The 144,179-nt window shown below is 46.9% G+C and overlaps 1 protein-coding gene across 2 annotated transcripts; it reads left to right on the plus strand.

Annotated features, from left to right (window-relative positions):
* Positions 1–9,331: 9,331 nt before the first annotated feature.
* On the plus strand, positions 9,332–114,409 carry KrT95D (phosphofurin acidic cluster sorting protein KrT95D). 2 transcript variants are annotated; one of them, XM_084583389.1, is made up of 19 exons: positions 9,332–9,711; positions 25,537–25,624; positions 26,593–26,682; positions 35,133–35,267; positions 43,898–44,051; positions 49,390–49,529; positions 53,935–53,994; positions 60,751–60,957; positions 62,210–62,233; positions 62,316–62,384; positions 70,338–70,698; positions 82,621–82,801; positions 85,705–85,747; positions 92,590–92,629; positions 93,528–93,654; positions 96,243–96,369; positions 100,138–100,216; positions 104,651–104,764; positions 113,980–114,409. In XM_084583389.1, exons 1-19 carry the CDS (start codon positions 9,602–9,604, stop codon positions 114,096–114,098), a joined length of 2,268 nt encoding a protein of 755 aa, XP_084439515.1. In that variant the 5' UTR covers positions 9,332–9,601; the 3' UTR covers positions 114,099–114,409. The 2 variants fall into 2 exon arrangements, with proteins under 2 accessions (XP_084439515.1, XP_084439516.1); XM_084583390.1 differs by having other exon boundaries at positions 49,390–49,442.
* The last annotated feature ends 29,770 nt before the right edge of the window (positions 114,410–144,179 follow it).

A 144,179-nucleotide genomic window follows, 5' to 3' on the forward strand; every position in this document is an offset into this window, starting at 1 on the left:
TTCCGAAAACCTGTTTCATCCTTTGCTTGACTGCAGTCTAAGGTTGTCCTGGTTCTACTAGCGATTACCATTGTAAATACCTTATACATAACCGACAGTAAGCTGGTTGTTCCGTAATTTTTAAGGTCCTTTGAGACCCCTTTCTTTTGAATGGGAGTAATGTTTGCCATCTTCCATGGTTTCGGTACCATCGATGACACTAGGCACTCCGTATACAGGGTGCCCAGTTGTTCTAACACGATTTCCCCCGTCCTTCAACAAATCTGTGGTTATCTGATCCTCTCCAGCTGATTTCCCCCTTTTCATAGCTTCTAATGCTTTCTTGACCTCGTCCTTCGTCACTGGTTTAACGTCTGACTAATTTTTTCTACCGCCAATCTCCATACGGTCCTGAATACTTTGGCTACTGTAGAGATCTGTATACAACTCCTCGGCTACTTGTCCATATTCGTGATGATGTTGCCCGCCTTGTCCCTTAGCGCACACATCTGGGTTTTGCCTATATATGCCCAATTTCTTCTTTACCGCTTTAATGCTTCCCCCGTTCTTTACAGCATGCTCAATTTTCTCCATGTTATACTTTCTTATATCGGCCACTTTGCGCTTATTGATTAGCTTTGATATCTCGGTCAATTCTATCTGGCCTGTTGGATTGGAAGCTTTCATACACTGGCGTTTCTTAATCAAATCTTTCGTCTCCTTAGACAGCTTACCGATATCCTCTCTAACTATCATACCGCCTACTTCTACAGCACAATCTGTAATGATATCTCTGAAATTATTGTTATTGCTTCTAGGGTAATGTCGCCATCCTCGGTTAGAACTGAATATCTATTCTGTAGCGAGATCCTGAATTCTCCTGCCCTTCCTCTCACCGCTAATTAATTGATGGGTTTCTTTCTTACTAATCTGTTGCGTTCTTTCTTCAGATTTAGACTAATTCGGGACCCCACCATCCTGTGGTCACTGCATCGCACTTTCCAAATTACCTCTACATTTTACATAATGGCGGGGGTTGAACACAGTATGAAATCAATTTCATTTTAGTCTCCCCGTTAGGACTTTTCCATGTCTATTTCCGGTTCTTCCGTTTGCAGAAGAAGGTGTTCATGATTCTTAACTTATTACGCTCTGCAAGCTCAACTAATAACTCCCCCCTGCTATTCCTAGAGCCAATCCCATAGTCACCTACTGCCTGGTCTCCTGCCTACGCTTTCCCTACCTTGGAATTTAAGTCGCCCATTAGTACAGTACACTGCGTCCTTACTTTTCGCATTGCCGATTCTACATCCTCGTAGAAGCTTTCAACTGGCTGGTCATCATAACTACAGGTAGGTGCATAGGCATGTACAACCTTCAGTTTATACCGGTTATTAAGCCTAATTACGATGCCTGCCACCCTCTCATTAAAACTATAGAATTCATCTATATTACCCGCTATATACTTATTGACAAGGAAACATACTCCTAGTTCTCGCCTCTCCGGTAAACCTCTATAACACAGTACATACCGATCCTTCAGTACAGTATATGCCTCATTCGGGCTCCTAACCTCACTAAGCCCTATGGCATCCCATGCCATACCCTCTAGTTCCTCTAACAGCACTGCTAAACTAGCTTCACTAGCCAGGGTTCTAGCGTTAAACGTTGCTAAGGTCAGTTTCCAATGGCGGCATGTCCAGCGGAGCTAGGAATTCTTAGCACGCCCTACTGCGTCACAGGTCTGACCGCCGCCTTTGTCAGTTGTTCTGCAGCCGCTGGTGACTAAGGGCCGGGGTTTTATGGAACTTTTTATGGAACTAAAAAAAATGTTTGCTCTAAGATTTAATTATGGCGTAGAGTAGCTTATGCGGCTTATCACAGGTACCTGCATAAGTTTGGTCAAGCTCCTTTCTTTCAAGCCTCAGCCCTTTATTGTTATTCTCCTAAATATGCCTAGGAATTGTAAGGCGAAGCCTTCCAGTTTCTTTAGAGTCCCGTCATTGTATCCGTTCTCTTGAAGGATAGCCGTAGGATTCGTATTTGGTCAACATTTGGTACGGACGTTAATTCTTTCCACTTTGAAATCAAATTTACCGATTTCTCTCACCTTATTGGTTTGGGTTTGTAGACTAGTTCTGATTTCGCTGCCTGCAGTCGTCTCTATGCTTGCATCCCTTCCCTGGTTTATCCAGAAATTGATGTCGTCCGCGTAAATGCTAAATTTGAGCCCCTCGGTGTTCATCAGCGCTTTTGTGAGACCATCCATCGCCACGTTGAAGAGGAAAAGGGGAATTGGGAAAGAACTGATCCCTGCGGTGTGCCCCTGCTTTCTAGCTGAACTGTGGAAGAGTCAATGTCTTGGATTTTAATTCAGGCTCTTCTGTTTGTTAAGACGTCTCCTATGTAGGTATATGTTCTGGATCCAACTCCAGTCTCCTGAAGAATGCTCCGGATCGCCTCAAGCCTGACGTTCTCGAAAGCTTTCGTTAAGAGATTACTTTGGCGTCCCTAAATTGTCAGTCTATTCATTATGTCATGCTTTAGTCAGAGCATCACGTCCTGCATGCTCAAGCCTAGTCGGAAACAAACCATGTCGTGCTGCCACAGGTTGTTTTGCTCCGTGACACGCATCAGTTTCGTTTGGACCACGTGCTCCATTAATTTCCCTACGCATGAGGTTAAGGAAATGGGTCTTAGTCTTAGATTTTCGAGCTCTGGGGTTCTGCCTGGTTTTCGTATTAGGATTACGTTTGCGCAAACGCTTTCCATTGCAGAGGTAGCTCTCCTTTGGTCCAGAGTTTCTGCATGTACTCCGTTAGAGTTCTTATGGAGTCATTATCTAGGTTCCTCGGGCTTTTATTGGTGACCCCGTAGGGTCATGGTGCTCTGGCCTCTGCTTCTGTGATAGACGAGTTAAGTTCCTCTTTAGCGGCTCCACTGTACTTTAGGAGCGCGATCCTATCGGTGTCCCTCATGTGCGTGTTTGCTACTTCGTCCAGAAACTCCTCGTCCGTCCCCTTAAAAGCATATCTGGTTTTCAATGCTGTGATTCCTGATATGTGTGAATCTCCTGCTGCCGTCATCGAGTCATGACGTCATGACCGGACATGATGTCACTAATTCCGGTTATTAGACATGGCCGGATGTGACATCATGATGGCGTCACATCCGGTCATAGAGTCACTGCTGATGACGTCACCAGGTTAAGAGACCGACGGCGACTACGACGCGAAATGCAGGAACGGGCGCCAAAGAGCTGCGCTCTAAAAACAAACGCAAGCCTAGAACCTCGTTCGAAACCCGGTAGGGTCGGGTCCACTCAACTTGACTGCTCGACTCCAACCCCCAAAGTAGGGTCCATCGAAACACGAAGTGGCGTCCGTGTGCTGTATGTACTAAGTGCAAGTTAAAAGATCACCAGGTGGTCGAAATTACTCCGTCTCTACTACAACACCGCTTTCTCTTTTTCCGCTTTCACTCCCACCTTCCTCTCTTCTCCTATAACCCGGTTCAGGTGTCCAGAGAACAAATGTGACATACTCCGCCTTTCCTCTCCTGTGAACCAACTGTTATTAAACAGGGATATATTTCCACAGCTGAAATAATAATAATAATAATACTAATAATAATAATAATAATAATCGGTTCACAGGAAGGGAAAGGCGCAGTATCTGTCACACTTGTGTCTGTGGACACCTGAACCGCGCCGTAAGGGAAGGGAGGAAGGTGGGAGTTAAAGTTGAAAAAGAGAAAGAGGGGCCGTATTGGAGGGCTACGAAGTAATTTCGAACACCTCGGGATTTTTAACGTGCGCTGACATCGCACAGCACACGGACGCCTCTTCGTTTCGCCTCCATTGAAACGCAGCCGCCGAGGTCGGGTTCGGACCCGGGTATTCCGGACAGTATATCGGGCATCTTACCACTGCACCACCCCGGCGGGGCACTTGTTCTCGGGAAAGGAAAGGCGCACTATCAGTCACAGTTTTCTGCGGGCACCTGAATCGCGCCATAAGGGGAGGGAGGAAGATGGGAATGAAAGTAGAAAAAGAGAAAGGGAAACCATAGGGGAGGGCTGCGGAGTAATTTCGACCACGTGAGGATTAACGTGCGCTGACGTGGATGTGAGGAGTGACGGGGTGAGGGGTGGCTGAGCCTGAACCTGATGGGGCTGAGACAGGCAGGTCACCGCCGCTTGCGGCGGGGGCTAGCCTGCCACCGAATTTTTATCTGTTGTAGGCCGTCATTGCTTTTTCTTTTCTGTCCGCTCGAGGCAGCGGAGGTGGCTCAGCTACAGAGCCAGTAGCAGGCCCGTGTATTTTTGTCCCTCTTCCTACAGCCACAACAACGTGCGCGCAATGCACACGGACGCTTCTTCGTTTGGCCGCCATCGAAACGCAGCCGGCGAAATACACGGGTCTGATCCCGACCGTCGGCGGTTTCGCCTTCCAGTTAACTGTCGTTACCTTCTTGGTGAGGACGACGACGACCGGTGGGCAGTTGCTTACGGGAATTTCGATAATCTTAAGGTCGCTGCACAAATTTTTCCCCGTGTTGCACCACCTGGAGGAGACATGCGCGGCCTCCGGTTATACTTACGTCTAGGGTCGTTTCTATCAAAACGATGTTGCCTGATGAGTCAGCTTGAGGGGATCCATTAGAATTTTAAGCCATTCCATTGTATGCTGTTCCATAGTTCGCGTCCTGATGGGGCTGGGACAGGTAGGTCACCGCCGCTTGGGGCGAGGGCTTGGCTTGCCCACCGAATTTTTATCTATTGTAGGCCGTCATTGCACCCGCCACCACTTCGGTGGTGGACGACGGCTGTTGTTGCTGCGCGCGTCTTTCTTCACCTCTTCCTTTTCTTTCTTCTTTATTTTCTCTTCTGTCTGCACGAGGCAGCGGAGGTGGCTCAGCTACAGAGCCAGTAGCAGGCCCGTGCATTTATTTGCTTTTCCTTCTTTCTACAGCCACAACAACTTTTACCTGTTTTGTATCTATACCCTCAGGCCGGGTGATACGCGTTAAAGTCCCATGCTATTAAGAGCGGTCCTCCATTCGACGTCACTTGTGCATTTGCGTAAACTAATCGAAACCGCATTGAAGTTTTGGGCGTGGCGGGTTGTGTACATTGAGAATGAATTGACTTTTGAATTTTATTTTTGCAGAAATATTTCGATCAATATATGGTGCAGATTTGTTGTCCCGGTATCGTGCTGTAACACCATCATATTCCTTAATTTTGACAAAGGTGACCCCTCGCGTGTTCTCATCTCGTCCCGCTTACGATTTGTAACTCGCTACCTTGGCGTGCTCAACGCACTCCTGTAAAGGAATTACTTCGGGTTTGTCACTGCTCGTCACAAATGTCTGAAGTGCAGCGCTTTGCGACCGAAGCCTCTACGTATCCGACGCCAGATAGTATCTGTATTGTGATGCAGAACCACATTAAAGTATGAATTTCCTGATAAACCAAAGAAATTATTTCGTCTCCTCTTGCCAAATCTGCCATACTAGCCTTCAAGTGTTCCAAAGCGGTCATACTTTGTTGTTTTAATTATTTTGAGTCGTGTTTCTAAGTCCTGCCCGGGACCTCTTTTCTTTTTTGCTGCAAGAGGATTTTGTAGCGTTAGCTACACTGGCCGAGGCTGAGCAGTTTCGCGTGGTTCCTGGAAATCCGTGTTGCGCAAGCGCCAGGAGCAGTGACGTCACACGGCACGCAGCTGGCGCGCCGTCAAGCGCGCCGGAGCAGCGCGCTCCTACGCGCTCCGCCGCCGCCGTGCGCGCGCCTCGCCGGTCTGCGCTAGCAGGAGTTATGTCTGGCGCCGACGCGTCCCCAGCTGCGCTCCTTCATTGCGTAGTAGCCTATATCCTGGCATAGCCGAGCTAAGCCACTACCATTTTTATTTCCTCGGGAACACTGCCTGCCTTCGGTTCCATCGGCCGCGAAGCTTTACCTATCAACCTAAGCAGCCCCATAACTTGCGCTTGTAACATTTAGTTCTGTTCTTTGAGAACCCGAACCTTCATCTGTGTCCTGGGATTCACTATCATGCAATTTACTTTTGCAGGTGTCTGCGGCGGCTTCTGCTGCTGCTTAAATCTGGAGCCCTCCGTCATCGTCTTGGAAGCTGGCGGCTGCATGATGTCGCGGAAACGAAGAGGAACGGGCTCTTTTATGGCTCTTGGAGGAGGAGGAGAGAACATTTATTTACAATTAAATGATTTGGGAAGGTATGCGCGTATGATTGTAGAGCTAACTAGCAGACCCTATTCCGGGACGCCATTGGCCGCCGACGCTTCCCGAGCTTTCTGAACCAAGGCGCTTGGTCTCCAGGTCCGAGCTGGACAGGGCCGCCTCCCAGCCTTCCCTAGTTGGCTGTTTTATACCTTTTATTTTTGTGTTTGGCTGACAGGCCCGCACAATGTGGTAAAGGTCAGCATACTGCCCGCAGAATTTGCACCTACCTGTAAATGTCGGGTACACGTATGGCGGGATTTAGAAAACGGCCGGTTTGGAGTCATCTAAAGTGGCACTCCTCAGATCTGTCGAGACCTTTGGCGGTTTCTGGGAGTGCCCTCCTGCAGAGGCGTAAATAATTTGTAATGTCCGCATAAGTTATGAGTGGGATTGGTATGGTTGCCTCGGTAGAACCGGAGGATTGAGCGGAACCTCGGGGGAGGAACGCTCGGGCTGCCGCGTGAACGGTCGCGAGTCCGGCATTATGTAGGCCGCATCGCAGTAGGTGGCGACCAGTGCAATCGCCCCTTCCTCCAGCATTAGCACGTCGTTAGTTTTTTACAGAGAGCCCGTTCACCTGCCTTCCTTAGTGCACAACAGCAATGGTGCAGATGCCATCCTCGGTGGGACCCGCTGCATCCGTATCTGTGCCTTTCTTACTGTCATAGTTATTTTGTACAAATTTTGCCCTGGCTTCCCGCCTCCCCTGATTATATTGTTACGTTACGTTATGTTATATTGTTACTACCCCCGTAACAATATATTCCCAATTCATGTTTTTGGGGAGCGGCTTAACCGAGTATTTTTCCACACTTCCGGGATGTCCACTCTGTTTTCTGTGATGGGGAGAACCCCGAAATTGAGGTCTCGGAGGACTTGCCTGCCGGTGCTGGTCACCGACAGCCTAGCAATCAGGCCTGTTCTGTGGGCCTCAATCAGCTCCCCTATTGTATTATGGATCCCGAGCTGGAACAGGCGCTCCGTAAACGCTCTGGCCGGGAGTCCTAAAGCCTTTTTAACCGCCGTCCGAATCACTGAGTCGAGAGGCCCACGGTCACTCTTCCTCAGCTTGAGGAAGGGCGCCGCGTACACCACACAATTAACTGACGACGAACGTCTGAATCGGGCGAACGGTTTCTTTTTTTCAAGAAGTCCACCGTGCTTACCGGATATCCTGCCAATCATCCTACTAATTTGTTCCCAGATGGACTTTAATATTTTCAGAACGTGGCATTGTACCCCGGTTATCAATTTGTAATCCCAATACAGGACGTGTGTTCACTCTGGTATCGGAATGTCGTTTACTTAAATGTGTATGTGGTGTCCTGGGTCTTGATGCTTTGCAATGTGCAAAAGTTCTGATTTATTCGAAGCGCACTTTAGACCACACTTCCGAGCGTAGTTTTGTACTACCGAGGCGGCCTCTTGGAGGGCTTCCTCCATCTGCCCTAGGTTGCCACGGGACGACCAGATGGTAATGTCGTCCGCATAGATGGCGTGGCGTATCATCCACAGCGTTGAACCTCTCTGGGAGGCCTATCCCAGTAAAAAAAAATCAATGGGTCCAATTGGGAAGACCAGTCAGATTGAATTGGTTCTGCCAATCCCAAATGGTTTGTCCAATGGGTACTGTCCAAACCAGCTGGTTTCTTCACTCCCAATTGGGAAGCCCAGTTGATTTCTTCACTCCCAATTGGGACGCCCAATTATTTAGTGACTCCCAATTGGGACTGAAGAAACCAACGGGGCATCCCAATTGGAATTGAATAAACCCATTGGGCTAATGGGAAGCCCAATGAGTTACTTCAATCCCAAATGTAATTATTTCGCTCCCAAATGTGACGCCCATTTGAAACGAATTGGGCTTCCAACTGGGCTTCCCATTGGTTCTGATTGGTCCTAAGCAAACATTCCCAATTGGGAAAGTCAAGTCAGTGATATCCTTGACTGAGATGTGCACAGATATACATACCTGTATAAAGAGACAACATTGAAAAATTTAGTATATGCCGCTTAATCTTATTAATTAATTATATCGTGTTCGCTGTAAGTGCATCCATAATTAAATAAGTTAACTCTGAATAACAAAGATGTGTCACTGGTCCCAGCAGCACTGTTCCAAGAATGTAGTATATAAGTCTGCAACCTGTGGATATATACATTGAATCTGTGTTAGTTCCGCGCATGTAATGCTTGGTTGTCTGTCATGATTTCTGTAAAAAAATTGTAATTTCATTCCACTTGTATAAAAGTCTGCTCCTCTATAACTTCTGGAAGAAAACATTGATATTGCATCTCCCTTCTTTTTTTTTTTTTTTTTTTCAGCTATGTGAGTTCAAACCATCTGGGCTCAATGGGTATGCCGTTTGCGTTCGATAGATGAACCATTTGGTCTTCATGGGTGACCAACTATTTCCAATTGGGAGCACCCATTCATATGAAATGGGCGGCGAAAACACAGTCGGTTTTTGACCAATTCATTTCAATTGGGAAATTTCCAATTGGATTCATTGAATTTTTTTTACTGGGAGGGAAGCAGATGTGCGCACACAGATGAATTGTGGTGTGGACAGCGTGAAGGCGGAAAGCGAAGCCCTCAAAGGGAAGATAAAATATATGAATTTAAACTTTGGTGGTATGCGAGAAGTGCCTATTGGAAGAGCATGCGTTATCTGCGATTTAGAAAGTACAACGTGACTATTATGTCGCCAAGAATTAAGCATCCAAGAAGCCTTTCCTCATCTCCATAAGTAAGCTACAGGAAGGAATGGTCGTAAAAAACGTGAACTGATTTACCAATTTTACAACGTACTGTAATTTTTACTGTTAATGCTTTCATTTTGCTTATTTAAAGCTTTTGTCGCTATTGACAAACATGCACCTTCGAGGAAATATCGTTTATCACAAATACATTCTGTGTAGACAGTAACGCAGTAATAAATTATATGTTTTTTTTATTATTATTATAGTAGCAGTAGCGGCCGGTGGCATCCTGTGCAGCTGTGCAGCTGCCAATGAAGCAGCGCGTGAAACAGTTTGCATCAAGCCGTTCAGCTGCACGTCCTCCTAACGGCTTCAGGCTTTCTAAGTTGACTCATAGTGCTCATACGTCTAGCGACACGCTACGCCCCCTCAGTTGCGCGCGTTTGTCACGGTCACCGCCGCTTGGGTCGTGTGATCATGAGCAGTGTGTTGTCGGTCAATTGTTTATCGTGCTGGTGTGTGCGCTCTTGAATGTTCGTGTGCCGGCGACCCTCATGGCAGCCACCCGCGACCATCCGACCTCTAGAGCTTGCTGATCAACGCGGCGAGAACGGCGCTTAGGCTTACTACGCTCCGCAGGCAGTTGGGGGCCAAGTGTGTGGTGTAGCCGCGCAGCATGGGAGACAGCGGCAAGCCGACGGCCCGGCCGCCGACGGCGCGGCCCGTCCCCATGAAGCTGTTCGCCGCCTGGGAAGTGGACAAGACGACGCCCAACTGCATACCCAGGCATGTGGCTCACTTTATACGGTGCGACTGGGGGTGGTGGGGCAGCGTTGTCGGTGCTGCGCGTTTGTTGGTAGTACCGTTGTGCATCCCGTGACTGCTAACGGTTTCGGCCGCCGCGCAGACGTCCCGTGTGTCTTTCGAAACTAGTCTTGTTATGCCGGCGCACCGGCGCCTATGTTTCTTTCACGTGGTCCCACGACTGCCAGCTTTGATCGCATCTCTGCTTCTCGTTTTGTTTTCTGGCAATGTTGGGACTTACCATTCAATAAGCGCGATTAATCGTTGGGGAACGGTTCTCACGCCCTTCGAGCTCGCTGGCAGCGCTCGGGAGATCAGAGAGGCGTGCCTCTCTAGATGTTTCATGACTTCTTTTTTTCCGCTTTCAACCTTGCTCCGCTCAAAGTGCAGCTGTGAGAATCATGGCCATGGCGGAATTGAGCGGAATAGTGGTTGCAACATAGGTAACGGGGTTTTACTGTTTTCAACAGCTTGCCAGTCGGTAGTTTCGTTGGTATGAACGCGATATTTTGTCATCACCAGTTTTGGGTTCGGATGCGGAAAAGGTGAAGAAATAGCTACGTAAACACAGTCACTGCGCTACTGCTGTAGCAGTACTGGACCGCTTCCATCGCAAAGCCGACGTGTTGATAACAGAATCTAATACGTTATTTATTAGCCCCGCTTGTGTGGGAAAGGAACTGTCTACAATTCCTTACGTTTTGGTGTTTGGATAGCTCCTTTCTCGCAGCGAGAAGTTCTCATTGCGTTGATGCGGTCATCTGCAAACTAAAAGACACTATAACTGGCAGGCCGGTAACAGATCGAGAAAAAAATGCTTTCAAAAGAAATACGAATCAGATGTTAATTGCAGAGTGTACTGGTGTGTTAGTGCTGACATTGTAGAATATGAGTATGTAGTGTGAGCACATATCACCTATAAATATATATTTTACTGAGCCCTGCTTTGAACAAGTATTGAAAAGTCTGTATTCCATTTATTTTCAACTCTGCATGTGTGCAGTATCATGAATGGGGAAATTGGGGTTAGGGCAGTGCACCCAGAAACAATGTGCTAGTCATTTAATGCACCAGAAATCACTATTACACTTATGCTGGTGGATATTGATGACAAGGACTCTAATAGGACTAATTCTTTCAGCATATTCACATGTAACGTGAAATTTGGTGGGAGGAAATGAGATTTGCTGCAACTGTCTCTCTCTGCGGACACTACAACCATTCCTTGAAAGAAGTGTGGAAGGAGGGAGTGAAAGAAGGAAGATTGAGACAGATGCTGTAGTGGAACTCGAGAATAATTTGAAAACAGTTCATAAAAACACTTTCTTTGTGCAGAGGCTGCGAAATAGTGCGGCCGATGTTGCATTTCTTTCGTGCTCCGAGTGGTTTATTAGCTGTGTTTGTATGTCAAGGCCACTGTGGAAGCTTACTTTCTTCTGCACAAAGATGGTGAAAATAGTATGCGAAAATTCCTGGTCCAGCGTATTGGATGCTCTGCTACATTGGCTTGGTAGTTGGGGCGTTTGATTGCTAAACCCAAGGGCACATTATCAAATCCCGGCTATGGTAAGTGATCTTCTATGTGGGCAAAAAACAAGGATAAAGAACTCCTGGTGGTTGAAATTTCCAGAGCCCTGTTTTAAAAGTTCCTTAAAGCCAGAGTTTCTTTAAACCATATTAAAGCCAGTAGCATATTGCCTGTTTTACAGTATAAATTGAGTATTAGGCCATGCATCATTAGCGGCTTCTCACTGGAGTTTTGAGTGGTTCACAGAGGCCACTGTCTCCGTTCGTGGTATGCTGTGCTCACTTCACCGTTGTACGAGGCAGTCTGCACCAAAGTCTTTTGGAACATATTTTATGTAACAGGAAAGATAAATTTCACTTTTGATTGATACCAGCCCAGTGCTGCTTGAAGACAGGAGAATGTTCTTCATTTTGTACGGCCGCTGCTGCTTGCACGTTCTGCCCACAAGTTGAGTCCCATTTGTCGGAGCGTGACACGTCCACTATGTGGAGTGACTGCATCTGGCAGAGTTCTGCAGAGAGGGCTGCATTTGTGTGCTAATTGCAGAGGGAGGTCATTATCCTTTACAACTGAAAGAATGCTAAAAAAAATAACACGACTGACCATAGGGAAAAAAACTAAACAAAAGCTGCTGCACGAGGGTAATATTAACAGCTAATCCATTATTTTCAAATTACTTCAACTTCAAACTTAATGTGCACCTTTACTTTTCTTTTTCGCAAGTGAACGCAATGTTTGAGCTGTCAGCTTCTTTTCTGGTGTTCGGTTTTTTGCTAATTAGATTTGATGCTGAAGTAACCTCTGTTCCAGTACCTCAGACACTGCTGTTTAGTGGTTGTTTTGTCCACAAATGTAGAAGTAATAATAATAAAAAAAGCAGAATATAATGCGAAATCAAAGTTTCATAGAGGTGGCTTTTCTTGTGCTTCACTTCAAGCCTTGTGGTGCTTGGTATAATGTCGTAAACAAATGTCTTGGTGCATCGAGTGCAGTTTATTTTTTATTTTTTTCCACCTTAGGCCACTTCTTGTAACACTACCAGTAGGAAGGCCTAGGTGGTGGCGCCTCAGTGCAGCACAATAAAAGGAGAGCGACCAGCAAATACCAGCATGCTTTTTCTTTTTTTTTGCTTTTAGGTAGGGGTGCAAGTGTTTCTTGGCCACGTTGTATATTGTAGATTAGGGTGAGCTTTACTAGATTCTCTCAAGTCCTCGGGCTTCGTTTGCTCTAAAATACAGAGGTGTAAAAAAAACTTCCCGTCCTTTGGTGGCGCATAAATGAACTGGATGATGTGACGATAGTAATGTGCGATATTTATCTTGCAGGTTGTATTCGACGGGTTTGTTGGACACTGCTGGTTTATGCTGTTAGCTAAGCTAAGCACTTCCATGTCGCTGGAAATGAGCCAGAATTCAGTATTTTGGGCTTCAATAGCAACACTGCGCTTGGCAATATGATTAGCGCTTGAACCTAAGAAATGCAGGCACTAAGAAATGTAAGCATCTTTATCGTGGAAGAAAAATGTAACCAAGGATCAAAAGCAGTATGCTTGTACTGAACTGCAGTTTCCAAAAGCTGCTGGGTGATACGTGAAATCATGTTCAAAGTTCTTGGAGGTACACCCTTTGTCAAAAGTTTAGAACCCAGGGGATTTACTTCCAAGCCATACTATGTGGCTCGTAATGAATTCCCAGGTTTCCATACTTGCTGAAGGCAAAATTTTTCATTCTACCCTCTCCAATGGCTAGAACTTCCACGATTGTTAAAGGATTCATAATATACGGCTTAAAAGCAAACCCTCTGAGCTCAAATTTTTGACAAAGGCTATACCTTCCTTGCTCTCGTGTGCATTATTGCTGTTTGGTGAGGCCGTGGCCATGCAGCACATAGTTAGAAAGGCATTTAGAGGAGCTGCATAGCAAGAATTGCATTAGACTGAAACATGATAAGTTCGGTGATCGGTAAGCATCACAGGCACATCCCTGACCCTTCATTTTCTTGGTTAATCAGGTCACCACTAGGGTATTTCAGTTCTGAACTGCAGGTTGTAGAGTTTTCCTTTGCTACAGCAACTGAACAGCTCTCACAAGTCCATATTTCAATATGGCATGCTCAAGAACCCTGGGTGGTCAATATAGCTTCAGTTTTCTGCCCTCTCCTTACTCTGGCAGATAACAGTTCAGTAATTTCTTGGATGGGTTGCAGTCATCGCCTGTTCTTAGAATCTTTAACTTTGAATGGTTTGCAGTGATCATGTTAATGGATGCTTGCAACTAGTCACAAGGTACCGAATATTCCTGCATCATCAAGACAACTTCAGGTGTTCACTCCATTCTTCACTTTCATGTTTCTTTTTTTTTTTTTTTGCACTCTGTTCCAGAACAAATGTGAGGCTTAGAGATGAGATTTAACCAGTACTCCATTTAATTCTCTGCTTGACTGGCTTGTGCAAAAGACCTCAAGCATTGCTGGCAGCAGGATGTTTTTGCAGATTGCATGTTCTACCCCAGTTACATGGGCATTTCCGACAGCAGCTTCGGTTAGGATTTAAATGAATTTGTATCTTTTTGTGGCAGTTTACTCGAACTTAGTGCATTGGCATTTCCGGTGCTAAAAGGCTTTGGTTCATATCAAAGGCTGCTTTTCTTGTATATGTCTTGTCGTATAACGTTCACTCGTTGAATATCAAATTTTTTTTTCAGTACTTGCTATTTGGTATACGATGTGTATGTATACATGTATGCAGACACAAAAATATGATTCATAAAAATGGCAGCCATGTACTCAAGTAAGAAATCATTGTTCTCAGTGTGTGTGATGCTAAAGAGCGTACACACCAGATTTCACTGGCATGCTTTCTTTTTGGTTATGCATGAAACATCGCTATACAGAGATCACCTCATGGTGATTACTTTTGCCTACTGAATAATTTATGATTGGGTTTTCGTGTCGTATTGTTTCAGTTTCGGCAACCCTGCGGTGGCTTTGACATCTAAGTTCAGTATAGGTTACTCTCGAAGCAGTCAGACTTGGGCATTGTAGTAAATGAAAACGACTGAGCAGTGATTATATTGCTGCTTTTTAATGCTTCATGTGACCTATGCTGTACTTCAGTGTCGCTGCCATCTCGCAGCTGTTCGAACTCCAGCAGCTTAAGAGAATAAATTGAGTTGTGAACAATTAGTGGTTGCATGCAAATATCACGGGGTGACTGACATATAGGAATCTCTTAGCATCCACCTAATATAGGCTGGATATGCCTCTCTGTGAAGAAGTATATGGGAAGCACAAAGTTTTTTTTTGACCATAACATGCTAAAAGCAGTCATGCAGTGAGGGTTCAAAATTATGGTCAGCCACACAGCAGCATATTTTGACGTGGATAAGCCAGTTGTGTGGTCACGTGACGGGGAAGTTAAGGTAAGCTTTGGGGAAAGGGGTGTGTAACTACAATTGGAAGTTCCTCACTTCAGCAATAGCTAAAAAAAAGAACAGTTATTCATTTGGATGGCAACCGAAACCGTCAGTAACTGGGGCACCACTGTACATGAAATGTAAACAAGTAGGTGTTGCTGGCTTGGCTGCTTTTTAAGGTCTCTGCGTGCTGATTGTAACAGCATCTGAGACCTTGCGCGTAGTGTCTTTGTGAAAAGTAGTCGGGCAACTGAGTTTGTTTCTTCGTTGTGTAATGGAGCTCTTGTGGCAGGCCTTGAAGGAGGGAAGACACCAAATTTTGGTGGCATTTTTCTTTATTAATGATGCATAAGCCACTCCTGTGTACCGATCCAGATGTAGTTTTCTAAATAATTTATAGTTGAATTCCCTTTTCTCACCAGTTTTGGTTTTAGCAGCTGAGAGATGTCTGTGACGCCACAATCAAGTCTTGGTGCACGGCATGTAAAAAGAGTGATGTAAACGCTGATCCTTCACTTTTAGGGATTCCTGTTCTTGAGGCTGGCTGGCTTTATCATTGTAATGAATTCAGACTACACAGGAATGATTATATCGCTGTTTTTTCATCCCTCGCGTGACGTAGACTTTGATGTCACAACCATTGCCCGGTTGTTGAAACCGAAACAGGTGAGAGAGTGTACAGTAATGTCTTAGTCATCATTACAAAGGATGAAGCATGAACCTAAACATTGGGTGCTTATACTCCTTGGAGCATTTCATGTGCTTAAGGGGAGGAGAACATCTGTCCTCCCTCTTCGTGACCTTCTGGTCCCTAGTGGTTCCATGAGTGTTCCACTATAGCCCTTAGAAACAAACTTGATGGCCTGCTTACTTTTGTCAAAGACTGCAATGAACTTATAATTTCTGTTGTTCCTTGACTGTGGGCAACTAAATTGGCCTGGTTTTACCTCGTTTGGATTGGAGTAAAAGTTGCCATTTTAACATGATAGCGTTAAAGGCCCTGTTCACCGATTGCAGATTTTTTAAATCCATATATGCAAATGTGTTTGAAAAAACTACTCACAAAGGAAATTTTATGTAAGTGTAGTATTTGTACTGCGAACTTTTGTTCTCCTTGATACAATGTGCTCGTGCTGCTATAACTCCCACCCTGTACCAGCTCAATAAGTGTTAACAGTATTAATAAATAAATAAGTAGAAAATATCATAATCATGGCGCTGGCAGGTGGTAGCTGGCAGCTGGTATGGCCATGCACTGTCACTGGCTGTAGGGTTGCGAGATGGTACATTCGCCAGGAGCTGCCAAATCGGGCGTCTCCTTTCATATGGGAGGGTGACATCAGAGTCAGCTTGCCGAAACTCTTGCATTCACATTATCCCTAGGCCTCGCAGGCACGTTCACACGGCTCAGTTAAAGTGGCGAATTATGTGTGTGCTATTACCCTACACTTTCGCACCATGCCCTTAAAGGACTATAGACACTTCATTTTTGAGTTTGTTTTAGCCTTTGTAATGATGACTAAGACGTTACTGTACATGAATCACCTCATGATATTCGTATATGGCTGCTGAATTATTCACAATCTAATTTCTTTTCTCACCAGTTTTGGTTTCAACAACCGAGTGATGGCTGTGACGCCATAGGTCACGTGAGGGATGAATAAAACAGCGATATAATCGTTCCTGTGTTCTTTTGATTCACCAGAACACTAAAGGCAGCCTGCCTCAAGGACAGGAATTGCAAAAAGCGGAGAGTCAGCGATTTTATAGTTTTTTTTTTTATGCCGCTTGTGACCTGGTCTTAATTGTGATGTCACAGCCGTCTCTCAGTTGCTGAAACCGAAACTGATGAGAAAAGAAAATTCAATGAAATATTACTTAGTGGTCATAGGCAAAAACCACGTGGTGATCCATATACTGGAATGTCTTACACATCATTAACAAAAATAAAAATGCCGATAAAATTTGGTGTCTGTAGTCGTTTAAAAGACAGAGCTTAAGTTCCCTACATAATTTTTTAATGGAACATGCGCATCAAAAATGCTTTTCTCTATTCTTCTTATGAGCGGTACTAGTATCGATGCTCTGTACCTCCACCAAGATGTTATGCGGTGGCAGGTGATGTAGCATGGTGACATCGTAGACATCATAGAAACATGATGACATGGTGGTGAGGTATGCTTTAATATCCAGCAGGCCTGGTGCAATCGCTTCGCCCCACGCCTCTGTACTCCCTCTTCATCGTCTTTGTATTCGTATTAAAGATAACGGAATTAAAATCGCACCTCTTGTGAAGCTTGATCTCCTCTTCCCTATGAAGTTTTCAACTCTAAGGTAGCTCGACGCTTTCCTGATCTAAATGCCATCTGTAAGTGCAAAACAGGGCACTCCTTATATAGCTGCTAGACTTGGCATACATCTAGACAGAGCTGTGTAAAAGTGTTTGTTTAAAGAGTCCACTGTGTATAAGAGAACATAATGTCACTTAGCCTGTGACATTTTGAGACATTTCTAAATTTGCTACATTGTTTTCAGTGGCTTGTTTCAGGGTATTTTTAGTATTTTAAATGAATTATTTGAATTAATAGTTATATAGGTGCTATCTATAGCCTTCTATGCACTTTGAAAGATTATTCATGCCAGATTTGGCATGCCACTGAAGTGAGCACAATGACATTTGTGCACAAAAGCCATGCTTGGCCAAAAATGCGTTGAGAAAAACACGGTTGAAAATTGTAAAAGGGCCCGGTTGGAGAGCTTGGTGTTGGAAGTGAAAGTAATTATTTCCTGGAGATGTGAAACAGTGAAGGCGGCTTGGGGTGACAAGTCAACACACAAGCCTGGTTGCGGGTGGCCCCATGATTTGATGCATCGCACGTTTGAAACTGGGTCGAATTTGCACCTCTAGTAGCTGCCTTGACTGGTTCGACAGAGTTTCTAAATAATATTGCAGCCATTTCTGGCTGTAACTTATTTGTGCACGGAAAAGGAATGATCAGGTGCTGAAGCAGTAGAGATAACAGGGTTGATTTTGTAAAAAGAAAATTGACGCCGTGTGCAGGTTAAAGATCCCCAGGTGGTCGAAATTACTCCGTAGCCCTCCACTACGGCTCCCCTTTCTCTCTTTCCACTTTCACTCCCACCTTCCTCCCTTCCCTTATGGTGTGGTTCAGGTGTCCACAGATCAAGTGTGACAGATACTGTGCCTTTCCCTTCCTGTGAACCAACCAGCCATTTTCTGCAAGCATGACCCCATAAATTAGCTATTTCACAACTGAGGCTCTGTTTCTGTCTTATTGTTTTCATAAATAGCTAATTAATAATGAAGTTTACTGAGAAATGTTGAGTGAATAACTTGTTCCCTTCCTCTCTTGTAGCTATTCACATAAATTACGAACCTCGTTGGTGGAAAGCAATCAGCATTTGTGTTAATTTGCTCTTCTTTGCCTATGTGGAGGGGAAATGTTTTTGAAACACTGCAGTTACCATTCCAAAAGCACAACAGATTTCATTGCTAATGGGGGTAGCGCTTGGATATGATGACGTCTGTAAGATGCGGGCAGAGTATAAATCTCTTCTCACAGCTCGGTTGAACAGGTTTCTACTCTAATTTATCCTGGGGTAAAGAAAGCTTGAGTAGCAAGCATTGTAAAAGGATTAAAATAATGGCATTTCAGTGGAAATACTGCTCTGAAGTAGATTCCAGGTATCTGCAGCATGTGGTGTTGTCTTTCCCTTGAGCTTTTTGCATTGAGGAACTGCTTTTTTTTTTTTTTTTGTAAAGAATTTTTTTTTAAAGGTAGAAATGAGGCAGAACCCGGTTTTTGATAAGGTCTGCTTGTGGTGTCTGCATTTGCTAAAATCGGGCTTTGTCTGAAAACAAAGTACCCTTTTGTGTACTCAGCACAATAACATTTTGTTACAAAAGAGTTATTATCATGCAGAGAAAGCAGTAATTCAAGAAGGGCTCTTTTCGATCAGACCTTAATGGACGCCGAAGGAGTTGTTCAATAGGGTTGCCATTTCTGAGTGAAGAACGTTTTTATCATTGGGAAGCTTCATTATTTGCCCAGAAAGAAGGAAAAACAAAGCGGCTCCTGCTTGTTTCATTGTCAGGGGAGAATTAAGCACAAAATTTTTCATTGGACGCTTTTTCTTTAAAATGATGCCTAAGTAAGCATGGTTGGCTGCATAAAATTTGCCTGCTCTGAATAAACAATTTTAATTGAATTTCTATTTAAGTTTTGGTTTTGTCGGCCAGATGGATGTCATGTGAAGTATGACATATCACGCGATACTTTTTTGAGGAGGCTGACATAAGGGTTGCATCGAGCTTGAACTACTGAACAGTGATTGTTTTGCTTTCTTGTACATCTCACATGATCTCGTACCTACATGCGATTTCGCAACTACTGTTTGGCTGCCGGAACTGAGACTGAAACTATATGAGAGGAGAAATTTAGTTTTAAAATTTTTACTCAGTACAGACAAATTCCACATGCTGATCCGTGTTTAAATGCCTTGTGCATCATGCATCATTCCAAAGCGGGAAGGTAACATTTATTTATTTATTTATTCGATACTGTCAATCCCATCAGAGATCATAACAGGGAGGGCATTCAAAAGTACAGAGGCACAAAAAAATAACAGTGGTAATTAGTCAAAGTACATAAAAAATATGACACGAGATTGTACATAAGAAGATATATGTATAGCAATTAAACATGAGGAGCATGTGACAAGATTTTGGCGGACAAATAATACCTTAAGTGAAAACACAAACGGAAGGAATAACTTCGTAGTGACATAACTCAATAATTACTGAGAAATAAGTAGTTCATTTTCCCACACGTGTGCTGAAGGAATTTAATGATGGATTACTAACAATGGATGTGTTTAAGGTATTCCATTTGCATGTAGCACGAGGAAAGTATGAATATTTGAAAATGTCAGTGCAGAATGAAAACTCGTTTAGTGTGTGTGTGTGATTATTACATGTTTGTTGCGTTTGTGATTTTGACATGTATCTATTGTATTTAGTTGTATTTAATTTAGTTAAGTGGTTAGGACAAATGCAGATTAAGTGCAGTATCACTTTAGTCAGGGTTTTCCTTGCCTCTCTCAATTTTGCATCGTTAGAATCCCTTAATTTGATGCCACACATGGGTAGAGTGATGTAATCAAGAACACTGTCTTTCGGGGCACACTTAAGTTCTGTCTATAAGGGTACAACATGAGAATATTCATAGCTCGTATCGGGCACTCCTTCGCTGGTTCACGCGTATTGCCACTCGCTTAGTCACTAACCTCTTAGCTTACGTCTGTATTATCTCACGCATACATCTTAGCGTACGGTCCTGAGCTACCACAATATATGGAAGACCACCCAACCTAGATATAATGCTGTTCTTTAACCCAGCTATACAGACATGCTTGCACGGCCTAGAAGTAGCATGTCTAATTGAGCATCCAAAGGTCCTGGATGGTTTGATTCCCATCTCAAAAGTGCTGCCTGGTTGGCAGGCCGTGTCACATGACCTCAGGAAGTCGCACAGGCCGCCGACAAATTGGGGCCTGGTCCTGTCACCCACCAACGGCAACCTTCCATCTTTCATCATGCTTTTGTTATTATAGAAACAAACCTGTCGTGATGAAAGTTGATCTGGTGATCGTGGCAGCCGTGGTCCCTCCACATTGTGAGGAGGCCCGAATGTTGCTGTGTGGTTATTTCAAAGAGACTATGCGTTTTCAGTACAGTAACACGAACCACCAACACGAAGTGAGCGAAGGATGTGAGCAGTGACTCATACCCCCCCCCCCCCCCCCCCCCCGCCCAAAAAAAAAAATCCACATATGCTCGCGGCATATGTTCGGCAAGCGTTACTTATCTACAGCAAGCTGTGTGATTATGTTATCGTCTATGTAAAGAAATGACACATGAGGGCTTGTATCTGAATCATTTATGGTGCGGTTTCAATTTCCTTTTAGGTTACTTAGAGGGATGTCCTGTAGTTGTTGACATTTATTCAGCATAAGCATCACGTGCTGGTGTGATACTTGGTGTGGGACAGTCAGATTTTTTTTTGTGAACAGAGAGTAGCATTACTAAGCTATCTCATTACCGTGATCATCGTCGTGTTGAGGCCCTACAGTTTCTTACTCTTACCTAGAGGGAAAGCTGTGTCGTCATTTATGAGAGTTTATATGGAGTTTCCTGACGACCAGTTCAGCTCCCTTGGGCTCCCAAAGCATCATAGGCCGGATAACTACCGAGTACAGAACTACAACTTTTGGCCAGAACTAATGCAAAGATAAACATTGTTCTACCGTAAATAATGTCCTACCATTCAATATCGTGAGTACAAATTGCGATGGCTCTTTCTCCTATTGGCTTAGTTTTGAGCAGCACAAATACAAATTTTTTTTACTTAATAGGCACACTTTGAAAATAAAAAAAAAAGTTTTGAAAACATTTATGGTTGCGCAATTACTTAAGAAAGTTTTTAGTGGCATTTCGGGAAACGGAAACCTTTTATTGGCGATGTCTGGTTTTGCGCCTTCACTACTATGGCTTTTGCAGTCTATGTACTCACCTCGAGATGGTGATGATAATGAGAGACATCATAGTAACGCCACTTGATGCACCTGAGAAAAACCGACTGCCCCGCACCAAGTAGGACAACGGCCCATGCTTCTTAGCACGCCCATGGTGGCTGAAGTGCAGCGCCCTCAGCTTTCCCTCTAGTGTAAGCAACTCAATGGTTGAGGCTGAAACGTAGAGTGCTGAAGCCATAGTAATGATGACTCAAAAGCAGGTGACGCTAATAAAAGGTTTGTTTTCTGTAATGCCATTAAAATTTCTTAAAGTGATTGACCAATCGTATATATTTATGACATTTTTTTTCTCTTTGAAGTGTGTCTATGAGGTATTGATTTTTGGGCTGCTCACACTTGGTCAATCAGAGCTCTTCAATACTACCAGTTGCGGAACGTCCCATAAGGTCCATGTATCGAAAAACGGCAGTATTGATTGGTCAAAATTTAGGTGTATACGAATAGTTACGTCAACTGCGGCCATTAAAGGAACCTGTATCTAAGTTGCAAGCTCTCAGATCGTTGGTAAATGCACAACCACCATGGAAAGTAGAACTAGTCAAGGACTTGCAGTAGCAAAACTTCTTAAATATAACAGCAATATACTTAATTAGGATGGAAAAGGCATGGTCATAATTTTGTTACATATATATGTCCTGCGTCCTTGAACATCCATTGAAGAAGACAACATTCATCTTGTTGGAGGTATGGGGTACATGGCTCGAAGGTTAGCCCAGGATACACAACAGCCAATAACTTGCATAAATGTCCGGTAAGCGCCAACCTTCTTCCAACCGTGGCTACAGCTTCATCTTCTGTCTCTGTGTTGTTGAACGTCGTCTCGTTCAGGGCCGCAGGCCATATATGTAACAATGTTTTGAAGCTGCAAAGCTTGAAACTGTTCATGCTGATGATGCGAGACAAAATTTTTGCTTCCATGAGGTTACTAACGCTCTCGAATTGAAAGCCTACCAAAAGCGTACTCGTGATTTTTCAAGGCTGCGAGGCTTCAAATGGCTGATACCGCTGCCGATGCCATAGACAGAAAATTCTTTTTTCAACCTGGGACTACTGAAGCTGTGGGACTACTGAAGCTGTCGTGTTTAATGAGAATAGTGCACTTCAACTCGCCCCGGTTTGTGCTTCTATATTTGCTCTGGATTTATGTGCCTGTCCTTAGCAAAGTCTGAGCATCAGATTAATGGTTATTCCATAGTCATACGTGACAAGAACATTTTTTTCCGCTTTTTAGCTATTTTTACCTTTAGCATATGTTATCCAAGGTACATTTTATTTTTGCTCTAGAAATAATTTTAGTAAGTGATGTTTCGTGCCAACTGGTTCTGGTTGAGGGAAATGTGCCAACATTGCAGCAAGTACACTCTCTGCATGATGCCTTGGGTTATTGCATCTGAAATTTTACATTTACGTTTAAATTTCAGTGACACACAGCGTGAAAAATGGGGTTTTTGGACACTATACTATGTAACCTCTCTTGTAATTTGGCAAAAAAACAAATATTTCCAAAGGAATTGCAGGGCAATTTCGTACACCTTTGCCATAGCAGTGATCTTTGGAAGTGACGCAGATTTGTCCGCTTATATTTCATGTATAGGGAATGAGAGTGAAATTTTTTTTTTGTGCTGCATTGCTTCGTTCCGCACTTAAAAAGGGAAACAGAAGGTTAACTTTGTTGATTGACAGTCTGTGTGATATAAAATTTTTATGTATGCTAATTGACAACAGAGTCTACTATCCCTAAGTTAGGAGTGCCGTTTTTTTTTTCTGCACTTGGACGCACATTTTTCACACATGAAGGTCAACTTTTGCCATTCTGACACGGAGGTAAGCTTCTATGTGTGTGTGTTTGCGGCCAAATTGACAGATGAAATATGACGCCCTTTATTACGGCAGGAACAGTGCATTTGAATTGGTTGCACCTGTCGCTCGAATAAAATATTTTGATGAATAATATATTAATCAAAATATGAATATTTTGATGAATAAAGTACCTTAACAGCAAGGTGCACTGCGTGCAATTTAGGAGCTCGCTCGAATGAGTGGAAAATTGAGAGCATGAACATTTTCATGATTAGGCATGACCTTTATTTTGTGACGTACATAGTTTTGTTTTGTAGATTTCCTAGGATTTTAGCGCTGCTAGTTTCCTCGAAGGCAAGTTGGGAAAGTCATTGTGCTTTGCATTTGAGAAGAGAATAACAAATTTTAAATTGTGAAGTTTCATATTGAAGGGACACAAAGGACAAATGAAAGTCGACTTATATTGATAGGTAATTGTCCTGGAAAGTCACTCTACTTTCGCTGGAAGCAGAACTTTTATAAGCCAGTAAAGGGCTAGAAAAAAATGGAATACAAGCAACAGGAATGCACGCACTTTTCGAAAGGAAGTTGCAGCATGTCGAGGTAATCGTTTTTTAGCTATGCATATCCAAATGCTGGTTGTGGTGTCTTTTCTGGGCCGATGTTTTGAATTTATGTTGACTGATAGGTAAAGAAGTTTTTTAATGCGGCCAAGTTTTCTAAGAAATAACTGCGTTTCTGCCAGACAGGGATCAGGTTGGCTAGAATAAATTGTGTAATGTATTTTCCAGGAATGCAAGTTGGATGGTGTTGTCCTCAGTGCCCTTAAATGCCTAAGGCACCTGTAACTTCATCGACTGTAGCTAGTTGGTCATCTCATTCGGCCGGTCCATAGGAGGGAGGAGCAGAGATTAGAAGGTTGAACGAGCAGACAATCTTTCATATAGGGGAGAGAGAAAGAAAAATCTGCCAGATGTTTTTGTTCCTACAGTTTTTGTAGAAACTGTGAGAAGACTTGCTGCCACGTGTTCTCCTGTTCTCACAGTCCTCTCCTTGTCTCTCCTAGCCTTCTCTCTCCTCGTCTTCTCCTGTTCCCTCTCCCAAGGTTCACTGTACTATACTCAACATCAGTGATGCTGGCCCTTAATTCATTAAGCACTGTTGACATCACATCATTATACGTCTTTTGAGCTGCGTCATGCGAATTAGAACATAAAATTTCTGCCTGCCTGGCTCGAACTTCTGGGTTGGAGTTTGTAGGTGAGAAATGAAGTGTGCACTTCGTATCGAGCAAAGGGTGGATTGTGCCCTAACGCAACTGATGCCCGGATGGTGGGTGAATAGACATTGAGAAGTGACCCAAAAGCTCGAAAGATATCTCTGAGTCAATGACATCAGAAGCAACTTTGCCGTAGAAAATTTTATGCATGCTGGCGAAGAATCGCCCTAAATTGTCTTCATATAATGGGCGGAAAGTCTGTAGGCTGCATTTTAAATAAAGGCAGCAGAGCTGTAGCTTGAGAAATTGCCAAGGGGGGAAAAAGGGCAGAAAAGCTTAAATTTCTATAAGAGTCAGCTCAATCGAGCGTTTTGAAGGATTCCGAGATTAATACTGATATAATTCTCTCTGTCAGGGGTAACAGTTTCCACAACAAGTTCCGAGAAAATGAATTTGAGATAGTCCCCAGAAAGCGAAATCAGAGTTAAGCAAAAGTCGAGAGATTAGTGGTATGTGTGACCCTAAGAAGGCTCTTTCCCACCTTGATTATTGACCCCTTTTATTATATAAATCCTAGAATCCCCCTTGAATGCCAGACTAGATATTTTGTGTAAACTTCGTTTCATCTGTTCTTGTTTTTCATATCTTTTTTTAATCACTGTTCTCAGTATCATCATCATGCCTTGCATTTAATTTTGCTTTTATTTTTTCTAGTGCCTAGTACCCAGCCAAGCTCTTAATTGATCGAGTTGACCTTAGAAGTTTGCCTCGTAGAATTCCAACTCTTACAGCTGATGTGAGGCCAACTGGAATGCACGATGAGCTAATGTCATGCTGATGCCAACTGGAAGCCATGCCATTTAGGTGGTTACCATAACAATGCCACTTTTGAGTACCTTGTTTTTGCAAACATAAGCTTATCTAAGAGAGTGCGATTTCGACTTCTTTGGGCCTTTTGTTTTTACATGACATCCGCTGCATCATATCAGACTGGTTACGGAACTAGAACAGGTGGATCTTCACAGCTCTTGAGCTTGCTACTCCTTGTGGGGTTGTTGGATGACTTTGTAAGGCTTACAGAATGTGAACGCCAAGTTACGAGGGCTCGTGTTGATCATTCGCTCCCGCCTTCTTGTGCCGTCCATACGCGGCGTGGGTAGGGAACCATTTTCCTTGCACACTTTTATTGCCCACTCTGAGGAGCGTTCTTTTCCCTCTATCTCTTGTTGCAGGCAATGCTCATTCACGCTGACCCGTCTGCTGCTGCTGCGGCCGCTGGGAAGTGATGTATCGGCCATCAGCATCGCCGTCAAGATGCAGGTAGGTGAACCTCTTTTTCCTTCCTTGGTTGCTGTAGTCCAGGAGCTGTCGCCACCCCTTGTTGTCATTAGGGTGCCTTTCTTCTTTAATCGGAGGGCCAGATGTCTCCGAGATTAGTCCACAAGTAAACTAGTTTGCAGTGTTTATGGTGATGGATATAAAATTTGTGACTTTTGACACAAATGGATATACTTTGCACAGTTGAACATTTCTCACAGAAGTTACTTTTTCTTCTTCTTCGGTTTACACTCCTGCATGTCAGCTTCCACCTTCAAGTAGGAATTGGTTAGAGAATTCAGCATTGTACACTTCTTTATACCAGTGCTTAAACTACTACAATTGCAGAATAGTACAGAATAGAAAACTGTTTTCATCATGTAAAGCCTGTAGAAAAAGCAATATGAATTTCAAAAATGTTTTCTTTTCTTGAAAGACAAAGCTGCCATAACAAAAACCTTCATGCATTATCAATGAGTTGTTAAAAAAAAATGTGTATATTTTTTTAATGGCACCTCTTGTATCGCAAAACACTCCTGCTGCTCTTTGCAAAGTGATTGCTGACCTGCTGTTGAAACTGGCTCAGTCACCTTAGTGTGAAAAGACAATTGATCAGTTTATGCTCTCGTGTGTTTTAATAACTCACTGGATAGGCACCTAGCCAAATGTTTTGGGGGTGGGTCCCAAAGGTATTTTGTATCAAATGGGGGAGGACAGGGCCTTCTCCTTCCTATGGCCTTTTTGTACATAAATTCGCCTTGTAAAGCTATGGTAATGCCGCTATTCTATCCTAATGACTATAACTAGATTAAGTTTGCATTCCAACTTGCAACTTAAATTCACCTGGCACGTTTCTTTCGATTCACTGCTGGCTATTCCGACAAGGTTAGCTTGCTCGCTGGCTCATTTCATTGCCTGCGAAAGAGTAGGACTTTAGGGGTTAATTTTTTTTTTCTCCTCTTCCTCTTCAGAGTTCCAAGAGGACACTTCGCTCCAACGACATCCAGCTGCCAAGCAGCGGGCTGTTGGACACGGAGCTTGACCTCTCCTTCTCCCTACAGGTAGGTTGCACCTGTCCTAAATGCTAACGCAAGAGTTTGTTTTCGACACACATTACCTCAGTTTGAGAAAGCGAGCCTTTTCTATAAACTTTCAGTGACTTGGCACTCGCACATTGGACACTTGCTCATGTAACAGTTAGCTCGCAAGAAGACGGGGGTCTAGTATCATACGCAGCAAACCACACAGAGGAGAGCTAAGATTTATTGGAAAGACACTGTACAAGAGACAAATTTTATGGGATTGCTAATGCGCAGTAGCCTTGAGAGTTGATCAAATGCACTTGTTTACAACATGGTAGCTTTTTATTCTTTTGGAATTTGCCGAGTGTGTTTCTTAGTGGTGTGCTCTCTTTAGCGTTGGAGCATCTCACACATCTGTTGACCACACTTGTATTGCTTGCTGTATCCCCATTGTTTCTTGCGAGATAGCTTTTATATGTTGTTGGTCAGTTCCCTGTTGAAAATATTTAAGTATGCTTAAATGGGCTACATTTACGTGAAGGATGGGCTGAAGTTGTCTTTGTTTGGCGCTTTCAAGGATGGAAATAGGCGGAAAGAGTAGAACTGCAACGGACCACAGACCACAGAGCTGACGAGTGCCTGGTTGACAAGAGCGCAGTATGCAAGCTCCATGTAATTTCGAGCCATGCGGTATGTTCTCAATGTTAAGGGCACATCATCTGAAAAAAAAAAGTGAGAATAACAAAGAGGAGAGGTGAACAAATTGTCGTGACCGAGGAGACTTTCTTTACCCATTCTGTTAGTTGTACGGGTTCGTGAAGAAGCTCGAGGACCTCATCACGAATAGAATGCTAGCTTCTGTCAAAGTGAGGTATATACGCTTTGACAGCATAATAGGTATACTAGCTGGCAGCTGCCGAGAGCAGACTTTCCCTCGAAATCATTTGCGATGCACATGCTCGTACCCTTGCAGCTGAAATTATTAGTTTTTATGGTGTCAAACGTCATTTTAACGTGGAGGGACTTAATTAACTGACTTAGTAGTGAGCGACAGAGGGCCAAGCATGTTGAGTCGTTGCACATATGAGCTGTTGCATGAATCAATGACTGGATGTTGCACTTCAATTCTCGGAAATAAAAGCTGCATGCCAGTAATAGACCTGCTATCTTCATTTTGTTTTCACTTATATTACTGTACGTAGGCCTGACACAATTGTAGCTGCATGGTGGGTAACAAATGCAGGAAATATTTGAGCCATACGTGTAATATTTCATTTTGGCTTAGCAAATTCAGAAACTTCTCTTGAATGTCAGCTCTTTTGGCTCGGCTAGGAAGTATGCGTGCTCTGTTTTCTAAATCATGACACTGGCAGACTACTGGACGTAATCTTGATACAAAATTAATTTAGCCAACAGAAAATGAAACAGTATATTTGGCCACCGATCCTCTAATTCAAGATATTTTATATATCGTAGAATTCCAAACAAGTGCCCCCACCCGTGCAAGGGCCCTCCCCTAACTTCACTTTTAATTTCACATTTCCGTGCCGCTCCGGGAAAGCGCGCCCCCCCCCCCTTCCTTCCCCCCCAGCAGGCAACACTGGCCTGCCTCATCCAGTCTAAGAATCCAATCCAATCCAATCCTGCTTTTCAAGCTGTTCGCAGAAAGAATGTGCACCAAATGTCTCGCCACTTCAAGCTCAACCGGAAACAGATACGGAAATGGGGCAAGAATTTAGAGAAGTTGCTGCAGCAAAGCTACGGAAAAGGAAAACTTCGAAGAAAGTTGAGTAACGGCGTGGCGATGTTTAGTGAAAGCATGTATGATGCGCTCTTCGAGTTCTTCGAGCGTGAAAGAACAGCAGGGCGTGCCATTAGCAACCGGCTTCTGTCTGAAGAGGCTGTCAGAATAGCAAATGGCATGCAGTTGGGAAATTTTGTAGCTTCCAGCCACTACATATGCTGGGGGAAGCAGCAGTTCGGCGCGTCAATGCACCGTTCTACGAACGAGAGTTTGAATTTTGGCGCCTTTTCGAGATAGCGCCCCCCCCCTCCCCCCCTCCCCCGACTTTGCTAGTAATTTTGATTTGGGGGGGTGGGGTCGCTTGCTCGGGATTTTACGGTAATTTTTTACGATTGCCTGATAATTTGGAAAGTTTAAAAGCCCCTTCTACATGAGACAATCCGTCACAACTATTTATTTGAACAAAATGTCTCAGAGTTGCCGTCGTCCTTTTACAAAAGGTACTATGGAGCCAAATATCATGCGGCCTAAACAACTGTGTTGCCTGCTAAAGAATCTCAGGTGTCTCAACATAAAAAACAAAGAAGACTGTGAAGGGCTTTCAACCGAAATCAGCAGACGTGCCAGGAAAATGAAAGCTGCAAGAAAAGCTTTCATTGAAGTTGCCTGTGGCGCCATCTCTTTGATGTGATGCAGACTGCGTTAGAGGAGCGGCTGAGTAAGCCCACTGCCCCCTTCTAGGGCACTATAGCTATGCCACATGTTTAGCACGAGGGTGGATGACTCTTACAAAAGAAAAAAAAAAACTGCTGCTGCTTAATGTTTGCAGCTGCCATAGCCTACGCTGTGCCGCATGTTCAGTACGACGACAAGGATGGATGACTCTCGCAAAAACAAAACAAAAAAAAAGATCTGCTGCAGCCACGATAGCTTATGCTACAACACACATTCAGCACGGCGACACAAGACTCACATCGCATGTCATCCACTGCTCACAGAGGGTTCACAACACACACTGGAGAAAGTGTCTGATGTTCTGCCTGCCATGAGCCGAGCTGGCTTGACGGCGCATGTGTAATGCGTGCTACTGCGAACTAAAACCGGGAATTTAAGGACATAGCTTTCAGCGCAAAGGCATGCGGCCAAAGGAAAGAAGAAGGAAGACTATAGGGACGAACCTTTGCACTGAAAACTATGTCCTTAAATCTAGAATGCCAACTAGCCCAACAACTAACTCTACTGAAAACCGGGAAGGAGGGAGGAAGAGAGAAAGCTCAGCGGAAGAGTAGGCACACCCTTGCGCATCGCTTTATCGCATTTTTCCCCTCTCCCAAACACCACCGCTCTATTTGCTGCGTCTGCTCCGTACTGGCCGTTGCCAAACCTGGTTCCGTCCCGCACATGGCTTGCAAACATCATGTGCTGGCGTGTGGCAAACGATCACCGCAAATGCGCAGTCCTTCGTGGAAAGGGCGTGGTGCTGCTCTAGACTGGCTGTCGCCGTACCGATTCCCCATCGTTCCTTCTGCACGTGGCTTGAAAACGTCATGTGACAAATGGCTGCGGGTGATGCGATCGTCTATGAGGATGGCTCACATTGCAGTGCGTAGTTCGATATATCGAACGACCAGTAAAATTGGAGTTTGATATGCGAAGCAGCTTTCCTATACTTACATGGGATTGGACTCTTTCGACATACATATAGGCGCGTCTTGTGCGATAAAGAAATTGATAAAGTTGTGTCTTGGCGTTACTGAACATGAATAAGCAAAAAACATGAGATCTTTTCTTGTACACAAAAGTGATAGGTTGCATGCTGCCGTCTTCCAGCAACACAAATAAAGATTGCAAGGCTTCACCGCAATGCACCAGTTTTTTGTACAGGAGGGACCTGCATGGCAACCGGGTAGAGCTGTCATATCGCTGCTGAGTGAAGTGAACGCTTTAATTGGACCTTAAAGACTATAGATACCTAACTTTTGGTTTCATTTTTTATCATTTGTAATGGTGCCTAAGGTATTACTGTACACGGATCACAATGTCTTATTCACCTATGACTGCTGAATGATGTATAATAGAATTTTTTTGTCACCTGTTTCGGTTTCAACGGCCGAGCAATGGCTGTGACATCACAGTTAAGTCTAGGTGACCGAAGGATGAAGATACCGGAATATAATCATTGCTGTGTCATTTGAATTCACTACTCGTAAAGCCAGCCTACCTCAAGAACAAGAATGAGAGATCATATCGCTGTTTTTTCATGCCGCGCATAAAGACATGATTGTGACGTCCCAGCCATCTCTTGGCTGTTGAAACCGAAATTGGCGAGAAAAAAAAATACAATTATAAATTATTTAGCGGTCGTAGGCAAAAACTGCGTGCGGATTGATATACAGGAATGACTTAAGCATCATTAACAAGAAGAAAAATGCTACCAAAATTTGGTGTCTATAGTCTGTTAAAGGGACCAGGAAAAATGTCTGCAATAACCAAAGCTCAAATTATCGAATTGACCTGAAAAAACTGCCGAAAACTATTTGCATCACAGTAATTTTATCTGATGAACACTTGCGCGATGGCTGTGTGCATGTGAGATGGAACCTAAGAGAGTGCGATGCTTTTTTTTCCCGGTCTCGTCTTGTGCTTCACGTTGTGCACACTGTTAGGTGTGCCCTCTTCACAAAATGGCCTCGTATTTTGAGGATGCTTCGCTTCATAGTCGATGGGGCTGAGCATTGTGGTGGAGCACGCATCGCGGTGATTCTGCTTGAATTCGAAAGTTTTCTAATATCGTGTTTCCGAATTCGAATCTAATAACAAACACATTCGATTTGCATTAAAAGCTTCGAATATTCACACACTCCAGGTTACTTTACACCTTTCATAGTAGCTGAACACTTCATCCAAGTCACTTTTATTTCACTTGTGTTTTCTTTTGTACTTGTACAGTGCTTACTATATGCTGGCTGCAAACATTATATAATCTTATATCCACATGTCAACAGCACAAGAGGCGCCTGTACACATGGATTTCACCGGACGGTCTGTACAGGAATCAGATCGATTATATTATTTGCCGGCAGAGATGGAGAAGTGCTATACAAGCAGTAAAAACAAGGCCTGGGGCCGATTGTGGCACCGATCATCAGCTTCTTGTTGCCAAAATTAAGCTTCGATTGAGGAAAACGCAGAAAACTAGAAGGCCTTTCAGGTATGATCTGGATCAGATTCCATTAGAATATGCTGTGGAAGTGAGGAATCGATTTCAAGAATTAGATCTAGAAGACAAAGAGCCCGAAGAGATGTGGACTGATGTTCGTGATATAATACAAGAAGTTGCTACTAAGGTAGTTCCAAAGCAAAAGAAATGCAAAAAAGCAAACTGGTTATCTGAAGAGGCTTTGCAAATAGCTGAGGAAAGGAGAATGGCAAAAGGTATGGGGGAAAGAGAAAGATACAAGGTTCTCAATGCGGATTTTCAGAAAATAGCAAGGAGAGATAAGAATGCCTTCCTGAACATACAGTGTCAAGCAGTTGAGGACAACAGCCAATTAAGGAACACAAGAGCTCTGTATAAGACAATCAAAGATATCAAAGGAAGCTTCTGTGCTAAGCTGGGCGTGATAAAGGACAAACGAGGCAAGGACCTCACTGAAGCCTCAGAGATAAAGAAGAGGTGGCAGGAATACACAGAAGAACTGTACAAGAAGGACCCGGATGTGCAAGCCCAACATAGGACGGTTGTGATTACTGATCTCGAGCCGGGCATCCTGAAGAGTGAAGTTGAATGGGCCTTAGCCAGCCTTGCTAAGAACAAAGCTAGCGGAATTGATGGTATTCCAGCTGAGTTGCTTCAAAACCTCAACTACGACGCTGTTAACACACTGCATACATTATGTCAAAAGATTTGGACAACCCTGCAGTGGCCACAGGATTGGAGGAGGTCAGTTTACATCCCCATTCCAAAGAAAGGCAGTGCCAAAGATTGTTCCAACTACCGCACGATCGCGCTTATTTCGCATGCTAGCAAGGTGATGTTAAAAATCCTGCAAGGTAGGCTGCAGCAGTATGTGGATCGGGAGCTTCCGGACGTGCAAGCTGGGTTTCGCAAGGGCAGAGGAACTAGAGACCAAATTGCCAACCTTCGCTGGATCATGGAAAAAGCAAGAGAGTTCCAGAAACCTATTTACTTCTGCTTTATTGATTATGCGAAAGCGTTTGACTGCGTAGATCACAGCAGATTGTGGCAAGCTCTCCAAGAGATGGGAGTTCCAATTCACCTCATCTGTCTCCTCAGGAACCTTTATGAAGGGCAAGAGGCCACAGTCAGAACTGGTCATGGTCTTACTGATTGGTTTCCGATTGAGAAAGGGGTGAGGCAAGGCTGCATACTGTCGCCCTGCCTATTTAACCTATATGCAGAGTGCATCATGAGGAAGGCCGGTCTGGACGAGTCTTCAGCTGGAGTGAAGATTGCTGGAAAACGTATCAACAACCTTAGATATGCGGATGATACCACTTTAATGGCAGAAAGTGAAGTGGAACTCAAGAGACTTCTGATGCGCGTACAAGAAGAGAGTGAGAAGTTTGGGCTTAAACTGAACATTAAAAAGACGAAGATCATGGCGTCTTGCCCTATCAAGTCCTGGAGCATCAATGGACAAGAAGTGGAAGCTGTGACAGATTTTCTGTTCTTGGGCGCCAAGATTACCTCGGAAGGAGACTGCAGCCATGAAATTAGGAGACGCCTGCTTCTGGGAAAGAGAGCAATGGTTAGCCTTGACCGCCTAGTAAAGAGCAGAGACATTAGTCTGTCAACCAAGATCCGTATCACCCGTGCTATGGTCTTTCCAGTTGTGATGTATGGATGCGAGAGTTGGACTGTGAAAAAGGCTGACCGCCGAAGAATTGAAGCGTTTGAATTGTGGTGCTGGCGAAGACTCTTAAGAGTTCCTTGGACTGCCAGAAGATCAAATCAGTCGATATTGTCGACCATAAACCCTGACTGCTCATTGGAGGGTCAAATTCTAAAGTTAAAGCTCAGCTACTTTGGTCATCTGATGAGAAGAGAGGAGTCGCTGGAGAAAGATTTGATGTTGGGAAAGGTTGAGGGTCGCCGGCGAAGGGGTAGGCAGCGAACGCGATGGTTAGATGGCATTCTCGAGGCATTGCAGATGAAGCTATGTGATGTTAAGAAGATAGTGAGAGACCGGAAAGCGTGGCGTGACATGGTCCATAGGGTCACGAAGAGTCGGACACGACTGAACGCCTGAACTGAACTGAACTGAACTGATATCCACATGGTGAATCTGCCAGTTCATTTGGGCTGACTGCACTTATTTAGTGGCAGAGTCCTTCTTCCTGATGCCTTCTTTCTTCGTTACTAGTTTGCCGCTCTGGTTATGCAATGTGCTAGTCTCTTCCTTGTTTCCATTGAACCCGATGTCTGACATGCCTATGAGTGGTCGGTGTTGTGCACGGATTTCTACTGTATTTGAAAGTAGCCCGAAGTGGAACATTTAATCTCTTTCTTCATTGGAACTGCCACTCTTTGCTGCTTTCTAAAAGAATTCCAGATTTCGAAGAAAAGTTCTGTGATCTGGGACTTGCTGCTTTTTTACTAGCCCCCTTTTAGCATTTTGTAGATCAGTTTAGTACACTGGCATGATCAGATTGTTTTTTGTCTTTGCAATCCACCAAAACCCAGCAAAGTAGACCTTTAAGGGGGAACACTGCAATTAAACCTACCTTCATTATTTAGGCACTTATGGTAACCAAATCGGCGTACATATGGAACTTGGTACGCTGATTTTTATAACTGCACTTAAATTTAAACTAATAACTGCACTTAAATTTAAACTAATTATTTTAGTCGACTGGTGATTCCATATAAAACACCCCTGAAGTCATTCATAACACAAAAGAAATTAGAGAAGGTGTGCATTTTTTTTTCCTTTTCGCCAGCGTGTTGCTGTTGTCTCTTTCTGGCATCAGAGCGGTCAGGTTGTTTCTTTTAGGGGCTCAGTAGCTATGAAAATGAGTTGAACACCAGCAAACATATTTGCGTGAAATTGTTTCTAACAACTTAACTTTAATGAACTATTGCAAGTGTGCATAGAGCGATTGAGAGCTTTGCAATCCCACAATATTTCAGTTCTTATGCACTACAATAGAATCGTGTTCATTTGTTACAGAATTCCAAACTGATTAATGGCCCCGCCGGGGTGGCGCAGTGGTTACGGCGCTCGACTACTGTTCCCAAGGACGCGGGATCGAATCCCGGCCTCGGCGGCCGCTTTTCGATGGAGGCGAAAAGCAAGGCGCCCGTGTGCTGTGCGATGTCAGTGCACGTTAAAGAACCCCAGGTGGTCGAAATTTCCGGAGTCCTCCACTACGGCGTCTCTCATAGCCTGAGTTGCTTTGGGACGTTAAACCCCACAAACCAACCAACCAACCAACCAAACTGATTAATGACAGCAATCGTGGAAAAAGTGAAAGCTGAGAAAAATGAACCTTGAAACTTGTTCACATATTTTTGATATTTGCAGTCAGCAGAAGCTCAATACTGTGACTTCTCTTCGTTACGATGATGTTGAGATGATGGTGCTCTGTCAGGGAAAAACCTGCGGAGTTTATGATGCACCAGTTCCATCAGAATACTTTGCTCGCACTTTTTGTTGACCACATATAAAAAAAAAAATGCTGCTTTCTTATGTTGTGGTACAAAATTTCGCACAATGTGCAGTATCCACACCTGCTCAAGGGGGGTGGTGCCGGGGCCAACCAGCTGCTGGTGACACTGCAGCGGCGCAAGCGATACAAGAACCGGGCCATGCTTGGCTACAAGACCATCGCTTCGGGGGCCATCAACATGGCAGAGGTAAGGAAGAGTCTGTTTCTGTCATGGTGTTGAATTGCAGGGGAATGTTGATCTTCTGGAATATTCATTTGAAGTACGTAAAACCTCGTTAATTCGGATCTCACGGGAGTGAATAAAATGTCCAAATTATCCAAATGGCAAATTATCAAATGAGCAACAAAAATTGCATGTGATTTTTTTTTTTTTTTTTTTTGCATACCTTTACTTTGTAAAGAAGTCAGAAATGCTTGTTTGCTTCTTCGCGGAAAGCTGGGCATGAGGACCAGTTTGTGGACATGGGACAGCCCTTCCAGGGCGATAAGTTGTGAGGAGCATCATAACACAAGTCTTCTAAATCTGCTAGAGCATCCGCGACTTCTGTAGCAGTACTCTTCACCGGGTGCCTCATCTGCCACATTGAGGGCATCGCTTATTATCTCATCATCGCTTACATATTTACACTATTGTAAGTCTACCCCTTTTTTAAAATTCGGAAATCCGAAGTTGGGGTGTCGATTTACAATTGAAACCAAAGCATGGCACTGACCACAAGAGCAAGACAATAACCATATCAGGCTACGGCGAATTTGTTTGCTCTACTGCTTCAAGTGCAACATTCAGTTACTGTGTGTGCTTCTCGGAAAGACTTTTTCTTTAACATTTACTGCGCAGCACAAACTTCAGCTGCGGGAGTGTCGATAGTTTACGGAAGAGCCGCTGTTCGAATCGTGGCGCCGCTTCCTTTTTGCGCGTCAGTCGCGTCAGGTCACATGACATAGCGGCACTTCCAGGGATTGTCGATGGTTGATGGAAGAGCCAACACCAATCATTCGTTGAGTTCGGGCTTGTTGCACGTTCACACCTTTAGCTTTACGACCGACTACATGCTTCATCACAAGCTCTCCAGTCCGAAAAGCACTCGGCACTTGTTCCGTGCAGTGTTCAAGGAGGCAGCTATCATTTATGCCCAAGAAACAACTGTGCTGTGGTCCGCAAGTTTGAAGCTTCTAAACGGGTTGCAGGAGTGGCGGTGGTAGCGGGGGCAGCGAGACAAAATTTTTAACTTCGAGGCAAAGTGAAGAGGCTTCCAAGGGATACAGATGGTAAGCTATCTAGAGCTTGGAGGCCAAGCTTGCTGCGTATATTACCGAAAAACATGATTTGAAGTGGAGGCGAGTTGTACAGCCAGGCAATAAATTTTCGTTGTTGAGAGCATCCACCGCGGTATGTTTTTTTTATTTTCAGGACATGCGATTTAGGGGGTCGACTTACAATCGTGTAAACACGGTAACTGGCCAGTGACAACAACGGCGTCATCGATGGAAGTGTATTCTACGAGATTCACTACGGTGGGCGAATGACTCATCATCGTCTTACTCTGCTGCTGGCGCTCCAGGCTCCAATTAATCTTGTAACAGACTGCACAAATCCACAGTGCTTGGCGTGTGTGCCCACACAAGAGTCGGCATATGAATGGCACTCAGAAGCGTGATGACGCATGCCTGCTTCCAATCCATGCAAAGAAGCATACACTCCAGCACTTGCCTACGATACTTTTTTTACATATTGGATAACTCCTTGATTTATAGGGTGAAGCGCAGCGGTAGAAGAAACATGAGCCGGACCGTCAACACCATAGAGCTAATACAAAAAGTCGGCGCAGCAGCGGAGTTGCGGATGGATAGATGATGGCTGTAGCGATGCGCACCTCGAACCCTCTATTTGTGTGTGTATGCGTGTGTGTAGAGCAGCGTCGCCTTCCGTACGGTTTTGAAATAGTAGTTTCCGGTCCTTCGGGAATGATGGTCGTAGCAATTCGGGCTCTGAAAACTAATTTCCGCGGCAGCCTCGGCCTGCCTCCAGTCCGAATTAATCGGTATGCACGTAATTCAGTGCTAAATTAACGAGAGTTTGCTGCCATAGACCTATGTACATTTTTGAAGGGGGGAGTGAGCAGGCCGAATTATCCGAATTTCCAAAGGCCGAATTAACGACGTTTTACTATACCGTATTTAGTTACATATAACCCGCCCCTGCATATAACCCGGCTACTTAACTTTGAATTCCACAAAAAAAAGAAGTCCTCATGTATAACCCGCACATAATATCTGGAAAAAAAAAGAGCACTAGAAAGATGCAACTGCACACTCAGTGATCATTTTGTTCTCAGGACATTTATTCAAATGACTGCCACAATGTCACTTGTTATCCGATTCTCAATCGTCGCCGCTCACCCTGCTACCATCCGAGGCTTCATCACCACTCTCGAAGATGTAATCTTCCTCGCAACCATCCAAGCTGTTACTGATGGCACATTTTTTGAAGCTCTTTTGCACCAAGTCGGCAGCTATCGCTTTCCACGCATCCACGATCCACTTCCAGAGCAGTGAAATATCGGGCCTTCACACGTGTCCCGTCAGTGTGAGGGTGTAAAGGTCGTCGGCCATCCACTAGGCATATAGCCACTTCATGGGTTCCTTGAGTGGCTTGTTTAGGCATGCATCGAATAGCTGTAGCATGAACATCACGCCGCCAGGTATCACAACGAGGTCGGTGTCTGTCTCAGCAAGGCAGGCCTTCACAGTGCAGTGGCCTTGGAAGGAATTAAACACGAGCATCGACCGATGTGCTAGCAAGGCACCTGGCATTCATTCCCAGATTACTCGGATCCAGTCACCCACTAGGTCACTATTCATTCAGGAATTTTCTTCCACACGCACAATGATACCTGGGGGCAATGGTGTGCTAGGTAGCGTCTTGCGCTTGAATATTACATTACGGGTGAAGTTTTGTCCCGTCAGCCAAAGCACATAACATCACTGTGCAGTGTGGCTTGGCCTGTCCGCCGATCAGCACACTGACTGATTTGGAACCCTTTTCTCCTATAGTCATTTCCGGCATCTCTGAGTACACTGGGGTGTAATCTGAATTTTCACCTGAGACAGCGAATAGCGGTGCGCTTTCTGAAGTCCGATGACATATTGTTGAAAACCCAACAATTTTTCCTCGTAAGCATCAGGAAGCCACTATTGTTGTTTGCAGTCAAACTGAAAATTCATCTCATAAAGCGCTGAAGCCATCCATGGCTTGCACGAAACTCGCGTGGAATGTTCATTTTCCATGCCAGCTGCAGGGCTTCCATATGAGCCATAAACAGCATGGCCACGACTCCTCTGCTCCTCAATGAACAGGGCAAGCTGCGTCTCGAGGTGGGGGTACAAACCAGTCTTTGGACTACGAAATGCTCGCCTGTCGTGGTTCATTGTTTTAAGACTTTTTGTTTAGTCTTTTTTCTCCAGTTTCGAACACACGACTTGTCGACATTATGTTGTTTTGCTGCAGCTCTGTTGCTGATTTCTTCGGCAGTGGCTATAATCTTCAGCTTCTCTTTCGCTCTGAAAGACTGCTGCCGAGTCGCACTCATGGTGTCAAAACAAAGCAGGCCAACATTGCAAACTGGGTGTTGAAACAGCACCTGACAAAAGGCCCAACAACCGTTGGCTGAACAAAGCGTGACCAATGGCGTGGGGAATCAACAGACTATGCTATGGATGTGGATTTGGCTATGCCCTTTGTTGGCTCCTTATCGGCTTGACAGGTGTCGATGATGATGGGGATGGCGGACAACACCTACACGGGGAGCCCACGCAATGCACCCCCCCCCCCCCCCCCCTCCTTTTGGAAAAAACTCAGAGGTAACCCGTAACTCCACTTGTAAACGCTTTTCAAATTTTGCTGCAGGTTATATGCGAATAAATATAGTCAATTCATAGCAAAAACTTCATGGAGATTGCCAATGTGTGTAAAAACTTAACTATTTTGCTTGTAGCCAGGGGTATTTGAATGCAGCCCGGTTCTTGGAATGCAGATCACAGATTGCCAAATACATCACAAGCGATGGGCCCTGGACACTGGGTAATTAAATTTCATAGCAAAAGTTGCATTCTGGGAACTTGTGATGAATTTTATCATTAAGGCAATATTCATCAAACAAAAACGCTATGAACTTTGAGTCCGTGTTGAAAGTGGGCACAGTACATTATGATGTAATAGCAGACAAGCCTAAGGCGTGCAAACAATTTTACAGCAGCGTGCAAAATTTTGGCTAGTAAATGAACTCATTATCATTGGGGGTAAGGGCATTAACAAAACCGATGTTGGCACTCGAAAGACTGGTGTGGTTTTCGACCAAGGTATCGAGGTGTCCTTGAGCGCATTTACAGCATCATAAATCATGCTCGTGCATTAATGAAACCTTTGGCCTCTAACAACCTACCGTATAAACCGGAATATAGGTAGAGATGTTTTCTCAAAAAAAAAGCAAGCTAGTTACCCCTTCTCTTATATAGTGGTCTTTAGCAGAATTTGAGGCACAGTCTGGCAACAAGTGGCATGCTTGCTTGTGAACTGACAGCCAAAACCGTATTGACATCCTGCAGTTGCTGACGTTTTTTTTTTTTTTTGTCCCAAGTGCATTTATCTTCGCGTGCGCTCTTTTTCAACCTATGAGAGTACAAAATGCCTCTTTAGCAATGAATAACTGCATGTGGAGGCAGTTTACAGTGGCTTTCCAGAAAAAGTGATGTTCGCCGAAGCAACAACACAGAGATTTGAGCTAGTTGGTTCATCTTCGATATTTTACCGGCGCTGCAACAGGGGACGAGGAACAAGAAGAGACGACAAGACAAGCACTCGGTGTCTTGTCGTCTCTTCTTGTTGCTCGTCCCCTGTCGCAGCGCCGGTAAAATATCGCCGAAGCAAACACCAACATGGCCACTCTCACAGTGACAGTTCGGCTGTTCAATGTGCGGTGCTGCGGACAAGACCAGCTGTTGTCATTATTAATATAAACAGCGCGAACACGAAGACAAAGGACAAGATAAAAGAAGGCCACAGTACAAGCGCTGACTCACAACTATGCCTAAGCCCTTTACTCCAAGGCCAAGAAAAAACAAACATGAAGAAAACGAAACAGTCACGTGAAACAACCCCCGGGTTCACCTGCTGCACAAAAAATCACTTAAAAAAGACACCTCTTTGCTTGAAAGAGCAAGAGAAGTCTTGCTGACACACTTATTGTTCGTTGAAATAAAATATGATTCCACTATCTCTCTCGTCATCTTCTCTTTGTGGCGATACAAAATCTTAACCCTGGCTCCACAAGAGAGTGGAAGCCTGTCTTGCATCCATCTGTCTTACACAACACCTGTCTTGCATCCAACATATGGATTTCTATGTTTCACCCCACATTCTTGCTTCTTCGCTTCTCTTTCCCTTTGAATAGCCGGGCAGATCCTCTTCATCTTGAGCGGGGCGGTCAATGCGACGTCAACACTATACCTCTTGCCTACATTTTTGAGCCAGTTATATAGGACAAACAGGACGATGTAATTATAAGAGACTACAGGAAACCGGAACAACTTGGAAAATGGAAAGGACAAAACGTTTCTGGTATCACATTGCCATTCATGTGAAATAATGAAGAAGGAGAAGAAGTTTGACAAGGTTAGGATTTTGTATCGCCACAAAGAGAAGCTGACGAGAGAGATAGTGGGATCATATTTTATTTCAACGGACAATAAGTGTGTCAGCAAGACTTCTCTTGCTCTTTCAAGCAAAGAGGTGTCCTTTTTTAAGTGATTTTTTGTGCAGCAGGTGAACCCAGGGGTTGTTTCAGGTGACTGTTTCGTTTTCTTCATGTTTGTTTTTTCTGGGCCTTGGAGTAAAGGGCTTAGGCATAGTTGTGAGTCAGCGCTTGTACTGCAGCTTTCTTTTATCTTGTCCTTTGTCTTCGTGTTCGCGCTGTTTATATTAATAATGAATAAGTACCAACTCGCCCAACAAAGTATCTTGGTCAGCTGTTGTCATGTAGCATTTCAAGAAAGGCTGCGTAAGCAACACGCTTCATGTAACTAGATGACGCACTCTGGGAGGGGGTGAGCAGCAAAGAGTAGTCGCTGCTGAGGTCGTTTAGATCATTTGAATTTTGAAGTGAGATCGTGGCTCCAGTGATGCGGGGACACATCCAATGTAAATAGATGCGCTTCTCCATTTTTTATTTAAAAAAAAAAAATATTTTTAACTTCAAGGTGAGGGGTTCGACCTATATTCCCATTCGACCAATAATGTGGTTTACAGTTAAACCTGGTTATAACAAAATCCACCTTTTTCACAAAATGTGGCACTCTCTAGAAGTGGTTGAAAATTCGTCTGCTACTGGTCGAAAACGTCCTTGACGTCCTTGATAGAAGCCGCCAGCGAAACGGCGATGTGTTTTCTTTACAGCTACTGCTGTCTGTCGCATACGTTTGTCACGATTATAAACTGCACATGGCCTCCGAGATCAGCTCTGGCTGCGTTGATCTCGGAGGCCAAGAATTGTGCATGCGCAGCTTGGGTTGGTTGTTTGTTTTCAACCGAAGGAGAGGCGGGCATGCGCAGAGCAACCTTGTGGGAAAGGCAGATTGTAAAATGTCCACGATTTTTCATTACATCCAGGTTTTCGTTACATGCAGTTCTCACGTAAAGACCTGAAATGATGAGGTAGTACGAAAACCAGACTAAGAGTTGATGTAAGGGTAACCACCTTGAAAATGCTTACTGTAAATCGAAATTATTCGAGTCATGGAAGTGGTGAAATGTTTCGCGATCGCGCTGATAGTGTGGCGTGACTGCGGCGGCAGCCTCCACCTCCTCTGCGGCTCGTACGACGCGTCTACGAGGGAGCGGGGAAAGGAGGTGGAGGAGGAATCAGTCTGGGGGAGGGTGCACGCACGATCGCCCACTACTGTTGCCTAAGGAAACTGGCTCTGCCTCGTGTCGCCAGCGCGCTCCGCTCTTCCCAGTTGTGGGAGCCTACGAGCAATCGCACTGTAGCGATGGACGCTCGCCCCGCGTCTTTTTTTTAATTTTTTGCCACTTTTAAACATGAACTATTGTAGTACCATGGTCCGACAGCAAAAGCTATGGAGACTGCTGCGTCTGCCACGGAGATGCGGCGTCGGCTCTGAAACGCGAAGCGCTGTATCAACTGCGGTTGCTCATTGCTATGGTATGCTTTCCTTTCACTTCAGTTCGCATTTTATCGTCCTGAAGCTTGCGGGGCTGTACCAAGTTTCCAATGACTCGGCACCAGCTAAGAGGTAGTCGGCGCCGCGCATTCGTTACATCCAGGGGAACCGCCGCGACATATTGGTTACACGGAGTTTTGAAATACTCACACTTCAATGGGGAGAACGTTGGGGATTTGAAAAATTTCATGATATCGAGGAATTCGCTACATGGGGTTCGTTACATAGAGGCATGCTTCACATATCTTTCCCCATGAAGTGAACAGAAGCAGGTAAGACAAAGTTCTGCTAGTTAGAAACAAATTAACACAGTTGAGCCAACTTATAATGAACCTGCCAGTCAGTCGTTCATAGTTAGTGGACATACCCGCTAGGCAAGAAGACAGTTTTGGGCAAAAATGAAATTTAGTTTTTTGAAAAGTGGATTGTGCATGTTTGTTCCTTCAAAGTAGGCCTTACCAAGCTGCCTTGTAAGCTCTCTTGCTTGGGCTCATGCTCCTGGTCAAGACCTTTCTTGCAGACGAGCCACTTTTGGGACGCAACGAGCATTTCAGGCATTTACGGCCTCTGGGGGAAGGTTTAGAACCTCACCCTCAAACCTCGACTAAGCTATAGCTATCCAGCAATGAAGCTACTACAGGGCATGCCCACGCATAACACTCAGTGCGAGTCACCCTTGTGTTAACTTTGCTTTAGCCTGCCAGTTCTAGCACCTTGATGCAGCATTTGCGCAGAAGTGCAGCTTCTTAGATCTGAACACTAGGTGGAAACTAGCAGTTCACTTTACCTAGAAACGATCCAAGGTTCCAGCCTTCATTGATTGGTGCTTGCTTTCTGGTAGACACCGGTGTAACGCGGACTGTCTGTAGGCTGCAGCGCGGTTGGCAAAGATCCAATTGTGCACATTACGTAGTCGCCACTTTATGAGGTCAGCCATTGGGGCATACCTCGTGGTCAGTATTCAAACTTCTCGGATTTCTATCAATTATAGTTGTTCTGCAATGTGCAGTAATTTCGTTTTTAACGGTGGTGCCTCTATTTTGCCCTTACCACACTTGTTCCATTCCGTAGATGCTTAACTAAGTTGCCCTTCTAGCCTGTTTGGGCACATTTTACCGGCGGTCAACTACCAATTCAGTCTACATATGTAATCTTATGTTCATTTTTTTTTTTCAAGGAGAAGGGAGGGGGCAGCACTGATTTCAGTGGACGATGTTTGATCCCCATTCTGGGTGGAAGCGTGTTTGTCAACTTCAGGGATGAGTCTACAGGGTCGTCTCGTTCATTATGACTTAGTGATATGGCTGCAGTACTAGTTCATTTTACGTGGGACATTGTGTCATAGTCTTAGCATACCTCGATCATATGACTTTCAGGCAACTGCACGATATTGTTAATTTTTCCTGGCACTCTTATTACAAGCCCAGAATGCTAGTTTCTGTTGTGTAGGCAGCGTGGTGTCGGCAGGGGGAATGGTGAACAATGGAGACGAAGCAGCCGTGTCGTCCAACGGATGACTTTGATGAGTGGTGGCCGTGTGTGACGTGAATTTTGGCGAACGGAAGTGTTGGATGGTTGCAGGTGCTCCAGCGTCCGCTGGACCGTGAGCTAGAACTGCAGGCGGCAGAAGATGCAAGCGGAGGCGGTGGTCCACTGACTACGGTGGGGCGTGTCCAGCTCGACTCTCTAAGCAGCCAGCCCGTGGAGCAGGAGCTCAAGGCCACTGGACAGCATGGTAAGGGCGCAGGGGGAGGAGGAAGTTTGGAAGGGAGTTAGGAGCATGTGACTCTGGCCAGAGTGGCAAGTGAATTGTAACAGAAGGGCTCTTGAAAAAAAAAACCCCTTGAATTTTATATTAAGTTTACTACATTGGGAGACAGAAAAAAAAACAATGTTGGCTGCCATATGGTTGTGCGCTGAAAGCAGTGAGAGAATGGTGAAAATTGAGTTTATTTGATATGTTGATATCTCCACTATATTATTCTCACGTGGTGATGAAAAAAAATTTCTTTCAAATATAGTTTCATGCAAAACAAGCAAGAACCACTTGCACATGCAAGCACGGGAAATGCACACATGCAGGTCTGCATACGACTAATAGGGTTTATGGAATTTACCGTAAAAACCCGCATATAATACGAGGTGTAATTTCATAATAGCAAAAACGGGGAAAAAAGGTATCCACCCACATATAATGCGAGCTAGGAAAGATCAGCAGAAGTATTAATTTGCACTACATGTCGCAGTTGCTCCGTGAATCGTACGCGCTCGGCATACGATTCATGCAATCCTTCACCAGGCGTCGATAGTGTTGCGAAGCTTTGGGTGCCACTGCTATATTGCTCCCCTTCTCGCGCCGACATGTTTGATCGGAGAATTTCACGCACTGTGATGAGAAGAGCACCTCACGTCCGCCCCGCCAATCGGTCCCCAGACTGTTCTAAAACGAACGAGCAGGGCGCTTCCAGCTCAGATGTGGGATGGCAGTGCACGAGCAGTCGGCCATCATGCGCCGCGCCTGTTCGCATCCTAGCATAGCGTGGTGTGTGTGCCCCGGCAGTGTTCTCAGATTCAGAGTTTTTTGCGATCGTCATTGTCCGGTGCGTGTTTCGTCTGCTGAGAGTCCCTTGCTAGAGACAGCTTGCGGTAAAAAAATCTTTTTTTACAAACGGGCTCTGCATCCCGCATTTCTCGAAAGTGCAACTGACGTGCTCCTTGGGAATTGATCAAATATTTATGGGAATCCCCAAAGGTGGAGTAAATTGTATGGCTGCGCTTGGATGGAGGCCAATGAGTAATTACTCCCTTATTTCTCCTTGGGAATGTTGGTCTAGCGTCGGCGATTCAGCTATCAGGCATGGCAGCATGGCTGGAGTGGCCTGTGAGAGACCCACGAGATGTGAGGGATCGTGCGAGGTGTGTTTGGCATGCTTCTGGTCACATGCTCTCCGCAGGCACCGTCGGCATGAGGATCGCGGGGTCAGCATGGTGAAACTGAAATCATCAGAACAGCCAGCCAATGCCATCGCTAGATAGCGCCAGTCGCGCCTCCTCTCGCTGGAAGCCTGATGTTGATAGCGCCGATTAATAACAAGGTTTGAACGACGAATTTAGGCTGCAATATTTTTCCAGATCGGCATATAATACGAGGTGAAAATCTGAAGTAATAAAATTGGGGAAAATGTTATATGCGGGTTTTTGCGGTATCTACGGTTCACCACCACAGGTGAAGATTGGCGGTGCATGCAGTTCGACTGGCAGTCATGATGGCAATGTGTGTCCCACGTGTTCATCCTAATGGGCTAAGTCAGCAAGGGCTACTATCGCTCACTGCTGCCTGGGCACATCTAGTAATTATGGCATTATACTTGGTGTTCAAGGGTTCGGTCATGGCCGAAATGCTTGTATCGTCCATACTGGCGTGGGAGAATGTCGGGAACATCCAGGAAGTCAGCATTTTGTACTCATTGCCCTCGGGCTAAGGAATTTCATGAATTTGTATCGACCATACCTTTTCCATCAAAGTCCTACTGTATTGTTCTTGACATGGATTTTTTTTTTGTGCTGTTTTTTTTTTGTCACGTGTATCTCTTACTTGTCCGTCCGTATTCGAGCTTTCTAGGAAAGTTGATGCAGATAGCTGGTGACAGTTTAAACTCTGATATTTTAAGCTTTTATTTTATTTGAGTGGGCTCCAATATATCTTGTTCGGCCCATTGTGCTTTCCCTGCATTCTGCAAGTGCGGACGCTAAATGGTGGTTTCGGGCAAATCATTCTATTTTCTTCATTGTGCAGAAATCAGCAGTTTAAGAGCACAACCCCAAAAGTTACTGCTGCTTTCATTTATGGTGGTGCACTCAATGATCACAGTTGGTGCAACTCTCAATTAGAATCGGAGGGCTGGATCAGGGTTTGCAAAAGATATGTCAGCTGTAGTTCTTAGCCTTGGCTGATCGCTCCCGCTGGCAACATTTTAACTCCACCATTATTGCTATGGGATGTGAGGCAACTGAATCACTATGGCCATCTTATCGTCTGGTGGGAAAAGCGTCCATTTTTAAAACATGGAATGTGTGGAGAAACACCATGCGGTAAGCCGTAGGCCTGGGAAATTATTGGCGGGGGTTCAGCAACGCCGTTGTTCAAGGTAGTTACTATTTCCCTCATAACACTAAGCCCGTTTTCCTTAACAAGCACTTCAACTGCAGTCACGTTTATTGGATCATTGCTAGGTAGTGTGCCTGGTCTGGTTGTGGGCCATCCTCCGCAGAAGTTGCAACACTTTTTTGGCTTTCTAGCTACCTCGTGCATTTGCTACGGGGACACTCATGGGAAACACAATGCCCCACTTTCAACAGGCACTGGATTTGATTTGAAGTGGCTTAATAGCCCCACTCCTAAAAGAAAATGCAGCACGAATAGCTGCTCTAGTGCGATGCATGTTCACAGCGGGACGGACAGCTTTGCACTGCAGCCGTAGATCACATGTTGGCCATTTTTTGAACCACAAGGGTAACCCTTGGTAGCTACGAAATCAGTCGTCTTGCTTTTGGAGAGCAGCTGTACTGGTAGCTACCATCCTCCAGTGTTATTCATCTGCGCGCGAGCTAGTTTCATATGCACTTCACCACAGCTGTTCTGCATGCTCGCTTCCAATGTGGTTCAGCTGGTGGCACTTACCACCATCCGAACTGCGAGTGATGCGAGTCTTGCGATCGCTTGACCACGAGCAGAGCCTTGTACGCCTCCCTTGTCTCGCCGCTCACCGCTGGTTTAAACCAGCGCTCTCGGCCTCACATGACAGATGCTGTACATAAACGGCTTAAACGGACACTAAACAGAAAAATTAAGTGGCTTGCATCGATTGAATTCCAGTTCCTGGTTACAAAAAAAACACTCTTACTGGAAACAGAGCTGTTATAAGGTAGTAAAGAGGAAGAACAGGAATACAGGTATTGCCGCCACAGCCGAAACGGCCGAGGCTCGTCCAGGGAATCCCGGAGGCTGACAAATGGAATTACGTTGACCGTTTGAATGCGGTAGTCGGCTTTGTCTCGAATATAACAACGTGCTTTTATCTCTCGTAAACGATGGTAAAAAGACGAAAAGACAACGTAAATGTTGCAATGATGCTGCTAGTCTCTCAGCTAACGGAGCGCTACAGGCGTCCACTTCAGTTTCGGTTATATTCCGGCTCAGGCACTTCGTGCGTGCTTGGATAGTTTGGTTTGGGCCTGCAGCGCCTGAATTACGAGCTCGGAGCAGCAGATGCGCCTACCCTAAGTGCGTATTGAATGAAGATCATAACTCTGCACGCACCTGCGAATTATTCTCCGCTCTCCACGCGCCAGCAATCACGGAGTCTCCTCTTGCGTCATAGTGTGCGTCATTCTACCCTACTACGTAGTACAGTAAAAGCTCATTAATTTGAACTTCACGGGACCGGGCAAAGAGTTTGAATTATCCGATGTTCGAATTATAAGTGGCCTCGAAAAAGCTGACAAGAACCATTTGTATTACAGTAAATGTACCATATTTAGTCTCATAACGAACTCGCTTGCAAAAGTAACCCACCCAGCCCTGATTTGTGCCTACGAATCTGAAAAAAAAAAAAAGTGTCTAGAGTGTCCCTCCGTTTTGCGCCATGGTCACGTCCACAACACATTTCTTGGCAGTGCGCCAAGATGCTGTGGCCTGTCTATCTTTTGACTTTACCTTGGGAAGGGGGGGGGGGGGGGTAGGGGGGAAGTGAACTTGGCAAAGTGCCAGTGCTTGTCCGGTTGTGCAAGCCTCCTTTTCAGTATGTTTGCTTTATCATACTATGAGCGAATAATATGGGGCGGGCGCTGTCTACTGCCACTCCCCTCATCTCAACGCCCATAGCAGCAAGCGGCTTTTGAAGTGAACGGCGCTAAAAGCCGCTGTCACGATCACGGCTAACTCGCATGCTTCCGTTGACAACTGATGGGTGGATGGATGGATGGCTATCACAAAAAAAAAAAAAAGTTGAATCCATAGTGCCTGTCCGAGATCATAGCCTTTCATGGGCGTTGGCTGGGACTGTGCTGACAGTACTTATCCCTATTTCTAAATTAACAGGGTTGGAATTAACTAGTATTTAGTTGCGAGCTACAGAGGTTGCGCTGAAGAGAACGCAGGCACCGCGACCGCGGCCATGCATTGACCTTGCCGCGGCCGCCTTCCCCTCCCTCCAACGCCACCGGCCGCCGCGCCGGTCATGGGGCCATTCAAGTTTTATCCACTCTTCTATTGTTTTACCTGGTTCCATCATCTGTCCCCGTTTTGGACATGCGCAGCATCTGATTATGCCTTCCGATCGCGGAGGCGTTTTTTTTTTTTGCCGTGTGCTGTGCGCCAAGCCGCCCAGACGCAGCGGCGTGTAATTCGAATGATCTGTAGCGAACCGACTCATGTTCAAATTAGCAGGCTTTTTTATACACATATCGCTATGGAGCTGGGCTGGACCATGTAGTGTAGTTCGAATTATCCAAAAATTCGAATTATCGGGGTTCGAATTAACGAGCTTTCACTGTAGGAGAAAACAGTTCGAACCCGGCCGGCGCGAACAAGAAATACCTCAACCTCTTATCGCAATATCTCTGCAATAATTCAGTTTTTTGCTGCCGGATATGCGGCGACAGTGTGACCAAATGCCGTTTATTAGATTTTGATAGCATATTTGGTTGTTTTTAGTCTCCCTTTAACTGTGGTTTGCTTCCTCAGTCTAGCCATGGATGACATGGTGTCTAGACTGTTGATGTTCTACGCTTTGTGGAAAGCATCACGAGGCTGAATTGGGCAATCCTGCTGGTGTAGCCCAGTGCAAGGCATACAAAGCCTACGTTCATCAGCTGGGTTCAGCTCAGCTGAACCCTGGCCCCTGGCAATTTTTATGGTTTTCAATTGATAAACCCTTAGATCTTAATGTGAACTGTTTGAGCTTGCGGCATATCATACATTTAAATACCTTTGGTTCCAAGGAATTTGAAAGTGTGCGTTGCCTGTACCTTTGATGGGCGCTTCTGACTGTGCGTTGCGGTGGTCATTGCAGATGCGGAGCGGTCGGCCACGGATGAGGAGTCATCGTCCTCGTCCAATGAGGAGGCGAGTGACAGTGAGGCGGCTGGCGATGAGCCGCACAACGACGATGCCCTGATTCGCTGTCGGCGGCGGTCTTCCCAAATGCGCAAGGTGGAGGCTCTGGGGCCTCCTAGGCTCACTTGTCTAATCTTTAATTTCACTTATCTGTCACGCTTCAGTAGCATATAGCCAAAGCTTCTGCCGCACTAGTTATCACAGACATAGGCTGGCAAGACCGCCGTATTGACCTAGTTCTGATGTAGGATTTCATAGTGAGAAGAGTTAAGGGCATCTTCCCTGGTTGTGCAGCTTTAATCAGCGTTACGTGGGGGAATGAGGAGGGGGCGGGGCGGTGGTCCACACCAGCGCTTTACGGACCTGTAGGGGACTGCAGAGAGAGTTGTGAACTAATGCTTGCACCGTTTGCACTTGTAAGTAGTTCATACTTATAAAGTAGTTGCACTTATAGTCATATCACAATCCACATCGGAGAATCTTGTTGAGTCAGTGAAGTAAAGTGAAAGAAGAATACAAGTTGATCCTGCGTATATCAAACTCGGGTATACTGTCATAATATTGTTTATATTGAACTGTCAGCATTTCTCTAAGAAAATTTCAGGCAAAAGTTTAGCAGCGTTGTTTGTGTCTGTATAATATTGAGAACTAAGTTCAGTAAAATCTCATTGATATATTTTTTAAAAGATACTGGGGAAAAAACGTGTTATCTGGGAAACCGTATATTTACGGGGGGGCAAGCCGATGAACAAAGGGAACCGAGAGAAGATGATCGGTGACATGAGATGATTTTTATGATTCGCGGCGGATCTAGCACGAGCACTTCTGCCCTGCGTCACTGCCCACTTCCTCGTCTGTAACAGAACCGCCTGGTTCTGAAAATTTTTGCTGCTGAATGAAGTACAAAAGCATTTCAAATTGAGACTTGCACACTATTAAAGTGCTGATTAACATTAATAGACGTCTATTATGCACAGCTCTTTTTTTAGCTGTCACAGAATTGACTCCATATTTGCATTGTCATAAGCTTGGAAGAAATTTAGTAACAAATCCGGTTCATAGAAGGTAATGACAAGCTGTAATAGCTTCCTTCATTGTTTCCAGATACTTCTACCCTTTACACCAGGGACAGGAGGAAAATGGTGTAACACTACGGACAGTGCTGTACAGCCTGCGATTTTGAGCGTGTGAAATTGGAAATTGTTTGAACCAATAATATATCAACGAGGTTCTACTACATAACAGTTAATTGTGTATCAGCTGCATAACAATAGGTGTTGACTGATAGCACTTGAGTTGCACAACCTTGCGGTGAGATGAGCTTGGGAGTGTGCTTTTAACCCTTTTCACTGTCAGGTGTTTCTGGCCCTGACACACTGCCAGTGTTGGCTCGGTTTCGAGAACATCGGGGAACAAACGTGAGAGGTCTGATTTTGAATAAGAACATGACAGAAATGATATATTTAAAAGAAAAGTCACATTTAAGTGTTTGCAGAATCCAAGAATCGGAATCTCATAGAGGCTTAATGACAGGATGTTTCTGCAGAACACAGCCCACACCTTTTGACCTTTTTGTTGCCGGTTAATTTTAGACCGGCAGTGTACTATAACACGTCCTGAAAAATATTTCTGCTTCACGCCACTGGAATCTGAGCTCGGCTCATATTCAGAGTAGGTCGGTCCGCAGCAGAAAGTCCTGCACAATGTACGGGAGCAGCAAGTTGTAAAAAAAAAAAATAGATGACGGGGAGAGATGAAAAGAGAAAAAAACGACCTCGTTTCCTGCAAATAGCAGCAAGCGAGAACAAAAGTGGCGATCAAATCATCTTTAAAGAGGCAACGGGGCACGCTTGAAATGGACTCGACTTAGCAGAATGGGAATAAAGAAAGCTGTTACAGCTAGCAGAACAACCTTTGTACTTCGAGTTGCGTGCCTGCGTGGTAACTCTGCACAAGAGAGTAGTGCGTACAAACTGACCACAACCCCCAGAAAAAAGGGTGGGCGCAGTCGCTCATCACTCTTCAATACATACGAACTCCAACAGTGTGGGGTGGAAACACGAGCTTCTAAAATGATTGGACAGGTTGCGTGACAAGTCCAAGCGCACAGCTTTTGCACCTTGGTGTGAATTTCTGAACGCAGAGTAGAGAACGTACGAATATGTCGGTGACGCTGTGGGAGGAAAATGCAAAAACATGCCAGTATGTCAGTGACAGTGAATGAAAGGGTTAAGGTTAGCCCTTCATCTAGCGCACAATCAGTGCTGGATTCCATACAGTAACATTAGAAAGCTCTCCTCTTGTCTTATTTTATCTGGTTCTCCTCTTCATAATGTACTGACTGGCCTAGTTTACCACTCCTCTTTAATTGAAATATTATAGCATTTATGGCTTACTGGCAGCAGAATTAGGCTTCTCATGATTGGTTGTGGATTCTGCTTTGGAAGTCTGCTGTGGGCTCAGTCTGTGGCATGGTCTTCCGTGGCTTTGGCGAATAGTGAGCTATGCCTAGCTATATCCAGCAAGCCAGTATGACTGTGGACAGCACGTCACTGCGGTAAGGGTGCTGCTATCATGGGCATGCAGTGCTCATGGTTAGAGATAAGCTTATCTTTTGCCATGTGTTGTGTACTTAATCATCAATATATGAAACAACTTTGCAGTCCCCTTTCTAGTCCGATAAATCCGGGATCGGCTGTATTCAACCAAAAACTAAATTCGCTGCTGAAAACCTCTCTCGCAGAGCTGTGGTAGCCATCATTATTAATATTTTTTTATTTGCCATAAAGCCTCAGAATGGCATGTGCATGACTTTTAAACAGAAAACTGAAACCACGCAAGGAGCAGCCTCAATGCAGTTGTCAGTAGGGTATTGGTATGCTCAACCCCCCCCCCCCTCGCCTCACTCTGCTGCCGTTTCGCACTTTCTTGGACTTATTATGCTGAACTACTTGGCTGTTTCCATTGCCATTATTTTGTTTGGCCAGTTTGCTTTGCTTTTCTTTCCATCATTTGTTGCGAAATGTGTGCTAGACATCATCTTGTTGCTGTTGAAGAGCCCAAGTGGCTGTGACATCTACGAAGACTCCTTGACACAGTGATAAAGAGTGAAGTATGCTATCATGAGATGGGAAAAAAAAAGTTCTACCGGTTCTCCATGATGACTAATATTTAAGTAGAGAAAATGTATGCAGGCTTGTTCACAAGAGAACAATATGTGCATTAAGATTGAGCTTTCATAAGAAATTTGGCAATGGCTGTAAATTGTGGCATCGTTTGTGTATTCTTGTCCAAGTTTTCTGTGCAAGATCACTTAACGTGCGTACATGCAGCAGTTTGTGATAAGGTGCAACTGTGCATGTCGGGACGTGAGTGGTGTTAGATCTGTCTCTGGTAGCGTGTAGCGTATACGAAGACTGATGCAATGCGAGGGCTTGAATTAAACTTCCCTTGGCAATAGCAACAGGAGGGACAGTAATAAAAAAAAAAGGAGACATCTTGCGAATTCAAAACTCTTCTTCCGGGCCAAAAAGAAAAAATGAAAATTATTTGGACAAAATAAATCAGGTGTTGCGTTTAAGCAGCAGCGTAATTTATTTGTTCAATTTAATTAAAATACATCATCATCGAACCTGTGTGTTGAGCCACATGGGAAAAATGCCAAGAATCTTCTGGCAGCTCCAGTTGAATTATCTCGAAAAACAAACTCTATTATTCGTCAACATTCTCTGAGACAGAAAGATTGGTGAACAGCCGAAAAATTGCGCTTGCCTTGACAGCTTAGTGGCCATGGCATTAAGCCATTGAGCACAGAGTCATGCAGTGGGATCCTGGCTGTCACATCTGAATGGGGGCGAGTTGCAATAGATGTCTGTTTAGCGTGTGATTTAAGAACGTTAAATAACCCTAGATGGTAAAAATTGATCACAAGTCTTTCACTGCTGTGCATTTTTCTCTCCTCTTTCATTTTACTCCCTCCTCTGTCCCTCTTTCGGCCACGTGGTCATCCTAACTGTAAGTGGGGCAGTTACAGCAGCCATCTTTTCTTGGTAAACTGAATCCCCTCCCTTCCTTTCCGCCTCAGCCCCGGTGCAATGCTGCAGTGGTAAGATGCCTTGACTACTGTGCCGAAGTGCCCAGGTTCTACCCCGACCGCTCGTGGCTGCGTTTCGATGGAGGTGAAGCATGTAAAAGATCCTGAGGTGGTCTAAATTACTACGTAGCCCTCCACTACCACACCCCTTTCTCTCTTTCTACTTTTACTCCCACCTTCCTCCTTTTACATACAGGTTGGTTCAGGTGTCCACGGAAACAAGTGTGACAGATACTGCACCTTTCCTTTCTTGGGAACCAATTATTATTGTTATTATTATTAATTATAATATTATCATCATCATTCTGCCTCAAAAAGGAAGAACGGCCAGTTCTGCACATGACACGAGATGTTCATATAGTGTGTGGAAGTGTTGCTCAGGCGAGTCCCTTCCTTTCCCTTTTGCAGAGGAACATCAAGCAGAAGTTCATCGCCCTGCTCAAGAAGTTCCGGGTGCCTGACGCCGAGGTGGGACACTCTGCTCTCATTGGGCTTCGAATCGTGATGATGGTGGTGCGAGATGGTGGTGCAAGTATTCGTATAGTACCACGCACTGGACACACCACGCTACACTACTATACACACGCACTGCCACAGCAGTTTAGTCATTGCACCACCCTAGCCAGTTTGTTTTATTAGTTGCCCGAGTACTCTGCCACACCGTACACCTAGAGTTTTGTTGTCCGAGTTAGATTGGTGACGCCTGGTGACACAAAGCAGATGCAGTATGATCGTACCTAACTGAAGAAGTAGATGAAGAAATATTGGTATTTGAGGCATTCGTGGGCTTTGGCAACCTACGCAACACTCCAAGCAGTCCGACAATTCTGCGGAGCCCAATTTCAAAACAGTTTGTTTAGATGGGACATAGCTTGTCACTACAGGTCAGAATTCCGGCGTTAGTCACTGAAATCAGATGCAGTGAGTTCTGAGCTCTGTGGGACACCAGAACTGTCACACTAGCTGTACGATGATTGAGAAGCATGGATTTCTGGTCGTGTATTTTGCGAGTATTTTTCTTGATTGTGTCTTTTATCATTCCGCTATTGGTTGGCCTTGCCATCTACAGCAGACTCAGTGACTTTGATATTGCTGGCTTGTTATCATTTCCTACATTACAGAGATTAGTTTGCAGGGAAAGAGGTTACAGAAGAGCGTATTGTGAGAGGAATCGTTATAAAAATCTGGCCGTCAGCCATCCGTACACTGTAGATTTGGCACAGAAATTACCTTCGCTCTCCCCAAGCGTAACATCATTTCTCACTGACATAGTTTCTGTTAAGCAAGTTAACAGTTGTCACGTCTGTTGGTAACTTGAACGCGTTAATACAATTAAATGTGCTGGAGCATTGAGATTGTAGTCCTAGTAGGCTGCGCATGCTTATGTTAAGAAACGCAACCGGCATTTATGGGAAAAAAGAAAAATTTGCTGCACTTTTCTGTCACGCTTTTTAAAAGAAACTTCATACTCTGCCTCTGAGCACATATAGTCACTTTTCGCTCGGTTCACATCGTCTGAGTTTCTGTGGCATCCAGATCTTGAAATGTGTAGTTGCTGCATTTTGTGTGACGTTTTTCAGTGCACTGTAGTTGAGACTGCACAGTAGTACTGAGCAGTGTTGGAACATTGTTTTTGCAAATTTTTATTATTTGTTACCCTCAAGAGAATATACTCTTTAATGGAGTTTGCAAAGAGATACCAATTGTATAAAACAATCTATTGCTAGTTCCAGTCCTAACCTTCCACCTATGTATTTGTAGATTAGTTTGCATGCGCTGGGCTGCAATTACCATTAGTGGCTACTGCATTTATGGGAATGTAATTGTGAAAGCTGTGTAAATTGATTACTGAATAATTAAAGACCTGGAAATGTTATTCCTGTATATGTTCACCCATATTTAAAAAAAAAAAACGACGCTGCCTGAACATAATAGCATACTTATCGCTCACCTCGGCATCGTTTTAAGTGTGGACATTGACCTAAGCAAGTTAGTAATGACACAATGTCGAGCTTTTTGTCATGGTTACAGGTTGCTTTCACTGTTTAGGTTCGGTCAGTGCAGTAAAACCTCGTTAGTGGAAGCCCAGTTAGTTAGAAATCCCAAATAATTTGAAAAATTTCTGCAATCTCTTAATTTCTGATGCAAATTTTATCTAATTGTAAGTAAAATCAGCAGCCTTCACCACTCTGGTAAATTTGAAGATCCGGTGTACTACACGAGAACGCACAATTCCAATTTCGCGTAAAACCAAGGGAAGTGACTGTTCTTTGGAGCTTCGAGTTGGCATTTCAAAGGAATGCCAATGCTGGGTATGCAAAGTGCCCAACTGCCGGTGCTCTTGGTGCAAATGGTTACAACCGGTCTATCGTGTGACTTGGTATGAGAGAGGAGAAGACAGGCTTCGCTACAACGCAGTGTAACATGTGAGACTGGTTTCAACGTCATATACTCGAAAAGCTTCGTCAAGGCAAGGCTATATTGAACGCACTGTACGCTCACATTATCACTGTTCACTGAAATTCGTTCGCCTGGGTCTCATTTATCACATGCTCGGTTAATTAACAACATTCTAATTGACAAGGTTTTACTGCCTTCGTTAGCAATGGAAAAATAAAGGTACCCTGATTGTAATGACTTTTTTTAGAGTAAATGGTGCGGAGGCCAGGGCTTACGAGGACCGAGCTCGATGATGTGGCTCCACAATACCTGCTTAAAAGTACATTTCTCGAGGAATAATCATCATGCTTTCGATATCATTGGACATATTTATAGGATGCGAGTTTGGCTCATTAATGAAGGGGCCAGCTGTTTTCACCACTTCATGGTTGTATTCTTGTTTGCTGTCCTGGCCCTTTAGGGTTATATTTTGTGTTTCTAAAAGCGAGGTGCGAGGTGCCCCGCCATGGTGGTGCAGTGGCTAGGGCTCCCGACTACTGTGCCTGAGGATGCGGGATAAAATCCCGGTCTCGGTGGCCACTTTTCGATGGCGGCGAAAAGCAAAGTGCCCCGTGTGCTGTGCAGTGTCAATGTACGTTAAAGAACCCCAGGGGGTCGAAATTTCTGGAGCTCTTCACTACAGCGTCTCTCCGAGTCGCTTTGGAGTGTTAAACCCCTCAAAACAAACAAGGTGCGAGCTTTGAGACGATGACCATAGGAGCTCAACATGTGGCTCGCATGCGGCGAAAGTAATAAATACGAAGCACATTCTGGCTTCTTAAGTTTTTGGTCGTTTTCATTGAGAGAATATGAACACACCTGGCATTAAAGGGTGACGCACCAGCATGTTTGCTCCCGAACGTATGATGCGACTTACTTTTGCCAAGTCAGGTGCGGGGGGAGTCTAGATCGCATGTTCCACACTTTTACGCTTTACTATTTAATTAATAACTGACAGTACAGTCGAACCCGGATATATCGAACTCGAAGGGGATCGCGAAATAGTTCGATATATCGATAATTCGATATACAAAAATCGGCTTGTGACGGCACTTACGATGCCAAAAAAGGTACCGTATTTGTCGCGTAAGCAACCCACTGGCATAGTGAACTCACCCTGCACTTTTGCACGGAGAATTTGAAAAAAAAAAAAAAAAGCGTTAAGGCCAGCTCGCTCACATGCAAGCGATTGAGCGATCTCAGGGACGAGTGGCAGCGACAGACCGAAAAATTTCAAACTCCTTCTCGCTGCTCGAGCTACCGCGGCAGCTCTAAACTAGGTTTCTGTGTTGCCGCGGCAGAAATCGCGAGCGTTTTCGGTTGCATGTCGATGGCGCGCGTCACTCCGTTTCGGTCGTCTCATCCACAGCTCATTTCTTGGCAGCGTGCCAAGATGCTGCGCAGGGATAACATTGGGGCGCGTTTATCTTTTGACAGCTCCTGCAGTGGCGGGGAGCGAACTTGGCAGAGTGCCCATGATGGCTTGATTGCACGTACAAGCTTGGTTCGATTTATCACGCTGCGCTTGGGGTGGGCGTCATGACCGCAGCAGCTGACCGCGCGCTTTCGTTGATTCATACATGCAAGGATAAACGACTCCCGCAAAAAAAAAGAAAGAGAAAAACAACAGCACAACGATAAGAAAGGATGACTCGCAAAAAAAAAAAAATGAGAGCTGCCGCTTTTTAACGTCCGCAGGCACCATAGCCACCTCAACCGCCGCGCGCGCAGAGGGTTCGCAACACACGCTGGAGAAAGTGTCGACGCCTGTCTGAAAATGGGCTGAGCTGGCTTGGCGCATGCGTAGCGCGTGCTGAAGGAGAGAGATAGCTTGACAAAAGGATGGGCACACCCACGCACGTGGCTTGCAAACGTCATGTGTTGGCGCGCGGAAAACGATAACTGCAGATGCGCGCGCCTTTGGGGAATGGGCGCAGCGCTGCCCAGACCAGCCGTCGCCGAACTGTCCCCTCTCATTCCTTCCGCACGTGGCTTGAAAACGGCACGCGGCAAATGGCCAAGGGTGACGCGATCGTCTTTGTGGAAGGCACACTTTCCAGTGCGTGGTGCGGAGTTCGATATATCGAACGACCGGTGAAATTAAGTTAGATATATGACGTGGCTTTCCTATACTTTTACATGGGATTTTCAAGGGGATATTCCGCGAATTCGATATACCCAAAATTTGATATACTGTAGAATCTCGGTGATACGAAATTCAAAGGGAGACGAAAATTTTCGTATCACCTGAAATTTCGTATCACCAAAAAAACTGGCAAAATCCGTCTTCAAGCCTTCCAACAGGTACGAAATATTTATTTTCATTGAAAGAAATCGCGTATATCCTTCTGCACCTTCTTTTCCGCGAGATTTGATAACAGAGTTTTGAAAACTGAAAAATTGGGCCGCTGTCTTCTCCCGCACAGACTCGGAGGTCACGGCGCGCTGTAGAACATTGATGGCATGCATCGTTTCTGCTGCCGTCAGCGGTGGGTCATCAACGCTTTGGTCGTCGTCATCTTCGTCACTGTATGGAATGCCAGGCTGTGATGACGCTTCCTCCGCAATATCTTCAACCATGCGGAGACCACAGGTGGCGAGGTCGTCGTCCGCGGTGACGAAATCGTCGACGCAATAGTCGACGTCAAGTTGATTCTAGACATCAATGGGAATCGTGTTTGGCACTTGCGAGGCAGTGGCCACAGCGGATTTGAAAACCCCACACTTCGCGAAACAATTGGCGATGGTCGTAGGAACGACGCGATCCCAGGCAATTGCAAGAAAATGCACAGCGTCCAGAAGAGTGATCTGGAGATTCGCGAGGAGGCGGCACACCAACAAAGCTTTGAAATGGTGCTTAACATTCCTTATAATCCCAGCATCCAGTGGTTGCAAATGACTTGTTGCGTTCGGGGGCAGGAACACCACCTTAACACTCTGTAGTGTCATTTATTTTGGATGGGCGATGCACTGGTCCAGCAGCAAAACTATTTTTCTGTTGTGGCGAGACATCTTGCGGTCGAGGTACGTGACGAATTCCATAAACAAAGAAGACGTCATCCGTGCTTTTTTGTTCGCCTTGTAGCCGCAGGGCAATCGACCGGCTGCCTTAAAGCATCAGGGCTTTTGATATTTGCCAATGACTGTCAGTGGCATCTTTTCCGATCCGTTGGCATTGCAACAAAACAAAACTGTGATCCGCTGTTTGCTCTTTTGTCCGCCCCGGCAGGCATCGCCTTTAAAGCTTAAACTTTTTTTCGGGCTGGAGATTGTAAAACAGCCCTGCTTCATCTACATTAAAAACATCACGTGCCTCATATCCCGCTATGTAAGACGGCAGTGTGGTTGTCATCCAGTCTTCCACGGTGGAGGCATCTACTTTTTTTTCCTTCGCCACAAACGGTCTTGTAGGAAAGATTATGACGCACCTTGAACCGGTGAATCCATCCACCGGAGGCCTGAAAGTCATCAATTCCAAGTGTGAGTGCGATGTCCGCTGCCTTCTCACGAAGCACTTTTCCGTCGATGTTGACGCCGGCCGCCGTGACCTCTCTGAACCACGTTAGAAGAACCTCTTCCAACTTCACATGGTGGGCAGTTTTGGCTTCTTTAGAATTCATCGCGAAGTGCTGCACATTCTGCATAATTTGGTCGCGCTGACCAACGATCGTTGACAACGTTGACAGCGGCAGGCCTAGCTCCTTGGCCATGTCAGTGCGCCTTTTCTTGGGCTCTTTGTCCACCTTATTTAAAATTTTCAATTTGTCTTTAAAGGTCAGCGCCTTTCTCTTCCGTGACATTGCAGTATGATGTATCTTTTCGCGTTGCCGAGATGATCACAAACGACGCGCTATCAACGCGTTGTCAGCCTCAACAAACGAGAAAACGAAGCAACGTATTGCCGCTGCAGCGGAGACTCCGGAAAGCGGAAGAGCGTGGCCTGCGGGGCGGCGAAGAAATGTGGAGAGGGCCGCTAGGCCGTGCGCACAACACCAATCGCAGAAAGCAACAACGAGATAAAAAAAAAAAAAATGAGGGGGGAGGGGAGAGAAAGAAAGATAGCGGGAAGGGAGGGGGGGGGGAGGTGGGCAAGATATCGCCGCCTTCCTTTGCCAACTTCGCTGCTGCCGCGGGTTGCCAAGCCGGTTTTTTTCCCGCATTTTTTTTTCTTCTTTCGCGCGCGTGTGCGTGATCCGTGCTATCAGTGCTGTGCACGCTTTTCTCGCTGTGCGTGTGTGCATGGGCCTCGACCGGTCGTGATACCGAAGTTCGTATCACCCGTAGCGAAAAGAAAAAGTGTTCGGAACATCCGATTTTTTGCCCACTGAACGCAATGCAATTCGGCCGGGGAATTTTATGAATTCGTATCACACCGAGTTCGTATCACCGAGATTCTACTGTATCCGGTTTCGATATAACCGGGTTCGACTGTATTACGAAACAGTTTGCTGGGAGAAATTAGATAAAGCAGGCAGCATACCTAAAGTTATAGGTGTAGGGAACCTAGGAAGCACTTCAAGGAAACCAATTTGGGACACATACTACACTAAAGCGCTAAAGGTCGACCACCTGTAGCTCCTACTCCGTACTTGATTGCTGTGTTCACTTAAAAGAGGAGGTCTGTCAAGTGAGAGAAAAACGGATGGCTTCGCTGGAAGTCATTCTTAGGTCTCCTGTGCGTCTTACCAAAATTATTTTGTTTTTGCGACTGTAGAGGTGTACCGAGCGTTCTCGCAGTCTGTGTGGGCAATGCTGCAGCACTGTCGTCCTGTCGTGCCCATGCAGGCCTTTGGCACGGACCCTGGCCTGGAGCAGGAGCTGCTAGAGAAGCCTGGCCTGCAGGAGCTCCTCCTCGACGAGCTGGGCCTGTCGGAAGAGGAAAGTGGGGGCGCCGAGGATGACCTGAGCCTCTGCTCGTCAACGCCCAAGCCCAGCCTGAGGCCCTTCTTCTCGTCCGCCACCCTGGTGCCCCTCGGGGATGACGGTAACCGGGTGCGTGTCCCCCCTGCAGCCTTGTTTGGGTCCTTGTCTTGCCGCTGCGAGCAGGGTCAGTGTTTTGGTGAAGGCAAAATGTGCAAAAGACGCACTCATGCGCTGTGCAATGTAGGTCTGAGTTGAAGGAATTCGCACTTATAAATCTTTCTCTTTTCCTCTGGCCTTCCTCCTTTCCATCATGTTGTGTTCTCCGAGGAGGAGACAGCTGGTATGTCGTTCCTTTGAAGAAAAGCAGCGTGGTAATCTGTGGCATGTTAAGACTACTGCACCATAGAAAGCGTGCGTGGTGGCCTTGCCGATGTTTTAATTCTAAGCGAACATTGCGTTTTAAGGAAACTTACTTTCGTTCATGTGTGCGTCTTTTGCTGTCAGCCAGGAGGGAGAGCAGAGGCGCATGGTAGCTGAAGTGTGATAAATAATTCATGATAGTCAAACCAGCTTAAGCTGTCCTTGCCAGAGCAGAACAGCTTCTGTTTTTATGTCATTTGTTTTGGTCTTGGCTTGGGTGTGTCTCGCTTTCTAGGCAGGACTTGTTTATGTCGGCAGCACCAGCTGAGCACTTTCTTTGCATTTACCAGATAGATTTGTTGCTCATACTGAAATGTGACGTAATAGGCAATTTTCGCTATATTCTTCAGACTAGTGGATTCAACACCTGCGGTAATTCATGATGGGAAGCTCCGCTAATTGGAGAACCCATCGTTCGCTCCCAATATGCTCACTCAGATGCTCGTATATGCAGTTGCACTTGTGCTCTTCGTGGGAAGCCTTAAGAGCTTCTCTCTGTTGCATTCCCACTGCAGGGGCGTCTTTCATTCATTTCATAGCTGATCGACCTGCTCTTTATTTGCTGAAGTTATAATTAATAACGACGGCGCAGGTGTGTTTCTCTTCTTTTGTTTTCACGTTAGCTGCTACTGAGCCTGGTGATGAATGGTGCTGCATCAAAGGTTAAAGCGTCTGTTACAAGCAAGACTGAGTACGAAACATTAAGGCCAAATTGTCCTTTATAGCCAATTGTCTTCTACATCCAATGTCTGTTATAAAAGAGGTCCAAGTAATGAGTCATAGGGTGGCCATCTATTTGGGTGAATGTTGTCTTTAATAGTACCTGATTGTCCGTTACATCCATATCTCTTATAACAGGGTTCAGCTGTATTTGTCGGTGCAAAGTAGAGTTCCTCATGCATCCTGTTAGTAAAATACCTCATATCTCTTCTCTCACTCCTTGTTGCTCCTTGTTTTCCAGGGCCAGGACTCGGACAGCATACAGGTGAGTGGACATCTGATGGTCACTGCTGGTCGTCGTTGGAAGGGTGGCCCAGTTTCCAGCCCATTTCTTCTCTCCAAAACAGGACACAGATGAAGAAAGTCCGCCAGCTCAAGAGCCAGCTCCACCTCCGCCCATCACACCGCGTGAAGACGTGAGTTGTGGACATTTCCCTTTCATTCTTGTTTTTCTTTTGTGTGCAGACTGTGTGAGTGTCCCAAGGTAGAAAAATATGTTTTTTCTAGGGGCGCGCAAGTATCGAAATTTTTTAACATGAATCAAAGCGAATATCAAGAAAAAAAGAATGTTGATTGTTCGATAGCTTTTGAATAGCTGATAGCTATTCAGTGATAGCTGAATGCTCAATACCCAGCTGTGGAATGGCGGGTTTCAGTGGGCATCACTGCATTACTGACTGGGTTTGGTGCAAAAGTACCCTTACGCTCACTACTATTGACCACGAATCTTGCCTGACCATTTTGTTTGCGCCATCGCTCTGATTGGCTAAGCTGTTTCGTGAGATCACAACCACGCGGTCTTGAGCGGGCAATTCGAACTAAGACCAGCTCCAATGCGCGAGTCTTCCCAACGGGTCGTTCATGTTCGCCAGCCAACAGAGATTCATAGAGGCTATGAGTTACCATTTACTGACCTTGACCGTTTCAGCCGTTTCACGCTAAAAAGAAAACAGTCACAGTGGATTTGAACCAGTCAGGTTCGTACCTGGGCACTCGGGTTTGGGAGCTGAGCGTTAAAGGGGGGAGGCTACCCTTGAACACTAACTTTTTTATTTCTTGAGGTATTTGAATGAAATTTTCAGGGTATGCTCATAGTACACACATTTGAAGAACTACCAAGTTTCATGCAGCTGGGCTCATCGGTTCTCAAGTTAGAGAAGTATATCAAGATAGTTTACATAGGTCGCTAGGGGCGGGCCTGGAGAATTTGCAAAATGTGCTAGCAGTGTGAAATTTGTTATGGTCATTCCTGGTTAGTTTCCCCAGGGCAAGACAATTCCCTTTTTCCAAATTTCCTCTCTGAAACATTTTAGTACAGCCCCAAATTTAGCGTTCAAATTTACACCTGACAACGATATTTTAATTGACTGCCCCTAATTACACATGAAATATTTAGAAAAAAACGAATTGTCTTGCCCTCACAATTTTACTTAGGTATATAACAAAAAAAACCTCATGAAAATCCAATAAGCGGTTCTTGAGCTATGACTTTCCCTAGCAGCCACACCCTGCAAAAAATTGATTCTGAGAAAACGGCTCTCAAAGGTTGAGAGAACAATAACTTTTTTGTTTCTCAAGTTATCATGATGAAATTTTCAAGACAGGCTCATGACATTAACAAATAAAAAACCACCAAGTTTCATAGAATTGTGCATGCTAGTTCTCAAGTTACAGAAGCATATCAAACTGGTTCGAAAAGGTCCTTTAAATCAAGCCTGGAGAAATTGTGAAAGGCACTGGCATTGTGCAATTTGTCATGCTGATTCCTAAATAGGTTCCTCAGGGCAAGACAAAGCCCGTTTTCTAAATTTTCTTGCTGTAAAATAGCATATAATTGGATTTTTTTGTTATCAACTAGACCTATGTTGATTAACCAAATTAATTATGACAAATTCCAGACATAATATTTTGAATACATGGGCTTGCCTTGCCCTCAAAAATTTATTCAGGTAGTCGAGCCCACTTATAACGGCCCCACTTAAGACAAACACTCGCAATTGTCACGAACAAGTCCGGTGCGACCGTCAAAATATACATTAGGGCTAGGCGCTCCGTCGATCTCGGCTACAGCAAACATCTGTGCGACTAGCCGATCGACTACAGCGAACGCCTTGGTGCCGCGGACCACTTTCTACATGCTGAGATCCGTCGATCCTGCGCTCTGCAAGCCGCGACAATCGGCATTCCCAATTCCCCTGAGGCATTTCGCCCTAGCATGATGGGCGGCGCAGACGCAGCAAGCGGTTTCCCGGTTTATCTATCGCAGCATCTCGCCGGAGGAACGAGGAGCGGCCCAAACGCGACAAGCGACTTCCCGGGTTATCTTCCATGGCATAAGCGCCGAAAAGAAAAAAAAAAAAGCTAGCCAAGTCTGCACTGAATGCGTGTCGCACCTCGAGGCATCGTGAGCGACCACGCAACGTTTAACATGCTGCATGAAACCGTTCAGTGGGCACGACGAGAGATCGTAAATCCGGCGATCGCAAAAATAGCGAAAGGCGAACAGAACGTAGTACGAAGTACAAAGAGAGCCAACAACGACAGCAAGCAAAGAGCCGTAGCAGACGACGCGGGGAGGCAGAGACCGACGCGTCAGCGGCCGCAGCAGCCAATAGTAGTCGCCCGATCCCCCGCGTTCTCGCGGAGCACGCACTTTGCCCAATCGCAGCCTTGAATTCGAGCGCGGGAAACGTGAAAGCCGCCACGAGGCTCTCAATTGGTAACAAGCCACGCCTCGACCGCGCCGCCGTCTCCACCGCCGAGGGTGACAGAAGAAAGCGCAAGAATTCACAAACAAAATAAGACCAAGATGGCGGCGCTCAGTTCGGCGGGAGAGGAATGGCACGCGCGCGAAGTTTGGGAATTTTCGGCGCTTGCTCGCTGCTCCGCGGCTGCCGCCGCTTGGTAAATAATTAATTTCGAGTATTTCTACGGCGAGTTGGGCGTTGATAATTACAGAAATGGTAGTTTATAAGACATACTACCGGAATATATAATCTTCCAAAAATCGACTGTTTCGCGATTTTTCGGTTTTCAAAGGTCGCGTCCCCCCTTAAGCGTAACCATGGTTAAGCCAGCTGTGCAACTAGGGTATAAGTAGAATTAAATCTCGGTTATCTGAAGTGGCGCCGCAAGTATAGCTAAGCCCGCAGTCTCCACGATCAAGCCCGCTGTTGCACCGCAGCTGATTGCTGAGGCCACAGTTAAACCTCCATCATTTGATAAGGCGGCTCCCAAATGGCACTACTTGTACAGCTGAAACTGCAATGCACCAAGCCCATAGCCACAAAAAGTTTGTACAGTCGAACCCGGATATATCGAACTCGAAGGGGACTGCGAAATAGTTCGATATACAGAAATTGGCTTGTGACGGCACTTACGATGCGAAAAAACGATACCGTATTTTTCGCGTAATCAACCCACTCGCATAATGAAGCCACCCTTCACTTCTGCACCCGACAATTTGGGAAAAAAAAAAAGCGTTAAGGTCAGCTCGCTCACATGCAAGCGATTGAGCGATCTCAGCCACGAGCGGCAGCGACAGAGCGAAACATTTCCAACTTGTTGGAACTGCGTTCCTCTCGCCGCTCGAGTCACCGCGGCAGCTCGGAACAAGGTTTCTGTGTCGCCGCGGCAGAAATCGCGAGTGTTTTCTCTGCATATCGATGGCGCGCGCCACTCCGTTTCGATAGTCTCATCCACAGCTCATTTCTTGGCAGCGTGCCAAGATGCTGCGCAGCGATAACGTCGTCGCGGTGTGTTTATCTTTTGATAGCTCCTGCGGCGGCGGGGAGCGAACTTGGCAGACTGCCCGTGATGGCTTGATTGCACAAGCCTGGTTCCATTTATCACGCCGCGCTTGGGGCGGGTGTCACGATCGCAGCTGACCGCGTGCTTTCGTTGATTCATAGGTGCAAGGATAAACGACGCCCCCCCCTCCCCCCCCCCCCCAAAAAAAAAATACCTGGTGCGTTTTAACGTCCGCAACCGGCCGTATCTTACACTACGCCCTACGTACAGCACAGCGATAACAATGGATGACTCTCGCAAAAAGAAAAAAAAAAAGAGAGAGAAATCTGCCGCTTTAATGTCTGCAGGTGCCATAGCCGCGTCAGCCACCGCGCGCAGAGTGTTCGCAACACACGCTGGAGAAAGCGACCGATGTCTGTCTGAAAACGGGCTGAGCTGGCTTGACACATGCGTAAGTGCGTGCTGAAGGAAAGAGATAGCTTGGCAAAAGAATGGGCACACCCATGCACAAGTTTTGCAAACGTCATGTACTGGCGCGCGGGAAAGGATAACTGCAAATGCGCGCGTGCCTCTGGGGAATGGCCGCAGTGCTGCCCAGACCAGCCGTTGCTGAACTGTCCCCTCATTCCTTCCGCGCGTGGCTTGAAAACGTCACGCGGCAAACGGCCAAGGGTGATGCGATCGTCTTCGGGGAAGGCACACTTTCCAGTGCGTGGTGCGGAGTTCGATATATATCAAACGACCGGTGAAATCGAGTTCGATATATATGATGCGGCTTTCCTATACTTTTACTTGGGATTTTCAAGGGGATATTCCGTGAGTTCGATATAACCAAAATTCGATATATCCGGATTCGATATAACCGAGTTCGACTGTATTGGGTAAATGTCGGGTAAAACACAGCAATTACACTGAGGTAAAATGCGAGTTTACAAAAAGGTAATAGAAAAAAAGCCCCCTTACTTTCGCACTATAATCGGTTTAAGAGAGGTAACCCATGCAATCTTTGTCACATGCTGGCAGCCATCTCTTTGAAGAAAGAGCAATCTAGTTCATGCTGACATTCAGAAATGTTGCAATGTTTTATGTTCAGTTTAGGTAAAAATTAAGTCAGTCAGTATAGATGCAAAAAAAGAAAAAAATTGGGATGCAAATTGAATAGCAAATGCAATTAAAAATTTTGAATATTCACGCTACCAACTTTTTTTATGCTCAGTTTCAGTTTCAGTTTAGTCGTTCAGTCCTGTCCGACTCTTCGTGACCCTATGGACCATGTCACGCCACGCTTTCCGGTCTCTCACTATCTTCCTAACATCACATAACTTCATCTGCAGTGCCTCGAGGATACCATCTAACCAACGCGTTCGCTGCCTACCCCTTCTCCGGCGACCCTCAACCTTTCCCAACATCAAATCTTTCTCCAGCGACTCCTCTCTTCTCATCAGATGACCAAAGTAGCTGAGCTTTAACTTTAAAATTTGACCCTCCAATGAGCAGTCAGGTTTTATGGTCGACAATATCGACTGATTTGGTCTCCTGGCAGTCCAAGGAACTCTCAAGAGTCTTCGCCAGCACCACAATTTAAACGCGTCAATTCTTCGGCGGTCAGCCTTTTTCACAGTCCAACTCTCGCATCCATACATCACAACTGGAAAGACCATAGCACGAGTTATACGGATCTTGGTTGGCAGACTAATGTCTCTGCTCTTTACTAGGCGGTCAAGGCTCACCATTGCTTTCTTTCCCAGAAGCAGGCGTCTCCTAATTTCATGGCTGCAGTCTCCTTCCGAGGTAATCTTGGAGCCCAAGAACAGAAAATCTGTCACAGCTTCCACTTCTTGTCCATTGATGCTCCAGGACTTGATAGGGCAAGACGCCATGGTCTTTGTCTTTTTAATGTTCAGTTTAAGCCCAAACTTCTCACTCTCTTCTTGTACGCGGGTCAGAAGTCTCTTGAGTTCCACTTCACTTTCTGCCATTAAAGTGGTATCATCCGCATGTCTAAGGTTGTTGATACGTTTTCCAGCAGTCTTCACTCCAGCTGAAGACTTGTCCAGACCGGCCTTCCTCATGATGCACTCTGCATATAGGTTAAATAGGCAGGGCGACAGTATGCAGCCTTGCCTCACTCCTTTCTCGATCGGAAACCAATCAGTAACACCATGCCCAGTTCTGACTGTGGCCTCTTGCCCATCATACAGGATCCTGAGGAGACAGATGAGGTGAATTGGAACTCCCATGTCTTGGAGAGCTTGCCACAATCTGCTGTGATCTACGCAGTCAAACGCTTTCGCATAATCAATAAAGCAGAAGTAGATGGGTTTCTGGAACTCTCTTGCTTTTTCCATGATCCAGCGAAGGTTAGCAATTTGGTCTCTAGTTCCTCTGCCCTTGCGAAATCCAGCTTGCACATCCGGAAGCTCCCGATCCACATACTGCTGCAGCCTACCTTGGAGGGTTTTCAACATCACCTTGCTAGCATGCGAAATAAGCGTGATCGTGCGGTAGTTGGAACAATCTTTGGCACTGCCTTTCTTTGGAATGGGGATATAAACTGACCTCCTCCAATCCTGTGGCCACTGCAGGGTTGTCCAAATCTTCTGACGTAATGTATGCAGAAGGTTAACAAGCCTCATGGTTGAGGTTTTGAAGCAACTCAGCTGGAATGCCATCAATTCCGCTAGCTTTGTTCTTAGCAAGGCTGGCTAAGGCCCATTCAACTTCACTCTTCAGGATGCCCGGCTCGAGATCAGTAATCACAACCGTCTTATGTTGGGTTTGCACATTCGGGTCCTTCTTGTACAGTTCTTCTGTGTATTCCTGCCACCTCTTCCTTATCTCTGAGGCTTCAGTGAGGTCCTTGCCTTGTTTGTCCTTTATCACACCCAGCTTAGCACAGAAGCTTCCTTTGATATCTTTGATTGTCTTATACAGAGCTCCAGTGTTCCTTAATTGGCTGTTGTCCTCAACTGCTTGGCACTGTATGTTCAGGATGGCATTCTTACCTCTCCTTGCTATTTTCTGAAAATCCGCATTGAAAACCTTGTATCTTTCTCTTTCCCCCATAACTTTTGCCATCCTCCTTTCCTCAGCTATTTGCAAAGCCTCTTCAGATAACCAGTTTGCTTTCTTGCATTTCTTTTGCTTTGGAACTACCTTAGTAGCAACTTCTTGTATTATATCACGAACATCAGTCCACATCTCTTCGGGCTCTCTGTCTTCCAGATCTAATTCTTGAAATCGATTCCTCTCTTCCACAGCATATTCTAATGGAATTTGATCTAGATCATACCTGAAAGTCCTTCTAGTTTTCTGCGTTTTCCTCAATCGAAGCTTAATTTTGGCAACAAGAAGCTGATGATCGGTGCCACAATCGGCCCCAGGCCTTGTTTTTACTGCTTGTATAGCGCTTCTCCATCTCTGCCGGCAAAGAATATAATCGATCTGATTCCTGTACAGACCGTCCGGTGAAGTCCACGTGTACAGGCGCCTCTAGGGCTGTTGAAAATGAGTATTCGCTATGGTCAGGTTGTTTTCTTGACAAAACTCTACTAGCCTCTGCCCAGCTTCATTTGGCTCGCCAAGACCGAACTTGCCTATAATTCCGGATATTTCTTCACTCCCTACCTTAGCATTCCAGTCTCCTATGAGAAAAACGATGTCTGATGATGGGGTGCGGTCTAAAAGGCATTGTAGGTCCGCATAAAATCTCTCAACGTCAGCTTCTTCAGCAGCAGTGGTCGGTGCATAGACTTGGATAACTGTTATGTTGAAAGGCTGACCTTGGATCCGAAGTGAAATCATTCGGTCGTTTTTGGGGTTGTACCCTAGCACTGCTTTGCCCATTCTTCTGTTTACTATGAGAGCGACCCCATTCCTTCTCTTGGATTCGTGCCCACAAAGAAAGACATAATGGTCGCCGGAGTTAAATTCTCCCATTCCGGTCCACTTGAGCTCGCTGATACCCAAGATATCAATGTTCGATCTATCCATTTCTCGCTTGACGACATCCAGCTTACCTTGCGTCATAGATCTTACATTCCATGTTGCTATGTGATATATCTCCTTGCAACATCGGACTTTCCGGTTGCTTCCCGACACATCCACAACTGAGCGTCCTTTTGGCTTTAGCCCAGCCGCTTCATTTGTCCTGGAGCTACTAGGAATCGCCCTTTGTTCATCCCCAGTAACATGTGGGACGCCTTCCAACCCTGGGGGCTCATCTTCTGGCCCCATACCATTAATGGTATTGTGACTGGCCATAGGGTTTTCTTGGCAGGAAATACTGGAGTGGGTTGCCATTACCATCTCCAGTGAATCACATTTTGTCAGAACTCTCTGCCGTGACCTGTCTATCTTGGGTGGCCCTACACAGCAGAGCTCACGACTTCATCGAGTTTCGCAAGCCCCTCCGCCACGACAAGGCAGTGATTTTTTATGTTGGCTGTATTAAAAAAAAGCACTGAAACCTCTCATTGTTTGTTGCTTTTTATACCTAAGAATCTGTCTTGAATGAATTTACTTCTACAGCAGTCTGCTGTACTTCTTACTCAACTGATATTTCATAGCCAGGTGTTCTGTCTGCCTGTGTTGTTGATATGGTGCTGTGATGTCCCCAGGCGGCCGGTGTGCAGCGGGTGGTGGAGCAGCTCTTGCGTCTCCTGCCTGCTGAGGAGTGGGCCCTGCCCGAGCGGCTGGTGCTGGCCGAGGCTCCCCTGGTGCGTCCCCTGGCTTCCCTGCCCGTCCTGGTGGTTGGGAGCACGGTGGACCTGCTGCGTGCTGCCCTGGGCTCCCTGGTGGGGAGGCTGCAGAAGTTCTGCCACTGCAATGCGCGTCCACCTGGCACGGTGCGCGTCGGGGTGCTGGGATCTGAGGCCTTCCTGGCAGCCCTGGTCCGCCTCTACGTCGAGCAGCTGTCGGCCAAGCCACCCGAGTGGCAAGCTTACCTGCGCTTCTTCCCCATGCCAGCGGCGCCCTGCGGTCAGTAACGGTATCTCTGCCTCTTACCAACTGTGCTGGCATCCGGGGTTCTCAAACCACCACCCGTGTTTTTAGAACCCTTTGGCTCCTTGCAGCACCTTTAGCGATACAGTGAAACCCACTTATAACAATACAGTCGAACCCGGATAATTCGAATTTTCGTTATATTGAACTCACGGAATATCCCCTTGAAAATTCCATACAAAAGTAAGGAAAGCTGCGTCGTATGTTGAAACTCAATTTCACCGGCCATTTGATGTATCGAACTCCGCACCACGCACTGGAAGGTGCGCCTTTCCCAAAGACGATCGTATCACCCGCGGCCGTTTGCCGAGTGACATTTTCAAGCCACGCGCCGAAGGAATGAGAGGAACAACTCAGCAACTGCTGGCCTAGGGCAGTACCGTGTCCTTTCCCCAAGGCACGTGCATCTGCTGTGATCGTTTGCCGCACCGTGCGTGACCGCCGGTATGGAGCGAATGCAGCCAATGCAGCCGTGGTGTTCGGGAGAGGGGAAAAACACGTTGGAGCAAAGCGCAAGGGTGTGTCCACTCTTCTGCCGAGCTTGGCTCTTCTTTCTCTCTCTTTCCCTGTCTTCGTTTGCAGCAGCACGCACTACGCATGCGCAGACAAGCCTCTTAACCCTCTGTGATGTGCGCCTCCTGTCGTCGTGCTGAACGTGCGTAAGCTATGGCGGCTGTGGACGCTAAGAAGCGGCATTTTTTTTTCCGACAGTCGTCTGTTGTTGTCACACTGAATGTGTGGTGTAGCATAAGCTAGAGCGACTGCGGACATTAGGAAGCAGCAGATCTTTTTTTTTTTTTTTTGATAGTCATTCTTCCTTGCACGCGGTCAGCTGCGATCATGACACCGGCTTTTAGCATCGTTCTCTTCAAACGGTATTTGCAACTATCATGCTTTCTAGGATTTTGTGGCAGTGGACTACGCTCGCCCCAAGCGCGGCGTGATAAATCGAACCAGGCTTGTGCAATCAAGCCGTCACGGGCACTCTGCAAAGTTCACTCCCCGCCGCCATGAGAGCTATCAAAAGTATAGTCAAAAGACAAACACGCCGTGACATTAGCACTGTGCAGCATCTTGGCATGCTGCCAATAAATGAGGTCTGGATGCAGCGGCCAGAACAGAAAGATGCGCCAGCGCCACCAACCAAATGCTGTTTCACATGCAAGCGAAAACGCTCGTGATTTCTGCAGTGACGTAAAAACCTGTTTTGAACTGTCGCAGCCGCTCTAGCGTCAAGAGCGACGCAGTTCCAACAAATTTCGCTCTGTTGCTGCCGCACGTTGCTGGGTTCGCTCAGTCACTTGCATGTGATTCGGGCTTATTTTGTTTTTGTTTTTTTTTCAAAATTCTCAGTGGCAAAAGGGGAGCATGGGATCATTATGTGAGTGGGTTGATTACGCGACAAATACAGTATTATTTTTCACGATTGCAACCGGTGTCTCAAGCCGATTTCTGTATATCGAATTATCAATATATCAAACTATTTTGTGATCCACTTCGAGTTCGATATTGTAACGTAGATACACGGATGCATTTACAGATATTTACAAAGGGGTAGCTAACCAGACGAACAATTTCATGCCAGCGGTGTCCAGCACAAATCATACACTTGTCATTCTTCACCTTCCACATGCGAGCACAGCACTTTGTCGTCGTCGTCCCTTTACATAACTCCCGGCAGCGAAAGCACCGTCCCGGTGCTAAGTAGAAGACGGATCAGGTGCATGGTACGACTTGAGGCGAACTACATGAACAACGTCAGTGGCAGGGCGGGTGGATGATGTCGGAGAATCAAGAGGGGCAACCTCATATGTAGAAGGACGACGAACGGTTGGTGGGCCAGAGTGTGAATGTCGGAGCTTGAGAATTGCTGTTCAGAGGGCGATGAAGAGCGGCGGGAATAGACATAATTCGGGTAGCGGCGGTAGGTTGATGGTGGACGAATTCGGCAGTGTTGAGGGATGTGACCGACTCGAGGGCAGTTAAAGCAGATAGGCCTGTTGTCAGGTCTTCGCCACTTATCTGGGTTGCGGCTGCGGCGAGGGTAGTATGGATGTTCAGAACCAAATACAGGGACACACGGCGAGCGTCTGTGGAGCTAATGGAGCATATTACCGGACACTGTAGGGGCACTGTCCAGTACCGATAGATGGGAAACTATGGGAGACACTGCTTCTAGCTCCCGGCACGCCATGTCAGGCTGTCAGATGTTGGCAGAGGGCAAGGTGGGGTCGAGTCTACGCAGGACGACGTCGCAACCGTGTTCGGCAGCCGCGTGAACTCAGAAGAAATACAGCGGCTTTTCGCTTGTTCAAACCGGCAGCATTCTTTTAGGATCGCGTAAACCATTTCGCAGTCCTTGTACACAAGCAAGTTGAAGGCGTCATCTGCTATTCCCTTTACTACATGACCAACTTTAGCACTCTTTGACATTATGGGGTCAACTTTCATGCAAAGAACCAAAATGTCCTAAATGTATGACACATACGATTTGTAGACAATTGTTTTCGGCACGCGAGCTCCTTCTGCGCGGCTAAGTGACGTCCTATCGGCTTACCAAATAAGTTGGAAAGTTTCCGCTTGCAGAGGCTCCAGCTGGTTAGTTCCTCCTCGTTGGTCTCGAACCAGACCCTTGCAGTGCCCATCAGGTAGAAAATGACGTTAGCCAACTTCATAGTCGGGTCCCACCTGTTGTGTACGCTCACGCGCTCGTACAGTCAAACCCGGTTATAACGAACTGCGTAATTCAACGCAATTTGTTCGCTATATAAAGTATTTCGCTATAACCAAACCCGTTTATAACGAACTTCAGTACCAAATTCGTTATACACGATGTCCAGACAGCGCAGCGAAAACGCACTACCTAAAGAAAAACCGTGCCGCTCACCATGAATCTACAAAAGAAATTTATTGCAGATAAATGCTCACTTATTTGCAGTAGGCAGTGATCTTCGCCTGAACACTGCATTTAACTCCATCAGCGAGAATCGCACTTTCCACACGCTACATCATTTCCACAAACTCCAGTCCGCTTCCCTGTATTCCGGAGCAGTATCGGCGCAGCAGATCGGTAGCAGCGAGGGCTTCGTGCAACGTCGGGCGAGGGCGATCGTCCTCCGGCGGCGGCTCCTCGGTCTCCTCGTTCGCACCAGATGCCAGCATGTCGGCAACAATTTCCGAGTCCAACGGGCTCGCTGTCACGGCTACGTTGTCGTCAACAGTGAGAAAATCCTCCAGGGCAACTTCTTCGGGCACAGCGTCCGGAACATCAGCGAGTTCTTCCCACAGCGTGGTAACATCGCTGTCATCTTGCACAGTGCGCGCTTCACTAGCAGCTTCTGCATCCTCTCGACATAGTCCAGCATGGTGGAAGCAGCTGCGGATTGTGGATTGCGTCACGTCTTGCCAGGCACGGTTAATCATTTCTATTGCGGCCAGCAAATTAATCTTGAGCTCGTCGTTAACCCGCAATTTCACCAACAGCCGCTCAACGACGCGTTTCCTGTAGCCCAGCTTGAAAACGCGGATGATCCCCTGATCGAGGGGCTGCAAAACCGCTGTTGCGTTCGGTGGCAGGAAACAAAGCTCGATGTTCTTGAGCGTGACGCCGCAGTGGTGCGCAGAACAGTTATCGAGGAGGAGGCAAATCTTTCGCCCGCTCGTTGCAAGTTCCTCGTCCCAGCCACGCAGCCACGCTTCGAACAACGTTCTGGTCATCCAGGCCTTAGAATTTGAGTTGTATGTGACTGGGAGTGAAGTGCATCCTCGCAGGCACATAGGAGACTTGAACTGCCTATGACAAGCGGCCGCAGCTGTGATGAACCGTCCATGTTTGTCGTGAGAAGAACGGTGACTCGGGCCTTATTCAATTTGCCGCCATGGCACTTCTCATTCTTTAGCGCCAAGGTTCTGCTCGGCAGCAGTTGCCAAAACAAGGCAGTCTCGTCGGTGTTAAAAATATTGCACGGTTCGTATCTCTCCGTGACAGCACGCCACACGTCTTGCACCCACTTTTCAGCACTCTCAGCGTCCACTGCTTGGCTTTCACCTGCAACCACCTTCCCGGTAATGGAGTAGCGGTCTTTAAATCGTTGGAGCCAACCACTGCCCGCTGTAAACCCTTCGACGTCCAGGACGAAGGCAAAATCTTTTGCCTTCTGTTGTAGCATGGGGCCAGAGACCGGCAGATTTCGCGCGCGAACGTCCAAGAACCATTGGTACAGCGCTTTCTCTACTTGGTCGTAAGCCGGCTTGCGGTGGCGAAAGCCGTCACCATTTGGTCGTTCCTGTGCATTGCCTCTGATGGCCGACTGGTTTTTCAAAATGGTGCTTAACGTGCTCCGCGGAATCTTGAAATGCGCGGCAACGTCAGACTTCTTTTCCGCCGCGGCCAACGCGGCGAATTATCTCCAGCTTGTCGGAAAGCGGTAGGGCACGCCGCTGCTTCGTCGTCATCTTGCAGGATGTAGCGCCGGAATGCAAGCCAGCAGCAACGTAGGCACGTCCGGAATCGTGAGGATAGCAGCAGCACGACTTGCAAACGCGAACAAAGAAAGCTCCGAGGATGCGGGAAAGTTCGCCACTGACACGTTCGTTGTTCGGAGGCTGCCTTCCCTTCGCCCAAACTTGAAACCAGTTCTGGCCAGTGTTGCTTTTTTCTCGAAGCGCAATAGGTCCGGAGCTGCTCGAACGTCTTTGATCACATGGTAGGCAGCTGCCGAATAGGAGCGCTGCAAAGAGAGGCTGGCCGATGACGCGGATTTTAAAGGCTACTCGCGCTACTCCGGGCAACGGCTGCGCATGCGTACAGGAGGGTCCCTCGTGGAAGCTGCTGTAAAGAGCCCCTCCTGCGTTTTACGGAAGCGTGGCATCGGCGCAGAAGCAGCAGAAGCACCCTAGCGGGCGCGTGATGACGTATGCACTGTGTGAGACCTTGGGGAACGGAGCCGTCGCCAATCCCCCTCCCATCTGACAACGGCATGCGCTAGAAGTATTGCGGCCCGGCAGTGTGGGCTGCCCGGAGAGAACTCGGAGCCGGCACAAAGGCCCGCCCGTTGGCGGGTGTTTGGCGACCGATCGCGCGCGCTGAGTTCGCTATATCCGATGTGTAGTTCGTTATAAAAAATACATTTTATATGCATAATGCTAGCGGAAATTCGAGTGTTCGATATAAAACATAATTCGCTCTATCCGAGTTCGTTATATTCGGGTTTGACTGTACATAGCGAACCAGTCCTCCACATCAGCACCGTCCACTCCATTGAAGATTCCGAGATCACGCGGGTGGGCAATAATGAAAACCGGGGTGAGGGCACCGATGGTGTGGCCTCGTCGCTGGGCATGGCTAATGATCCGGGAAGTCGACGACCGCTGCGGAGTTCCGTGCTTGCTGTAGGCTACCCCACACCTCCAACCAATAAGGTAACGTAGATACACCGATGTCAAAATAACGGCTTGAGAGGCTAGTTGGTGCATCATCATATTCAGATATGTGGCGCAAACAAAGACAAACACAGGAGAAGATCCACAACACACGCGCACACTATCAACTGTAAGAAGAACCGGTTTTCCGGTTCTTCTTACAGTTGATAGTGTGCGCGTGTGTTGTGGATCTTCTCCTGTGTTTGTCTTTGTTTGCGCCACATATCTGAATATGAGAATACACCGATGTATTTACAGATATTTACAAAGGGGTAGCTGACCAGACGAACTACTTCATGCCAGTGGCACCCAGGATGAATCACACACACTTTGTCATTCTCCACCTTCCACATGCGAGTACAGCACTTTGTCATCGTCGTCCCTTTACATATATCCAGGTGCGACTGTACCGCTTTGAACAGTATATTGGATATAACAACTGTATATGTTATATTGTCACGAAGACAGGGGTTTATGGGTATCAGCAACAGGGGCAGATACACACAGTCAAGACAGAGTATCCCGGGAAATGGTAACACGAAGACACAACCTCAAGAGTCCACAGTCCTAGCTAGCCGAAGCGCGCGAGAGTTTCCAACTTCTTCGTCGTTCAAGCGCTTCCTCGAACCGTCAGGTGGCAATATATAGCACCGCCAACTTTGCCATGTGTTCTACGGAATGACTTACTTGTGATCTTTGTGTGTAATGTGGCTTCCTTTTTTGTTATCGTTGTTTACATCATGCACGTAACACAGCCTACCCTCCACAGTGGCCCAATGGCTTTGGAATCACAGTGCCGATCGCATGGTGCGAGTTTGATTCTGGCAGTGGTGACCATCTGTCGCGTGCATACAAAACCCGCAGTGCGGAATTTTCAGGACGCGTCACGCCACGATGTCACTGGCCAGTCAGAACGGTAAAGCGTTAACCGGAAATAGTGTGCATGTATGAGGCCTGAGCAAAAGGTTATCGCACCCAAGGTACAGTGTTCTATTCTAGAGCACCATACCCAAGGTAGCCGCACCGGCGCGGGCGATGCGAACCTACGACAGGGTCCTCATTAAAAGTCTCTAGATCAGCTGATTTAGTCCACGTTTACAAACGTTGAACAATTGTTCTGTGATACCAGTGGTGACATCTGGCGGCGGTGTTGAGCACTAGACACTGCGCTCGCTCTTTGTGCACACAGAGCAAAATTATGTGTTCGCGTCCATTTGCTATCACTCATTAAGTTTCTGATATGCAAAAGAACTTTTACTTCTAGCTTTTTGCTTCTATGCTGAATTCGTAATTTACAAATTCCCACCTACTAGCAGTGTTCCCCGATCCTGTTGCTTTACTTGAACAACTAAAACATGGGCACCTCGACATATCAAAATTTGTGATTTAACGAAATTTTCAACTGCATGTAGGCCTTCGTTATATCGAGGTTGTACAGTATATTAGACTGTTTCACTATGTAGCCAGTCATTAATTGTTGAATACGAGCAGGTTTTGAATGGTTGTATGTCTGCATGCACGTCAGGCATGGAGGCACAGAAGCAGCTATTACACATGAATTTGTTGGACACCTTTTCAAAGCTATTGATGTTTCTGGAGTCTCATGGTTTAGTATGACTGCGCTTGCCAGCGGTAGTCATTGGGGGTCAGGCGTCAGATATTGCTTGTCAGTGTTAGTATTCTATACTCCAGCTTGGAACGCTACATCAGCTTGAAGTTCAGTGATGAAGTTATTCACGTGGGTGAGAGTGTGGCTGTCCTCAGGAATATGCCATATTTCTTGACTCATGAGTGGTATGCTAATGGGCTGGTGATTTAGGAGGTAGACCATGGGAAGTGCGTAAGTGAAGTCCTCATTGCAGATGGTTTTGGGTGGGAATAGCTGCCATTCGTGGTTCATATAATGAATTGATTGTTGAATAATTGCGAGGGACGTGTGAATGTCATCGTAAATGCGCCACTTGTGTGCGCTCCCAGACATCCTTAAACTGGAAGCAACCGGGAAAACCGGAAATTGTCAGGGAAATTTCATGCAAAGGGAAAAATCGAGGAAATGTCAGGAAAACCATCAAAAATTTCGCCAAGTCAAGGAAAATGGCACGATATATTTGGCAGTGCATTTTAATTTTAAGCTGGCGCACAGCGAGTATGTTATTCATCAGATATATATATTTTTTTGTGCTGATTACGCGGCCCTCATCGCGGCCAAGCCACAAGGCGAGGTGCGATATATTACTTTGATGTCAGCGCATGGCTGAGCTGCTAGAATAGAACCAATACGCATGCTAGTTGGGTACTCAGTAAAATATGTGGAAGCGCTGTGTAAGACTAGTACGCGACAAAAAGCAGGAATAATCACACTGGCCGCTGCCAGCGCGAAAGCGCTCTGTGAGGTAAACTACAGCTGAGGTCCGTTGTAACATTCCAGTGGTTGACCGCTCACGTCATCGCAATCTCGCTGCAGGTTCCACACTTCGTGTGCGCGATAAAATTACTTAACACTTTCATGTCCACAATCACGAACTCTGTGCTGGCAGCGTATTCCACACTAACGTCGAGGTGAAACTCTCGTTGGATCGCGGACTTTATCGACAGAACGGACTTCCACCGTAGATTAGTACGCGGAGGCGGCGTCAATTCGGTCTACCATGATCCAAGATACAATTCGCGCTGTAATTTGATGTTCCCTGCACATCTATCAAGTGTGGAACCTGCTGTAACTCGGGTCCTGACGGCACGCTTTGAAAAAACGGCTTGTCAATGTCTCTTTGCGATTGTGGCTGGCGTCTTGTGTTTCTGTTTTTTGTTTCACGCCTGTTTCTTACGGCTTCCAAAGGCTCATTGCATGTACGGTTACAATCTACTGTTTTCCGCCATCTCGATCGCAAGGAAAAACAGCACCAAGCTGTGCATCGAGAAACACGAGCGCAAACGGAGATGCGCATAAAGTGGCAGCTACAGCGGTGAATGCAAAACAGCAAGAAAAAAAAAGACTCTCCGATCACACTAGTCAATGGGAGATGCGAAATGGCGTGCTTTTCAGCTAATCAGAGACCATAAACGGCCTTCAGAAAAGCGGCACGCACAACCAGTCCGCTTGAGAGAAGCCATTTTCAGATATCGCAAATTGCGCACAAAGAACACAGTTTCAAACCAAGCCCAAGACAGCTGCGATCAGCCGACTGCAGTGCGCGTGGGAATTTCGAATAAATTTCTCTTTTCGAGGAGCCTTTCGTGGCTGCCGTGACGCTTTGAAAGCCGATTTTATCACATTTCCTGACCGTATTCAGCGTTATTAATTTCAGTGCAGGTGCTCGAAAGGGTAAACGTTTAAAAATTGTGTTTTTCTCGAAATTGATTTTTGACCATTTTTGAGTTTTCGACCGTTCTAAGACTCTCGTGTCTCCCCTTAATTAACTCTACGGCTGTTATATTTAAGAATTTTCGCTACTCCAAGTCTTCAACTAATTTTTTTTCCAGCTGATTGCGCATTTATCAACAATCTGAAAGTTTGCAACTTGGATGCAATTTCCTTTAATGGCTGCGGGCGCCGCCACTATAATACACATAAGCACGCAACTCTTAGTATCAAAGAGCTCTGCTGAGGCTGGAATCAGTGCGTTTTTAATTTTCAGTAAACTTGCAACGTTTTTGCTCACCATTAACACTAATAACAGCCTTTCACTATTGTAAATTTTAGAATATGATTAATACAGTCGAACCCGGATATATCGAACTCGAAGGGGATCGCGAAATAGTTCGATATGTCGATAATTCGATGTACAGAAATCGGCTTGTGACGGCACTTACGATGCAAAAAAGCAATACCGTATTTGTCGCGTAATCAACCCACTCGCATAGTGAACCCACCCTCCACTTTTGCACCGAGAATTTGAAAAAAAAAAAACAAAATGCATTAAGGCCAGCTCACTCACATGCAAGTGATTGAACGATCTCAGTGACGAGCGGCAGCGACAGAGCGAAAATTTTCAAACTTGTCGGAACTGCGTCCCTCTCGCTGCTCGAGCCACCGTGGCAGCTCAAAACAAGGTGTCTGTGTCGCCGCGGCAGAAGTCGCGAGCGTTTTCGCTTGCATGTCAATGGCGTGCGCCACTCCGTTTCGGTCGTCTCATCCGCAGCTCATTTCTCGGCAGCGTGCCAAGATGCTGCGCAGCGATAACGTCCGGGTGCATTTATCTTTTGATAGCTCCTGTGGTGGCGGGGAGTGAACTTGGCAGAGTGCCCGTGGTGGCTGGATTGCACAAGCCTGGTTCGATTTATCACGCCGCGCTTGGGACGGACGTCATGATCGCAGCAGCTGACCGCGTGCTTTCGTTGATTCATACATGCAAGGATAAACGACTCCTGCCAAAAAAATAAAAATAAACCTGTTGCTTCTTAACGTCGAAACAGCACAACGATATGAAAGGATGACTTGCAAAAAAAAATAGAGCTGCCGCTTTTTAACGTCCGCAGGCGCCGTAGCCACGTCAGCCGCAGCGCGCAGAGGGTTCGCAACACACGCTGGAGAAAGCGTCCGACACCTGTCTGAAAACGGGCTGAGCTGGCTTGGCGCATGTGTAGCGCGTGCTGAAGGAGAGAGATAGTAGCTCGGCAAAAGGATGGGTACACCCACGCACATGGCTTGCAAACGTCATGTGTTGGCGCCCGGGAAACGATAACTGCAGATGTGCACACCTTTGGGGAATGGGCGCGGCGCTGCTCAGACCAGCCGTCGCCGAACTGCCCCCTCTCATTCCTTCCGCGCGTGGCTTGAAAACGTCACGCGGCAAACTGCCAAGGGTGATGCGATCGTCTTTGGGGAAGGCACACTTTCCAGTGCATGGTGCGGAGTTCGATATATCGAACGACCGGTGAAATTAAGTTCGATATATGACGCGGCTTTCCTATACTTTTACATGGGATTTTCAAGGGGGTATTCCGTGAGTTCGATATAACCAAAATTCAATATATCCGGGTTTGGTATAACTGGGTTCGACTGTATAAATAGCTTTTTTTGGGGAATTATTTGGCTGTGCTAATTATCATCAGCAGCTACATTTTTTAATTTCTTCACTTGTCAGGGAATTTGACCTGAAATAATCAGGGAAAGCGTGAAAAAGTCAGGGGTTTTTGAAAATCATGGTTTGCTAGACACCCTGTTTTAAAGCATGTGAGGATGGTTGTGGTGGTCTCTTGGAAGATTCTGTAGACTTGCACAGCAACTTTGCAGGAACCTTGCAGGAACCTAGCAACCAAGTGACAAAGGGCAAGTGGTCATTTGGAGCCTAGCTACTGCCAGTCTCCATGGCTACTAAGCCATGTTGAGCACGCCTTTAATACTCGTCATGTTGTTTTTCTTGCTGGTTGTGTGTCAATTCAAGAGTTTCATTTTAAGTGCTCTAGCACTGATGCTTCCCTTCAGCTGAAAAGCCGTTGCCTGTCTGTGCACGGTCCCTTTGACGTTGAAAGAAAGCAGTAAATAAATACAGCCATGACTGGGTTTCGATTCTGCAGGGGTGTGAAGAGATTAGCTTCGCTGGACACGGCACTAAAGCACTACGCCATGAGTCCAGCTGATCATTGCTCTTTTTTTACTGTCGCTCTCTCGTGCTGTGCATCACCAACTTCCAGCCATGCGCAATAGGTCCAGGGCCCAGCACTGTCACGTGGCCCTCTGGTGGTCCATCAAGTGGCCCCAAAATTTTGCAATGGGCTACCACTAAGGTACTCAATCGTCGACTTCCCCAATCTTTGCCTGACCCGAAACCCTAGCCTCGAACTGAAAGCGAAATGAAATGCAACATACTCGTGCACATACTGTACGTTTGGCCAACTTAGCTAATTCAGCAGTAATTTTTACTCAGTTTGCATATTGTTGTGCTATCTGATCCAGCTGTATAGTGTACTTCGGTGCAGGTCATGCTTTTTTGTGTGGTGGTGGTGAGTCAAAGATATAGCTTTGTTTAGTTTAGGCTGCAATGAGAAAACACTGAATCATGAAAAAAACAGAAAGAAAGATAGGAGCAGTGCTATCAGAAAGCTCTTTTCTTGAGACTTTCTTTTTTTGCAGTGAATGAGTAATCAATATTGAGGGCAGTATTTGAAAGCACTTTTACACCATGTCACGGTCGAACCGTACTGTAATTTCACTCTTAGGGGCCACACTTGGCCAGACCACTAACGCTTGGAATGATCTATAAGTGCGAGTCCAGTCTGTTGTGAAGACTGTAGCAGCTGGTTCCTCTCCAACATGTACCCACACGTTGTCGTGAGCTGGGAGTGAGCGCAGAGACATGCAACTCTCCAGACGGTTGACTGGGAACAGAAAGCCCGAGAGGTTGGGATGCACGTGCGCTCGCCCTCTGACCTGAGCAGCAAGGGCGCTCTCTTGCGTTTTCGTCAGATGGCGCTTAGTTGTGCCACTAGATGGAGCTGGGGGACATCCATCCATCGTGGTTTGTGGTCGCTGTGCAGGTGCGAGCAGTGGCCCTCTGCTGCGGTACCTGTGCAGTGTGGACAACTGTTACGCATCCCAGTTCTCTGAAGGCTGGCTGGACGAGGCCGAACAGCGAGTGGCCGACTACCTGTCCTCGGCCAACGCCACCCTCCAGCTGCCCATTGCAGAGGCCATGATCAACCATCGGCCACGCAACAGGCAAGGCCCCTCTCTTCCTTAAGTCCCAATATCACCGTAGAAATCGGAATGTAAAAAGTCGAGATTTTTTATTTTAAAAAAAAAGCTGAAGTTGCCCCTCATCTCATATAGCAGTCTTTAACAGAATATGGGGCATAGTCTGGCAACATATGGCATGCCTGCTCGTACACAGACAGCCAACGCCGTATCGACATCATACAGTGCATTTTTTTTTCTCGGTGCCCGGTGTATTTGTCGTTGCGTGCACACTTTCGTTTGACCTATAGCAGGATAATTCCTCTTTCGCAATGAGTAGCAGTGGCTTTCCAGAAAAGGTTGTAGTTTGCTGAAGCGAACGGCAACATGGTCGCTCACTGAGTGGCAGTTTGACATTTCGGTAAAGAGGGTGCAGTATTAGTGCGGTCGGGGTCAGCTGTTTTTAGTGCAACCTTTCAAGAAATGCTGCGTAAGCAACAGGCTTCATGGAACTAGGTGACACATTGTGGGAGGTAGCGAGCGACACAAAATCGTCTTCCGACGACGCTGCTCAAAAGTTTAGAGCGAGATTGTAGCTCGGACGTTTTGGCAATTGTTGGGTTGTTTTATTTATTCTCTTTTGCCATCTAAGCTAAAGGGGTTGATCTATACAGGCGAACCCGGATATATCGAACCCGGATAATTCGAATTTTGGTTATATCGAACTCTCGGAATATTCCCTTGCTGCCAATAAATGAGCTATGGATGCGACGGCCAAAATAGAGGGGCACGCCATTGACCTGCAAGCGAAAAAGCTTGCGATTTCTGCCGCGACGACACAAAAGCCTTGTTTTAAGCTGTCATGGCAGCAAGAGTGGCGCAGTTTCAATAAGTTGGAAATGTTTCACTCTGTAGCTGCCGCTCGTCACTGAGTTCGCTCAATCGTTTGCATGTGAACCAGCCTTAACGCTTTTTTCTTTTTTTTTCAAATTGTAGGGGGCGAAAGCAAAGGGCAGGTTCATTATGATAGGGGGTTGATCACACTACAAATACGGTATCATTTTTCACGATCGTAAGCGGCATCTCAAGCCGATTTCTGTATATCGAATTATCTATATATCGAACTATTTCGCGATCCCCTTAGAGTTCGATACAGTCGAACCCGGATATATCGAACTCGAAGGGGATCGCAAAATAGTTCGATATATCGAATTATATTCGATATACAGAAATCTATAAGAGAAGCCACTTGTGATCGTGAAAAATGATACGGTATTTGTCGCGTAATCAACCCACTCGTATAATGAATGCACTCCCCATTTTTGCCCCCGAGAATTTGAAAAAAACAACAACAAAAAAGCGTTCGGTGGTGCATTCTTCCGTTTCGACTGTCACATCCACAGCTCATTTATTGGCAGCGTGCCAGATTGTGCGCAGCCAGGACGCCTGGACGTGTTTATCTTTTAACTACACTTTTCGTAGATCCTGTGGTGGTAGGGAGCGAACTTGGCAGAGTTCCTGCATGATGGCTTGATTGCACAAGCCATGGTTCGATTTATCGTGCCGCACTTAGGGTGGGGCGGGCGTAGTCCACTGCTACAAAATAATTGCCAAGCGTGACAGCTGCAAATGTCGTTGGAGCGAACAATGCTAAAAGCCGGTGGCATGACCGCAGCCGACCGCGTGCTTTTGTTGATTCATAGATGCAAGAATAAACGACTCTCGCAAAAAAAAAAACTGCCGCTTCTTAGCGTCTGCAGCCGCCATAGCTTACGCTATGCCGCACGTTCAGCCCAACAAGAACAACTGTCGCAAAAGAAAAAAATCATTGCCGCTTCTTAGCCTCCGCAGCCGCCATAGCATACGTTCAGCCCGACGGCAAGAATAAACAACTCTCGCAAAAAAAAAAAAAAATAGATCTACCGTTTTTTAGTGTCCGCGGCCATAGCTTACGCGCGTTGAGCACGACGACACGAGACGCTCATCGCACGGCAGCCGCCGCGCGCAGAGCGTTCACAACACACTCTGGAGAAGTGTTTGCCACGGGCTGAGCTGGCTTGTCCGCGCATGCTTAGTGCGTGCTGCTGCGAACGAGACCGGGAAAGAGAGAGGAAGGGCAGAGATAAAGCTCAGCAGAAGAGTGGGCACACCCTTGCGCTTCGCTCTATCACGTTTTTCCCCTCTCCTGAACACCACGGCTGCATTGGTTCCCTCTCGTTCCTTCACACGCGACTTGCAAACGTCATGTGCAAGCGCGGCAGCGATCACCCCAGATGCGCGCACCTTTGGGGTCTAGGGCACGGCGCTGCCCTAGACCAGCCGTCGCCGAGCTGTGTCCTCTCATTCCCTCCGCGCGTGGCTTGAAAACGTCACGCGGCAAACGGCCAAGGTGAAGGTGATGCGATCGTTTCTGGGGGAGGCGCACCGTGCAATGTGTGGCGCGAAGTTCAATATATCGAACGACCGGTGAAATTGAGTTCGATATACGATGCAGCTTTCCTATACTTTTACATGGGATTTTCAAGGGGATATTCCGTGAGTTCGATATAACCAAAATTCGAAATATCCGGGTTCAATATATCCGGGTTCGACTCTATATCCTGGTTCGATTGTATTCTCACTCGTCCTGTATATAATTTATACGGTACTATATAATAGAGGCAAAAGCATTTTTCCAGGGCTTCATTAAGAACACACTGGCCATTTCACCCCAGGGCACCCATGGTGAGGATTTGCTTGTAAGCCTCGTGTATTTTTTTAAGGGTTTGTTGCGATGTTTTTTTTTTTGGCTCCAAGCGAATGGCTCCAATAGCTCTATAAACAAAAAAAATGTGCCCCACTGAGGTACGCAGCTAAGACTGGCGTTCCTCACCAGACATTGCCAGTGTCGCCAAGAGTGTTTCTGAAGCTCTTTGTGATCCGTGTTTCCCTCTCTCCATCCCTTTCAGCTCGGAGGATGAATCCAGTCAGGTGTTTGTGCCTTTCATCAGTGTGAGTATGCCTCCACCACTCTGCCGCTCAACTGGCGTACACAGCCCAGATTTTGTGCAATCCTTGGTCTAGTGAAAGTCCTTCGCAGCACATTCCGGAACACGGCCAAGAAATTCCATGTTCCTATCACTAAATCAGTTTTTACAACAAACCGTGCTTAGTTAGATGTGTAGTTGCATTGGAATCGGTTCAGACTGCCATTCTTGCCACATTTGATCAGACTTGGCGGAAGCACTGGCGCAGGAGCCACGATGGTGATGGCACTGTCACTTGTGTTGACACTGGCCTCTGCCTAGACTTTGAAAGACTGTCAAACCTGGGGGACCCTGGTTCAAACCCAGCTGCAGTGGAGGCGTTTCGATGGAGGTGAAATGCAAAGTGTCCATCTACTGTGCAATGTCAGTGCACGTTAAGGAACGCCAGGGGTCGGAATCTCCGGTGCCCTCCGCTGCAGCGTCCCCATGCACTGCTTTGGGACATTAAACCCCACAAACCAGCGTGCCAACCAAACTAATTGGCAGAGTAATTGATCAGTGAATCCTTTTTGTTTATTTTCAGGAAACCTGTTGAATTACACCTTGCAGAACAGATTCAATTTTGTTACTCTGTAAAGTGCCTTCCGGGGAAAGCAGCTCATTGGAGGGATGACATATATGATAACTTAGAGGAGCTGATGCTGCGTGGCATTTTTTTTTTTTTTCATGCACAAAACACGAGGAACTAAGAGAATATATCTCAAGCAATTTAACATTGCGCATGTTCCCTTTGACCTTTGCTTGCCTTGACGAGAAAACGCTGGTGGAGATGATGCTTGTGGCTTTATTTCTTGAGATATTTGAATGAAATTTTCAGAGTAGAGTCATAGCACACTACTTGAAGAACTACCAAGTTTCTTGGAGATGATTTTTGCTGGCTTTCAAGTTAGTGGAATATATCAAAGGGGTTTACATAGGTCCTTTAGGACAAGCACAGATGATTTGCAAAATTTTCTGCACTTTGAAATTCATTATGATCATTCTTGAATATTACTCAGGGCAAAACAAAGCCCTTTCTCTAAATTTTCTCGCTAAAAAAATTTAGCATAGCTTCAAAATCATCATCATCATCATCATCAGCCTGACTATACCCACTGCAGGGTGAAGGCCTCTCCCATATTTCTCCACTTAAATAATTATACCTATATTCAACAAATTTTAATTCTTTGTCATTAATTCCGTACCCAGTGTCCTGAAAAATTAAATTTTCTTGCCCTCAGAAATGTATTGAGGTATGGAATAAAAGAAACCTCATGAAAGACTGATAAGCGGCATCCGAGATACGAATGTCCTAAGCAGCCACACTAGGCAAAAAAGTGATTCTGAGAAAACGACCCTAGAAGGCTGAGAGGACGCTAACTTGTCTTTTTGTCGAGATATCTCAATGAAACTTTTATGGTAGGCTCATAACATGTACATTTGAATAACTACTAAATTTCATAGAGCTGTGCACGCTGGTTTAATGAAACTTTTATGGTATGCTCATAACATGTACAGGGTCCTTCAAGATATGTGCGAACACGGCGAAGCGTTCGCACATATTCGCACATATTCGCATATTCGCACATATTCGAAGCGTTCGCATGCGCACATAGCGTGCGCATGCGCCACATTGTTTCGATGCGCGACCGCGCCGGATGCGCTGACGCTCACGGAGCGCGGGCACGCTTCGCCGTGTTCGCACATATTTTGAAGGACCCTGTACATTTGAATAACTACTAAATTTCATAGAGCTGTGCATGCTGGTTTTGTAGTTACAGTTGCATATAATATAGGTCACATGGGTCTAAGCCGGGAGAATTCGCCGAATGTAGTGACATTACGAAATTCATTGTGGTAATTTCTGGTAGGCTGCAGCAGTATGTGGATCGGGAGCTTCCGGACGTGCAAGCTGGGTTTAGCAAGGGCAGAGGAACTAGAGACCAGATTGCCAACCTTCACTGGATCATGGAAAAAGCAAGAAAGTTCCAGAAACCCATCTACTTCTGCTTTATTGATTATGCAAAAGCGTTTGGCTGCTAGATCACAGCAGATTGTGGCAAGCTGTCCAAGAGATTGGGAGTTCCAATTCACCTCATCTGTCTCTCAGGAACCTGTATGAAGGGCAGGAGGCCACAGCCAGAACTGGGCATGGTCTTACTGATTGGTTTCTGATTGAGAAAGGAGTGAGGCAATGCTGCTTACTGTCGCCCTGCCTATTTAACCTATATGCTGAGTGCATCATGAGGAAGGCCAGTCTGGACGAGTCTTCAGCTGGAGTGAAGATTGCTGGAAAACCTATCAACAACCTTAGATATGCAGATGATACCACTTTAAGGGGGGGACATGGCTCTTAAAGCTATTTTTCTTAATTTGCGGCCAACCTTGATAAAACTAGGTAGTCTGATTCAGTTTCTTGCGCTGATTTCAAATATGTAACTATTTTTCCAATTGGCCAATTAGTTCAAAAGATAGATGAAATTAATTGCTCACAATTTGCAGAAACAATGAAAAAGTAACCACACTAAACAAAATTCATATTGACACTTTGCTAGGTACTAGAAAGCATAATGTATACAATTTTAGGACCACTTTTTTGATAAAACAAATATTAGCGATGTTATAGCATTTCAAAGTCCACCATTCAAATGTGGGTGCCCTACTGTCTGACCTAGAGCAAAATTTAAAAATTTTTAAAACATAAATTCCAAAATCTGCTCCTAACATTGTGTGCTTCGCACTTTTAGCTACATGCCACAACAAAACTTATGGTTCTACCTCCATTGAAGGCAGAGATATCGCTTCTGCAAATAAGCAAGAAGTCAAGAATCGGTGTTTTGAGAAAACGAGAAAAAAGAGATTGGCTCTCTTTTAATCAAAAATGCCGAGAAAATATTGCAATATTTTGCAATGTAAGTGACTAGAAGGCACCAGGGATGTAGTCAGACTGACTATGGCCACCCAAATGGCGTTTTTTGAAAGCATGCTGCATGTCCGCAGTGGTGATGTAGTCAGACTGACTATGGCCACCCAAATGGCGTTTTTTGAAAGCATGCTGCATGTCCGCAGTGGTCTTGCACTTGTTTGCAGATGCCACTGCTCGGCGGTGGTCTTTCTCTGCCATGCGCTTCATGCTTGGTGTCCCAGGGTTGAGGTGCAGCTCTTTCAATATTGCTGCAGAGGAGTTTTGGCAACCACCATTAAATCTCATAACAGGGCCGTTTGTCGATTCCCGGTGGCTTGCATCGCGCGTGCAGCAAGGACGTTCACAACGAACGGGTTGCACTTCTCTTTTCCGTTCACACGGGGCGAGGTCCATGCCGACGCAACATCACCGCAGCATGCACACTCGATAATAATCTTTATGGCGAGGCCATATTCACGTTCACCTTTCCCTACCGTGACGCTATTGCCGCACACCTTGCACTTCACAAACGACATCAACGCGTTCATTGAGTCCAAACTGACGACAACGAAGCCCGTCTCGATGTCCGATGGCGCGGCCGCAACATCGTCAGCGCGAGTGAAAAAATCCATCTTTCGCTTGGTGGCCGGTGTTGAAGAAAGAAGTTGTAGCTTTTCTTGGGCTTCCATTTCTCTCTGCAACAACTCCGTACGCTGCAATATTTCGGTGTCGCGCTGATTGCGGCTGCTGTCCGAAATGCATTCACTCGTCGGCGATCCGGTTAGGCCTAAGTCCACTTCGGTACTGTCTGCGGCTTCAGCATCACTTGCTGTTGGCGACGGACTACAGTCGAAACCCGCGATAGCGAAATCTCGAGAATACGAAATTCTCGCCGCAACGAAATATTTCCGAGATCCCGGCAAATGCCCATAGGGGCCAATGTATTTCGTATCTCTCGGTAACGAAACATTTTTGTACCGCAATCCCACGATAACGAAATTTGCTGCAGCGTCGGTCCACATACTGTCTCCCATATTATGAATAACAGCGTCAAAAAAGCACTCAAATTGAGCAAACTGCAATAGCGCGCTTGCGTGGCTACAGCGAGAGCATTGGCGCCTGGCAACCTTGCAGCCGGAACAACTTTAAAAACTTTAGCCACCTTGAGCCGGTGCTAGCCACCATACCGGCGCAGCGCGTGTCCTCTGTGATCGGTTCCGCGTGGTTGTTTATCTCGGAGGCTATGTTCAGGGAAGGCAGCCTCGCAGCGACACCATCAGGGGGCGACACTAGATCATCAGCGCTGCACTTTTAGGCCTGCGAGCGGTGCACATGTGTTCGTTGTGTGTGGTGGCGGTGTGTATGAGCAGCAGTCCGCACTTTGGCATTTGAGATGTCTCCGCCAGCCAAAAAACGAAGATTTTTGTCTCTGCAAGAGAAGGCTGCCATCATTGCTCAAGCAGAAAAAGGCAGGAAAAAAATGGATATCACCGACGAGTACGGGATTGCGTGCAGCTCACTGTCGACAATTTTGAAAAGCAAGGCAGCCATTCTCGGTGCGCTTGAGAATGGTGCTCGAGCACAGCATAAAACAGTGACGGCTGCGGTGTTCCCGGACGTTGACAAGGCGGTGTTTGCCTGGTTCTGTGAACAGCGCGCAAACAAAGTGCCTTTGTCTGGCAAACTGCTGCAACAGAAGGCTCTGGACTTTGCCTGCATGCTCGGGCATGACCAATTCAGAGCAAGCGCTGGCTGGCTGGGCCGCTTTAAAGCCCGTCACGATACTGTGGCCAAGGTGATTCCGGGCGAAGCAGCAGGAGTGGATCCGGTGGCAACATCGTCGTGGCAGCTGACTGCCGAAGAAATCCTGGGGCAGTACGAACCCTCAGACGTGTATAATGCGGACGAAACGGGTCTATTCTATCAGATGCTGCCTTCGAAGACCTTGGACCTGAAAGGTCAAAAATGCCACGGAGGGAAGCACAGCAAGCAGCGCGTAGCAGTATTGTTGTGCTCCAGTATGGACGGCAGTGACAAACGGCCGCTTCTTGTCATTGGCCGGAACAAGAAGCCCCGCTGCTTCAAGGGGAACCGCACGCTGCCTGTCCAGTACACCTCGAACGGGAAGTCATGGATGACCCGTTCAATATTTTCCAGCTGGCTTGAGGCCTTCGATGCGGACATGAGAAAGGCAGGCAGGTTGGTGAGCCTTTTTTTAGACAACTGCACCGCCCATCATGTTGATATGGAGCTCACAAACGTGCGCTTGATTTTTTTTCCGCCGGGTGCACTTCTGTTGTGCAGCCACTCGACCAAGGCGTCATACGAAGTGTGAAGTGCGCCTACAAAGAGAGGCTAATTCAGCGTCTCATTCTTAACCTCCATCACAAGCGCCCCACCGACGTGGACTTGTTCATGGCGCTTGAGATGCTGGCTGCTGCATGGCTTGCGACGCCTCCGACCGTGATTGAGCACTGTTTCAAGCATGCGGGCTTCGCCCCCACCCAGCAGACATCATGCGTGGACGAGTCGCCAAATGAAAGCGTGCTTGAAGAGACACTTCACGATGACTGTGCTGCCAGTGCAGTGCCACAATCGCTGGCCAACGCATGGGGTGCACTTTGTGCTGTCGACACCTATGTTGTTCCAGATGGCCTCAGTGTCGATAATTTCATTCGCGCTGATGACGACGTAGTTGTCCATGAAGAAATGACCGATGAGGCTATCATCAGCAGCGTGTGCGAAACTGACGACACCGAGGACCAAGGTCCACAACATGGAGAGACGGTAAACCCGAGGAATATGTTGGACGCCTTTGACACGATCCGGTCGTTCTTGGGCGCACACGACGACGACGTGGCAATGGATCACTTCTTGCAGTGTGAGAATAGAACCATGAAGTTGCTGCAAGGCAAGGCTCGGCAAATTAAGCTGACTGACTTTTGGCAATAAATTTCCTTTTTGCGGGCTGTTTTCTATCTTTTCTGTCTCATTTTCGCGGCAACGAAATTCTCGCGAAAGCAAATTTTTTTGCTGTCCCCGGCGATTTCGTTATTGTGGGTTTCGACTGTATTCTCGACGTGAATATTGAATATTGCTGGAAAACGTATCAACAACCCTAGATATGCGAATGATACTACTTTAATGGCAGAAAGTGAAGTGGAACTCAAGAGACTTCTGTTGCGCGTATAAGAAGAGAGTGAGAAGTTTGGGCTTAAACTGAACGTTAAAAAGACAAAGATCATGGCGTCTTGCCCTATCAAGTCCATGAGCATCAATGGACAAGAAGTGGGAGCTGTGACAGATTTTCTCTTTTTGGGCTCCAAGATTACCCCGGAAGGAGACTACAGCCATGAAATTAGGAGACGCCTGCTTCTGGGAAAGAGAACCATGGTTAGCCTTGACCGCCTAGTAAAGAGCAGAGACATTAGTCTGCCAACCAAGATCCGTATAACTCGTGCTATGGTCTTTCCAGTTGTGATGTATGGATGCGAGAGTTGGACTGTGAAGAAGGCTGACCGCCGAAGAATTGACATGTTTGAATTGTGGTGCTGGCGGAGACTCTTGAGAGTCTCAAGCCTATTTCTGTATATCGAATTATCGATATATCGAACTATTTCGCGATCCCCTTCGAGTTCAATATATCCGGGTTTCGACTGTGTTCCATTAGTTCGATATAACAAAAATTAGAATTGTCTGGGTTCGACTGCATATAATGTTGCAAAAATCAACTGTTTCAGGATTTTTTTTTGGTTTTAAACAGTCACTTACCCCTCCTTGAGCGACTTTTTCAGATTTTTTGGTCCTTTAGTTCGAGGGACATTTCTTACCCATTTTTTTGCCACCTGATAGGGCTTGCATAACTAATGCATCTGTTGAATTTTCAGGGGGCTCCTTGTGTGATTGGTTTTTGTTCCTTCCAGGACGTCAAGATTGGTGTTGCGGAAGGAGGCATGACTTCAGGTCGGTGTGAGATCCTTTTGGCTAGGGCGGCTGTGGGATGCTTTTGCAGTGCGTTGGAAGTTTAAACAGTTACTTTCCTTTCCACCTTTCACCGTGCTGTGGTGGATAGTTTTTAGTTTAGCAAAAATAGCATGCCCACTTCAGTGATGATTGTAGGGTTTATACTTTTCCCACGTGGCTTGTGTATTGATATCGAAACTTGGTGGTCGCTTGAGGACAAATCTCAGAAGTTAGCAAATTAGGCAGTCGCGCTGGGTTAACATTTTGAGGTCAGCGAATTCTCACTGGGGCATAATGCAAATTATGAAGTTTTCATGGGCATGAGTTACAAGAGTTTTATAACAAAAATAAGCTCTGCTTGAAAGTAATATTTTGGTTATATATACAATAGCTGGCCTAAGAATCCCGATTCACAACTATTTAAATTTGCTTTCAGTGCTCCGAAACATTTGCACGAAATTTTTCCTTGCATAATTATCGCACCCCCAACTTCCCATCAATTTTCTGCGAAAAAAACGTGAAAGCACTGTGCGAGTAAATATGGTAACTGGTAATAAACTATATATAGCGTTGCATGTCCCGGCCAGCTGTGGATCGTAGAAGCGTATTTAGTGAATGCAAGGCAATAAATAAAGCTTGAAATACTTAAGGCTTGTGATTCAATGAAATACGAACATAGTAAAAACAGTGAGCAGCACGAGAGCAAGGTTCAGGCCTCAAGGTTTCTCAAGGTTGCACTTTAGAACTGTGAGTGTAAATAAAATGCCCTGATTGTGTTTTGCTTGTTCACCTTCATAGGCAGGGGCAACTCTTTGCCTCCGGGTGGAAGTATAAGGGGCCACTCAGTGTGGTGGGTGCACTTCTCTTTCTGACCTGGGGCTGCACCGTGTCATTTTAGTGGACGTGGAGGAGTGCCTGGGCAGCTCTCCCCCCGGGGCGGAGAGCACAACACCGCCCTCCTCACCCAGCATCGGAGGTGCCGGGGTGGCAGTAGCAGCAGCCCAGGCGGCTAGCTCTGCACCGGGGTGAGTCTGTGCAACCAAAGTGCTACCTGTAACATAAAATAGTTAGTATTACCACTCACTTTGGCTTGTTTTTATGTCACACAAACTGGGAAAATCGAGGTGAGGGGGGGGAGTGAGTGTAGAGGGTTCATAGACTCTGTCAGCTTTCCTGCATGTCAAAAACTTTGATCACGGCGCCATAGACCATCGTAGAGGCAGAAGTTCGATGCAGTGCGGAAGATTATAATTTCAAACCTAATGATCCTGGCAAGCGGCATTCCTTCCGAGGTGTGCGTAATAAGGGGGAAGGTTGTGAACCTGTTTATTGTACCTTGGCAAAATAGTGAGCGTTCATTCAGGCTCATCTACAGAAGTTTGGTTAACTGTTGGCTCACTCAAACTAAGAGTCGCATATGCTTGGGCTCGGTGAACTCGGACTCATTTAGACTGACAACTCACTCCGACTTAAGACTGAACTGGAGTCAACCGCTCGTAGCGACAAATTGACTCGTTTAGACTCACTCATTTCAGCTCGCAACTTGTATAGGCTCACTGATTGTTACTCGCGACTAACTCAGGCTTACAGCATATTTGGATTCACTCACCTCTCCTCGTGACTCATCTTGACTCATGCACTCATTTGGTCTCACCTTATCTAATGAGTCATGACTCATGTGGGCTCACTTGCTCGTTTTGACTCGAGACATGCATGCTTTCTGAGTAGGTCGTGATCTGAGTGGGAGGCTGGACTCTTTTATGACTCAGATCATTGTGATTTGATTTGAATCTAAATGAGCCCGAACAAGTCGACTCATGAGTGAGTCTGCCGACCTATAATGCATTGCGTATCCAAGTGGCAAAATGCAAGGGTCATCTCGGTTCCTGCTGTGTTTTATTATAGTGAAACCCACTTATAACATAGCAGTTTTAACAATATATCGGATATAACAGTGGACAGCCACTGTACTGTCAGGTTTTCCATGTGTTCTACGATAAAATAAACTGCTTATTACAGTGGTGTCATATTATATCCCCTTCAGGCGCAAATGAAATTTTCGGAAAGGAAAAAATTTTTTTCGCACCATGCATGATCATAGACCAGGCAGAATTCAAATATAAAAGATATAAAAGATAATGCAAAAATATTTATATTTTATTCGCGTCCACTTATGTGGACATGGTGCCTCAAAGCTGCTACTTGAATGAAACCTTTACAACATTTCTGCGTTTTCTAATTAATTATTAAGCATGAATAAATGTTTTTCTCTGAAAGTATGTTGACGCCTTCAGGATTGGGACACCTGCACGCAAATCAGGGTATTATGTACTGCTCTTGTACGAAATAACGAAGCGCCATGGACACTTTAACAATTTTGGCATTAAGACGTCGGGAACGCGAAACTCTGAAAGTTCGCTGGAGCACTTTTTCTATGTCTAAGATAATGAAATCTGGCATGCAACATCTATATTTTCTTATGGACACATTCATTACAATAAGTAGTATTATTAGGCATCGGTTTAGATAGAGGCATGCAAAAATAAGAGCTACTGATTCGTCCCGCCGTAAAATGCTGCGACGTCCATCTTTACTTGCTGTTTACAAACACATTTTGCTGTAGCAACAAAAGATGGCGCCACATATTCGACAGGATGGATCCAAATGCTACGGGTGCCAAATTCAAAGGCTGAAATTTGCACTTTGTGCAAGTATGTAGTGAAACTTGGGTCGCGTCCACATATGTGGACGCAGCGCCTGAAGGGGATATTATTGGTTATAGCAATAAAATATGGGCACTGAAGATCAACAACAATGTAGAAACACGGTGACCACAAAAGCACGTGTGCATCCGGAGATGCCGACTATGCTGATGCAGCAACAATAAAAAACGAAAGAAACAAATTGGGACAGAGCGTATCGAGCCAGTGCATTGTTCAGGTGCGCCGAAGAAGCTTGTGTGCCGCTGGGATGCTGGAGAGGACGGAGCGCTTCCTCACGCGGAGGACAAGGGAAGGCGTAAGGTGCTGCTAGGCACGGCTACAGGTGTGCAGGTGCAGGTGTGCAGGTGCACAGAGTCTGTTTGGGGCCAGCATTAGTTTTCATTAAATCATTAAATTAATAAATAAGGTCATTAAGCATGAATGTCTCTCTGGTGGCCTTTCATATAATGGAGTGTCTTATGACTTCATGTGGATGAGTATGTGTTGGATAGTAGAGGCAGAGATGAGACTACTGATTGAGTAGCAAGGTGGATGGATGCAGACGAGGATTCGTAAGGGCAGCAGCAGATGCAGGTTGTTAATGTGGCCCTGCATACCCTAGAGACGAAGCTAGAGGTCGTCTTCGATTTTTTTTTTTTTGCTTGTAGCTTGGGGCTATCATGCATAGAGAGCTGATTCCTAATAATTCCAACTTGGTTACTTTGAATCGCAGTTTGATTGAACTGATGCTTTCGTTTTGATGAACTTTCTACTGCACTGTGTTATCTGCATGTTGTTCAAAACGTATCGATCAAAGTGCAGGCCTCGATGTGTTCAGGAAACTTGAAGTTGTGGTTGGTGCACAAATGCTGAATGATGTCAAGCCAAAATATGTGTGCACTTTGTGACAGGGGTGTTGGTGGTACTTGGAGTCCATGTGAGGCGATGGAGCTTCAGCTGGACTACTGGACCCTACAGCGCAAAGGGGGAGCTGAGCCGTGCCGCTTCTCCCTCAAGGCAGCCTTCCGATCACTACAGGTTGGCCATCCTTTCCCCGTCTCTCTCTCTCACTTCACCATGGTAGCTCAGTGGTTGAGGTGCTCGGCTACTGTACCCAAGGATGCAGGACGTAGTGGCCACTTTCCAACGGAGGCAAAAAGCAAGGTGCCCGGGTACTGTGCAATGTCAGTGCAAGAACCCCAGGTGGACAAAATTTTCGGAGTCCTCCACTACAGCGTCTCTCATAGCCTGAAGTAGATAAATAAAGGGGAAATGAGGGTACTTGTTATAATACCTGAAGGAAAGAAGCAACAGTCGGCGAGGCCAAGGAAAGCATTGGGGATTGTACTTTGTCTCTTTTTTTTAATTTTTACTTTGATAATCGCATAGATTAGTAATGTAATCTATATTTAGCGGAAAGATAATTAAACACAAAGTAGAAGGAAAAACAATGTGCCAATGGTAGGAACCGAACCCACGACCTCTGAATATCGCGTCCGGTGCTCTTCGAACTGAGCTGCATCGGCCGCTGTCCCCCCTGCTACTTTCTTGGGTATTAATGTTGTCTGTATACGAACCTTGACAGTGTTCACCTGTGCCACCCTCAACCATAGCGGTGGATGTGCAACATCCTGTGTTACCGCCAGCGTTACGTAGAACGGGATCAAGAGTGCGGGCGAAAGCTGTATTAGAACCCTCTTACGCTACCTATGGCTTCCAGACTGCCAGAACCGAGACCCCCGTGAGCTACAAGCAGTTAAATGAAGGGGAAATGAGGATACTCGTTATAATACATAAAGGAAAAAAAGCCAGCAGTCGGCGAGGTAAAGGAAAGCATTGGGGATTGTATTTGTCTTTTTTTTTTTAATTTTTACTTCGATAATCACATAAATTAGTAATGTAATCTATTTAGGGGAAAGATAATTAAACACAAAGTAGAAGGAAAAACAATATGCCGATGGTGGGAACTGAACCCACGACCTCCAAATATCGAAAAAAAAAAAAAGACAAAGTACAATCCCCAATGCTCTCCTTGGCCTCGTCGACTGTTGGCTTCTTTCCTTCATGTATTATAACGAGCACCCTCATTTCCCCTTCATTTATCTGCTTTCAGCTTACGGGGGTCTCGGTTCTGGCAGTCTTGAAGCCATATGTAGCGTAAGAGGGTTCTAGCACAGCTTTTGCTCTCGCTCTTGATCACATTCTACATGACGCTGGCGGGAACACAGGACGTTCCACGTCCACCGCTATAGTTGAGGGTGGCGCTGGTGAACACTCTCAAGGTTCGTATACAGACAACATTAATACCCAAGAAAGTAGCAGGGGGACAGCGGCCGATGTAGCTCAGTTGGAAGAGCACCGGACGCGATATTCGGAGGTCGTGGGTTCAGTTCCCACCATCGGCACATTGTTTTTCCTTCTATTTTGTTTTTAATCATCTTTCTCCTAAACACATTACATTACTAATTTATGTGATTATCGTAGTAAAAATTAAAAAACAAGACTAAAGAAATTAAAAAAGTCCAAACCCTCTCTCCCTCTATCTCTCTCAGCCAGAGACCACCTTACGAATGGTGATTGACGAGGTCTGTTACAATGCACTTCTGTGTAGGCGATAATTTTGGAGATTTTGGTGCTTCAGGAATCTCCGCTTGCTCAGGGCGCTAGAGGTGTCCATGTTGGCGTATGCTATATTTTTTTCCCCATCATTTGAATGCTTGCTGCAGACAGATGAACCTCGTGTCAAGTGTCACGTGACCATTCTGTCAGAGGTGAAGTCTGTCATGTGAATCCACCATTGGTTTCCTACTTGCTCTTGTTCACTGCTGTGCAGATAAGGTAAAGATGGCCTAACTGTGTTTGGCACCTCTCATAGCCTGAGTCAAGCCACAAGTCGTCAATTTGTAGGCAAAAGATGAATGGCTGACAAGCGTAATGTGGAAGAGATTGAGCAAGCACTGTTGTTTTTGGTGGTCGTACCATGGAAGGGGAGAATGGGGATTCCAAAGAGTCAGCTTGAAGGATGTGATACAGTCGAACCTCAATGTGACGAAATTAGCGATGCAACAAATTTTTTCTTATTTCCCAATCTCTGCCCCATTAAAAGTCATGTTGATTTTTTTTCACAATTTAACGAAGTAGTTTAATGCCGCACTTTCGATTTAACGAAGTCCTCGCGCATCGTATGCATGTACCAGCAGTCACTTTGACAATCAAATGAACTAAAATTTCAGCCCTGACACACTGCATTTTACATCTGCCCTTTTACAGGCTGATTTTGCCGACAGTCTGGACACTGCGATTGAAGCAAAATGATGATGACAGGGGCGTACTGCCGCCGCACCATCCGTTGTGTGCATACAAAGTCCACGGTGCGGAATTTTTAGGACACGTCATGCCATCACGTCACTGGCCAGTCGGAACGACAAAGCGCTTACCGGGGATACTGTATTTACTCGCGTAATAAACCCACTTTTTTTTTTTTTTTTCAAGAAATATCAAAGTGAGTTCGAGGGAAGGGTTCAATACGTGGGGAAAATTGGGATTCTTTCTTTTTTTATGATCATCCATCGATCATCAAAAAAAATATGCCGTCAGCCGCGATCATAAGTTCGGCTTTTAGCATCTTTCCCTTCAAAAGACACTTGCTGCTATCACACGTTCCACTGGTATTGTAGTATTGGACGGTGCACACCCCACGCATTCCGTGATGAAGCAAACATACTGAAAACAAGGCTTGCAACAACAGGACGAGCCAAGCAAGCCACCGCAGGCACTTTTCTGAAGGCCGCTGGAACTCTGCCAAGTGGGCCCATCGCCCCCTCCCCACACCCCCACTAGAGTTAACCCCAAGAGACACACCGTGATGTTCTTGCTGTGCAGCACCGTGGCGCGCTGCTAAGAAACACACTGGACTGCGACAGCGCCAAACGGAGAGACTGCTAACGACTAGCACTATTCTTTTTTTTAAATTCTCAGTGGTAAAAGGTGGAGGTGGGCTCTTATGCAAGTAAATATGGTACGCGTATGTGAAGCCTGAGAAAAAGATTGTCGCGCCCAAGGTAGCCGCACCCGCATAGGCGATGTGGTCATAGAACTAATCTATCTAGCTCACTATAATAGGACAGTGTCCCCGATATCTCTAGATCAGCTGATCTAGAGACTCATATTAACCTTTTAACCATTTGCAAACGTTGGATGATGATAATGATGATACCAGTGGCAACATATGGCGGCGGCTTTGAGTACAAGGCACTGTGTTCGCTCTTTGCTCACGCGGAGAAAAATTATGCGTTTGCGTCCGTTTGTTGTCGCTCATTATGTGCTCCATATATAAAAAATAACATCCAGTGCCCTTGTTAGCTCTATTATTGCTAGAGTTTCTAGCTTATTTCCTGAATACGTAATTTACAAGTTCCCAGCAGTGTTCCACAGACCTGTTACTTCATTTCCGCAGCTAAAACATAGCAACCTTGGTATAACAAAATTTGCGTTTTAAAAATTTTCGGCTGCAAGTAGGACTTGTTACATCGAGGTTCGACTGTAGTACGTTAAATATAAGCATCAATTTAGTAGACTTTAAGACAGGGCTATTGGAGGTCAGTGGGAGACGCCAATGAGATGCATGACTGGTCTTGACGATGGCGCTCGTGGTGGTCGCCATTGCAGTCTTCACTATGCACTGGCCTGTGTTTTTTTTGTGTGTGTTATTTTGCCTGAATTTTGTGCTGGGATGTTTTGGCATGTGCATGAATGAAATAGAGTCCAATTGAACGAACGCATGTTGGTGTTGTGCCATATACGCAGGTGTGGAGGTTGGCGGTTTCCGAGATTCTGGGCCCTTGCCTCAGCCTGAGTTATGTCACAAGGGAGAAGAAGCAGAAGAGTGAGTTCTCCTTTTTTGAAGCTCTCCTTCATTTCTCTTCTTCATTCCTTTTGCTCAGGCAAAAGGCTGGAGCTTGTTTTGGAGTTCGTTTCGAATCTTGAGCCTTCAGGTAGCAGCACATCTTAAGTATGTTGATTTGCCTCTTTGGAGTTGAGCACTTTTGATGTAAAGCTTTAAAAAATGAAAAATAGAGAGTTAAATGAGGATACAACACAGAGCTTCACTTTAGTGAGGTTTTAGAGGAATTTGAATGCATAATAAAAAAATTTACCTGGAGAATTGCGTTCAATAAATTGTTGCAGGCGATAGTATGTGGAAATTGGGCTTGATGTTGTATATATTATATTTTGAAGGATGCATTTGCATACTTCGTGTTATACAGTCGAACCCGGATATATCGAACCCGTATATATCGAATTTTGGTTATATCCAACTCACGGAATATCCCCTTGAAAATTTGATGTAAAAGTATAGGAAAGCCGCGTCATATATCGAACTCAATTTTACCGGTCGTTCGATATATCGAACTCCGCACCACACACTGGAAAGTGTGCCTTTCCCAAAGACGATCGCATCACCCTCGGCCGTTTGCCGCGTGACGTTTTCAAGCCACGCGCGGAAGTAATGAGAGGGGACAGTTCGGCTAGGGCAGCGCCGCGCCCATTCCCTAAAGGTGCGCGCATCTGCGGTCATTGTTTCCCGCGCGCTAGCACGTGACGTTTGCAAGCCATGTGCGTGAATGAACCAGAAAGAACCGGTGGGAACGAGAGGGGAAAGACGCGACAGAGCGAAGCGCAAGGGTGTGCCCATTCTTTTGCTGAGCTACCTCTCTCCTTCCTCTTTCCCGGCCTTCGTTCGCAGTAGCACGCGCTACGCATGCGCCAAGCCAGCTCAGCCCGTTTTCAGACAGAACGTCCGATGCTTTCTCCAGCGTGTGTGGCGAACCCTCTGCGTATGGCGGCTGACGTGGCTATGGCGCCTGCGGAAGTTAAGAAGTGGCAGATCTATGTATTTTGCTTTTTTTTGCAAGATTCGTCTATTTTTGTCGTTGTGCTGTACGCGCGGCGTACCGTAAGATATGGCGTTACAAAGCGGCATTCTTTTTTTTTTCTTTTTTTTTTTTTTTTTGCGGGAGTCGTTTATTCTTGCATGTATGAATCAACGAAAACACGTGGTCAGCTGCGATCATGACATCGGCTTTTAGCATTTTTCGCTTCAAGCAGTATTCAGCTATTGTATCATGCTTTCCAATGATTTTGTGGCAGTGGATTACGCCCGCCCCAAGCGCGGCATAATAAATCGAACCAGGCTTGTGCAATCAAGCAATCACGGGCAGTCTGCCAAGTTCGCTACCCGCTGCCCACTGCCGCAGGAGCTATCAAAAGAACACGCCACGACGTTATCGCTGCACAGCATTTTGGCACGCTGCCAAGAAATGAGCTGTGGATGAGACGACCGAAACGGAGTGCGACATGCAAGAAAACGCTGGCAATTTCTGCCGCGGCGACACAGAAACCTTGTTTTGAGCTGCCGCGGTGGCTGGAACGGCAGAGGGACGCAGTTCCAACAAGTTGGAAATTTTTTGCTCTGCCGCTGCCGCTCGTCGCTGAAGCGAGCTGACCTTATCGCTTTTTTTTTTTCCAAATTCTCGAGTGTAAAAGTGGGGGGTGGGTTCATTATGCGAGTGAGTTTATTACTCGACAAATACGGTATCGTTTTTCTGCATCGTAAGTGCCGTCCCAAGCTGATTTCTGTATATCGAATTATCGATATATCGAACTATTTCGCAATCCTCTTCGAGTTCGATATATCCGGGTTCGACTGTATGCACCTCGTGTTATATGCGAGCGCATATTGTATATAGGTTTTTACGGTACCACTAAAGTAAGTGGAAGCTAACCCGGAATGGCACTGAAATTCAAAACGGTGATGATGAAATTTTTCCACCTTGAAAATGGTGCAATTTTATTCAAATTTATAATCGGGCTTAAACATGTGCGCTGGAATGTCGGCGCAGTGACATCAAGTGATCTCGCAACAGCGCCACCATTGACGCTGATTGGTGGTGCGCTTCCAATGTCTCTACACTATCTCTCTCTACACGCCATATATATATATATATATATATATATATATATATATATTTAGCAACCATCTGGCAGTCGACTTGAAGCGTAGTTAGCAAAAGGGATTCGAATCGACATATGCACCTCCAGTTTTATGCCTTTCATTGTACGTGTCGGTGAACAGTGAGAAATGATACAGGTACTGCTGCATGTTACTGTGCACCAAAATCAATCTAACAGTATAAAAGTATAAAAGAAAAGGCAATGTTAAAGGAACTATCATGCCTTTTCCTTAGGTGAAACCTTAGCTTCTTCCTAATACTTTGTCTCACTTTCTGATAAAGGGATCTTTTACCTCGTATTTTTTTACCGGTGTGAGTTGTGCACAATTAGCTATTATTTGCAGAGGTGTGACCTTAAATACATAGTTATGGCTTGCATATCGGAAAAAGTTTATTTGCATCAGAGCAAAAGAATAAAAGATTGAGGAAGTACACAAGCAGAATTAGTGTGGAGTTTTACCCACAGGTACCTTTTATATGAAGGCAAAGTGTAAAGCTTACTTGTGGAGCTCTTGAAGGAAGTCTACCTTTTCTGTAGAGCTGTCGGTTTGGAAGGTGATGTTCAGATGTTCAGGTGCGTTAAAAGGAATTGTGCAAATATACTTGGAGATTTGTGCAAGTAGCTTATTTTGCATATACAGTGAAAGCTTGTTAATTCACAACTCGTTAATTCGAAATTTTGGATAATTCGAAATAGTCATCGTGGTCCGGTCCGCAGTGCATAGAAGTCTATGCGCGTAACAGCTCGTTAATTCACTCAAAAATTGGCGCCGCCACCCATAATTCGAACTGCGCGCCGCCAAGCGGCGCTGTTAAAAACCATCGTTGGAAGCTTTCACGGCAGAACGATAGATGGCACAACCATCGGGGCGCCGCTAGGGTGCTGGAACAAGTACTAAACAGTCTTTCCTGCCGCGACTCCTTCGAGGAACGACGTTTTAGTGTTATCGACCACGGTTTCGTGTTGCATTTCGTGAGCCCTCGTTTTGCACGCCGCTTGTTGTGAGCTTGTGTCCGCGAGATGTGTTCGCGTGGGAAATACTGCAGCAGTACTTAGAAAGCTACTCGGCACATGATATATTCAATGCTGATGAGACGGCTTTGTTTTATAAGCTCCAGCCCGACAGAACAGTAACATTAAAAGGGGACAGCTGCGCTGGCGGCAAGCGAAGCAAAGAGCGGATTACTGTTCTGGTCGCCGCTAATATGACCGGGACGGAGAAGGTCCCTCTTTTTGTTGTTGGCAAGGCACATAAGCCTAGATGTTTCAAGAACATTAGGACGCTGCCGACGGAATACTCCGCCAACAGCAAGGCGTGGATGACGGGCGAATTGTTTAAAAAATGGCTCTTGAAATTCGATCGGAGGATGGAGCTAGGGAAGCGTCAAGTTCTCCTCATTGTGGATAACTGCTCGGCACACAAAGTCGACGCCGAGCTGAAAGCCACAAGGCTCGTCTTTTTGCCAGCCAACACGACTGCGGCCTTGCAGCCGATGGATCAGGGGGTGATCAGAAACATCAAATGTTTCTATAGGTGCCATATGATCGAGCGCATGACTTTGTGCACTGGAAACCAGAAGACCAGCACCATCACATTGCTCACAGCAATGCACATGTTGGTGCGTGCATGGGAGCAGGTCACGCCGTCCACAATTGCAAACTGCTTCCACCACTGTGGCTTTGCTGCCGGAAGTATGAAAGAAAGTGGCGACGATGGGATTCCGGAGCCTCTGCCTGCGGCTGTGCGTGCTGTGCTGCAGGACGTCAGTTTTGATGATTACGTTGGAGTAGACAGCGATGCAGCAGTGTGCGGTGCCCTAAGTGATGAGGACATTGTCGCTGAAATTGTTGGGGAGCAGTCTGTCCCAGAAGAGGCAGAAGACGAGGACGACGACGAGGAGCAAGAGCCCGTGCGTCCATCCGCGGCAGAAGTTATGGGAGCGCTGAATGTTGCGCGCCTTTTCTTCAGCTTTGAAGAGGGGGAAGAAGACTCCCTGCGTCGCATTCGCATGCTAGAAGACCGAGTGAGTACGGTAGACCTCAGAGAGAAGAAGCAGAAGATGATAACAGACTTTTTTGCTAAATAAATGTTTTTCGTGCCCTCCGGGCATCAAACGCCTTCATTTTTGCTCACTTTCATTAGTTCGAATTTTGGTTAATTTGAACTGGCCTGGCGGCCCCGTGGAATTTGAATTAACGAGCTTTTACTGTATAGTGGGCATGACCGTGTGCTTGGGTGTTGGTAATGTCCCATGGTGGTGTTGGTGATGTCCGATGGTGGTGTTGGTGGTGTCCTATGGTGCAGTCATGCGTCTGGGCAAGAAGAAGGAGGGCGAGCGGGAAGCCAGGCGCAGCCAGCAGGTGGAAGGGGTGCAACGACTCATCTGCTCCTGCCGCAACCTGCAACCCCCACTCAGAGGTGAGCAACCCCATGGGGTCACTCAGAACCACACCAGATTGTTTGCCAAAACGTACGAATTGTGTCTGTGAACGTCTTGTTTATGGGCATGGTCACAGTTACTGTGCTTGTATCACCCATAGGGGACACGGAAGAGTGTTTGGGAAGCTCTAAATTTTCCACATTGTACATGCTTAAAGGTACGTCAGCTGCAATCATATCCGCTAACCTCCAACAAGAGTTGTTGGGCTAGTTGGCTTGAATCTTGTAATACCATGATGGGCGAGGCGCAAAAAGAGATGACACAAAGACAGTAGACATGACAGGACGAACGCAGTCTTGTGTGTCTACTGTCTTCGTGTCTTTTTTCATGGCAATACATGTTCCACTAATCTCCTATCGTAATGTAAATGGGTGCCTTGAGCTCAGTTAATTCAAAAGGGTCCTGGTGGGTTTGCATAAGTTTAAGGCAGTGCGACTATGGACAAGTTTAATTTGGTGTGTCCATGTTGACATCAGTTGTTTTGGCCCTAAGTGAAGATGCTCGGATAAGTCTGAGCTTTCTTATACATATATGTCATAGTAGGTCACATTGTGTCTATGTTTGAGTTAGATTGGGTCTCAGCATGATCAAGGAGGTATATTTGTATTGTTTGTCCTAAAGGGACCCTGATGACAGCTGTATTCAATTTTTGTTCTGGGTAGATATTAATTGAATGACTCTGTTTGGGTATGTCGGCATTTTTGCAAGGGATACATCTACTGCCAACGAAAATATTTTTCCCACGGGCCATTTCGGACTTGCATCATCAATACAAACAAGAACTTCATGATTGCTGTTTTGATATTGATAGCTGCACACCTGAATTTCGGGATGTGCACTAAAAAAAATCTACGTCAACATAGTACCATATTTGCACGATTCTAACACGCCTCCGATTGTAACGCGCAGTAATATTTAAGGCCCGGAAACCACAAAAACAACTTAGCGCCGATTCTACCGCGCACACGGAATATCGCAGTCAACAAGCGTCTGAAAGTTGCTTCAAACATTTAATTGAACTCAATAACAAATGAGAACACACGAACAAAAATCGGAACACAACCACGAGATGGGAGATGGGCTACTCGCCGTCAGAGTCGGAAGACAGCTCCTTCTCGCTGTCCACAGGCCACAAAGGGTCATCTTTGGTGCCATCTAAGGCATTGGAAATTACACATTTTTTGAATGCATGCACGACCATTGCCTGCGGAACGGCCTTCCACGCACCGTCAATCCATCTTGCGATGTCTCCGAGCGTCGCTCTCTTGAGATGGCCAGCCGGCCTGAGGGCCTGCTCACTAAGTCAATTGCTGTACGCGGTCTTTTATGGGCTTATTTAAACAGACATCAAGCGGCTGGATTTGGGAAGTCATCCCGCCAGGGATGACCACCAGATCAGCGTGGCAGGCCGCAAGCTTCTCTTTGGCGTGGTCAGAAATGTGGCACCTGAACGAATCCAGCACCAGCACTGCGTGCATACCAAGGCTGGCTCCAGGCCTCTTCCACCAGACCGAATCGATGCAATCGACCATGAGGTCTGTGTCTATACACCCTTTCGACTACACGCGGACGACGACATTGTCTGGAAATGTAACGTCTACTGGCACAGTCTTTCTTTTGAATATCAAACACGGATTCAATTTGTGTCCATCTGCCGGGCAGCACAGCATCGCCGTCACCCTGTTTTTCTCGTTGCCAGACATTGATATACGCATCTGCTTGGCACCTGCAGACTCAACCTTATAATTTGATGGCATGTCAAAGAAGATGGGCATCTGATCGGCGCTTCTAAAATTTTTGTATCCAGCTCCTGCTGGCTTGTCGCCAGTTGTAGAGCCTTCGCCTTGATTAGATCCGAGGACAGGGGCAGTTGGTTGACTCGTAGGTCTTTGATGTAATCCACAAGCGAATCTTCGAGTTCGGGAAAGCGGCCACGCTGTGGACCACTGAAGCCCTTCCGTGATGCTTTGCACTTAAAAATGCGGTCCCTTTGTTTCTGCCAATCGCGAACGCATGTCTCCGGGACACCTAATGCACGGGGCGCTGCCCGGTTCCCTTCTTTTTCCGCTAAGAGGATTGCTTTTCGCTTAAACGGCACCTCGTAATGAAAGCGTCGTTGCCTTTCCATCTTGTCAGTAAATGCATCTATCCAGTGCAGCGTCTTGGCGAAACGGAACATTTGTGCAAAATGCCGATCGAAACGCTGGATCCGCTCATGGATGGATCCGACTCGGAACGGCTTGCTGATACCGATGGCAATGCAGCTGGTTGTTGTTCTTTGAGCTGCTTCGTTTCGGTTTTTGAGATGTAGGTTTCAGTTTGGAGGTTTTTGTTTTGTGTTTTGAGTCCAACTGTAACGCGCATGTCATTTTGAACGCTTATTTTCAGAAAAAAAAGGTGCGCGTTAAAATCGTGCAAATACGGTATTGTGTACTGATAAATCTGTCAGCGATGATAACACCGGTATTCCATTTTCTGACTATCTAGAACTTTTAACAACTATGTTGTCAGTGGAAATTACATCTTTGCCTTTGGAATAGCAGTGGTTCGGCATAAAAGATGGTCGTTCTACTAACGCCACTAACTTATTCCCAGATGGTGCTACCCTTCTGCTTTGTATTTGTCTATATACGGTGAGAGCTTGTCAATTTAAATTTCCAGGAGACTGGAAAAGGTGTTTGAATTATGTGAAATTCAAATGATTGAATCACCTCAAGAAACTGACAGTAACCACGTGCACCTTGATAAGTTCATTTGGTGAAAAGGGCATATTGGTTACCTACTTTTGAGATTTGAGATGGCACCTCCTTTCGACACTTCTGTTAATCCTCTATTGTAGCCTGGACTTCATTCTCATCCTTGTGTGTTTGCTTTGTTTTGCCCATGTTAATACAGTAAAACCTCTTTAAGCCGTAGTTGGCCGGAACTCTGAAAAAGTATGTACTAAACGGTACTACGGCTTGACGAAAGTAGCGTAAAATTACCCACTTACCTACCAAAAAACAAGCGGAAACGAGCAGTAGGTTGAAAAATGAAAAATAAAATGCAGCCTTTATTTTGCACCGCAAAAGTCAGTACTCTTAGTCTGACGCCGCGGTGCTCTAGCAGCGACAACAGCTTCAAACTCATTCAGGCAGCGAGCCAAGCTTTTCCGTCAGTCTCCCTTTTTGGCGAACAGCCGCATGACACTTACAGCTTCTGCCACTGTTGGGCCTGGGTCTTCCACACTTTCTGTGTCGTTGTCGTCACTGTCAGTTGGAGCCACTTCCGCCACCACTGAGGCAACGATGGATTTATCTGACATATCTGGCGAAGTTTCCACCTCGTTGTCGTCCCTGAATTCAGAGAAGGTAATGTCTTCTGAAGAGCATTCCCTCTCAAGTACTTCAGTCAGCAGGTTCTCGTACCCAGCAGGTCAGTGGCGTATACCTTGCTGCATTCCAGTGCAAGCAGCGTCCTGCGCAGTAGGTTCTTCCTGTAGAGCTGCTTGACAGCTCTAATGATGGCTTGGTCCAAGGGCTGCGCAATCGCTGTTGTTTGGTGGCAAAAACACCAGCTTCAGCGCCTTGAGGCCACCCACCGCAACGTGCGCCGATAACAAGGATAACAACAGCATTTCTTCTTTTCGCCTCAAAATGGCAGTCAATGAAGCGCACATACTCTTCAAAAAGCTTCCCAGTCATCCATGCCTTGGTGTTATTCCTATAAAGGATTCCTGATGGCAATGGGGCGCCTTTGAAGCACCTTGGCTTGGCTGACTTGCCAATGACGAGAAGTGGCAACTTCTCGCTTCCAGACATATTGCATGTGAATTCAACTGAAATGCGGTCCTTGGCATGCTTGCTGCTGCTGCACAGTTCTCCCTTGAACGTAAGCATTCTATTCGGCAGCAGCTTGAAGGAAAGTGCGGACTCATTGAGGTTAAATATATCGTCAGGTGCATAGTCTTCCAAAATTTGTCCTAGCAGGCCATTCCTCCAATCTTCTGCACCTTCAGTGTCAGACACGGCGCCTTCTCCAGCTATGGTCTTCGTGCTTATTCCGTGCCTTGCTTTAAATCTGGCTAGCCAGCCATTCATGCACACGAAGTTGCCATGGTTGAGCTGCGAGGCGAAAACCAGGGCTTTCTCAACGAGGAGAGGTCCGCTAACTGGTAGGTTTTCCGACCTAGCTGTTTTCAGCCATTGCACCAGCGCCTCCTCCACATCCGGAAATGTTGAACCCTGTACTCGACATCTCTTCGCAGTCACAGCAGCAGTGGCGAGTAGCTTTTCTCTGGCATTCCAAATGCCACACACAACACACAGTAGTTAGTGGCAAGTCTCTCTCACTTGCCATCACAGATTTTTTTGCCCGTCTCTCGATGGCACGGACAATCTCCACCTTGTCATTTATACTAGGCACCCGATGTTTCTGTCCAAGCTTTGGCATGATGCAGACGGACGGAGAACTAGCGACGCACATCGCTCAGTCACCTCGTCACACGTGCGAAAGAAGGCGAACCAAGGCCTAAGCGTGCAGGAGGCACAGAGCAAGAAGGGATGGTCGCTCGGACTGGTCCAAAATAGGGCCTGCTAGGAGGAGGACAGAGTATGTGGATGACTCCGTGATCGGCTCCAGCGGCACGGTGCTTGGAGGCCACAGTTAGTTTACGGCTTGAATTGGTGCGCTCGCCGCAAGATGGCGCTAGTTGTATTATCATCATCATTACAGCTGCATTTGTCAAACTTGGCTCCGAATAGTCATTGGCTATGTAGCTTACTATTGCATCGGTCGCGTTTATGAGGGTTTGTCACAACGCTAGTCAAACAGTCTTTTGTGAGGCAGTACTAACGCCGTGAATTGTACGATGAAAAGTGAAAGTGGTACGTGCTAACCGACACGTCCGCGATAAACTGGTACGGTTTATGCAGATGCGAAATTACATTATATTGAATCGGCGCGGAGTCGGGGACTTGACTCTACTACTTTTAAAATGAAACTACTGTTAAAGCGGGTACGTTTTAATGAGTTTTTACTGTAGTTAAGTTTTGATGTCTTAGGGCAACCTTTAGGACAAAGCTTTTAAGAGCGATTCCTTTCACAAGGCTTGTATCCTTTTTGTATGACCCTGCCACCGTGCATTTCTTATTTTTTTCCACCTAATATCATCTTGATTGCCGTTTTCATTGCGTGTGCTCACTGACTGATAGTGGCAATGGCTTCTGTACATTGGACGCAGTGGCTTTTGTAAAATAAAGCTGCAAGTTAGCGCCTATCTCGTCTATCCATATCAATATTTGTACCATGTTTTCAAGAAATTGCTGCCAACTAGCCCAAACCAAACATCTGTTACTGGAATTACTCTACGGTATTGAAAAGGTTTTGAGTTAACTGTTTTTTTTTTTAGATACATGAGTTAACTAAGATTCTAAGAGTGAGGTGTTGGTAGTTTATCTTCCGTCATTGAAGCAGAAAACATCTCTGCATGAATACAGCGTGGAAGTAACGTATGCTTCCTGGCTGGTTGCTTTTGTGTAGATCTAAGCAGTCAGGAATGTGTACGTCTATTGTGTGGGGCCACTGTCTTCTGTGGATATGTTATGTAAGGCAACCTGCAAGCTACCGAAACTATTCATGACGTTACACCTTGTGTTGTATAGTTACACATTGTTAGAAAGAAGTCAGTTTCATCCTAGTCTTTGTGTACTTGGTTTGTGTTGGCCGATTAAGTCCACAAACCTTGCCCTGATCTTTTTTGAGAGTCTCATTTAATTGTCATTCATGTGAAACTTGGCCTTATTTTAAAAGGGCACCGAGAAACTCCATCGAGTGCGTAGTAAATATGTATTCTTTTTCTGGCTATGTTGCCAAAATTGGGGCAGCACAGTACACACATTAAGGGGGGACACTGGTCTTAAAGCCATTTTCTTTAATTTTTGAACTAAAGTGATGAAACTTGGCACACGTGTGCAGTTCCTGGTGCTGATTCCAAAAATATAATTAGTTTTTCTCTGAACCAATTAGGTGTTGAGATAATTAAGAACAATGGTGAACTTGCTGTGAAAACAATAAGAAAAAAACCACTTCACAAAAACTTCTTATTAGCATATAGCTATATACTAGAATGAATAAGGAACACAATGTTGCAAGCAGATTTTTGATTTAATGATTATTTTTCATTTTATTGCACATTGAAGTTTAGTAGTCATAACATGGAAACACAGTGGTCACAAAAAGTGCCATTTTAAAAAATTTTAAAGCAATAATTAAGAAATCTGCTTGCAACATTGTGTGCTCCACATATTTGGCTTAATGCTGAAACAAAAATCATTGCTGTATCTGCAATGGGTGTCGAGATATTGCATTCACCAACTTGACAGGAGACCAAAATTCACAAACGGAAGTCATTTTTAATCACTAAAAGTAAAAAATATGTACATGTCAACTACCAGACATTGTTAATATGCCCCAGGGGCATAGTCATTTTGAGCGCTACCACCTTTGTGGCGCTTTTTCAGAGCACGCTGCAAATTTTCTGCCGATGCACGCTTGCTTGTAGATGCCACGGACCGAAGCTTGTCCTTTTCTACCATACGCCGCACACTTCTCTGGCCAGGATTCAAACACAGCTCGTTCAAAATTCCTACCAAGGTCCTTTGGTACCCTATATTAAACTTCAAGACTGCTTCTGCAACTGCGGCCTCAACACTGAAGAGGGATGCGTGCCTTTCTTTTGGTGCCAGTGCCCATATGAGAGAGTGCAGGCTCTCATTATTATTTTGGGTTTTTCCCCTTGCACATCCCTCAAGGAGCTTCTTGTCAGAGAGGCGCTCATAAATTGGTCGCAATGCCTTGCATACATGACTAGGAAGGCTGTAGCGGTGCCTTGGGGCTGGCTCTCCTTTGGCACTGGCAGCATTTTGCCGGCACCAGGAACTTGAACCTGTTGGGCAAAGGCTGTGATCCGACTCCTGATCATTTGATGTCACATGATAATAGGTAGCCATCACCGCTTTTGCCATTTCTTCTATGTTGCCACTGTGGGACTTGAGTGCCCAGCCATAGTAAGAACTTAGCTTGTTGACTAGATCGCCAGTTAGTCTGCCTTTACCACCAAGTGGTTCCGAGCCTGACCCTTTTTGTTTTGACAGCAGACTGCGGAGAGCTGTCCCCATCCGCTTTTGAACATGGTTAATGCAATCTTCTTTGGTGACCTCAACGTAGCCATACACTTGGTCATCTTTCAGGGCGAGGAAGGACCGGCTGTCGCCGTCTGACAGCACCGTTGTATATCTGAGGTTGTGCTTCTGGAGCGATCTTCTAAATAGGATTAGGGCTGCTTCTACTTCCATCTCACCAGCCTTTTTATCAGTATTTTTCTGGCAGACGTGGCTTGCTCTCCATTCTTAGTACGTGGGGTCGTCCACTTTTGGTCCCCGCTCACAACTTGCGCAAAAATTGCTCAGGACAACGTAGTCTAGGACAAGCCCCGTAAAAAGCTCGATGACAGTGCCGACTCCGATATGGGAAGAATGCCCACGAGTCATCCAAGTCCCATCGTAGGACACGGCTACGTTGCCAGGATTGTCAACATTCAATTCATCGTACAGCTTCCGGACTGACTCCGCGCATTCAACGGTCACTTTCTCGGCTGCACGCGTCGCGGCAGGCGTCAGCTTTTCTTTTACGTAGTTCTGCCACTTTTTCGTGTGCAGTCCACGATGGGAAATATTCATCGCGGCAAAGATGTCGTTGAATGCAGTCCGCCGGTTGCCGGTACTTTGCATCGCGCGCGCAGCCAGAATGTTCACAGCGAAAGGATTTACACTTTGCTTTCCGCCCACACGCGGCAAACTCCACGCCGATGCCTTGTCGCCGCAGTTGACACATGTCAAGAAAAGCTTGACAGCGAGGCCGTATTCGCGATCTCCTCTCACCATCTGCACGCGTCCTTGACGAGTCTGGCAGCGCAAAGCTCCAAGGAGGGAGTTTACCGAACGCATGTCGACGGCGGTAAACGCTGCCTTACGTTCGTCTGTGACCGATGCTGTCGCGCCGCTCAGTTCCGTGAATGGCTCCATCTTACGCGTCGTTGCTGCCATTGACCCAAGCCGCTCGAGCGAAGCCTTTTCACGTGCGCTTGCCTCCCTCACGTCGCTGTCGGTGACATTTTTTGAGTCAACTCTCATTCGGCCGGAGACTGCAGACGCGTTGGGTGCGCTGTCCGGCGATGCAACTTCCAGCGGGGCGTTGTCTGGTTCTCCCGTCCGTGCGTTGCCCGTCCGTGCGTTGGTCGGAGAGCCTGGCGTCCGCAAGCGCGTTGGCGTTGGGTGCACTGTCTAGCGAAGCATTTTCTGTTTCTCCGCGGCTATCGTGCACCTGACGATCCGCAGAAGTGATGGGTGCACTGTTCAGTGATGCGTCGTCCAGCGAAGCATTGTTTGCTTCTCCCCGGCTATCGGGCGGCTGTTCGTCCGCACTTGCTCCTCGTCGATCGCTGACTTCAGACGGAAAAGAAGACGATTCCCGTACTTTCCTCTTCGTTTTCCTTCGTCTCCGGCCGAAAACATACACCGAATGGTGCTTCCTCGGACCCCCGGGCATAGCTGCATTCCGTGCCGTAGCGTCAGCGAGGACTCGCTCAAAATGGCGACATGTGCAGCTCTCATGCCAGGTCAATGGGCCTAAGCCTATCAGATGATGCCGTTCAGGTCAAGTGCTTTTACCGACCAATAAGAACGCGCGTTGAAGAAAATTTTGCGCTTGTTTTATTTCATTGCTGCTGGCACATGGTGGCTGGCTGAGAGAGGATGGAAAGCCGGACGCGCGAGCTTTCAAACAAGACCAAGATGGCATAGGTGCGGCTTTTCGTTTTTGCGCGGCACGCTGTCGAAACTAGCGCTGTCTGTCCTCAATTTAAAGGGCACTTTTGGAAACTACACATTTTTAAATCGACATTACTGTGCAATTACGCATCAGATTTAAATGAAAATTTGCTCAAAGGTGAAGAATTATGTCAGGAATCCAAAAATGAAAAGATACAAAATCAGGTTTTTTGACCGATTTTCGGTCCCAAAGAGCCGTGTCTCCCCTTAAGTGAATTGGGTTGAAAATCATTGTTTTGACTTTGTTTCACGACTTTGTTTTGACTGAATACTTAACCATAGCGCTTTGGCTGTCTCTCTCTGCCCCCTCTCCTTTGGTGTCGCAGTGTCCATCGATGGTGTTGAGTGGACGGGCGTCAAGTTCTTCCAGCTGAGCGCCCAGTGGCAGACACACATCAAATACTTTCCCGTCGGCCTCTACGTCGCCCCCGAGCCCGGCCACTGACCGTCTCCCTTCGTCGCCGTATTTATTGACTAGCCTATTTATTGCCCCGCGCGTGCCCTTAGTGTTAATTGTTTCCCCCTCTCTCCCGGTCTGCCGTTGTGTGTTTTGTACAGTACTCTGAGAGCGTACACGATACGTCGTTACCCTGAACCCAGTGAGCGGCCGTCCAGTGTGGGCTACGCTGTTTCGGACAGTGTAGCTTGGGGGGCACGTCCACCGCGCCACCACCGACTTACAAGGCTTGGACGCACAAGGCGCTGGTCACGTGCAGCTACGCACTAGCGGTTGAATAAAATGATTGTGTACATTGCCGACTTGCCCCACTGTTTTTACTTCTGACGCTTGGCAGTGACCACCTGGATGAGCACAGGGGCACAGCTACGGGCATAGTTTCGTTTTTTAGTGTCTCACAGTGCCGTTTTTGGTGTACTTAACGTATGCGGTGGTGTGCACATTGGTGTACCATTTTTACTCCCCACAGTTGAGGAATGTTTCAGCATGCTAATCACTTCTGAAATTTCAAAAAACTTCATCGCAATACCGAATTTGATACCCTGCGGCTGCAGTTCAACCATCATCTCATTCTAGATACATAATCTATTTAGCCCAGTGGGCTCGTGGTAAGGAGGGCGCTTGGTTTCCTTTATCTACGTTGTTACGTTCGGTGACTGACATAACTGCAAAAATGGGAATAGACTTCACTGTTGTCTGAAGTCAGACAGGCTACTCCTAGGCCACACAGGCTGTTAGTATAGTTTGTCTACAGCGAGGCTTTATATCTATGTTGGGTAGTTTTTCACATATTGTGGCAGACTACAATTGCATGCTGGTGACTATATGATAATAGAGGTGCATGGAGTAAGGACTGAGCGCGTACCAAAGTGCATATGTGTGAACGTGAATCTGCAAGGGGAGTGTAAGACAGAAGCAATTAAAGTGATTGCGTAATATCTTTAAAAATGAAGCTTGTGCTGCCAAGATTTTTTGGATGGGAGGGGTGAGGAGAGCCACTGTAGTAGCCGAATGCTGTCTGGGGAGCCAGCGAACCCGGCCCTGATATTGCGTAACCTCTAATTAGTTTATAGGAGAGGCACAGCATTTGTCACTCTTCCCAGTGGGAGAGAAGAAAGTGGTACAAGATGAAAGCAGAAAGATGGTGCTGTAGAGGGCTAACAAATTGCCGCTTGCGCACCAGCTGCTGGAGAGAAGTGGAGAGGGTAGGGAGCCTTCATACAAATGCCATTCTTGTAGCCCAGTTTCGGCCATCGCCTAACTGCATGCAGTGCTGCAAATGTTGCGACTGTAGGAAGAAGTAAAAGAATGCACGGGCCTGTTACTGGCTCTATAACTGCCGTGATTCCGTTCTATCAACTGTAGGGTCCTCTGAGCAGAGTCACCTGGCGACAGATAGCGAAAATATTGTAAAAATTAATAAGAGCGCATTTAAAACCTGCAGTACTCGTCGTTCAGTGGCGCAATGGATTGACACTGCTTACCTGAACACTGAGCGAGTAAAACATCTGTTCGAATCCTGTAAGTGCAACCTTTTTTTGTTTAATTGCAACGCTAAATTAAGCTACCAAGATCTTTCCTGGTGAGTGTTCCCTTTTAGGTTGCATTATGTGGTGCTTTTAATTCTTAATAGCCGCAAAATGAGCCGTGAACACAGCCACGAGGTGATGGCATAACAACGGTAACACTATTCAATTAATTTCACCATAATCATTTCCTGCCTTCAGTGAGTATGTTACCTCTAAGTTTCTTTCAGACACCTCGGTAATAATCGCCGTCGAACCCGCTCAGAGGCAACCAGGGAAAGAAGTTGCGGGACCCTCCGCTGCCTCATGCCAAAAGAAGAGAGAAGGAAAAAGGGGAGAGAGAGGTGCGTCGCAACAGCAATGGGTGCAATGACTGCCTGCAACAGATCAAAATTGTTGTGGCTGTAGGAAGAAGGAAAAGAAAATGCACAGGCCTGCTACTGGCTCTAGCTGAGCCACCTCCGCTGCCTTGTGCGCATAGGAGAGAAAGTAGGAGGAAACGCGCGCTGCAACAGCCGTCATCCACCACCGAGGCGCTAGCGGATGCAATGACGGCCTACAACAGATGAAAATTCGGTGGCTGGCTAGCCACCGCCGTAAGCGGCGTTGCCTGCCGTCCCAGCCCCGTACGGCCAGGAACAGCCCCAGGTGGTCGAAAATACTCCGTGGCCCACCACTACAGCTCCCCTTTCTCTCCACTTTCACTCCCATCTTCCTTTACGACGAGGCTTAGCCTCGCCGGGGTGGTGCAGTGGTAAGACGCCAGACTACCGCGCCGGAGTACCCGGGTTCGAACCCGACCTCGGCGGCTGCTTTTCGATGGAGGAGAAACGAGGCGTCCGTGTGCTGTGCGATGTCAGCGAACGTTAAAGATCCCCGGGTGGTAGAAATTACTCCGTAGCCCACCACTACGGCTCCTCTTTCTCTCTTTCCACTTTCACTCCCACCTTCCTTCCCTTATAACGCGGTTTCGGTGTCCATAGAAAACAAGTGAGACAGTTGCCGCCCCTTTCCCTTCCTATAAATAAAGCAGTCCACAACACCAGGTGTCCACATAACACTTGTGACATACTGCGCCTTTCCCTTCCTGTGAACCAATTATTAGCTTTCCGCGATCCGCCACCGTGACTCTGTACCGTGCGTGGGCGGGGCGCACAACGCGGCAGGTGTATGCCGATGATGCTCAGGACCATACCATTTGAAACGAGTCGGTATCATAACTGGTGCGCAGGCGAAAAGGGAAAACAAGAAAAAGAACAAAGGCAGAGGAGAAGGGAAGCACGAACACTATGCCACACTCTCCCAGGTGGGGTAGCTGGCTTCCACTCCTACACCATGCCGCACCACATTCATCCACTCAGACGCGTCTTTGTCACTGCCACTGGACTTGAACCACCTCCTGCAGTGGTGAAATTGGGCGCCGAGCGCGGGCAAAAACCCAGCGACTGCGGTAAAGAAGCGGTCTACTTGCTGCGGTACTCCAGGGTCCGGAGAACACCTGCTCGTGCCTCAGAGAGAAGGCCGGTATCTAGGGTGCCTCGATGTAGCGCGCCGCCCTACCGGTATCCAGTATGTGGCGCCACCTATCAGCGTCAAGGGCGTCTGGGCATGCGCAGTGGAACGCGCGGTGGCGGATCACGGTAAACTAAAACTTATTATTAAACTAAAACTCTATTATTAGCCCCCGCCGCAAGCGGCGTTAACCTACCCGTTCCGGCTCTGTAGCTGGGCCACTGATTTATTTATAGAAAGGGAAAGGCGCGGTAACTGTCTCACTTGTTTTCTAGCTGTGGACGCCGCAATCGCACCGGGAAGGGAGGAAGATAGGAGTGAAAGTGGAAAGAGAGAAAGAGGAGCCGTAATGGAGGGCTGCGGAGTAATTTCGACCACATGGGGATCTTTAACGTGCACTGACATCGCACAGCACACGACGCCTCTTCGTTTCGTCTCCATCGAAACGCAGCCGCCGAGGTCGGCTGAGCCACCTCCGCTGCCTCGTGAGGACAGAAGAAAAATAAGAGGGAGAGAAAGACGCGCGCCGCAACCGCTGCCGTCCACCAGATGGCCTACAACAGATAAAAATTCGATGGCAGGCTGGCCCCCACCACAATTACAGCAAGCAGCGTTAACCTACCTATCCCCCAGCCCCATCAGGGCCAGGACCATGCAGCCACCCTCCGTCCCCTATCGCGCGCTGCAGAGGTGGTGGTGAAGGGTGGTTGTTCCTGGCCCTATGTGATATAGGGTAAGGCTTCAGATTTCTACTTCTTACAGAAGATATATATATATATATATATATATATATATATATATATATATATATATATATATATATATATATATATATATATATATATATATATATATATATATATATATAATGAACAAGAAATCGGCGTATTTAGAAAATCAACTGAATTTCAGGTGGCTGTCAATTAGCGAACCATCGGGCGACTCGATAAAACACGAAAAAGTGAAACGCAAGCTTCGTTATTTTATCGAGAAGTGGCTGTAGGAAGAAGGAAAATAAAATGCACGGGCCTGCTACAGGCTCTGTAGCTGAGCCACCTCCGCTGCCTCGTGCAGACAGAAGAGAAAATAGAGGAGAAAGAAATGAAAGAGGGAAAGAAAGACGCGCGCCGCAACAGCAGCCGTCGTCCACCACCGCTTCGAAGCGGTGGCGGGTGCAATGACGGCCTACAACAGATAAAAATCCGGTGGCAGGCTAGCCCCCGCCGCAAGCGGCGGTGTCCTACCTGTCCCAACCCTATCAAGGAAGATTTATGTTATCGTTGTTGTTGTTGTGGCTGTAGGAAGAAGCAAAAGAAAATGCACGGGCCTGCTACTGGCTCTGTAGCTGAGCCACCTCCGCTGCCTCGTGCAGATAGAAGAGAATATAGAGAAGAAAGAAAAGGAAGAGGGAATGAAAGACGCGCGCCGCCTTTATTTTATCGGGCGTGCTGAAAGGTATTTATAGACCAACACCAATCTGTGACGTAAGCACGGTACGGTGGCGCTTCAATCGCCAGCGTAGTCCGACTGGGGGTGAAAAATAGACTTAGCGCCCATAGGAATACACGGAAGCGAAATATTCCAAAGCAGTTTTCTAATTTCACGGCTCATCTGTGATGTCGTTATTCGGTACAGAGCAACCATGAACGCCCTGGAATAGATCGCGGAAGTGTGAAATCTCATTACCGAAGCGAAGTATTTTTAAAACACCGCGAAACGTATCGGGGTTGAGGGCGACTCGTAGAAATACATGTAAACACAATTAACTTACCGCAACATTTTGCTCGGTTCAGCAGCGTGAACCCTTCTCATTTTTTGGTGAACTTCTTGTACGACGCCCCGACGTGATGTTGCATGAGACACTACATTCTCTTGCAAGTATTGCAAATTTGACGACTTGCGGGACCGCTTACAGCACGATAAACTGACCGCGCACAGTTGCAGACGACCATCACCACCCGCTGTCGCTTGCAGACGCTCCGGAGGTGGTGGCGGCCGGAGGTGGGTATCGCCAGCTACGCTGTCGTCTGCTGCAATGCGCGAATCTCGTTCGGTTCATATTGTCGTATGGCGTTTGACAACTGCTTCTTAAATGTAATTCTGTCTAGCACGTATCACTGGAGCTACAGTATTATCAAGCTTATTTACCCTATGCGGCAGCCTATCAGACCGTAAGCAAAACTGCGCGATTCGCTACACCTGCAGCTTGCCGTTTGGCGGTGTCGGGATTCAGGTTATTCGGGGAGTTTTAAATGTAGACTGCCTCTGTAATGACGCATCATACTTTAGCACTCACAATTCCTCAAAGCGCTGGTCAACGTTTAACGACCGGCCACCACTTCTGATGCTCTGCGAAATGAGAAAAATGTTCCGGTAAGTTGTGTTTACATGTATTTCTACTGGTTGCCCTCCCAACTCGCCCCCCAACATATATGTTTCGCGGTGTTTTAAAAATACTTCGCCTCGGTAATGAGATTTCATATTTTGACGATCTGTTCTAGGATGTTCAGGTGCCACGTGAAATTAGAAAGCTGCTTTGGAATATTTCGATTCCATGTATTCCTATGGAGGCTAACCCTATTTTTCACCCCCAGTCGGCTACGACGCCGCGAGCGCCCCCTTTGTCTGTAAACACGGTGTTAGTCTATATAGGCACAGAATAGAAACCTGAGCTGCGCGCCCTGGACACGTGCCGGATTTCGCACGCATCATCAAGCGATAATACTTTTTGAAAAGGGCTGGAAATGCGCATATTACGGCACAGATCTCAGCCATTCACGCAGCTGACCCTACCGGGCGTCCAAGCTGCGCCTTTCATTTGGCGTTACCTCTATCCCAACTTACAGAAGACGCATGTTTGGCACTTAACGAGCCGGCAATTTTGGAGGAGGTGCGTTTTTCCTTAGGCACCATGAATCACTCGACCGCTCCCGGTCCTGACGGGCTACTAGCCGGTTTTTATTCCGCTTTCTTTGACATCCTCGGTCCTTTACTTAGGTTCGTAAATTATTTCATCGAGAGCGGCACCGATTGCCACCCTCGTTCAGTGCCAGCCGCATTGTTCTAATTCCGAAGGAGGGCATGACACCGTCGAGTCCCTCATCGTGGCAACCGATTACCCTCCTTAACACTGACTATAACCTCATAGCCACATTGCTGGTCCGTATAGGGTGCGAATTTACCTGCAGGATTAGGTTAGCCCATACCAGTCCTGCGCGGTATCTGGACGATCGCTGTTGGCTTCGCTGACATTGACGAGAGATGTCTTCGAGTACGCATGTGCCAAACGGATCACTGGAGTTTTCGTTTCCATGGACCAGGCGAAGGCCTTTGACTGCGTAGAACATGGTTACTTGTTCACCATGCTCCGCTCATTTGGTTTTCCTGACGAATTAGTTCAGCTTTTACGCGGCCTTTACGCAGACCTTAATTAGCAGTGAACTACTACTGAATGGAAAAATTTCCGGCACCTTTTATACGCGGGGAGTGCGTCAGGGGTGCCCGCTCTCGCCGGTACTCTTCATACTTTCGCTCGACTCGCTGCTGCGCAGGGTCGCCACAGAAAGGCGTATTCGAGATTTCCCATCAGTATCGCAGGAGACTGTCATTGTAGGTATCTGACGATATATCACTTCGTGCGTCACAATGAGAGTTTCGTTGTTATTTTGAACATCTTTTCGGAATACGCAGCTGTATCCGGAGCGCAGCTCAACACGAAAGAAAGTAAAGCACTACGCTTCGGTCAGTTCAGGGGCCTTTTAGTCGCCGACGTACCGTTTGTGGACGCAGTGCGTGTACCTGGCTCGCTATTTGAGCCAAGCGGGGTTTCTCCCGTACCTGGGACGTAGTGCTCTCGCGAGCAATTCACGCCCTTTCTGACGCAGCGCGTTTCAACCTTACGCTCAATGCTAAAGTCAGTGTCGTCAAGACACGAGCATGCGCTTTCACCCTTTATGTGGCGCGTATCGCGACAATCCCGTGCCGTGTGACGAACAGACTCGCGTCCCTTATCGGGACTTTTGTTTGGGATGGCAGGACAGCGCTAGTCACATCCTGCATCTTCCGAGGAGCAGGAGAGGCCTTGGCCTTCCGTGCATCCCGACAGGGGCTATTGGATGAGGAGTCTTACCCTGGTCGCTCGCTCATCCTGTACTGGATGAGCACGGCGCGTCGTGTGCTTACACCTGCCTTTTTACCACGAGGTTGCAGAGACAAAGTCGACTCTTGATGCAGACCTGTCAGATGTTAATTAGGCGACCTACCAGCCATACGCATCAGCGAACTAGTTGCCTTTCGTAGGCTTTCAGCTGATGAGCAACGAGAGACCGCTATCTCAAAATGGTGCGCGTGGGCAACTTGTCGGCAGCCGAGTGAAGTGCGAGATTTTGTCTGGCTCAGGTGGTGGGGCGTCCTGCACACGAGACAGCGCCTTGCCAGATGGGATATTGTACCCAATGACCAGTGTGCCAACTGCGGGGCTCCTGAGAGCCTCTCGCATATCTTTTTCGGATGTGTAGTTGCGCGAACAATGTGGCGGCTCGCATAAAGGATTTTTAACGTCACTGTGGTTCTGTTTGTGTTGTGGCGTCGCCGGTGTCTCGCCGAGGCGCGCAGCTCTCCCGGCCGCGCAATGTGCGTGCGGAGAGTCAATTTCAACTGCAATAAGGTACGGCCTTGTTCCTCCTGCATATTTTTTGTTTTTTCGAATGTATAGTGGCGAGAACAATGTGGGAGGCTGAGCCTCGTCGTCTGAACGTATCTTTCTGGACAGTTAAAAACAGGCGCCGAGACGCGGTTTCTGCGGCGCTGGCCTACGCGCTTAGATGTTGTACGGGGGAGCAGATTTGAGATGCCTGTCGTCCTTTATTAGAGCCCCCCCCTCCCTTTTCTATTGTTTTCCCCTCTCTGGGGAATCATGTTTTTAAGTTTATTATGTATATGTACCATGGAGTTTTTAGTACAGTGCTTTGGTTTGTGAGTAAGGTGTGTTTTCGTATGTATGTATGTATGTATGTATGTATGTATGTATGTATGTATGTATGTATGTATGTATGTATGTATGTATGTATGTATGTATGTATGTATGTATGTATGTATGTATGTATGTATGTATGTATGTATGTATGTATGTATGTATGTATGTATGTATGTATGTATGTATGTATGTATGTATGTATGTATGTATGTATGTATGTATGTATGTATCCAATAAATTCTCTTTACACCACACCAGTAGATGTCCAGGATGTTTGCAGGGAACCTTATTGTGGCGATGAGGTGGAAAAGGATGATGGTTGTCTGTGCTATGAGAGGGCAACGTAGTGAGCTCAAGTCCGTGACCTTCTTGGCAAGTTGTCTTCAGTTGCTTCCCAGTTCGTGGTGGAGGGTCCGTCCCGGCCAAGCAAGAACCCAAGCATCCTAGTCTCTTGTACTACTGTGATGTCTGCGAAAGCGGCGGTGCTGCTGTTCAGATGCATGGCGGAGCTCTTGCGCTCTTCTAGGTAATCTCCAGTGCCGTCTCCGCTGAGTCCGCGTCTGGGACAATGATTGTCACATCGTCTGCATAGCCATAGATGGGAAAAATTGGTGGGCAGACTAGGAGCTTGGTTCCTGTGATGGGGGGGTCTGTGGCGACGCTTTGATGCAGCGGCTCAATCGCTATTGCTTAGAGTAGTGTGGAAGGTTGGCGCCCCTACCTGACGATCCGTGCGACCATGAAATTCTCAGAGACTCGCCCCTGAATAATCACTGTCGAGCGCAGCTCTGCGTACAGAGTTCACATCGTGCGGACACATTTTCAATTCTGCCTTGATGTAGCTGGTTGAACCGCATCGATGTCCACCTCGGGTAGGTCGGCGTTTAGGGTCTGCCTGAAACTTGCTGCGACGCGATAGAACGGGTGTGGCCTTCCAGACTGCGGGCCACTATGTCGATCCACTGTGAAAACTCGACTGGCTGTGCTCATCGAGTAGAGTAAGAGCGATTGTCCCGGGTTCCAGTTACTATTTAGAAGTATCGTAACTATAACTAGTCGGTAGGTGCAGGAGGTTGCGCGCAACGAGAGCCGTTCAACCATCCCACCCGAACACGCCGCGAGCCGTACGGCGCGGCAAGACGGCCACTTGCGCCACATAAAATATGAATCGCACGCCCGAGATTTTACTAACGCGACCCTGGAGTTGAGCGACAGATCGAAGCGCGCGGCGTCAGCGAGCATTCGGGTCTGCGTGAAACTGCTTCGTCCCTTGTGCGAGCCGATACTCCGCTTGGTTCAAATAGCACACATAAAGAAAATTTATTGGGTACATTCATACGTACAAACACGCACGTTACTCAAAAACCAAAACACTATACAAAACACTATAGGTTGCATATACATAATAAACTGAAAAAACATAATTCCCCAGAGAGGGGAAAATAGTATAAATGGGGAGGGTTCTAATAAAGAATGACAGGCATCTCAAGTCTGCTACCCCGTAGAACATAGAAGTGCTTGTGCCAGCGCAGCAGAAACCGCGTCGCGCCGTCCGTTTCCAACTGCCCAGACAGATACTTCCAGATGACAAGGCGCAGACTCTGCAAGGCTGGGTACATTGCTCATGTGGGAGTGCGGCGCGCCTCAGCGGAGCACCTGCGACGCCACAACGCAAAGACAACCACAGTGAGCACAAGGTGTTCAAAAGGGTTTCGCCGGCGCCTGACGCCGAGGCTCATGCGGACGTTAAAGATCCTATATGCGAGCCGCCGCATTGTTCTCGCTAGTAAACAATCGCAAAAAACATGCACGAGGCTCTCGGGAGCTCCACAGTTGCCACACTGCTCATTGGGTACAATACCCCAACTTTCAAGGCGCTGCGTCGTGGGGAGAACGCCGCAGCGCCTAAGCTAGTCAAAATCTCGCACTTCATTTGGCAGCCGACAAGCTGCCCAAACTCGCCATTTGGGTAAAGCGGTCTCTCGTTGCTCATCAGCTAAACGCCTGCGAACGGCTACTAATTTGCTAATGTGTATGACTGTCAGGTCGCCTACATTAACATCTGACAGGTATGCATCGAGAGTCGACTTTATCTAGGCAACATCACGGTATAAAGGCAGAGGTCTGTCCGCTTGTGGACAGATGTATTCTTCGAATGTAAGCACACGACGCGCCGTGCTTTTCCAGTACAGGATGAGCGAGCGACCAGGGTAAGACTCATCAGCTAATAGCCTCTCCACCAGCCTTAACGCGAGCACTTGAGCCACTGTCAGGATGCACGGCAGGCCATGACCTCCCTGGCTCCTACGAAGATGTGATGGGCGACTAACGCTGTCCTGCCATCCTAAACAAAAGTCCCTATAAAGGACGCGAGTCTGTTCACCACACGGCGCAAGAATGTCGCGATACGCGCCACACTAAGGGTGAAAGGGCATGCTCGTGTTTTGATGACACTGACTTTAGCATTGAGCGTAAGGTTGAAACGCGCTGCGTCAGAAAGGGCGTGAATTGCTCGCGAGAGCACTACGTCCCAGGTACGGGAGAAACCCCGCTTGGCTCAAATAGCGAGCCAGGTACACGCACTGCGTCCACAAACGGTACGTCGGCGGCTAAAGGGCCCCTGAACTGACCGAAGCGGAGTGCTTTACTTTTCTTCGTGTTGAGCTGCGCTCCAGCTAAAGCTGCGTATTCTGAAAAGATGTTAAAAAAAAACAACGAAACTCTTATTGTGACGCACGAAGTGATATATCGTCAGATACCTACAATGACAGTCTCCTGTCCTACTGATGGGAAATCTCGAATACGCCTGTCGGCGGCGACCCTGCGCAGCAGCGAGTCGAGCGAAACTATGAAGAGTACCGGCGAGAGCGGGCACCCCTGACGCACTCCCCGCGTAATCTAAAAGCTGCCGGCAATTTGACGATTCAGTACTAGTTCACTGTTAAGATCTGTGTAAAGGCCGCGTAGGGGCTGAACGAATTCGTCAGGAAAACCAAATGAGCGGAGCACGGCGAACAAGTACCCATGCTTTACGCAGTTGAAGGCCTTTGCTTGGTCCAAGGGAACATGAGGTCCAGTGATCCGTTTGGCACAGGCATATTCGAAAACGTCACTCGTCAGTGTCAGCGAAGCGAACACCGATCGTCCAGGTACCGCGCAGGACTGGTATGGGCTAACCAAATCGTGACGGTAGATTCGCACCCTTTCGAACCAGCAATGTGGCTACAAGTTTATAGTCGATATTAAGGAGGGTAATCGGTCGCCACGATGAGGGACTCGATGGCGTCCTGCCCTCCTTCGCTATTAGAACGATACGGCCGACACTGAACGAGGATGGCTTGGTGCCGCTCTCGAGGAAACAATTTACGAGCCTAAGTAAAAAAGGACCGAGGATCTCAAAGAAAGTGGAATAAAAACCGGCTACATGTCCGTCAGGACCGGGAGCGGTCGACTGGTTCACGGCACCTAAGGCACAATGCACTTTCTCCAATGTTGCCTGCTCCTTAAGAACCGAACATGCGTCTTCTGAAAGATGAGGAAGAGGCCCACAGAAGGAGCTGACAGCGTCTTGAAAATGCTCCTCCTGGTCGAGGCCTTGCGACGAAAAGAGGGACGCGAAATGCTCGGTAAACGAGTTGCGGATGTTCGCGGGTTCTGAAGAGTTCATTTCCCATACGTAATTAGTAACATCCCTGTCCAGTCTTGTCTATCATATAAGTATTTAGGTGTCACCTTGTGTAACGACTTATCCTGGAGTGCACACATCACTAATATTATCTCAACTGCTAATAGAACACTAGGTTTCTTACGACGTCATCTCCGCCATGCCCCCGATCACGTAAAACTGCTAGCATACAAAACACTTGTCAGATCAAAATTAGAATATGCCTCACCTATTTGGAGCCCTCATCATGCTTACCTTATCAACGCACTTGAAGCAGTACAAAACAGAGCAGCCAGGTTCATTCATTCTTCATATTCCTACGACATCAGTGTGTCAGGGTTGAAAGATAAATCAGGGTTATCACTCCTCTCAGTTCGTCGTCGTATCGCCAGCCTTTGCTTATTCTACAAATTTTATCACGGTTCACTTTCCTGCGCGCCCTACATCGTCCCGCCAACCCGCATATCTCATCGCACTTATCATCCTTCCCAGGTTTCTCGTCCACGTGTCCGCACGGTTACTTTTGAAGCCTCATTTTTTCCCCGTACCATTGTTGACTGGAACGACCTTCCCAGAGACATTGCAGCCATCATGTGCTCCGCGACCTTCGCTGACAATCTTCATGCTCATTTTTCATCGTGTTAACACTTGCGGCCTTCAATGATGTACCCACCCCTTATGTAATGCCCCTCACAGGGCCTTTAAGGAAAATAAATGAAAATGAAAATAAATGAAATGAAACGTTGTACCGTCCGAAAGCGTGACGCTCTTCAGGCGAGTTCGCCTGTTATTTCGTTGGCCAACGGCTCGAGCGTGTCCGAGGTCCGCGGCATCCTCAAGTGGCACGTTTGATGGTTCAGCGGATAGTAATGCGCGTGAACTGTCTTCGAGGATGCGGTGATAACGCTCACGCATCGTCTCGAGATATTCGCGCATCGCGAACGTAAGCGTTTCGCCGCCCCGTACGATGCGCATTCGGCGCAGAATTTCATTGAGCATGGTCGTAATGCGACACGCCGCGCCTTCCCCGCACACACAAGAACATCGCGCCAGCGTGGTTTCAGCGTGTCCCATGTAGCAGGTGTTATGTCACTAACTGCTGCCACAGACAAGCACAACTCTCGGCGTATATCAGTGAAGCACTGTTCATCGCGTAGTACCGCTGCATCCCTGCGCCACATCAGGGGGCTGGCCCGCAGAGTTACTGTGACCGGGAAGTGACCAGTTAGTTTAAGGCCTGGTGGGAAAGGCAATACCTCCCACTGTAGCAAGTCAGGTGTCATGGCGGAGGGGATGTAAAATCTAAGTACTCTAAGAGTAGAGGGAATTTGTCTTCCACCCACATAGGTACTTGTATATACACACACACGCACAGTAGTACATACATGGGAGGACAACGAAAGGTGCGATACTAGCAACAATCACATATTAATAGTTATTTCATGTTAATCAATACCTACAGAACACAAGCTTAAAAGGAATTACAAAGAGAAATAATGATAGGTGATTAAATCTTATATGCCAATACACTTCCTCATGATTTGAGGTATGTAACAAAGGGGGAGGGGAGGGGTTAGTATGTCAAAGCTGGCATAACAAGCCTGCAGTCCCGAACGACGAAGAAACGGGTGTGCCACAGCGCCTCTGTTTTAATGTCCGGCTTTTTGAACATAGAAATTCTTTAACCCCAACAGCACAAGACAATTTGCCTAAACATTGCCCAAAATGTAAATGCCACCCCATTTTCGATAAAACTATCGTGCTTGGCACATCGCGCATCAACGTACAAGAGAAATTATAGAGGCATATCATATCACGAAAGGTGGGGATAAGTGTGTTAGCGAAGCATCCATTAACTTAACAAAAGTAGAGATTACATACCTTGAATTAGTTAAGTAGTTTTTGCACGTGTTTTGTGTATCTTTGCAGACTTGCTTTTTCCACATTTTGTCAATTCACCTGCTTTATTTCGTCTTTGATAATTTTTTGTACCCTATATTAGCGTTTCTAATAAAAATCAGTTGTGAGTAAGCGCTCGTGTGTGTATCCCTCATTTTGTCCTTGTCTTCTTTGCGCTACGTTTCCTAATATGCAAATGCACCAACTCGCCCAATTCAGCATTCTTGTGCAGTTCCTTTCTTGTACAGCGGGCTCTTTTCCACGTTTTAATCTACATTTTTCAAATCCAGCCTCTTTGGCTTCATTAATTTCCATTTGTGTGGTTAAGGCAAGGACTGCATCATGGTACTGAAAACAAGGCCTGGTTCTCCCGGAATTCTATACCATGTGTGGGACATTGAGGCCATCTGCAGGACACTCCCGCCGTGTCAGTAGCATTGTCAGTTCTGAGTTGTGGCGACAGGTCAGATACTACAAGGACTGCCTTCTTTTGGCGTGTAAAAACAACAGTTACAACTTCAGCCATTCCTGCTGTGACTGGTGCCAGATTGCGGATCAAGCTGCGGAATTCCTGTGGTCTTCGGTGAGGCTTCGGCTTCCTTCCAAGAAGAAAACACGTCCTCCGGAGGAAAAAGTCATCGTACTAGGGGATCTGCAATTGCCAGAGAAGCACCTCAAGACACTACAGCTTGGACCGAAATACGCATTTCAACCTGCTTTGTCACCCTTTGACAAGCTGGCTTTGGCGAGGTCAATATCAGCTCGGACTCGGGATGATTTGCGTGCTCGTTGTGTTGAGAAGTGTGTTGATGTCTTAGCTAAGACATGTGACCTTGACAGATGCAAGTCCCCAATCCGGGATTTGGTGCTTTTCATGGCTTCTTCGAAAATGAGAGTGCTTATTTCGGATAAGGAGGGCTTCTTTGTCGTACGCCCTGATCACATGTTTTTGACAAAGGCCCGCGTTGCCGTGCGTAACAATTTCCACCAGGTTTCCGTAAAAACAGCTAAGGTCAAGCAAAGAGCGATATTCCTGCTCTAGAAATGAAACTAGATCGTCTTTCAGCTGCAGTTAAAGGGACACTAAAGAGAGAAAGGAAGTGGGTTTGCATCGATAGAATGTCAGTTCCTGATTACAAAAAGACCACTCTTACTGAAAACAGAGCTGTTATAAGGTAGTAAAGAAGAATAACAGAAATACAGGTATCTCCACCACAGCCAAACGGCCGAGGCTCGCAACTACAAATCACGTGACGCGCTAGGGATCCCGGAGGCTGACAAAGGCGAACTACGTTGCATGTTTGAATGCGGTAGTACGTTTTTTCTCAAACATGATAACACGCTTTTATCATACGTAATCGACGGTGAAAAGACAACGTAAACGTTGCAAGGCAAATACAAAAATATACTTGGAGGCGCCACAGGCGCCCACTTCAATTTTGGTTATGTTTCGGCTCAGGCATTTCGTTGCTGTTGCCAAGACGCTGTTGCCAAGTTGGCCCTTGAGGGATGCGACGCCGCGGGCCGCGCCGGCTCGCTAGCTATCACGGAGTCTCCGCTTACGTCATAGTGTGCGTCACTCAACTCCAACTACGTAGTTGGAAGCCACAGTTTGAATTCGACCGGCGGGAACAAGAAAAAACCTCAACTTCTTATCGCAATATCTCAGCAATTATTCGATTTTTTGCTGCCGGATATGCGGCGACAGTGTCCCCAAACGTAGTTTATTAGATTTTCATACCATCTTTGGCTGTCTTTAGTGTCCCTTTAAGGCGACTAAGGCATTACACCTAGACATCTTTTTCTCTGTAAAAACACATAAGCCTGACTCACCGTTCCGCGCGATTGTGTCCGAAGCTGGTTCGTGGCAACATGTCATTTCAGGTTTCTTGCTCAGGTGCCTTTCAGGTTTAGCAATCGACGACCCCTTCTTAATTCCCAATTCAGACAAAATCGTCCGGCTTCTACAGATATCCTACACCTAGAGGCTGCGGGCTTTCAGCATAGATGTAGAAAATCTTTATTATGACATCCCCCACAGCGCCCTTCTGCAAAGTGTTAGGGCGTGCATTTCTGAAGTTTAATGATGAAGCACGGTTCATCAATCATTGTGGCATTCCTGTAGACTCTTTTTTAGAATTAGTTTCTACCTTAAGTTAACTTTTACTGGGTGGAAGGGTTTTTTATACTTACAAAAATCTGGCATTTGCATCGGTTCGCGTGTAGCGCCAGTGCTTTCAGACATTTTTCTCGGCCAAATAGACAAAGCTATTTAAAAGAATCTAGATGGCCTCTCATTGAATATTTTCTGTTTCGTTAATGATTATTTAGTTCTCCCTCCAATCGGTTCAATTATTCTGTCGTTAATATTGTTACTTGGTGGCATGACAGGCGATGGAACACGGCGACAAAACAGAAACAGAACGACGTGATGACATGACGATGAAATATGCTTTAATGGCCAGCCACTGCCCGCTTCGTCATCTTCGTAGCACTACCTGGGACCACCGAGCGATCGTCCCGATCGATTGCTAGAAATCCATTGCATGAAGTGACGATGAACACAAACGCAGGATTAGGACATGAAATGCTGAACACCACCATGAATGCGAGATGGGATGAATTCTTGTCCCGGAGCATTAAGTCCAATCTTCACCGTTTGCCGACGGCCAAGGCTCATGAAGACGCCGAACGGCTTGGGCGGGGGTGCTGTCTTCGTTCGAGTGGTCGTGAGGTCGCTTCGTCGTGGGGTCGGTCGGGTCGGCTTTGGGCTCTTCGTGGTCGTCGTGTGTTGTGGTCAGGGCTGGGGATGGGGAAGAGCGGCTGGTCGGGTCTGAGCAAAGAGGGCTGGGGCAGAGCTGGGCGGCGAACTCCATGGGCTCTCGGCAGATTTACCCGGCGTACGGTTGGCTTCGACGGTGCAAGGCGAGGATGGGGATGAATCGCACCTCCAACCAAATGTTACGTGGTGGCATGACAGGCGATGAAACACGGCGACACAACAGAAACAGAACGACGTGATGACATGACGATGAAATATGCTTTAATGGCCAGCCACTGCCCGCTTCGTCATCTTCGTAGCAATATTTTAAAGGTTTTCGAAGAAAGTGGTCATGGTTTCAACTTTACTTTTGAATTGCCCAATGATGATATTCTCCAATTTCTTGACTTATCTCTTCATTTTGGGAATAAAGCATGTGTGTTGGGGTTATCATCCTAGATCATCTAAGCCTTTACTTCATTTTCGCTCCGGACATTCCAAAGTTGTGAAAAATGAAATTGTCTCGTCTTGTTTGCGCTCTGCTTTAATTAAATCGTGCGAGCATAGAATTAGTAAAAGTTTTCTAGATCAAGTCAACGAATTGAGTAATTCTGGTTTTCCGCTCCCGTTAATCAGCAGCAGATGTGATAAACTCCTGCTTTTGGTGAAGGGAAAGGACACGAAAAACGTCAGGGGCGAGTGGCGCGCCACGTGTCGGGGCAGCGCCGCACATTGCGAGGAGGGGTTCTTCTGTATTTGCCGCAAGATGGCTCTGCATGTGCGCAGAGCGCAGAAGAAATGTAGCGGAAACGTACTTCGCTACTCGTGTAACTGTGACAGAAACTTCTGTAAGTAACATGCTCATAATTACCGATATACACCGCAGTATAACGTTCTACGGCACGTTTCTAAGGCAACACCGCATTCACTAGAAGCGCTTTTGTACCGCTTTCAAGCATCGAACTCGTGGTTGAGTACAAATACATCAGTAAAAGATCGTGATTGCGATGCCCCTTGGCAATAAAGAAAAAAAAAAACTCGTGGCTGAGTGGTAGCGTCTCCGTCTCACACTCCGGAGACCCTGGTTCGATTCCCACCCAGCCGATCTTGGAAGTTGCTTTTTATATATGAGGTGCATGCCGGGATTTATCGCTCACGGCCAACGCCGCCGACGACATCGGCTTTTCTGCGACACGAGCTCCTTAACGCTACCGCGTTAAAAGTCTAAGTTGTGCAGAAGTACAAGGAAACCAGTGGTTCTGCCGTACGTGCACCGTTTTTCACATGGGTTGCGGAATGTCGCCAATCGGTATGATGTAGGCACAGTAATAGCCCCCACGAAATTGTCAGGTGTGTGCGCTTTGGTTAGAAGAAAGGCAGACGAGTTAAAAAGTGAGCACCGCTATGTTAACCATAAATCTAGGCATGTACAGTGCAGAACGCAGGTAATTTACAAAATTCCTCTTTCTTATGAAAAATACTACATAGGGCAGACTGGCCGTTGTTTGAATCTTCGGCTCTTTGAACATAGAAATTTTTTAACCCCAACAGCACAAGACAATTTGCCTAAACATTGCTCGCAATGTAAATGCCACCCCATTTTCGATAAAACTATCGTGCTTGGCACATCGCGCAATCAACGTACAAGAGAAATTATAGAGGCATACCATATCACGAAAGGAGGGGATAAGTGTGTTTACGAAGCATCCATTAACTTAACAAAAGTAGAGATTACACACCTTGAATCAGTTAAGTAGTTTTTGCACGTCTTTTGTGTATATTTGCAGACATGCTTTTTCCACATTTTTGTCAATTCACCTCCTTTATTTCGTCTTTGATAATTTTTTGTACCCTATATATTTTGTTAGCATTTCTAATAAAAGATCAGTTGTAAGTAAGCGCTCGTGGGTGCATTCCTCATGCGCTACGTTTCCTAATATGCAAATGCCCCAACTCGCCCAATTCAACATTCTTGTGCAGCACCATCCCCGTCCAGGCGTGGACCTTGAACAGACATTGCAATCGAAATTGTCCAACCACGCACTAGACCTCAATGCCACATTGAATAACCAACATAAGGATACAGGAGCCATTCAGCATTTCCTTCAGATTCAGAAGAAGTAGTTTGCTCGCATGTAACAATGTGCCAACGTTTACAAGAAGCTCTTCTTAATGCGCACAGCTATTTACGCTAAAATAATAATGAAGTAAAACTGATTTGGAAAATGCCTGGTTTTGAGAAATTGGGGGGGGGGGGGGGGGGTTAAACACGGCTTGAACCTAGTAATAGAGCGAAAGCTGTGAGTGTTACCAGCGATAGCGGCTTTAACACACACTTTTCAATGCGCGGTTTTTTCATTTTTATTTAAATGAGATTTTGTGGAAAGGAAGGAGCCTTATACTTTTGAGTGGACACCACGGAATTGTGGACACCTACACCTAACCAGGTCAATATCATGTTTTCGTATTTTTTCCTTGTATGTTATACAACAATTTAAAAGAAAGGAAAGGGGCAGTATGTAGAGAGAAAAGTGGGCGGGACAGGGGAAATAGAGGAGGAGCTGTAGTGGGGGGCTGCGGAGTAATTTCGACCACCTGGGGATCTTTAATGTGCGCTGACATCGAATAGCACACGGACGCTTCAGGCCTCCTCCCGGGCCCACGTATGTCTGACTTGTCATACTATTGTCCTGTTAAATTTAAGTTTTGGGGAAAAGAATAGTTACTAGTAATAGTTGTTTCACAGCAAGGGAAAGGCGCAATATCAGTCACACTTCTTTCTGTGGACACCTGAACCGCGCCGTAAAGGAAGGGAGGAAGGTGGGAGTGAAAGTAGAAAGAAGGATGAGCCGTAGTGGAGGGCTACGGAGTAATTTAGACCACCTGGGGGTCTTTAACGTGCGATGACATCGCAGAGCACACGGACGCCTCTTCGTTTTGCCTCCATCGAAACACAGCTGCAGAGTTCGGGTTCAAACCCGGGAACTCCGGCACAGTAGTCAGGCGTCTTACCTACTGCACCACCCCGGTGTGGCAGGGAAAAGAAGGCGCAGTATACATTTCGGTGAACACCAAGAAATCGTGGACACCCACACCTTATTAGGTCAAGGTTACTTGAAGAGCAAATTTAGTGTAATAAAGCTTTCGCTACTGCTACTGCCGAACACGATGTTTGTATTCAGAGCACATCTGTCCACCCATGATGTGCTTCTGCAACTCAAACGTGAAGTCATTGACCCAACACGCAGAAACAGTGACCGAGCACTTCTATTCCTCGACCTCGAAGGAGCGTTTCACAATGTAAAACACACCACAATCCTTCACGACTGCCTTTGTGGGGCTGTTGTTGTGGCTGTAGGAAGAAAAGAATGCACGGGCCTGCTAATGGCTCTGTAGCTGAGCCACCTCCGCTGCCTCGTGCGGACAGAAGAGAAAATAGACAAGAAAGAAAAGGGGAGAGAAAGACGCGCGCCGCAACAACAGCCGTCGCCCACCACCACCGAAGCGGTGGCGGGTGCGATGACGGCCTACAACAGATAAAAATCAGTGGCTGGCTAGCCCCCGCCGCAAGTGGCGTTGACCTACCGTCCCAGCCCCGCGGGGCCGGGAACTTCCACCCTTTTTTTGGGGCTGGGACAGGTAGGTCAGCGCCGCTTGCGGCGGTGGCTAGCCTGTCACCGAATGTTTATCTGTTGTAGGCCATCATTGCACCTGCCATTTCGTCTTTCTCTACCTCTTCCTTTTCTTTCTTTATACTCTCTTCTGTCCGTCCCGCCGGGGTGACGCAGTGGGGAGACGCCCGACTACTGTGCCGCAGTTCCTGGGTTTGAACCCGGACACGGCGGCTGCGTTTCGATGGAGGCGAAACGAAGTGGCGTCCGTGTGCTGTGTGATGTCAGCGCACGTTAAAGATCCCCAGGTGGTCGAAATTACTCCGTAGCATCCAATACGGCTCCTCTTTCTCTTTTTCAACTTTCACTCCCACTTTCCTCCCTTCCCTTACGGCGTGGTTGTGGTGTCCACAGAAAACAACTGAGGCAGTTACCGCGCCTTTCCCTTCCTATAAATCAATCAATCAAATCAAAAGGCGGCAGAGGTGGCTCAGCTACAGAGCCAGTAGCAGGCCCGTGCATTTTCTTTTCTTTCTTCCTACAGCCACTACAGCCACAACAACCAGAACCTCCAGACCACGAACTGTGGCCAGCGAGTCTATTCATACATCTACGATTTCCTTAAAGACAGAATGGTCAACATCAGCATCGGCGCTAAACAAACAACGCAAGTGAAGATGGGCATGAGAGGCACTCCGAAAGAGGCACTCCGAAAGGGGCAGTATTATCCCCACTGCTGTTCAATATTGCACTCCGAAATGTTCCATCTCTTTTAAATCAGATACAGGGCTTACGACATGCCCCGTACGCTGACGATATAACCATCTGGACAACTACGGGTAGTATGGGAATGATCGAAGAAAAACTACAAACAGCGGTAACAACAGTTCAGAACTATGCACGAGCGTGTAGACTAACCTGCTCTCCCGAACAATGTGAACTCCTAGTCTTCCGCCAACACAAACATCAGGCCACGATCGACATCCACGTTGACAACGCACCCATCAAGGAAGTTCAGACCGTCAAGATACTGGGTCTGTGCATCAATAACAAGGGCAACAACCACCTCGCCATCCAGAAATTCCGCCTCGTGAGCGAGTAAGTCGCCAGGATGATGGCCAGAATAGCGAGGTGGAAATCAGGGATGCGCGAAGGTACTCTCCGACTGGTGCAGACCTTCGTTGTGAGCCGCATCGTCTATGCAGCACCCTACCTCCGTCTCAACAAGTTTGACATCAAGAACCTCGACGTCATAATCAGAACAGCCTACAAGAAGGCCCTGGGCCTCCCTCTTACGACATCGACGGACCAGCGTTTACGACTGGGCGTTCACAATACGGTAGACAAGCTGATAGAGGCACACCTCACGGCGCAAGTGGTATGACTCTCCATGACTCTGACTGGCCGACAAGTCTTGAACGACTTGAACATCAGGTGCCCCTGATAGCTAGACCCTAAAAGCGACATTCCAGCCTAATGGAGAGGACAATTCAAGGAAACGCTACTGCCGAAGAATATGCACCCTGATTTTCATCAGCCAAGACGACAAGCACGAGCGGAAGCTATAAAAAGGCATGCGACGGCGGGCGCGAGGACGTGTTCTATGTCGATGCTGCGGGTCCTGAACGGGGAATGGCGGCTGTTGCGGTAGTGCACCAAAATCAAACAGTGGATGGGCTAATATTGCCCAGCTAAGACACACTGGCTGCAGAAGTGATTTCCCTTGCTGCCAATACACACTACCTCAGAATACATTCTTACAGATTCTTAGACCTTAGGGGCAGGATTGCACTGCTAGCAGCTAAAATCCTGCAAGATAGTTACACTTGTGGCTAACAATCCAAGCATAAACACTTAGTATAGGTACCAGGTTACCAGGGCTTCCCAGGGATTGAGAGCGCACACGCCTCAGCTCGAGAATTTCGCCCCCGGGCACCCAATACGGATATCGTGGAACCTCCTACTCCATTGCTAATCTACACAGAAATACTTCAGCACATAAGGTTATCTCGCCGGGTCTACCCTCCACCGGCAGACACTAAACAAATGGGAGGAGGTACACCTCCGCAAGCTACAGACCAACACATTTAACAGCCCACGAAGACTACAGGCAATAGACCCAGAGTCATTTAACTCACAATGTAAATTCTGCGGGAAGAAGGCGGACCTGTATCGTATGGTGTGGGCATTCCAGCGAAATCAGACTGTCACTATTATTAACCAACCAACGCGGGAGGGGTGGGAGGCAGCTATGACCAGCTCGGCCGCAAGGGGTCGAACAGAACTCATCGAAAGAGCGCGGACAGCAGCCTATGCCAATGGGGTTCCGGATTGAGGATTCCAACCACCGCTTCAACCTCCTAAACGTTCTCATTAAAATATTTTTACCGCCACCTGTGTTTATAAGAAAGGAAACAGCATTATCTGTCAGGGTCACTAGAAGGTGAAAACATCTGTGACGCTTACGGCTCGGAAAGCTAGCATTGTGAAGATTTCGCTTCAAAATGCTTAAGGACTAAAGGGGAAACAAGCTCCGCCATTAAGGGAATGACGTCATAGCGTTGCACACATTGCCCCGCTATACAGTGCCAGAGTACCCGAGTACGATCCCGACCACTGGCGGCTGCGTTTCGTTGGAGGCGAAACAGAGAGGCGTCCGTGTGCTGTGCGATGTAAGCATCACATGTTAAAAATCCTCAGGTGGTTGTTGCGACTGTAGGAAGAAGGAGAAGAAAGTGTGTGGGTCTACTACTGGCTCGGTAGCTGAGCCACCTCCGCTGCCTCGTGCGGACAGGAGAAAATAGAAAAAAAAAGGAAAAAGACGAAGACAGAGTGAGTGAGTGAACTTTGCGAACTGCTCGGTATTTTTTTCTTCGCCTCTTCAGCCGAGGCTGACGAGCGGTTGGCGCCCCCAGTCCAGGGCACCACTGACTTTCGCCAGTTTGCGAGCTCTTGTGACCAGGTAGAGCTGAGCCTCCGGGTCAGAGCTGGCCAGCAAAGCCTCCCACCGTCTTTCAATTGGGTTTCCAATTTTGTGTAGTTGATGTGAGCTGCATTCCTATGTTATATGGTACAGGGTAGGGGTCTTCCCTCACCACGGGCACTCGTCTCTGAATGTCGTGGGATGCATCATGTGTAATATGTGTAAATTAATGAAGGTGCCCGTCTGTAGCCGCCTCAGATCTATGGCCTCCTCGTTGCTGAGCTTTTTATGCGGCTCCGGATATACTTTCCGCAAGCCTCTGTAGTGTTGTAGTATTGTGGTGTAGTCAGGGTCAAGCGGAATCATGTCCTCTGCCGCGAGACTGTTGGGCGCACGGTCGGTTGCATGTCCTCGGGCTACCCTGTCTGCGTACAAATTCCCCGTGATCCCTGCATGCCCCGGAATCCACACTAGTGTTTGAGTGAATTGTTTTGTTGGCTCGCTTGTGGAAGTAAGGATTTGGTGCGCTACCTTAGATAATTTATCCCGTTGAAAATTTCTGCACGCGGATGGAGAGTCCGACAGTATCGTCAGACTCTCTCCCGTTTCTCTTCCTTGCCTAATGGCCAGTGCGATAGCCACTTCCTCTGCCTCCGTGACCGTACAGTTTTGGATCGAGGCGCTACCTCCCGGCCTTCACAGTCAGTGACCGTGGCTATCACCCTCTTTGCGTTGGTTTCGTATAAGGCTGCGTCAGTGAACCTTGACGTGTCGTGGTGGCCGATTGTTTTTTCATAATACTCTGCCCTTGCCTGCCTCCTTCCCGGGTGTAGGCGGGGGTCCATGTTTCTTGGTATGGGCCGAACTCGGTACCAATTTGACTTCCCGCGATACCTCTGTTGTCTTGTTATAGGCAGAAAGACGCGCTTCGCAATGGCCTTCGCCCGCCACCGAAGCGGTCGTGGGTGCAATGACGGCCTACAGCCGGTACAACCACCGGTGGCAGGCTAGCCCCCGATGCGAACGGCGGGGGCCTGCCAGTCCCAGCCCTCTAGGGCCAGGAGCAACCACCCCCTTCACTCCTCAGTCCGCCGCAGGTGGTCGAAATTATGGCATAAACCTTCACTAGCACCTATTTCTCTCTTTTCACTTATACTCCCACCTTTCTACCACCCTCTACGGCGCGGTTCAGGTGTGGCAGGTTAGCAAATGTGTCCGCGTTTCGGTTGCCTGTCTTATATCAGCATATGCCAGTCACCATTGAATCAATACCTAATAACAATCGGATGATATCTGAATATGATTTAAGGCATTTTAGAGATAATTTCGTGATAATTTACGACTAATAATAAAATAGTTAGGAGATGCCCATAGAAAAAAATACATCTGGAGGTCATCATAACTATCACTAACCAGCACTTACTAGTTAAGGGGTGTTTAGCTAACACTAACCAGACATTAACTAGTGCTTAGAAAGTGCTTCATGGTTAACTATCACTAACCAAACTAAATGTTAGGTGTTTCGCGACGTCCCTAGCCGTCACAAGGAGACGTCATCGGCCGTCATGTCACCATGATGTCACATCTGATCATGTCTAATAACTACAAGTGATAATGACGCCACATCTGGTCATGTCGTCATGACTTGTGATGTCAACAGGAGATTCATGCACCCTACGTACAACAAGGAGAGGAGACAAAAGAGGGCCAAGACTCTCGCAAAGAAAGCGGGGGAAATGAAGCCGGGGGAGGTCGCCTACGTGGACGCGGCTAGCGGGAAGTCGGGGGCGGTGGTGGCTGCGGTCGTCAACGGCCGCGAAGTACCCGCCGCCCCCGCTTCCGTTAGAAGCCGAAATGTAGACACGGCTGAAGAAGTTGCAATAGCGCTCGGTTGCGTTGGAACGGAAGCCAGCATAGTTATTAGTGACAGCAAAACAGCTGTCTGGAACTTTGGAAAAGGGTGGGTCTCGAAGGAGGCAGCAAAAATTTTAGAGAAAGGAAAACTTGAAAGATTAGAATTATTTGGACCCCCGTGCACGAGCCGTCCCCGGCAACGAGGCGGCGCACGAGCCCGAGCTCTCTACTTCCGGGCAATCGTAGAGCCGCCTGTTTGCGATGGGATGGACGAGAGGCTGCAGACTTATAAGGAAAGTTTAGAACAGTACAGACTTAGCAGAAAGTCCCTGCCACCACCGGACCGAACGCTAACTAACAAGGAGGCCGTCGCTTGGCGGCGCCTTCAAGCTGGGAATTTCCCCAAGTCCCGTTTGGCTTTTCCACACGCAAGTGGAGGAAAAGTCGGACGATTAATGCGAAACCTGCGGAGAGAGGGGTACACTGGATCACATAATCTGGCAATGCCTTGATTTCCCTGGCGCCAAGGAAAACATAAATAGTAGAGAAGCCTGGGAACTGCTACTGCGGAGCGAGTCCCCCGCCAACCAGCAGCAAGCTATCCGTCTGGCGGCTGAAGCCGCGAAGAAACACTGTCGCTTCGCCTGTCTTTAGTCGCGGAGGAGTAGGGGGCCTCCTACATCGGTGGAAAAATAAATTTCATAACAACAACAACAAACATGCATATACGAACCTGACCCCCCCGGGCGTTCGATCCAGGTGTCTGTGCGGTGCCTTTCATATGGCGCTTCCTCGGAGGGTGGCTGGTCCTGGCCCTGATGAGGCTGGGATAGGTAGGTCACCGCCGCCTGCGGCGGGGTCTAGCCTGCCACCGAATTTGTATCTGTTGTATGCCTTCATTGCACCCGCCACCACTTCGGTGGTGGACGACGGCTGTTGCGGTGAGCGTCTTTGCGGGGTATGAGGTGCATGGTTTGGTGTAGAGGGTTTGTCATTATGTTGAAACAATACAAGCAACACGGACAGATGAAAGATAAACACACATTGTCTTTCTATCTGTCCGTGTTCATAGCGCTGTTTCAACCAACTCGCCGAACAAGCCAATTTGCCTAATTTGATAGGGTTTGACAGTCAAAGGATGCAGACAATGTGCTTGACATTTTATTGAGAAAAGTCCAAGAATACGGAGGGCAGAGACGAAAGGAATGGGTGTGCCAGGTAGACTGTTACGGGAGAAGGCGATAGAGGGGCCACACCTTGAGGACGAAAAAAACCCGGGCTATGATTTGTCCGAGGAGCAACTCAAAACGATCTCCCGGGCGTGAGTCTCCACCGCATATACACCTGCCTGTAGAGGATCCTTCATGTCGCCATGATTTCTTGTTGTCAGCCAAAGGGCGATGCCATCCGAAGCTTTGTGGTCACGTCTCGTAACTGCAAATGCCTTGCACCGCATGCTCGCTTGACCTCATCCCCAAAAACAGAAACAGTGGAACCAGCATCCAGTAGAGCGGGCACTTCCATCCCCCCTATTTTGGCAGCCACCAACGGTGCATTATCAGGGTGGGCATCTTGGAGGCGGAAAGTGGACAGCAAAGTGCTTACCGTTTGGTCCTTGATGTCCTGGGGCCGCGATTCACGCTCCAAGGGGCCGCCAATCACCTCTGGTGCCGGGGCTGTCTGGGCCAGAGAAGAAGACTTCTTTCCACGTCTCTTACGTTGCTTAGGCTGACGTCTGCAGCAGCCTCATACCTTGGCCGCCGGTGATGAGCTGACCAAAACACCAGGCTCCGTGCTGGCCACGTTCCTTCGCCCGCATTGCAGCAGGTGGCAGCCGGAGGAGGCCTGTTCATGCCTACCGCACCCGGCAGTCGGCTAGTCACCGAATGAGGCCCGGTCTGCCTGCCACCCGTTGCGCTCGGCCAGTCACCGTAGGAGGCCCGGTCCGGCCTGCCACCCCTTGCGCTCGGCCAGCCACTGAAGGAGGTCCGGTCCGGCCTGCCATTCCTTGCGCTCGGCCAGCCACCGGAGGAGGTCCGGTCCGGCCTGCCACCCCTTGTGCTCGGCCAGTCACCGTAGGAGGACCGGTCCGGCCTGCCACCCCTTGCGCTCGGCCAGTCACCGGAGGAGGCCCGGTCCGGCCTCCCACCTCCTGCAGTCGGTCAGTCAGCGGAGGAGGCCCGGTCCGGCCTGCCACCTCCTGCAGTCGGTCAGTCAGCGGAGGAGGCCCGGTCCGGCCTGCCATCCCCTGCAGTCGGGCAGTTAGCGGAGGAGGCCCGGTCTGGCCTGCCATCCCCTGCAGTCGGGCAGTTAGCGGAGGAGGCCCGGTCCGGCCTGCCACCCCCTGCAGTCGGGCAGTTAGCGGAGGAGGCCCGGTCTGGCCTGCCATCCCCTGCAGTCGGCTAGTCAGTGGAGGAGGCCCGGTCTGGCCTGCTACCCCCTGCAGTCGGCTCGGTTCAGGAGGAGGCGCACCAGGGATTACGACCTCGTGGAAGTCGCCTGCCCCCATACAGCAGCTGGAGGTCATCACGCTGTGGGCTGCCAATGATTCGAGCCATGCACAGGATGGCTCGAGGCAGGTCTCCGCTGGGGGAGGTGGCTTGTAGTAGAGCTCCGTCAGAAAAGATGCCTCGATGCGGGAGGCCTCCCTTGCCACGTCCTCGAAGTCCACGAACTGGTGCCGCCGGATGTATGGCTGGTACCTCAGATGGCACCGATGTATGGCCTGAGCCACCTCCTCTGGTCCCGGAGCTCCAGGATCTGGCCGCTCTTGAAGCTCTTGAAAACTGCGCAAAAACTCGAGCAAACCCTCGTCTTCACCTTGCGTCCTGGCGCAAAGCTCATCCTTGATGCGGATGGCGTAGTCAGGCGGCAAAAACTCTTCCCGAAAACGCTGTACAAAGTCCTGTTTTGTTGTGAATGGCCGCTGTCTATGCCTCCAGGTTGCTGCGGAACCTACTAAAGCTACAGGAATCACACGTGTGACCAGAGCACTGTCCAAAATTGCCATTGCCATCTGATAGTCATCGAGTTCATGAAGAAAATCGCAAGCAGATTTCTTGTCGGCGTATCCTTCAAACCTCGGCACGGGCCAATTTAGCTGCAGATTGTTATCGTGATACAAGGGAGTGGGCGTTAACGAAACTGGCTCGCTTCCCATCATTTCTCTGAATTGTGCCTTTGATGCAAGCAGCTGGGACAGTAGGCCAATATTTCCGCTTTTAAAATCCGACGGTTCGCTTTTCCGGTCTCCTAATAGCTCATGCATAGAACCCGCGTGGGCGCTTGCGCCAGGTAAGTTGAGATTACCCGCCATAGCTACGCATGAAAACATGGAATGTTCTCACTGAAGTTGCGACACTCGCGGGGCAAACCAAAGCTCGAGCTAAAAATCACGTTGGTCGGCAGATGAAGGCCTCGCCTTCAAAAAAACGGGTCCGCGAGCCATGGTCTCGCCCGACGACTGACAAATCCAGTCTCTTAAAAACACCGGTTTATTCCGGATAAACGAAAAAGCTAAACAAAGAAACATAAGGCGCTACTGCGCTGAGAACAGGCTGTTAATGCGCGCGACAATAGAACGGCAACGGAAAGTGAGAAGAATGTCAGGGCTTTACCGTGGCGAAACAAAACACACTGCGGAGCGAATAAAACGAGCAATAGTTCCAAAGCGCTAACGGCGGCACAACAAAACATTGCTCCTTGCAGGACAGAAACTCACGCGAGTACGCCTAGGCCGTTCCTGCAGGCACTGCTTCCATCTTTGTGTCGGCAATCTTCTTTCAGTCGTCCGTGCACACCCTGCTGGCCCATGACGCTCGCCTGCCCCGCGCCGGCCTCTCCACCAGGGCAAAAAAAGGCCCCGCGCCTGCTTCCGATGCACTTATCTACCCTCGTCTGTCGCCGCTAACATCACGCCCCCCTACACTAACCTTTCTTGATTACACTAACCTTTCTTGATTACCATAGTCATGAAAATGATTTTAAATCTTAGCCTTTCGAAACCTTTGAACCCCTTTTTCCAATTTTTCATTTCTTTCATTTATTTAAATATTCAGGTAAACACAATAATTTATTACAATGATTTCATTAACACCTCATCTCCTATCACACGTCAATCAAAGATCTATAAAGAACCGCAAATACTCTTCGTATGACTTTTATGCAACTCTGATTATTTCATACACGGGCTTTCGACTACTGCTACTACCACAACATCAATGGCGTTTCTGTCGAACGAGATGTATAAGATATATGCTTAAAATGTGCTGTATATCTTCGGTTTTTCAGTGGATAACAAAAGCGCACTGAGACGAAAGGGGGGGGGGGGGGCATCACGCAAAAAGCAACGGGAAGAGGATCATTTATTTACGTCGACGGAGAAATCTGACCACCCTAATTTTGACTTCATATCAAATTGGCTATCGGAGTAAGGCTCGTTTCACATGCTGCGACTGCAGCGAAACTTTTCGGTGTAGTCGGCAACGCCGCAGTGCGATTTTCGCACAGGGCTTTCACATGCGGCGAACCTGCGAGTGAATTGTGCGAGAGATACCCTCAGGGTTGGTTATGTTCTGTAAAATACAGGTGCGCAGAGCGAATTTAGTTCATATATTGACAGGTATTTTTAGAGGCTAAGCGATAATTCAAGAGTATTTAAGAAAACGCGCAGCATGCAATTTTGCGTCGGCTGCTTAGGCGTCGGTATATCTCTGCTCTGCCATGGCCGGTCTCAAGGGAGAGCGCGTGCGCGCTCTCCTTCGAGCTTTCGAATAAGCGGCGTGTGCGTCTTTTCTTTGCACTGACGAAGGATTTGGTGGGTTTTGGGAGACAGTAGACCGGTTGAGAAGGCTCGGCATGCTGCCTGTGAGTCTGTGACAATAGTGCAGGTTTTCAAGGGTTTGTCCAGGGGGTTGGATGAGATATATCGGATGGCGAGGGCTATGGCTGTCTCTTCCGCCGTTCTGATCGAGGTTGTGAGGATGGAGCCTGTTACTTGTACCTGCATGACCGTCATCGTTCGTTACGGCCAGGCTCGCGGCAGGTTTGCCGGGGTAGCTTGTTAGTTCGGTGTATAATACGAATTCGTTATTTCTTAATGTACGTTGAAGTGCCCGTACTCGGGCCTGCTGTCGGCCCGCACTAAGGTATGGATGCATGTTTTTCGGGATTGGGGCAACTTGGATCTTTGCTCCCATTAAGGGATCCAGGGGCTCCGGATCTGGTGGTAAGGGGGTGCTGGGGGCTGGATACCAAAGTCTCGCTAGTAGGGCACGTCCGGTGCGTGTGTTTCGTAGTCTAGTTACTTGTCCTACCCGCTGTGCTTCAATTAATTCTTCCACCG

The sequence above is a fragment of the Amblyomma maculatum genome, chromosome 11, assembly GCF_055883805.1.
Source record: "Amblyomma maculatum isolate TAMU_Amacu chromosome 11, ASM5588380v1, whole genome shotgun sequence".
NCBI lineage: Eukaryota > Metazoa > Arthropoda > Arachnida > Ixodida > Ixodidae > Amblyomma > Amblyomma maculatum.

Bases quoted from the DNA above. Each gene is read 5' to 3' on its own strand.
- KrT95D (XM_084583389.1), top strand. From the start codon at position 9,602: ATGGGAGACAGCGGCAAGCCGACGGCCCGGCCGCCGACGGCGCGGCCC. The intron at 49,530-53,934 runs GTGGAGGCTCTG...TCCCTTTTGCAG, and splicing joins GGTCTTCCCAAATGCGCAAG to AGGAACATCAAGCAGAAGTT. The intron at 104,765-113,979 runs GTGAGCAACCCC...TTGGTGTCGCAG, and splicing joins CCTGCAACCCCCACTCAGAG to TGTCCATCGATGGTGTTGAG.